The sequence below is a fragment of the Odontesthes bonariensis genome, chromosome 12, assembly GCF_027942865.1.
Source record: "Odontesthes bonariensis isolate fOdoBon6 chromosome 12, fOdoBon6.hap1, whole genome shotgun sequence".
Taxonomy (NCBI): domain Eukaryota; kingdom Metazoa; phylum Chordata; class Actinopteri; order Atheriniformes; family Atherinopsidae; genus Odontesthes; species Odontesthes bonariensis.
Window position 1 is genome coordinate 15,855,119 of NC_134517.1, and position 124,932 is coordinate 15,980,050.

Sequence of the window (124,932 nt, forward strand, 5' to 3'; positions counted from 1 at the left end):
GGGAATTCTTAGAAGAAAGTACTGTGTAGTCTATATGGACTAAGACGTGCTGTATGAGTGTGTGAATGTGGCATGCAGTGTTAGAAGCGCTTTGAGTGGTCAGCTAGACTAAAAAAAAGCACTTTACAAGTACAGCCCGTTTACTTTACTTTGTCAACTTCTGGTTTTTCGTACTTGGTTTGAGTTAGAAATCCAAATGACTTAGTTAGGGCTAAAATATGTTCGTTTTACAATGCAACCCTCACCCTCAAAGATGCCATTTTACTAATTTCCCTTTATTACATGTAAACGCAACATGTTACACTGAAACACTTTGTGGTTGGATTTAAGCAATAGCATCACCTACTTAGTGATACAAGTCAATAGTAGTTTATAGTTAGGGATAAAATACACCCTTTTTACAACTGGGCCGTTAACTTTATGGAAGCAATTTCACACTTCACTAGACCACTAGAGTTCAAGTATTGCTTGAATGCATTCACAGTTTGGGTTTTTTTGGCGCGCATGAGGAAACGACCCATGGGGCTCATATGGGAGGAGGAAGTCTCAAAGTTGTTTTACTTTTTTGCTTCACTGTCACTCGTGGTTAAGTTTATATATGAAAACAGATGGTTAGGTTTGGGAATTAAAAAATACAGTTAGGTTTTGCAATCAGGCCACGTGACCGCTGCCCTGTGTAAAACAACGGTTGATTCAAAACATTGCCATCCTACAATTTTAGAGCTTTCATTGTGACGCAACTGCCCTTTGGTGCTGTGGACAAATGTATCTATCGAGAGCTGAGACCTGCTTTATGAACGCCTCTTCCAGAGGAACACGACACTGTAACAAGATGCTTAAAGTTATTCAGTTTGAAGCTAATTGGTGTACTTTTTATTGTTGGATATGATTTTGATGAGTTTAGTGAGCAGTCTAAAGGTTAATCTACTTGGCGGATAAACCCAACCACATGAAATAATTGTAGTCCTCATGGCCTCCTTATCGTGGCCATGGTTACCACAGATGCAACATTTCTTTCTTGTGAAATTCTCCCAAAAAAGGGAGTTAGTAAAAACTTGTAAATAACCTCCTTCTTTTTAGGACGTTATCAACACTTTTTTTTCTGCCAGATTGTTCTACGCTTTCTACAGCTTTCACAGCCTCAGCTGTCTGACAAGCTGCAGGCATCAACAAAATGTCCTCCAATGACAAAAGCATTCTCTTCCTGCAATATTAGTTTTTGTAGTGAGACATTCCCAAGACTCTTTTCAAATTATTTTGGAGAAAAATCCTTTTGTTAATTAACAACACCACTAAGCCTGGCAGTTTTGGATAAACACCCAGCTCTCATTGTACGGCAAGCCACTTGAGAGTGTCAGACTGAGCTTGTTTCTCTAAACCACTGATTGATTTCCAAGGGCTTTGGCTGTTTATGGTTATGGCTTCACATGAATCATACAGGCTCTTTGAAGTTCTCAGATATCACTTACTGTGGACATAATTGAACTTTTATTTCCACCAAAATTGTTCTCTGGTATTTAGAAATTCTATAAGCTTAAAAGATTAAATGTTAAAGCCCTCATTATGAGAGTTTGATTTAAATGAAACCCCAATCATCTCAATCTAATAGAATTAAACAATGTAATAAGACAAAATAATGTGTCTGATTATGAAATATGTGGTCCCAATCTGTTTTCTTTTTTTTGTGGTACTTTCCTGAAGTACAGATAGTGTCCCTTGTCATGATGATAAGACCAAGCATCGAAATAGTTAAATTAATTATGAGCCTCTGATTGTATTAATAATTGGCAATAAACATATACATTTAAAGGATAAGACCGGTTTTTTGACATTGGGCCCTTGATTTCACATTATAACATGATGTTCTACTCACCCCTGCTTGTTGGTGAACATTTGGAGCTGTTCCGAAGATATTCGAGAGGCGTCTGGCTGCTCTCTTGAGATATTCGGCCATGAAACGGTTTCCTATGGGCAAGCTTATACAGGCACAAACTATGCTGTTTATAATTTATTAATTACTGTACACTAGTACTGATAACGTGGAGGTGCGTCGCTTACTTAAAAAAATCCGGGTTACTGTAATTTTGATTTTTTTGTCGGAAAGTGGGTGTTACTGACGTCCTCGTCCTACTGCCACAGACAGCCCACAGACCTGCTGCCTATTTATTCATTCGGCTAAAATTCAAAATTAGTAACCCGGATTTTTTTTAAGTAAGCGACGCACCTCCACGTTATCAGAGCTAGTGTACAGTAATTAATAAATTATAAACAGCATAGTTTGTGCCTGTATAAGCATGCCCATAGGAAACCGTTTCATGGCCGAATATCTCAAGAGAGCAGCCAGACGCCTCGCGAATATCTTCGGAACAGCTCCAAATGACCAACAACAAGCAGGGGTGAGTAGAACATCATGTTATAATGTGAAATCAAGGGCCCAATGTCAAAAAACCGGTCTTATCCTTTAACTGTTTACTGGTGAGTGTTAGTTGTGTTTTGTCACCACTGGAGTTTAACAGGCTCTAAGACTCCACTGAAGAAGTCAAAACACATTCTCAGTCAAATGCTGCAGTAATGTCAAAGCAGACTAGCATATCTGAAAGATGCCTAAGGTGTCCTTTGTCTTATTGAAGAGTTGCGGTGGAACTGGAACTGTGAGCCTTTTCATTTCAGACTTATTACCTTGGACACTGCACCACATGTCTGTTGTGATTCTTCTCTTACAGTATTTTTTTCTTGTAAGCTCACCTTTACTTTTTTGTTAGATTAAGGCACAAAAACTTTTCAATTGGCTTTGGGCACAAATTTAGGCTTTCAACCACGGAATTGGTATTAGTTTTGGTCCATAGACAAATTCTTTTTACCTAGTTTTCAGTCATAGTTTTAATTTTCTTTAAAGGGACACTGTGTAATTTCTTCCCCCATCTAGTGGTGCAATTTTATTTTGCAAAGTCAAATTAATTTGCGCCTCGCGTTTTCAAATGTGCGTTGCAACTAGTTGAACTACGGCAGGCAGTATGTGTCAAGATTCTCTTTTTTGCTTTTTTGGCGATGAGGATCCCTTCTCCTGTGGCGTGGCTTAACTATGGTCTTCCATTGCGAACAAAAGTGCAGGCCGTTCAGGCTGGTTTATACCAGAGAATGTCTAATGGCGTAGACTGGCTCTGTTAATACCTGCGTGCAAACGTGACGTCAAAATTACGTCATTTCCGCTTGCAGGCCTGGCGTTGGGGAAAACGCGATACAAAGTGTTTTTTGTCCCTCTCGGCACTTCGTCGTTTTTCATAGACAGGAAGGACATGGCAGCCTCCATAGAGCTTGCCCGCTCTATGTAGATACAGACCAGTGATTCTTCGCTCAGGAGGATAAGTGAGATTGTTGACAGAGATAATTTTACACCAATGAGGACTAATTTATGAATGAATATGTTGATTTGACTTAATATATTACACAGTGTCCCTTTAAAGACTTTTGGTTTTTAGTCCTTTTTTGGTTAAAGGGGAACTGCGGTATTTTCAACATTAAGCCTCTTTTCTGAGTCGTCTGTAATGTTTTAGAACCCCCCTCACCGGTTTTTTATGTTTACTGCTGTCTCCGGTATTTGCCTAATTTTGATTCTTCTCAACCTGCTTCAGAACGGCAAGTCATATACATGTCTTGAAAGGTCCGTAAAAGCACAATAAATGTCCGTTTTCAAAATAATCAACTCACCAGAGTGGTTACTGGTGTGCACTGGTAATCCATATCAAATTTCGTTGCGAAAAGTTGCTTCTGTCGTGTTTTATTTGACATTTTGTACTGGATGTTCGTTGATATTACTCCGCCACCGCTAAGAAAATAGTGCGAGCATGAACGAGCTGCCAAATAAAATACGACAGAAGCAACTTTTCGCAATGAAATTTGATACGGATTACCAGTGCACACCAGTAACCACTCCGGTGAGTTGATTATTTTGAAAACGGACGTTTATGGTGCTTTTACGGACCTTTCTAGACATGCGCATGACTTGCTGTTCTGAAGCAGGTTGAGAAGAATCAAAATTAGGCAAATATCGGAGACAGCAGTAGCATCAAAAAAGCGGTGAGGAGGTTCTAAAACATTGCAGACGACTCAGAAAAGAGGCTTAATGTTGAAAATACCGTAGTTCCCCTTTAACTTTAGGAGTGTTTGGAGCTTGGAAAAAACTAGGAATGGATGCACTTATTCACTGATTTTATCACTGATCAGAATTGATTCTAAATTTATTGGTTCAAAATGCAACCCATTCCTTTGTGCATTTGGACATGATCATCTCCTATTTTAATGGGTACATGGGCACAAACATGATTACATACAGTTATGTACAGGCAGACAGTGTTCAAACAGTGTTTTTCAGTTCAACAGGGAAAAAAAATATATTTGCAGGCTGGGGGGGATGTGGAGGTGATGTTATACACAGTTAGCCAATAGACCTAGGTTTGTATCCCATCCAGCCTGTTGCTTTTTACACTTTATATTAATTTACACTTAACTTTATTTCATTTATTGTTCGCTTTGGCTTTTACTCGTTTGGTCAGGTTTATATATATAAAAATCTAAAAACTGAAATGCAGCACTGAGAAAGTTTGCTTGGTGTCCCAAAACATCCACAATGCAAATACATCTGTAAAAAATGTAATGATTTTGACTTCATGCCAGTTTCTCCATTTAGCATCACGACAGACTGGGTTTCACGTTTTCTTGTCCGTTACAGCAGATATGTGTTACTTTGTAAGCCAGTAACAGAATATTTTCAGAGTTAAAAAAATGTGAATATTTTGAAGCAGAGAAGTTAAAATGTTGTTGTTGAGTTTCCATTTTCTATCTTTCTTCTCTCTTTTTTTGTGCTCATTAATCCTCTTGTGCCTTTTAGTAATCTCCCCCAGCTGGCCTGATTGAAGAGGCAGCTGTTGACCTCTACTTCAGAGACAGATATAACTGTAACACATTTTAGAGGGTTGATTGTATTTTTTCCAACTGTTGAACTTACCAAAGCAGCTTTCTGCTGATTCACCAGCTGGATCACAGCTGCTGTAGGCAGCATTTCCTACAAAATGCCACCCTCTTGTCTTCCTGACAAACCCTGTCTAATCTAATAAGTAATCAATAACACTAATATGCAACGCTGTCAGGCATCTGCTTGCCTACAGAATGCCACCCATTGGGTCAATGAGTGAGGTTAGTTGGCTGTAAGTGTACAGGAACAAATAAGAGAGTTGTCCTTACTGAAGTTAGTTGAACACAGTTCTGTTTTGGGCTGGTGGGAGGCTGATAGGAAAACCTGCTACCCTTGGATAGAGCACAGCTGGAGGGCAATCGTGAGGGCACAGACACATCTGCTCTCTGATACAAATGAAAAAGATGGGAAAAAAATACAGGATAGACTAGATCCTTTTTTACCCAAGTGGTATTTTTTTTTCTTCACTTGGCTGCATCTGAGCCTGGCATATTTTTTGAGCCAGAAAAAAAGGTGAAAAAAAATCGCATCAATATCGATCCTGAATCCTGTTAAATCATGTACAAAGCAGGGGGTGCTGATCAATATACAATGTACCAAACTGCACTGTGACTGCTCTTAGGTGTTAATTAGAGTGTCAATCACTTTCTTCATTGGCTGGGACTATTCTTTGGCCATTATGTAATTTATTTTTTATAGAATTGTTCTTGTTTCCTAATGGAGAAGAGCCATGTACCAATTAGCTCTGGTTATACTTGTTATTTAAATCAGCATACATATGATTCCATGAAAAGACTGACTCCAGAAGATAGGATATCATTGCACACTGCCGATAATCATGTCTCTGCAGCAGCATTTTATCCTCGATGACTCACTGAATCTTAACCCACCTCTGCATTTCACCGTCAAATCTTGGACTTATCATTGCACCACTCTAAATGTATATTTCATGCGTGAATGTATGATGGATCACCGACTGAAATTTTTCCTGGTAGCTACCAAAGGATCAGCTGGGAGATGTGTTCAAATGGAAGAAAAGAGACTTTTCCCTTTCATCATAAAAGGAGTCATGCATTAGAAATGACCTTAGTTTCATACGATGACTTTGAAATTTCCTTACCACTTTATGAAGACAAAAAAGGCTTCTCTGATTGTGAATTGCAGCAGCTTTGCTTCGAAGATTCAAAAGTGAAACAGTTTAAGGCTGGAATCTGAGCTGAATGCGGTCATTAAGAAAAATTATCAACAAAAAAAAAAGAGGGGAAATAACACAACGAGATTATCTACAACACTCTCGGAAAATTGTACTCGGAAACAGAGGCCGGTAATTGGGTCTCAGCAAATTCAATTGACTTCCTCACTAGTTCAAGCAAGCATTAATTGTAAGGGTTGAACGGCACATACATCGGTCAGTGTGTTTGAAGTGGATATTAATTGAGCTCGAATCACCAACTGTCTCCCTTAGGTGAACTGTTGTCAGCATTTAAGAGATCCAGAGGACTGTTATTTCTCCAGGAGCTTTAAAGCCAACACATTCCACCGCCTAACAACAGCGTGGATACACATAGTCACAAAAATGCTACAGCATGAGTATATTGTCAAATGTATGTAGTCAAAGATAATAGCTTATCTCAAGAGAATGGAAAATAAAAAAAGATTTAGTCAGGTAACTGCTGTGTGATTAAGTTTCCCTCTGAAATTTTACAGTAATTTTACAGTAAAAGTGAATAAGAAAACATGTCAAGTAAAGCATTTCACATTTGTATTTATGCCCACTAATAGCGATAATTGTGTTTGTCAATTAACCAAATACAACTGCCCTTTTCCCACCTTTAAGGGACGGTTTTAAACTCTATGCTGGAAAAAAAAATTTATTGACCATTTTCTACGTGAAACATTCTAAAGACATGGTCAAAACAAATCTGCAACCCACTTTCACTCTTAAGAAGAAATGCGCAGTACGTACATCAATATTTCTTCTACTTTCATGCATGCTGATGATGCAAATTGTCTGCATCTCTTCAACAGGGCCTATTGTGTATTTTCTAACAGTGAGCTGTCCAAGGAGGCAGTGGACATTTGTGTCTATGTGTTTGACTGGTGCTTTTGATCAAAGAGTGAAATCAGACCCCCCCCCCCAAAAAAAAAAGCCCAGCTCAGTGAATATAGAACAACAAAGGCAAGAAGAGTGGCCAGATGTAATCCACGAGGAGGAGAATGTGATGGTGGCTCTGAGATAATTGATTGTCTGGTGTTGAATATAAAAACCTGGTCCATTAGGGTTGTTTTATTGATCTAATGGACTTGTAAGCAGTGGCAGCAGATAGACACATTTTATTCCCAATAGGGGCTAAAGGAGAAGCACAGTGGTTTGTGGCTGCTCAAAATGAAGCTGTTTGTCTATTTATGGTTCAGAGACTTTCAAAAGCAGATTACATAATATCAAAAATGCAAACGATATACATTGGTGAATAAGCAAAAGGGATTATGAAGGGAAATCTAGTGTACAATTAGTTGACCTTTAAACTGGGTATTTGCAAAACATTTTATCATTCATTTTCTTACAATTTTCTACGAAGAAAATCTAATTACAAAGAATAAAGAGCTTTGTTCGACTGTGCTATAAAGGGTAGCTTGAATCACTTTTTATTTTGAGCAAAGACTTTTTCAGTCTTCTTCTATTTGTATGCTTCTATCATTTTTCATTTGTTAATCTGTCTCTTCAACTCTTCTATTCTCACCTTAAAGCTAACGCCATGATGGCTAAAGCCAACTGTACATTTGCGTTAGATTTTATACTGTTACCTTTGTTTCTTTCTAAGTTGCATTGTCTCATTCTGGTGTCCAGTTCTGTCTCTTGTTGTTCTCTCAATTAGCAAGCATTATGACAAGGTGATTTATCAAGTTTATATTACATCAAAGATTTTGGGCACCAGAATCTTGGCTTTCACTTTTGTCCCTCTCTAAAAGTTCACTTCTGACCATGCTAGCTTTGTGTTGCAAGATCTACCATACCTAAGTAAAAGCCGAGACAATATGTACGCCCCCTCCTCCTGGTTGGGGTCAGCCATCGCTTTCTTTGTGGCTTCTGTGTCTGTTTGAGGTATGGTTTGCAGCAAATGGCCACCAGTATGGGCCTGTCACCCTACTAGTGATTTGATTTACTTGTTAGGGATTTGATGCATCTTAATATCTTACATCCTCAAATTACGGTATACCTGCACTTATTCATTTATCAGCATAAACAATACATACCGCACTATAAACTCCTGTCACATTAGCTTTAGCATTTAAGTTTGCAGGCTAACAACGGCTTACTTTATGTGTGTAATAAACTCTAGATAATGAACACAAAGACGGGCTGAAGCCATTTAAATTAAATCTGCTGCTTAAAGGCATCAACCAGAAATCTTTTCCAGCATGTGGTTTTGGTCTCTTTGTTGTATCGCAATGCTTTTCTTGGCTCTGGGTGAGTTTGCGTGGACATGTTCTTTGTGTATGACAGGCTTAAGGGAGAAATCTCCTCTGCCTTTGATACTGTCGATCACAGTATCACGATAAACAGGCTTCAAGGATTGTTTGGGATTACTGGTGTTGTTTTAAAATGGTTCACATCCTACCTAATAGCCGCTTTCGGACTGTAGAAACCTTTGGCAGTTCTAATAACCTTTTAATCCGCGGGGCTGTTTTCTCCCGTGTTCGGACATACAGGAACTCGGGGCTATCTCCCTCAGTTCCTATAACTATTTAGCTCCTTCTCCGAGGTCGGGTCTTTTCATGGTTCTATAGGAACACATCTGACGGAGGTGTTTGGTGGTCGGTAGCTACGCCCCATGTCATGCTGTCACGGCTGAAATGTTTCCTCATAGGACAGGACACAACCTGCGGGTGTTTAATAAGTCCCTATCAGGTCCCAACTCATGTGCGAATGCAGACTAAAACAGAAGGACAGTTATCAGAACGAAATTCGAGTAGGACAGTTCTGATAACTACGTTCCTATAACTACTCTGTCCGAAAGCGGCTAATAATACCATAATGTCTGATTCAGCTGGCCTGCTCTGTGGGATACCTCAGGGATCTGTTCTTGGTCCAATTCTCTTTTTGTTGTACATGTTTCCTCTTGGCCAAGTTATTAGATATTACAATAATATTTCTTATCATCTCTATGCCGATGACATCCAGATATATTTCTCTTTTAAAGCTTCTGAATTATAGATGTCAAGCAATGGTTAAACGACAACTGTCAGTTAAACAATGAGAAAACTGAAACTTTGATAATAGCTCCAGACAAGGTGATCCCAGACATCAGAAAACACAACAGCTATCTAGGCTCTTCTGATAAATCACATGCTAGAAATTTGGGTGTTCTATTTGATAGTTCGATGTCGTTTGGGCATCACTCCAAACAATTAGGAACATTTCGAAACTCAGACTACTGGTGTCAAAAGCTGAACTTGACATGATTATCCACGCTTTTATCGCTTCTCGTTTAGATTACTGTAACACTGTCTTTTAACCTGTTTAAATAAATCAGTGTTGGACCGTTTTCAGACCATGCAAAATGCTGCAACAAGACTTTTAACTGGCACCAATAGAAGATCTCACATTACTCCAGTCTTGGTTTCTCTTCATTGGTTGCCAGTACATGTTAGAATTAATTTTAAGATTTTAGTCTTCACTTGTGGAGCCTTACATGGTCAAGCTCCACAATATATCGCTGAAACCCCATTCTTCTTATTGTGCTCAACAGATCAGATGTTGTTGGTTGCCCCATGTACTCAGTTCAAAACTCGTGGGGATCAGGCGTTTCAGGCAGTGACACCAAGACTGTGGAACTGTCTCCCGCTTTCCTTACGCTGTACTGACTCCACTGACTCTTAAAAAGCAGATGAAGACATTTTTTTATACAGGAAAGCTTTTAATTGATTAAATTGATGTTTCACAGTGTATTGTGTTTTATTTTATGTCATTCTTATTTCATTGTGTTTTATCTGTGAAGCACTTTATGATTTTTATCTGTGAAAAGTGCTATATAAATCAAATGTACTTACTTACTTAAATCAAGATAACATTGCAGTTTTCTTTGATGGGACACTGACAATGAAATTCTGTATGTCCAAAAATAAAACTTCAAGTCAGCTCATCAGTTTGCTTACTTTCTGCCACCCAGGCATTGTTGGTATTTTTAGCCAGCCTGGCATCGTGACCTTTACACTTCCAGAAACATCCTCCTGTTGTGTCGTTTAAAGGTCACCTGTCTCAGAGCGAAAAGGGAATGTACTCAGTGGAACTCTTCAGACCACCTGTCATGCTGTCGTCATCAGCAACAATCTAATGCATCACTGTACAACAATTATTTACAGCTTGGCAATGACTTCACTAGGCACCTAAAGCCCATGTTATTAAATCTGGGTTCTAGTACTAGAAAAAAAATGTGAATAACAAGAGGAAGTCTCAGTAAGCACTTTCATAAATAAAACAATTTAGCATTGCTCTCAGCACAGCAATCCTCTGAATAAAGAGTAAAATTGCTTTCTCAGTGCTCCTAAATTTTTCATTTCCTATCCTCTCATCTAATCCACCACTTGCCCACTTGATCCAGCTGAAATGATGGAGACACTGATATGTTGCACTCAGCCCTCTGAACTTACTGCCATTCTCAAAAGAGGTGCTTTTCTTTTCAACAATCTCATAGAAGATTTTCCCCACCTGCTCACGTTAGAAAACCCTTAGCAAAGCTTAAAGTTGGCTGTCAGCAAAATCACGACAATTTAGATGATTGATTAATGATTAACATTTAACAGCACTTTTCTGTTTCAAGCCAGACATACAGCCACCTGACAAGTTGCTTTTCTGATGCACTGTGAGATCAAATTGATGTATTTGTATTCAGATGAAAATCCTGCTTAATTGTCAATACACATTGTATTTTTGACTGATGACTGCTGAGCTCTCTGTGTTAATGGCCAAGTTGGATATAGACAAACGTTCCTCCGTTAGAGGTGGGTCAATACTGTGAGAGTAATGAGCATCTGGATGTTTGCTGGCTCACAAAGCTCTCTGAAATCTGACAGATAAATTGACTTTTCAGTCTGATTACCTTTCATACGTCTTTATAATTTGTTCTACTTCAGAATAACTATAATCAGTGTCATTTTTCACATTCTTTTTTTCACATAAAAATCTTGAAAGACTAAAACAACTAGGGTTTAGGGTCCTTGATTATGATTATTCAAAGGCATTTTATGCCCAGCAACAACATTTTCTTTCACAAGTTGGCAAAAAGGATTTTTGCATCCTGTGGTTTTTATCCCATAGTGGCACAATAAGCCATACCTTCAGCATGTCCCATAAAATGGCTTGTCACGCCATTCACAAACCTTTCTTTAATTTGAGATATTTGAATTCTGCAAGCTGAGAGTGCACATGAATGTTTTAAAATGATGAGAGAGCATACTGTATATGGCTGCCTGGAAGAAAGGCGCTGCACCCTGCTTCCTTTTTCAGAGCACCCTGCTGGTTTTGTGCAATCGTTCCAAGAGCTTCAAGTCAAGAGTTTCTCAACTTTTCACAAAGTTACTGGCAAAGTGCCGCACAGGTAATCAAGAGAAAGCAGGTCTGGTCACACCTATCCATCCTGAGTTGCTGTCATATGATACATCAAACAGGACACTGAAAGTTGTTGGGGAGCTCAGGCCACAGGAAACACTTTTTGAGAGTGCACCAAGAAGTTCCTCATCCCATTGACACTACACTTTGGAACTTTTCACAGGACAGATTTTTCTTGCTCTTTTACCACTCTAAAAAGGTACCTGCCATTGATGCCCTTCACTTGTTCATACTGACTAAAGAGAGGTAGATTTACATTGTATCATTGGTGCTTTGAAATAGCATGCTGACATTATGTACTTTGGTAATGGTTTTGTCTAGACTTTCTGACTTTTCAGTGTTGTTTGAGCTTTGAATATATAGGTGTTTAACTTCTTCTGGGCCCAACAGTGACACCATGGTCGGTGTAGACGGTGGTTTTGGCCTTTTTTCTTTTCTTAGTTGTAACCGCATGGTTAAGACTTTTGGAGTAATTACGGCAGGCTATTGCAAAACTGGCGAGAGGAAAAATGAGCTGTTGTACCAGTTGAGTAGAGGATGAGAGGAGGTTTATTTAATCTTCTGAAATAGGCTCCCACTCACTATATTGGAAACAGAGCTGCTAAGGCCCACAGAACTGCTTGTAATCTTCACCTCGTACCCGCAGGTGACCATACAGTTTTCCCATGAGGAGAACATTAATTTGGCCAAATCTAACTTGAATATTGTTCTTTAAGTTGGTACTGCTGGTAATAATGTCATGATAATATCATTACAGCAGCAACAAACCTGTTTTTTTTGTGTGTTTTTTTCATCCAGTCAAATAGCAACATGCTAGAATAACAACAACATGTACCTGGGTCAGACCGTCGTGTAGACTTTTAGGTGTGAAAATGCTGTGATCGTCAGCCTTAGACATGCATGTCTATTCAGCTCTATGTCTGCTTTTGCCGCTGGTTCAGAGGTGCATCAGCTTTGACCCCCAGCTCTGTCACGGTACCTTACACATCGAACAGCGACTTGAGAACAGCCAGTGTGACAAGGACATATCACTCTCACTCCCGTCTTCACTGTTGACATCCTGCAACCAATCACCTCCCACTCGTTTTCACGCTTGTGCCTATCTGTAAAGGAATCCTATTTGTGTCCACTCCAAACATTTCTGTTCTAAGTAATTATTTTAAAAGACAGAAGCACGGCAACTCGAACTTAAGTGTAAGAATATCAGAACTTTCATCTAACATGTCCAATTCTCTTTAAAAACAGGCTTTGGCTATATACGTCTCACAACATGTCACACGAGTTTGTCTGAAAGTGACTGAAAGATGCAAAAAATATTGCATTTATCAAGGACTGCGTCTTAAGTTACCACACAATTTTGGTGTACATGTATTTGCAGCAAGAGAACCAATGTATGTTTGATCAACTCAAAATATGCCCAAAGGCCAATGATAAGAATGAGAGAGAGAGCTCTACGGCCTTGAAAAGTAAGTCATTGTTGTTCTTATTGGATTAAAAATAAAAGATAATGACCAGCCCTGCCCTTAAATTTTAAGGTAATCCTATTAAATCCTGAACATGCTGGCCAACGTGTGCTCCAACCTGCCCGCTTGATATTTGACAGTGTAAAGAGAAAATGATCTAAAACTTTTACCTTCACATAACACTTTATTATAAGCTTACATGTAATACAATGTATCAAAATGTTTTACACTTCAGAGTCACTTTTGGAGACAATGAATTTGATTGTGATCTCGAAAGAAATTTGCATCCCTTCTCACACTCTTTGACTGCACGCTTGCCAGATGGAAATATCACATGAATTGCCCGCGGGAATTTCTTCTCAGTTATTCTCCAGGAGACGGCATCATTTACAGGTATTCAAAAGCCTATTCAGGGACCCGTGCGTGTGCCACTTACTGTGCCATCCCCATTAACCCATGGGTTTGAAGAATTATTTCAGAGAAATCATTTCAGGGAGAGATTATTGAATGTTGATAGAGGAACTGGAAAGAGGCGGATGCATAAGCACATGCCTTTGAAGGATTGTGGCAGCAGTTACATGCCATCCAAATATATATATTTTTTTTGAAAAAAAGAAAAAGTTATCTGGTGTCATGCTTTTCTAACATCAGAATAACTCCACAGATGCTTGCCAGAACTGGCGGCCTAAGCTTTGCCTGAAGGAGGAAGCTTCAGTTCAGAACATTTTCCATCAAACAGAACACCGTCTCTGTGAATCTCTACAATAGAAAGCAGCAGCACCAATGGGTCTGTGTGTTTTCATTTTTCTTGAATCTGGCTTTGAAACCATTTTAAGCACACGTTATAAGCTTTTACATCCTGATCTGTGTCCTTGATAAGCTGTGTTCTGTTAATTGGCAGAACAAAAGACAGTTTTCATGTGCCCTACAAAATCATGATCTGTAAAGGAAGTATATTTGACCTAGTTGTCCAATCAAGCTGTAACCTGTAAACAAGTCCTGGAGAGGAAGCGGACATCTGTTAGACAAGACTTAAGCAGATGTGAGATCTTTGCCGTGCTCTCTTTCTGTAGGTCTCTGATCTGCATCGATGCTCATAAACTGCAAACCACAACTGCTGCGATGACATATACACCAGGATGTTTATCTGCTGATATCAGTAGCCTCTTTTATGGTTGGTTTTGATTGATATCTCCTGACTGTCTGTCAGAATGCTCTTTTTACTTGATATAAGTGCAAAAATTAAGGAGAAAAAATGGCCCAAAAGAAACATAATCGACCTATATTGCATTCCTGCTGGCTGATTTTGATTTAGCCTGTGTTACATAATATCTGTAGGGGCTTCCATGAACTCCTTTTTTTCTGCAACAAATAAAGGATTGTCAGGCTGCCAGTGAGCAGATGAGCAGCACAGCTCAAAGCAAGCTGGATGAACTCACCTGTGAATCGCTGCGTACAGAATGTTTTTTTCCACTAGTTCCTTTCCTTTGAATCTGATATATGACACATACAGACATTTCCCCTGTTTTATCTGAACACCACAGCTGTCTCGGTAGTTGTGTGAGCTTCTCAGAATGCCGTTATGATTTGTAGCCCTGAGACTCAAATCCTCTTAATATCTCCTCGTTCCTAATCTGTTATAGTTTGCGATTAACACACCGCAGCTGTCCCTTTTCTCTGCTGAATCTTGACTATTGTGACTTTTAGATGGTGTGACAAGGGGTTGAGGGGAAAGAAATTCATGTTTACTCATTTGTTTCACCCTGCCGCCTTCTTTGTGTTGTATATTTTTACGTGTTCACGAAGAAGTAAGAGGGAGAAAAGATTCACAAAAACAACAAAAGGAGGTTGAATTATTTACTTTGCTCAAGAATCTACAGTTGTGCCATGAATGACAAGTCTCCTGCGGCTATGTGATTTGAGCAGTTTTAGTGGAGAGGTCACTGACCATAGCAATTCTCCCATGAAAGGAAAAACTCTAGTGGAAATTCCCCTGAAAAACAGATTTTTAACTATTTCCCCCTCACAGAGCCTGAAGTATGCAGAGGCAGCGCTACCATAGTGGTTGAATCGTCTCAAGGTGGCTGATGTTTGTGCAAATTAGCAACAAAAACAAAGTTAATATGACCCACATTTATGGATCGTGTACAAATAACCAGTTTTCATCTGTTGGCTTGTGTTGGAACCTTTCTCGGCATTCTGCCTGAAAAAAATGTGCAAATTCAAGCAAAACTGGGAACGTGGCTGTCCTCAATCACACGATGATAATAATGATAATGTGCTTCCATTCCGTGATATCGAGCCAGCTCTTCAAAGCCCTTTGAAGGGATCAGGATGACTTTGGCAGCATGTCATCACTAAAATTATTGCAGTCAGCGCCAAAAGGATGATTTTGAATCTATATGAACTTCCCCACAAATTTTGTACGTATAATTTTCTGTTTTTTCCAGGATATCTCTGTTGCAAAACCAAGTGAGACCCTAAATCCACATGTGCAACAAGACTCTTAGGGTATGGCAGTTGTGCTTTATGTGTAATCTAGCCTTTGTAATCAGATTACAAAATGAAGTAGCTACAAGCAATATGCATAACATTCAGAATGAGCTGTTAGATTTGTTTTGTACTGTCGAGGATAGGGATGTCCCGATCAGGTTTTTTTGCCCCCGAGTCCGAGTCCGAATCATTTGATTTTGAGTATCTGCCGATACCGAGTCCCGATCCAATACTTGAACAGTGAAGAAACAGATCCAGGATGTCCCTGATTTTTTAAAATACCTCCACACCGCAGACATTCGAACTCCCAGCTTCAAGCTGCTGCTTCGCTTTACGGCACGCAGCAAAGTGACGTCATGCCGCATGCGTTGTTTCTATGTGGAGTTGAGACAGTCTGACTCTGTACCACCACATAACAGTAAATACTAAGCTGTTATTTTTTCCCATTTGTTTTGAAATATTATAGTTCTGATAAAAAAAAATATATACACATATATAGATATATTCGATCCCTGATCGGGATGTAACGTCCGATTCCAATCGAGTCTGAAACCACGTGATCGACCCCGATTTCCGATCACGTCATCAGATCGGGACATCCCTAGTCGAGGATAATATAAATTATATTCTTATTATTTGTATAGCAATTTAAAAACAGCAAAAAAAAAAAAAGGATTTGGTGTTTTTTATCATTTCACAAAAACTACTGAGTGTCAAAGTAAGTTTCTCTTTTCTTGCACTACATGTTACTTTTATCTTTAATAATGATTTGCAGTGGAGTTTTGCTTCCTTTAAAATCAACAGTTAAGATGGAAAATGAATACTTTGATTAAAGACTTCCATTGTGTTACAAGAACAAAGTCTCTCATGAGGCCTTTGATTAGTGACAGCAGCAACAAAAGATAAAGCATGCCACATGTTGTGGAATACACACAATACACTTTTGTACACACAGTTAATTTGTGCCAACACCCATTTTTGAAGAGAAATTTGATTTGAATGGCTGAAAATTTGTTGGCTGCATCCATTTGTAGCAAATGTAAGGTCCATTATTATCAGTGCTTTGATTTAAAGTAAGCCAGAACATTGAATATGTTTACTTACTCCTTACTCTAACCCCAAATCAGAAAAGGTTGGGACTGCATGGGAAATTCAAATGAAAGAACTCACTGATTTTGTACATTTTCTTTGATTTTCATTTAATTGCAGACAATATGAACACATTTCATGGCTTTCTTGGGAGCTTAATTTTGGCTTTCAACCTAAGGTTTTTCCACTAAATGCAAAACCACGTTCTGCATAGACATGGCTGAGGAAGAGGGGGGTGTGGCTACTGGACTGAAGTGCGTGTTGAAGTCCTTCCTGATTCCCAACCGAGAATGTAAGGAGAATTTTGAAACCAAAAATGCTACAATGACCCTCTACTTTCACCCTTGAGACATGTTTGCAGAAAGAATGTGGAAAATATTACGCCTGAAACATTTTATTGTTTGGTGTCCTCAGTGCCAGAACATCTTTTAAGTGTTTTTAGAAGGAATGGCAATACTACAAAGTGGTAAAAGCTTAGCTTTCAGTAACAGTTTCTTGAATGTCTTATTGGTCTTACATACAAATAGGGATGTTTTTACCTCAGGAAATGAAGTTGACAAGACAAAACATGAAATATCTTGGGTTCATAGTTTCTGCAATGGAATAAAAGTCCAAGTCAATTAAGAATCACTGCATTTTTTTCCTAACTTTTTCTGAATTGGGGTTGTATAAGAGCTGCCTTGTAATTTGTATTCAGTACATTTCTTTTTTTATATTATTTATTTAAAACTTTGCAGAGTAATGTCCAAGAGTGAGAGCTCAGGGATTTGCCAGTTAATCCAGTAAGCTTGGTTCAAAGGAATAGTCCAGCCTTTTTAAACAAGTGGATATCATCAAATCTGACTCTGTCCAAGGATAATAATGAAGGTTGCCAGGTCATATAAGAAGAACGGCTAGTATTTAGTTTTTATGCAAAGTTAGGTTAAGGAAATCAGTGGCTACCTCCAACTAAATATTTACCAAAGAGACATCAATTTTGTCACTGAGCAATCAGTAAGACAGAAAAAAAAACATTAGCACGAGTGTCGCAAGCCAGCCTAAATGGTTAAGATAGAATGTAAAGGAAACTTAGCACAGTGTCCCTAAGTCATTGTTTTACTAAAGAAGTTCACTTTTCAGTATCAGATAAAAGATTGGACACTGAGTGTCTTCCACAGACAGCAGAACAATACCATGTGTTGTTCTGTGTCTACAAAAAGAGCTGTCGCAGTTCCTCCCATTCTGCTCCTGACTGTGCTTTACACTTCAGTCTTAACCACTTCTGTCCATATTTCCAAACTCTAGACATTAACATCTTGCTTTTTTTCATGCTTCTGCACCCTGTAATTTTGTCTCCTTTACACAAAATTGCCTCCCTCAAAAAACCAAACCAGATGTGGAAAAGCTCAAACTTGACCACTGGCAACAAACGCCAATGCTCTGAATTCATGTGAATACCTCTGGAAGTGGAACCGCATTTAAATGTAACCCTCTCATTGTGGCCTGATTCTACTCTCACAGCCTGGCTCAGACAACTTGGAACAACCTCTCAGAGTCAGAGAGGAAAACAGAAGCACTTCTGATTTCACCGATAATTTCACTTTTTCCCAAAACAAATAGAGAAAAATGCATATTACGACAAAGCCTTTCAGTTTAAAAAATTGACCCATTCAAATCACAAATTAACCCACTACCAAATTGCTATCATTAAACATGCATTAAACTCTTTTAAGAAAGTAAAAGTGATCTGTAAACTGTAATTATGAAAGTTTAAATGAAGAAAATGTATCTCTTGGTGAAGAGATCAAGTATTAGGACCATTAAGGGGAATCTGCTGTTATGAAGACTGTGCAGATCATTATAGGCATCACATCTGACTGGTAATAACCCTTGCAATGGAGAGAAACTCAAACGTGAGGCCTCCATGTGAGTGCTGTATATGAAAAGGTGTTTAAAGAAGTCCACTGCAAATGTGTAGGAGCATTTTCTTGTTGATGACTGTAATTTTCTAAAGAGCTCAACTGGCATGAAAGGTGGGAGGTTTAATGGCCAAGTTAATGAATAGAGTAACACCTCGGCTCAAGAGATTAGGACACGTTACATTAATCTGGAGACTGCTGATCAGAGACTGTCCCGTACAGAGCATAGAATGCACAGTACAACTCAAGAATACCATTTTAGGCATTTCTGACACATGTTTTACCATATGTGAGCTTAGTCAGCTGGGTAGCTCCAGTGAAAATGACATTACTTCAGACGCGTGCCTTCTGAAATCCCCAAAATAGAGTGTAATTTCCTTCATTCTTCATTAAGTTTCATGACATGCTTGTTAGAAATTTGAGAAATTGGGAGAAATTATATGACAAATAGAATTGTATGTATGATATATATGAGAAATATAATTAAGAAAATATATTAATATTACCAATTAAAGTTAAGTCAAGTCAAGTCAAATTTATTTGTATAGCACATTTCATGTGCAAAACAGTTCAAAGTGCTTTACATAAAATAAAAGCATTGCAGCAGGGAGTGTAAGAAGCAATAAAAATACATAAAAGAATATAAAGAGAAACAAATGAAATAATTAAAATGAATTAAAAACAAGCAACAGTCTAAATAAGTTTAAAGATACCACGCAGATTTCATGCATAGACACATGAGAAAAGAAATGTTTTTAACTTGGATTTAAAGATGTCTACATTTGGTGAAAGTTTTATCTCCACTGGCAGTTTGTTCCACTTGTTTGCAGCATAACAGCTAAATGCTGCTTCTCCGCGTTTAGCTAATTTACTCTGGGCCCTAATTTGTACCCTATCTCACCTTGATATATTAAAAATTCCAAAAAACTGATGTATGTTAACAAATCAAATTAAGCTGATGAGAAAAAAAAACAAAACCATGAAATATCTTGGCTTCGTACTGTCTGCAATAGAATAAATATGAATGTAAAAAAAATGACTGCTCCTAAACTGCAGAATTCTGGTCCACCTGCTTTCTTGATAATGGATTAATTAAACAGCTAATTAAACACTGAAAAGATGAGAACACTTGGTAACTATATCCGAACACTCTGAGAATCATCTGATCAGTCCACTTCTCCAGGCTGGACAAATTTCATTACATTAACATTGCTACAACCATAGTTTGTCTCAAATATTTTATTTCATTAATCAAGTTAGCAATCAAAATCAATACCAATTTGTAACTAGTAACTAAGTTTGCAGATGCTTGTTACCTCACAGTGTTTGCGCGTCTCACATCAGGCAATGAAACACATTAAGTATTGACAATAGAATGGGGTGCTACCTTCAGCGTGCTTGGTACCAGTCATGGCATGCTAATGACCCACTGACACAGCAGTTGTTCCGGTGGGTTGCTGTGCTAGTCACATAAGTGGACGGTCTCTGTAAGTTAGTGTTGTCTGTGGAGAGGATGCTGCCTCCACCAGTGTGTTTTTGTCCCATTCTGTGTCAAATATCTTTTCACAGAAGAACATCCTAAACTACAACAGCACATACCACTCAACAGAAAGCTTATAGGCTTCAGCTGGTGTGGGCTTCCCATTGTTGGACAGTGTAAGATTGCAAAAACAAAGGCTGGGCTGAAGAGTTAAAGTCTGAAGCATGAGAGTCAAAGTTTAACGTAAACAACATGAAAGCATGGAGCCATACTGCCCACAAAAAGAGAGGGATACAGCCACTATGGCATCACCCTAGAAGCTGTGGGTCACTGTTTTAAAACCAATTTTCAGCATTTTAGCTACCTCTATCTTTAGATTTTGAATCACAATCTCACAAGCAAAGGATCTGAAAAGAGCTGAAACCACACACACACCAGCTGTGACTTATCAGTTACAAGGCAGCACCACCCTGAAGCATTCTTTGCTTCATTTACAATTTTATTCTGAATAGGACGGTCACTTCCCAAACCCCCTTCACTGTTATATTAATCTTTAAAGATCTAGAGAAATCTTTCAACTGAAGCTATCTTAACGGTGGCCGGTAGCATATGCCTTTAAGGCTTAAGGAAAAATTTAAAGTAGCCACTGAGACTATAAAATGATCAGGAAATGCTTTACTGTAGTAATAAATCAAGTGAGATTTGGTATTTTCTTATAGGCCTCTGTAAGGATTTGTATTTGCTCTTTTTAGGCACTTCTACTTTTAAAAAAAGAAAAGAAAAAGAAACGTCCACTTCTCAACAGTTCAGACTGGTTGTGCTTCAACAACCCATTCTCATGACAGATCATAAAATATGTATGTTGTTCCATGGAGAAATACAAAGCAATTTCATATTGAAGGCTCAAAAACTGCACATCAGCTGTGTTTTCCTTCCTCAGTTCTGTATTGTGATACAGCTGTTGTTGAACTACTTTCTACTGCTGTTGTGACATGACAGTGTTGGAACTTATCATATATTTCTGCGATATAAGGACATTAACAGTTGCTACTCTTGACTAGGACAAAAATGCCATCTAAAGGGGAAGACTGAGTCAAAGGCCAAGTCCCTGAGCCTTTGGGCATGAGATTCCTGCACAGTCTTTTCCACAGTTCTTTCACTTTTCGACATCCACAATACCTCCATGATTACTCGCTTTTCTACTTCCCTCCGACTTGCAAATGGTTACGGTTGGAAATTAAAAGTAACGTGGTTAGGGTTTGAAAACTTTGCACTGACACTGACATTGACGCAAAATTACTGTCAACTGTCAACGTTGTCATTTCACCATTTTTATGCCTGGACAGTAAAACTATGATATCATGCAATCCTGACAGTTTTTATGAAAATGTCCAAAAACGTGTCCTTAAAATCTGAACCAACCATGTACAGCAAGGACCTTTGATGCAGGTGATCCTCTCTCCTTATTTCCTGTTTATCTATGTATGCAAATACATAAACATACCCTGACACATTTACATAAAATATAGTGTATATGCAAAAGCCAATTTAATTCTTGTTTCTGTCTGTGCTCATGCTAACCATGAATAATATTAGATTAATTATTCTTCTATTAAGATGCCTTGCTTTTTTGATCATGTATGAAAGAAATGCTGCATGTTGTACTTAAAAGACTCACAGCGGTTAAAGCTTACACAAGATATACCTTTTAATTGAGGGGTGATTTAATATTGCACTCACTGAGATGGTTTTTGTTGTTGTTTGTTGTTGTTGTTGTTGCTCCTGGGCTCTGTTAACGCCATCCGGCCTTAAAAGCCCGTGAAATACGATAATGTTATGCTATCGTATTGCAGTGAGAGTTACCCGCCTATGACTGTTGGCAGATTCCCTGTTGGGAAGTTTAAAATATATTTCTGACTGAATTTAATTAGAATAATGAAGCCTTTGGTCTGGAGTTACTGTAGTGATGTGCTAATGAAACCGGCTTTGATCTAAAATAACTCAAGAAGCTGAAACTGAACCATGGACTGATGCGTGGAATTCAAGCAGTTCTGATCTGCTGAGGATCGCATCAGTGAGCTGAAAGCAGTACAGAGTGGGGAGAGAGGAACAAATAGAAAGAACTCAGAACTCAATATTCACTCAGTCTGTCTCCTTTCAGTCCTTGACACAGTTTTTCTTGCCGCTTCCTTCTTTGTTTTTACTGTGCTGCTGCCTTAAAGCTTATCCACACATTTTTGATCACGTTTAAGTCAGAGTCAGAGGTCAGTCCATTGTGAATTTTGAGCTTATCATCAATACTTGTTGAAGAACCCATCCTTCTTTCATCTTTGGCTTTTTTTTACATCCACGGTTTCCTAGTTTTCATTGTATCCATGATTCTCTATGCCTTTGACATATTCCCTATGTACCACTGACTGCAAAACAAGCCCAAAGCATGGTCGGTCTAGCCTGGGAATTCCCATGCTGCTTTGCGCTCGATTTCATTCTCACTGCAAAGTCAGCCTGGAAACCACCGTCCTTATTTTTGCCAGAGTTTGGGAACCAATCACAGAACGGGGGGGGGCAGCAGCAGCAAGACGATGACGACGTCTATGCGCTACACCGAAGCTTGTAGAGTGTTAATCCAACATGACAGCGGACACAACGTTACCGTTCGATGCAGCCAGTGTTTCGGAGTAGATTCACCCTAGGGTCATTTGAACCGTGACATCCAGCCAAGTAGCCCACCCGAAGTTTTTCCGATATTGGCTGAACATCAGCGGAGTTACTGAGTTATCCCGAATAGCTTAGTACAAGCGCTGACGGACCCTGGCAGTATCTCCAAAATTACCACACTAAAATCACATGCCATAACACCAAACTTCTACAGTAGCACAAATATGGTCTGTACTCACAAAACGATGCATTTGGAAGTTTGTACATAGTCCAGGAGTTTATTATTATCAACACAAGCCTGATAGCTTTTCTGCTGCTAAAGCTTCGTTGACGTCACTTCTGGGAGCTGGGAGCTTCAAAGTAAGATGAGGGTTGATCTACTACTGTAGACAACAAAGCAAGGCTGCTCAATTTCTCCATTATTAAAATAAATTCACAACTCTACAACATAAAAATTCATGTAGAATATAGCATATAGGCCTACTTTGTTGTCAATTTAAGTAGCTTAGAGCGCAAGTTTACTTTTATTTAACTTTTTTTTCTTCTTCCTCGTCGAATTTCTGTCGTCATCTGGTATAAGTGATACAATTGGCTATGAATCGCGCGCAAAGCAGCATGGGAAGAACCTGACGTCATTTGATAGACATTCGTAGCGCCCAATAAACGGCTCTAGGCATTCGTAAACCACGCCTCAAATACGAGAAAATGCACACCTAGTTCCCAGACCACCATCTCATCGAGATTGTGGACGCGTCAGCCAGGCTATGGTCGGTCCACTTTTGTGCTTAACAGGTGGAGAAGGGCCCTCTCGTGAAATTCTGCATTTTTTGTTTTTTTCCAAAAATCTTAATTATGCTTATTACATTAAACCTCCGATAATGACTTTCGTGGTGAGGAAGCGGGAAATACTTTCCTCTGGTTACTCTTCAATGGAGGTCAGATCTAGTCCACTAAACCTTCCTAAAAGTCTTCTGTGGTGAAATGGGAGTTTGTTTTTCTTTTAACAAAGCAGCTCATTAATTCCAATGGCTAAACCAGCTCTCTCAGACTTTCCTTGGTCTTCCAGATCTCAATCTGAGCTCTGTTAACATCCATTTATAAACTATATTGGAAATCATCCTCAGGCTTTCTAATAGGACATCAATTCGAGTCATCTCGGGTGAAGATATCAGAGTATTCAGCGTAACAACAGCCTCAACTAGAAATTTGCATCTGCATTAAGACATTTAGCTGATACTTGCATGTGAGGAACAATATTCAAGCCTCAGTATTGTAAGAAACTCTGACATTTGCATTAAATGCTAAACCTATTAAGATCTATTCGAAGTACAGAGAGCAAGTAGAGTAGGTACAGAAATGCAAAGTAAGTACAGATTAGCAGTGTTAAAGGCATCAGGAGTCGATGTTCTCAGAAGAGATGAGTTTTCAAGAGATTGCTGAGGATAGAGGTGGAAGTATGATTGCTGAGGCCAGTGACTGAGCGTACTACCAAGCTCAATAATTCTCTTTCAAGTTTGGATATACTGTATTTACATAGCTCGCTTTGTACATTGGCATTAGATAACTGCTACGTGACTTGTGTGGAAACACTTTTTACACTGAAATCAGCTGTGAACTTGGTGTATTTGCAGCATGGATGCTCCCTACTATTTCATTCTCTTGCATTCCAAGTCAGTTAAAATGTACAGTTGAAGAAATACCAGAATGCCAAGTTACCACTAATATTACAGTGGAGTCCATTAAAAACCGTATCCGTATCATTTGTAATTTTTTTATCATTTCATTCAAATTAAAGCTGATTATGTATCTCTTTCAGGGTATGAAATTATGCTCTCTGGCTGAAATGTATCAAAGACTGCAATGGGACTGAATGTGCACACCTTGCAGCAGCTTGAACAATTTTTTCAGCAGTGACAGTCTTCTGCACACGTTCTAGTATGTCTGCACCCACAGTCCACAGACATGCAGGTCTGTGAACTGCCTCTGAATTGCTCATACTGTTCGGTGTGTAACTGTGGCTGTGAGTCAGTCGCTGCTCATCAGCTGATATCTGCGACAGACTGGTGACTGATCAAAGGGTATTTTCCTGCACTCGGTCCACAGAAAATTGGTTCAGACAACAACAAAGTAGTTAATATTGTCTCGTGTGTTTCTACACTTTCATGACAAAAGAAAAAAAAACATTTAGAATTTTTAACTAAGCTGAAGTGGACTGTGGAGGCTTCATCTTTGGATCTTTGTTCTAAATCAAATCTCAAGAATGTTTTTTGACCAAAAATAGGATTGTAAGATCATCTTTAACTGTTTTATTGTAGGTTTGTTTTCTAGTGTGTAACATATTTATTCAAACCAAAAAGATAAACATCTTGCAAATTGAGATTTCTATTCGGCAAATAATGAGTTAGATGCACTATGTCTGGAATTTACATGTGCATGTTTGCCTCAGACTCCTCAAACAGTCCAAAGTCATGCATGTTAGGTTAGTTAGTGTTTCTATGAGTGTGTCAGTGGATGGATCCCCTTCACTCTGTGTTGGACTGGTAATTGACTGGTGACCGGTTCAGAGGGTATAGTCAGTGCAGAGTATAGCCAGTGGATGGACGGGAGATCATCCTGACTACTGTGTTAAAGAAGTGAGTTATATTTGTCTCGGAACAATGATCACAGTTGGAGCAGCTGTTACTTCTGTGGTGTGTCTCCCAGTTGGATTATGAGCAGCAAACCTGCATTAAGCTGTAACATGTCCACAGGCTTAACTCAGACACATAATGGGGAGCTGAACTAGTGCTGCACAAGCGAATGTCAGCACATAGCTAACGTACAGGATATCTGGTATCTGGACTTTCTTCTTTTGTATTCATTGATTTTTATTTTTTATTAAAACATTTCAATTAGAAGCTTGAATTGAGAATGGCATTGCTTTGTTAAGGTTGGACCATGTTTTCAGACTCTGGGCTGAGTCATCATCCTATTTGTTGGTTTACTGGTAATCTGAACACTCCCCTCAGCTTAGTTCAAGTGTCTGGATATTGTTTAATAGTTGATTAAAAGAGGGGGCACATTTGGAGACGCTCAGGTGTTATGAATAATTTTAATGACTCAGAGTCAGCCTACAGGAGCCAGACATTTAGGCAGCGAAATGGAATTAGTCCATCTTTATTTTTACACCTGTGCTTTAACTGCTGTAACTTTTCAGAAATGTCTAAATGTAAATATCTATACAGATAATAAACTATTACAATGCACTTACTTTGAGCTAACATTTATGTACAAATATGCCCACGGGGATCCGCATTCCAAAAGGTGATTTCATCCCTACACAGACAACACATTTTCTCCAACTTTTCAAAGCCAAACTGAAGCAGCTTTAAGTATTCAGGACATGCGACCAAATGCTACCCCCAGCACCCCTGGGAGCATATCATTGGACCCCTGCAGACCCCCCACCTGTCCTCTAATCCTAGTTACGGCTTTGAATATTCCCTTTTTTTTTCACATCTGTTTTGATGGAAATATATAATCAAGGGCTGGCTGCACCCTGGCCAGTCATCGTCTCACCATTTACCCTCAGTCCCTGGAAGACTGCGCCCTCCTATTTGTGTGCAGCTGGACCCTTTCATTATTTACACTTGAAATGATAATGACATCATGTGTGCACAGCTGCACTATTTGCATCCATACGACATGCAGTTGAAAGTGAGTGACAAAATAAATCGGTGGAAACAGATCCTGCTGCAATATTCACATGCTGACTATATTCAGATGTGGAGGCTTCGCTGCTCATGTGAATTAATAGCAAGGAGGAGATGAATAGAAAATAGATACAGTACTTTAAAATGGCAGCGTATGAGAATGAAAGTGCCAGAAAATATTGTAAAGGAGTCGTGAGGACAACGAGTACACACGCGCTGTTGTGAAACACATAGAGCCTTCTGGGTGAAAACAGTGTGACAAATTTTGTTGAGTTGGCAGCTTCGTGCCATGCAGGGGTGAGAAATCTGGGCAGGGCTTCACTCTTTGAGGCTGACGCTTTGATTTCCCAGAGTAAAAGGTTTAAAAGGGTTGTAGGGAGACGAGTGCCAGTTTTGTACACATTGTGCAGATGGTAAGAGGAAAATGCTTGGCAAACAGCTGAGAATGAAACAGTATAAGATTTTATTTAGTCTGAACAGTATATAACAAATACAACCAACACTCCACGTACACTTACAATCATTGCAGTGAAAGAACTGCTATAAGAGCGTAGAAGAGATTACAAAACTTGGCCAAACAAGTTAGCCTAAAAGTTACAATGACACTGAATACTATGTGCTGCCTGTCTGCTCCTGAACACTGACATGAAGTTCTACAAGATTAAGGTGATCCTGTTTGTTGGTGTTTGCCCATTAGTACTTTGGATAAGTGTCAACTTAAATGATGCTCTGCTCACTTTGAACCGCCAAACTGTTTGTAGAGCATTTAGTTGTGAGGATTTAGAATCTAATTTTGGGGTATTTTGCATCTGATTTACTGTTTTATCTCACCTTTAATCAGCCACTCAGCCTTCACAAACGTTGCCATTCAGCACAGCAGGTGGTACTTTTTGAAAGATAGTTTCCCTCTAGACTATAATATGTGTATTTACAGCAAAATGGCGTGAATACTGTTGGTTATTCCCGGCAGAATACATATTCGGTGTAGCTTGTCCAAATTTTGTCCTCGTTTGGATCATTGCTGGTGTAGGCGCAGGTGCCCGTGGAGCTGCAGGCCACCATGTGGAAGCCCGCCTCTGTCAGCTTGTCAAACGCCTGCTCTAGAAAATTATACTTGAGATAGTAGCGGGATGTGTATCTCTCCGGGGGCCTGTCCGGGTCTCTGCTCTCATTCAACGTGTCCCCAAACACTTCTTTGGCCAGAGACGTCTTCCCGCAAACGGTGATGCGCGCCACTCTCCTGAACTTGGCATCGGTTTGGATATCTCTGCCAATAGTGTACGACCCGCGGTATCCTATTGTGATATAGCCCGACTTTCTGGAGTCAAGGGACGGGGAGCGCATGGCCCCGCTGACAGACATGGTGCGCAAAGTCTCGATGCCACCGGAGGAGCAGCACTGCTGTGCGCCTTCCTCTGTGTCGCTCTGGCTGATTTCTTCGCTGATGGAGTTGTCCTTACTCATCCGCGGACTGAGACGTTTTGCGAGGTCCCGCAGCTGGAAAAAGTCAGCCTCCCTCTGCAATCGACTTCTCTCGGGGAAGTAGTCCGGAAGGACCAAGGTTAGGTCTCGGAGATAATCAAGAATGTAGCGGAACAAGAAGCCGTCCCTGTCCAAGAAGAAGCGCCCTTTGCTGTCTCTCGCCAGCTCCTTAGGTGACTTCTTACTGAACATGTTCCACAGGAGTGAGTCTGGGACGGCAATCAGAGTTTTGTGCCTGGTCACATAAACCTGTCCGCCGACATTAAGCTCGATAATCTCTGAAAACAGGGCGCCCGGGTCCCCACAGCTGGACGCTCCGCGTTCTGTGTCGGCCAGTGCCATCTTCTCTGAGCTGCAGCACTGACGAGGGATCAGCGGAAAGATTGAGTGCCGTCAGTCAGCGGCTTGCTTATGAAGCCTGGGTTTACCATGTGCGTGAGCGCGCGTGCACTTGAGGCCAACAGATATATTAACATTTAACTCCTGAGTTGCTGTGTTGTAAGGGGCTCCTTTGCAGTTCTCTTTCGCTCTTACACACCTAAAGATGGAGAGAGAGAATAATCAAATCCATGTGTAGCATACCAACCCAAAAAACGCCCACATTTGAGTGTATCATTTTGCTTCTCTCTGATCTACCTACTCAAATGTGCTTATCTCTCTCTCTCTGATGATTTGATTCCTCAAATAAACCATGTTGTTTTCTAAGGAAAACGGAGAACCCTTGGCTTAAGTTGTTCCTTTGAAGGGACGCTCAAAAAATATGGAAAGAGTGACACCCATTGCAACTACAATGGAAATGCACCCAATACAAACACAGTCAGCCCTCAAAGGACTGTTTGAGGAAGCAAAAACATGAGAAAAAAAAGAGCTCACAAAGATTAAGCAGCAAGGGTTTAGTAAAAGATTGCTATAATGTATTGTAATTGTATTTGATAAGTGTTTTTGCTTGATGGTTGTACAAAAACAACTGGTTGTGAATTTGTCTTTTTTTGTTGATGTCACTGATATTTGATGTGTTGTTTATGATGCATCCAGTCTAATGACATAAGAGAGGTATAATCATTTACGCTTTCAGTCAGTTGGTTACTGTAACTCTCACAGGAGTTGAGCTCTCGGTCAAATCCCCATAAAAGGTCAGTCACTGTGAAGACGGCGTGGTTCATTTAAATGACAATAGCATACAGCCCTAGTGTCATAGACTCAAGGTCATTTTAATTATGGGCGGGTAATCCAAGAGCTTCTTCTGATCTTCACAAACATCAGGTTTTAAAAGAGAGCACAAAGTGAAAAGTGGATGGCTCCTGCAACAGGATAATAATCCAAAATACAATTCATAATCCACTGTGGACTACCTCGAGAGTGTTTACAGTCTCCGAACCTTTACCTTTGTTTCCATTTCATTTTGTGATATCTTGTTGGGAATGTCTACATGTCATTGTTAGTTTTATACCTTTAGAAAATTAGGGCATCTCGATCTTTGTTAGTCATTTGAAGTTACAGTAACAGTAATTTTGAGCAAACCTATCTACTGCTCAGGCAGATCATTGGCAACTGCATCATATCTATTCAGATTACACTGTTTGCACTTCATATTTTGCACATATCCACACAAACACTTTAGTTTTGTCTAGTCTTGTACTGTATGAGATTGTTTTGATAATATCATTTGGAAGGTCAGAGCATATTCAAATGTTCACGTTTTCCCTGCTTTCTATCTTTGTACAAGTTATTTTTTCTTAGAGAAAAGACACACTTGTGGTTTGTGACTAGGATATTCACTTCCTGCACCACTACAAACAAGGTCCAATCTACCAGTTTGTTATGACCAAGCTTCGTCATGTGACTGTAAGCAAGTGACTTGGTGGAGCCTCGTGACAAATTTCAGTGTCGAGAACTTCCCATCGCTGAAAGCTGAATTTCCACCCCCTGTGATCTCAGAAAAAAAAAGATAGATTGTGAAAGATTGGGAGCCCACGTTATTAGATAAAGAAATAAGGTCATGTGGTGTTTTTGTAATGTTAGTCTAAGAAAAATCCATCAAAAATGCCGTATTGCTTTGTTTTTAGGCAAGGCAAGGCAAGTTTATTTGTATAGCACAATTCAACTACAAGGCGATTCAAAGTGCTTTACAGATACATTAAAACAGTAGAAATAAAAAGCATGATTTAAATTTTAAACAAAAAAGAAAGAAATAAGAACATAAAATCAGTAGTTAAAATGTGATTAAGTTTTGAAACTCAAGCTTCAGACTCTACTTTGGATTTAAAGTAGAGTTTCAGTTCTGTGATCAACATGTTTGATATTTTCTGTGCCAACTACCAAAATCAGTTTTCATATTTGAAATCAAATGCAGTTTTCATGCTGAAGTATGTCATTACAGCGATGCAAAAAGTTTAGTAGATTTCCCAACAGACTACAGTTCCAATCAGTAAAAATGATAGGGTCATTGTGAAAGTACTCAGTTCTCTCCAAGGGGGATTTAGCCACTTTGGAAATTTTGTTGACCAGCCCTCAGACAACGTGGCAACCTATAAAGGGCCGCTGGCTTTAGATGTTTTGTCACTCGAAGAAGTTGCTGTGAGCAAACGATGCTGCGCAAGGTATTGATGGTTTGTCACTCTGTAGACAAACTATTTTTGTATTTAAAGATATTCAATCTATCTTAATGTTTTGGCTCAATTAGATCCACAAAATCTGTCCTGTGTCTTGGGAGCTTTGCACTAACAGTGTTTTTCACCGCTCCAGGGTATTACAGAAAGCTTCGGCGCTGCTATTCATGCCGTCGGCACCACTCAGCTGACACATGATGTTATTAACAGGAGCAAAAGGATGATGCTGGACACCCTGGGTGTTGGGTTGTTAGGAACAAGGACAGCTGTCTTCAACAAGGCTCTCAAATACTGCCAGGTACAGTAAAGTGTGTGACTGAACAGCAGGTACTCTATCTGCAAACACATGACACACAAAACACCCACAGAGAGAGACTTCAATTGACAAATTTAGAGCATCACATAGATTTTTATCAAATTTTAGTTGCTAACTGGTAATTCGGTATAAATATCATAAATAAGTTTTCTCTGCTTTTGTTGTCAGTTTCATCCATTTTCCAGTTTCCATCTCATTAGAGGACGTGTCCTTCTGAAATTACTCATCTGCAGATATTCAATTGTCTGTTTCAGCTGACGCTTTTGTGCATTTGTTGTCAACAATTATTCTCCAGACATATTGTTCATTCATCTGTGCTCTGTGCTCCTTCATTTTTATGGGTACATTCGCTTATCTTGGTTTGTCTGAATACAGTTGTTCACATCTGGGCAGAGGAGCAGCGTTTGGGGCAGATCAGACATCATTCTCCCTCCTGATCATGCCGCATTTGTCAACGGCATCGCGGTGAGTTTGGACACATAAAATCTCAGACACACACACAAATTTGATCTCAGATGAAGAGCTCTGTCACTCTGTCTGACATCAGGTTCACTCCATGGACTTTGACGACACTTGGCACCCAGCCACTCACCCCTCTGGCGCTGTGCTGCCTGCACTGCTGGCCCTGGCAGAGACACTGCCCAGCCGGCCCTCTGGTCTTGACCTGCTGCTCGCCTTCAATGTCGGCATCGAGGTGCAGGGCAGGTTGATGCGGTTCTCCAGAGAGGCTTACAACATCCCTGAGAGGTGAGATATTAAAAAAGAAAAGTCAGTTATCTGTCCAGTTGCAAGCTAACGTACACTAGAAAAGTATGAGCGTTGAAGGGCCCTTTCTATCAAATTACAAAAAGCACAATGCCGACCTCAAGTGGTAAGAAGACATTAAGATGGTTTTGAGTTTTAAGTTTTAGAATTTAGAGGTGGATTTTTGTTTCTACAGCAAGTCCTCTCTCGTCAGATTAACTGTTTTGGTAGTAAGTAGTAAAAATGTCCACAAGAAGTTTTACAGCCAGGACTCCATCTGCTATTTTCAAATGGGAGCAATTAGCCCCCTTATTTTCTCAGTTAATATCATAAGAACAAAGCAAAGCTGTAAACTGCTGTTGTGTCTCACACACTCTAAGACAAAGAGAAGCAACAGTCACATCTGAAGAGCAGTGGACATTTCCAGTCATTTGAACTAAAAAGGTTTCAGGTCTTATCAAGTCATGGCTTAACTCTGGTTGTTTATCTGCATGAACAGATTCCACCCTCCCAGTGTTGTTGGGGTGATGGGGAGCGCAGCTGCCTCAGCTAAGCTCCTCGGTTTGTCCCCTGCACAGTGCAGTCACGCTCTGGCTATCGCAGCCTCCTCCGCTGGGGCCCCCTTAGCCAACGCTGCCACACAAACCAAACCTTTCCACATTGGCAATGCCGCTCGGAGAGGCTTGGAGGCGGCTCAGCTGGCCCAAATAGGACTGGAAGGAAATCCAGCTATACTTGATATGGACAGCGGGTTGGGGGTTTACTACAAAGACTACAGCCCTTCAGCGATGGAAGTGACTGGAGATTTTAAATGGATTCTAGAGGATCAGGATGTGGCATTCAAGCGCATCCCTGCTCACCTGGCCATGCACTGGGTTGTGGATGCAGCTCTGGCTGCCCGCGCCAAGCTTCGAGACACAGTCGGAAACTTTGATCTCAGCCAGATCCGACGCGTCACGCTGCGAGTTCCTCCATCCAAGTACATTAACTGCCCCTTACCTGCCTCGGAGCATCAAGCCAGGCACTCGTTTCAGTTCAACGCCTGCACGGCTCTGCTGGATGACAAAGTGACGGTTGCCTCCTTCAGCCAGGCTCAAATCAACCGGCCCTCTCTAAAGGAGCTCCTCTCCAAAGTTGAGCTGGACACCCCTGAAGATAACCAGCCCAGCTTCGACAAGATGTACTGTGAGGTGAAAATAGAAACAGCTAAGGGGCTAAGCTACAAAGCCAGATGTGACACTTTCTATGGCCACTGGAGGAAGCCACTAAGTCAGGAGGACCTGGTAGAGAAGTTCAGCGTTAACGCATCCTCAGTGTTGTGCACAGAGGGAGTCGAGGGGGTGATCGATGTGATAGGGAACATTGAGAGGGTGACAGAATGCTCAGCTTTAGGTTCATATCTAAGAATGACAAGTAATTCACGTGAGCAGAAATACAGCATAAAAATGTTCTGATATACAGTACTTGATGAATACAGCACAATATTTCAAGAAAATATGGATTAAATAATCACTCTGTAAATATTTTGTACAATTCCTTTTATTGTGTGTGTGAAATAAACTGAACTGAAAAAGTTTATTGTTGTTTCAATGCATTTTGTGAAGACTGCCATTGCTCATACTTGATTTCCTAACATTTGATATCGTTATTTGGAATCACTGCATCGGAATACGGTCAAATGCATGAAGCAGGTTTTCATTAGACAATAGATATACCCAAAAATTACACCACGCAGTACTCAGGACTAACACAAACATAAATATTTCAAGAGTTTCTGCAAGTAATTTCATCAGCTCAGCAGGCTTCTATTGTTAAATTCTCCACACGCCATTATTCTTCACTATGATGCCTCAGTCTTCTAAATATCAGTCGAATCAGGCAAGCTTCAGGACCCCCTGCACCATCGATCCAATACCGTCGAATATCTCGTGGATCGGAGCGTTGCACATGAAGGCACTGGTGGTGACCAGCTTATTCTTCTCGTCCACGTGGCTCTCGCCAACGCTCTTGCTCACGTGTTTGCAGCCCAGCTGGTTGATGGCTGCAGCTGTGTCAGTCGTGTCCGGGTACCTGAAAGAGAGAAGATGTTTGCTTCGGGGCAGTTTCTGACAGCGCCCGAGGTAAATTCAGGCTTAAATCTGGGTTCTTTCTTTTTTTGCTCTAGGAGTCCTTCCGATAGAGAATGCAGCGTTGTCAAACATAGGTTTGTTCTGGACGCCGTATTCATTGTGTTCTCGCTTTCCCTGAGGCTGTTCCAATATCAAAACATCTTTATTGTTGATATAGTGACAAAAGAAAATGAATTCATAGGTGTTGTTAAGACCAACTAGGACACATTAACCAATTTTGTTAACACCTTAAGTCCGTCTTTATACAAAAACACACACTTTGCCGTTTCTAAATGGAAAGAGTATGAACTGCTCGATGAAAAAGAAGCCGTATTTGCGGTCTACAACACACACACACACACAGAGGCCCGGCCATCGAGAGTTCATAGGTGTTAAGCGTCTTTCCCAAGGACCCATTCAGATGTTCCTGTGAGGAAATGAAAGCAGGAACTGATCTGCTGAGCCTCCTGTCTGTGGATGGTTCTTAACATTAAATTGTAGTATCCTACATGATCTCATTTCCAGATCAACCCCGTTCAACGTACTTGTCGTCCTTTTCGCAGCCGACGGTGACCTCGCACCCAGGGAACACCTTGGCAGCCAGGACAGGTGAGATGCAGCAGAGGCCGATGGGTTTGCCGTCGCTGTGGAACGCCTGGAGGGCAGCCTTCACCTCGTCGTTAACAGTGCAGTCCTTCCCCTCCACCGCCCACGTACAGAGGTTCTTTGCTGCTCCAAAACCGCCTGGGAAAACACCCAAAACAAGGTTAACTCGTGCCCTCAATCCCCGGACAGAAATGCGATTTTCGTGGAAAAAGAAAAGACAGGACCGCCAAGCTGCGACGAACGAACCTGGAAATATGACCGCGTCGTGGTCTTTGACGTCGAGTTTAGAGAGATCTTGGATATCTCCGCGGGCGAGCCTTGCGCTCTCCACCAGCACGTTTCTCTTCTCCTGGGATGGTTCACCTCTCAGGTGATTTACCACATGCATCTGGTCAATGTTGGGCGCAAACATGTGCACCTATGAGAGATAAGCAGCAGTGTTTCATTGACATTGAGAAAACCAAAACTTTTAATTATAAAAAAATTATAAAAAGCTGTAACTGGGCAATTGTTAGAATAGGGAGAAGAAGAGAGGAGCTTGCCTTTACAAATGACTTAGAAAGTAAATTTTACTTTTATTTCAACACCCATTGGTAAAGAAGTGACCAGTTAGCTGTTAAAATTGTGATGAAATACAATTTTACAGTATGATCGGCTTTCTTTGCAGCAGGCCTGTCAGCTGTACCCCAAGAGAAGCCCACAAATGCCAAATGGCTCAAATTACCGCTTCAAATATTTTAGGTTTATGAACAGGTTTCACTCCCGTTCATAAACAGGAGTGAAACCTGCATCTGTTAATCCATCTGTAAGTCCTGTTAAAGGACATCCCTTTAAAGAAAGAAAAAAAAAAGGCATGTGCAATAAAAGCATGGACACTAATAAATAAAGATAAAAAGTTCTACATCGTTTTCATTTGGAGGGTGTTTTATTGTCCCGCCAAAATGGCCCCGCATAAACGGTAGACTAATGGTGCTTATGTGATCGTGCTTGTGGTTCAAATCTTTGGTCTGCTCAGTCTTTTTACCTTCAAGCCAACTCAGCAGGGGGACAGGAGAAGTAACACTTACTTTGGTGTGTAATGTATTTATTGTCCAGTGATAGACACGCTTTAACAAAAGCCGGAAAACTGCTCAGCCTATCAGGGCCAAGGGGTGTAAAACTAAATGGGTACCACCAGAGACACAGTTTGAGCATTTATTTAGTCCAACTAAATGAAAGAGCAACATTTCCGGACAAACTGCACAGAGGAACGTGCATACTTATGTTGGATCTAATGAACTTCAAAGGTGGGAAGTCAGAACTCGGTCATTTTCGACTTCTGTCCAGTAACAAATATGTATCATGAAGAGGCTCCTTTCCAGGTTTGCTTTTCACCCAACTACAAATAAAACTGTTTTTTTTTTTAAGGAGTTTGCATTTTACTTGACTGTAGAAAAACTGATGAGCTACAAACTAATGCTGCTTGGATCCAGAGCAACAAAATAAAGACTTCCTGTTTGTTGTGCAAGTTCCCTTTCAAGGGGCTGATGGTCAGTTGGTTGAAAAGCCAATCGGCAAATGAGGAAGTCTGGCTTCTTGCGGGGTTTCCTGTGATAGTTCTCAGCCTGAGATCAGAAGAGGCAAAACCGGGAACTGTGACACTTCACTTGGATGTAAGAGACCATTATTACATGGAAGTGTTTCACATTATTTTTGCACAGGAGACAAAGTGTTCAGTACACATTAGACAGGATTTAGTGATATCCCTAGTGGAAAACCAGAATGAACGGGAATGCTTTCAGACAGGTCCTCAGTCTGGTCCAAGGAGGCAATTAATTAACCCTTTGTGTAGGAATGTCCTTTAGGAATGTCCTGGCTCCTTTTTAAATACCTGTCAGCTCAGCTGTCTAGTGTTTTCTAAACGAAGTGAGATCCGCATGTAGATATGTGGTGAAGACGTCGGTAAGAACTGCGAGAAACTTATTTTTCCAACGATAAAGACTGACAGTTCGGTCAGAACTATGTAGAGAGGGATATTATTAGCTGGGTTGCAGCACATATATGCCACACTATGGTCAAATACTCAGCTTACAGGTGTGTGACGTAAAAAAACCTCCTATGATATCATGATATGCGAGCATGGTCTGGAGACACCGCGTGACGTAGTGGTTTTTAAGTGGCATAAACAAAATGTCCACAGGAGAACTTCAAATGTACTGTTGGATGATTTTCTCAATCATGAGACAAACTCCTAAATTTCGGGTGCTTTGGTTTACTCTGGCTGCACGTTAAACTGATCAAATATCAGCTGCGCTCTTGTTCAGCAGGTTGTAGAGGTCAGAGCACTCACGCGGGGTCGCAATAAAAACTGAGAAAACTTGTGATAAACTAACCCTGCCTGTGATGCGAAGGGGCCATGCTGGAGGTTAGGTGTGACTTGGTTTTGTTTCACACTTTCTCAGGCCCCCACTCACACACTGACCACAAGCTGCTGGGCTGCTGCAGATTACGGATGGAAGCAGTTTAAGACTTACACTTGCACCTCCCCTGCTCAGATGGACCAAGACAGCGGAGGCCTCGTGGATCTCACTGCCGTCGTAAACTCCGCAGCCCGCCAACACCACAGCTACGCGTTTCGCCATCTGTGCGGAATAATAACTTTTGTTCACGCTCTGCACCGTCCTGAGCGTCAGCAGGTTGCGGCCACAGTGACTGAGCAGGGTAAGCATGGCGGACTGTCAGCGGAGAGGACGCCCCGCCCTTCCAACTTCTTCTTCTTCTTCTGCTCTTTAAATCAATGGCTCGTGTTCGTGCTTCAGCGCCATCCTGTGGGAAACCTGGGAACTACATAGGTATCTATCCATCCGTCTGAAGTTCCCCACCTGATTTCTTATATCAAAACGCGACAAAATCATGACATGTGATTTATCTGACAACATATTAGATATTTGCAACTAGCGGAAGGATGTCATGAGGTGAAATTGTCCTTAAAACATTATGTAAATCGGGCCACTTAATTCGATATTGATTAAAAGTAATACTATGTAACTTCTCAAAAAGCCCACTATGGAGCTCCCCCTACAGGCTTGGAGGTAATGTACGGGTACACTGTCGTAAATACAACACCCTTTCGCTTTCACGTTTCACGTTTGTTGACGAACCGGCGAGGAGTCAGAATGTGCAAGCTATGTCGACCGAGAAGGTAAGAGTAATCAAATGTACCTGGGAGCGTGAGAGAGGTCTATTTGTTTTTGCAGTAGGTGTGCCAGAAAACAAGTCGAAGTACTTCCGCTCAGCTCTCGGGCCGGTCCAGCAAAGTTTTTTTTTTTTTTTTTTTTTTTTTTTTAAATTGAAAGTTTTCATGAATAACAAAGCATACTGACAGTCAAAAAATAAAATAAATAATATAACATGAAATAAAATAAAATAAATAATAGCAAGAGAGAGGAGGGCCTACATTACATTAAATCAAAGCTACACATTATTTCAATTAGCCTGTTGCTCTTTTTACTCTTCATACATTTTAAGGATTTACTGTATAAAGACCACTCATTTTTAAATGCGCTGAACACAGGACTTGTCTTTATACATTTACATTTGTGTAAGAGATATTTTCCTAAACAGATGACGACGTTGATCAAGAGTTCTATGTTTTTATCTTTGTGTAAGCACCCATATTTAATTACATTCAAGTCAAAGAGAGGAACGGCTGGAATGTATTCACATAGCCAGTCGTACACATCATTCCAAAAAGTGTTACTGTACATGCACAGGAAAAATAAGTGATCAGTGGTTTCTACAACTTCACAACAAAATATGCAATTGTCAATGTCAATATTAAACCTATGGTTGAGAAGCTCCCTTGAGGGGTATATGTCATTAAATATTTTGAAATGTAGTTCTTTTGCTTTAGGAGGGATTGGTAGATTTAAAGAGAGTGTACGCAGCTTTTTAAGAGTATGTGAGTCAATATTTTGGAGATTGTTTTTACATTGAAAAGGAAATAAGTAAGATGTGAATAGTCCACGTATAACTTTATTAGAAATATTTTTACTTATAAGGTCAACTTCACCAATTCTTAAAATACTAGGAAGGTCTGGAGTAGAAACAAAAGGTGTTGAGTTTTGGACCATTGACAGAAAAGCAGGAGGGAGACATTTCATGATCTTGTTGTATTGTTGTCGGTTGCATTGAAAGTTGTGTTTTAAACAGAAATTATCAAAAGGTAAGATATTTCCGTGTTCATCTAACAGGTTTGTTGTTGACCAGATGCCCCTCTCCAACCATTCGCCAAAGAATATGGATTTGTTTCTGTGAAGGATATATCTACAATTCCAAATGGGTGTGTTGTGTGGTGTAAAGTTGTGTTTGTACAGAAGATTCCAGTACAGGAGGACTTGAGAATGAAAAGAGGATAGTTTCACAGGCAACTTATTTGGGATGAAATCACAACGCAAGAGAAAATGAATACCACCAAGTTTTCTAAAGATTTCTCTAGGGACACAAAACCAAAAACTGTTGTTATTAACAAGGAATGAGTCAATTCTGGACCTACTTGAGCCATCTGGCTTAAACCAAGAGAATTCTTTTTGATCTTGATGTAAGGAACGCCAAGGATCTATCAAATTGTGAAGGTTACAGAAATTACACAGATGAGGATTATAGTGGTGGTTAACAAACTTACTGGGGCAGCGGTCTAACCATTCATCATGAACCATATTAAAGTCACCCCCCAGTATAATGTTGTCTGTAGGGTAAATAAGTTTAATTTCTGTGATGATATTGCTGATTTCAGAGAGTAATTCCTTATTTTGGCTTAAGTTGTTGTGACCATAGATGTTTCCCAGAATAATAAAGGAGTGTTCAATTGAAAAAAACACAAAGAATCCAATGTCCATCAGAGTCTTTTCTGGTGGTGAGAATTTTCCCAGGGAAGTTGTGCAGAAGAATAGCAGTACCAGCAGAGCGATTGGTACCGTGACCAAAAATGATTTTGTCGCCCCATTGGTTAGACCAAAACTTTTCATCAGTTTCTATGGAGTGAGTCTCCTGCAGTAAAACAACGTTTGGCTTCTTATGTTTGCAAAAAAGAAAGACAGCTTTTCTTTTGATATTGTCTCTTAGGCCCCTTGCATTAAAAGAAATTAAATTAAAATCTTCTTTGAAAGAAAACATTAGACAGTAACAATAAGGAAGAAAAATAAACAGTAACAATAAGGTAAAAAAATAAACCTTTGAACTTGGAAGTAAACTTCAGGGAGTCACAGGAATAAACTTTTCCTGTAGGTAACTTGGCAAAAACGATTCCCCTTTAAGTGATTGATTCAAAAAAACATGTCCCTCAATACTTTACCGAATTATGTGGCCTCAATGGCAACCCCGTCGATGTAGCCAATCGACCCTTTGTAATAACCTTGCTGACCAGCCTCTCTTGCCGCCTTGATCTGTGGCCACACAGCCTCTCTTCCCTTCTTGTCCTCCGGGAGAAGGTGTTCGGCGAATTTGATGTTGAGCTTCGAGCACACCTCCGAGCCCTTTGAGAGGCGCCACAGCTCATCTCGGAAGTGTCGCATGGTGAACTGTATGATGATCTGCCGGTGTTTGCCCTTTTCCTTTTGGCCTAAGCGATGCAACGGAGTCGATGGCAAAGTTGATCTTTTCTGACCAGTGTGGGGCGATCTGTGCGATGACATGGGAAACCCGTTCCCGTGTGTTTTCGCTATCCTTTTCCTTGAGCCCGCGGAGCTTCAGGTTCCATCGTCGTTTGTAACGCGCCAATTCCACCACCTTGTCTCGGAGGTCAGCGTTTTCTTTTTCCAGATTAGCAACTTTTTTTTTAACAGCAGCATTTTCCGATTTGCACATTTCGATTTCGTTGGCATTGAATTCGACACTTTTGGTTACCTCGGCTATGGTTGTGGTGTTTTCTTTTACTTGCAACTTCATGTCATGTAGCATAGCTGAGAGGTTGTTTATAGCTGCTAGAATGGTGGCATTGGTTACCTCCGTTTCACTCGAGGTGGACTCACGCAGTTTCATTTTCTTCGCGTCAGTTTGGGTTTTTGTTGGGCGTCTCGGGCAAAGGACGGGAATTCTTTGCAGTCGAAGTCTCCATGTCTTCCACAGGTGCCACGTTGTCGCAGTAATCATGCAGGGCCAGAGCAGCAGCAGCAGTTGATTTGGTCTTTTCAGAGTCTTTGTCCATGGCCAGCTTTACAGTAGAATAAAAATATAAACTCTCGGACAATCCTTTAACAGGGCGAATGTTAAATTTACATATCAAGAGGGACTTGATTTCCAAAAGTTTGGGGAATGAACCGCGAAGAGCACTAGTTGGAGCGTGCACTCAGTTCGCCATCTTCCCGGATCTCGGAAGTACCCGGTCCAGCAAAGTTACATAGCGCAGTTTTTCCAACTCAAACCCCCGAAGGGCATAGGAGACAGGCCAATCGTAATATTAAAACTTATTCTAGCCGCACAATTTTTTTCAAGCTGTTATTTTAAGGTAGAAATGTTACATATGATTGCTTTGATCTTTTATTGGAATTTATTTTCCATTTTGTTGATTTAGCATTTTACTCCATGTAACTCTTTATTATTTTTTTGTTTATTTGATCATTATTTATTTATTATATTATTATTATTTTTTTTAGAGCTGCGAGTAAATGGGTACAACATATGAGAAGATTTTTGCCAGGAAAGACTGGTTGTTTGAATGATTGATAGTAATAAAAGCTAATATCAAAGCTAACAATAAGCTACATAGAATAAAACCACAAGTCAGACTGTCAGAGGTGACAGGGTGACAGAGTAGCGATAGAGTACAGGCATAGAAGGAAGTATAAGAAAGATAAAGTGCAGTAGAGGGGGTAAGGAAGTACAGGGTACTTATACATATATCTCCTTTATTTACACATTTATCTGCATTTTACTACATATCTACGTGTTATCTTATCAGCCTTATATCTTATTTCCACAGTTTGTATCTTTTTTTCCCCCCTCCTGCTCCGGTGCCGTCATGTGACTTCGCCTCGTCAACAAAACCACGTGACCAGTGTTGAGGAAGTCGGTTCAGAGGGAGAATCATGGGACGTCAATCATCGTAACTTCTTCTCTACTTCGTGAGTCCTCTTCGGCTTCAACATGTCCCACGTGGAAGTCGCTGTGTGTTTAAACCTGCTCGTCTTTCTTCATGTCGTCGCTCAGTTCAGGATTCACGGAGAGCAGCAGTGGCCCGTACCCTACAGGTATGCAGACTCTGTAAAGTTAAATCATGTGACACATAATGGAAGCATCTGTCCGGAGAAGAACGGATGGGAGAAGCTGCTCTCGTCCGCATTTTGAGTCCTAAAATGACGAAAGGTGCTTTCGTGGGTGTTTACGGGAGGGGGAAGTTTTAGTTTGTTTTAGTTTAGTTAGTTGTAGTTTGAACTATAGAGCAAGTTTGGAAGTTTTTATGAGGCCACTTATTAATGTTGTGTCTGTGTTCGTTTTTTTTTTTTTTGGGACGTCTGTGAGATTTAATGCTTCGCGGAAAAAGAGAAAAAAATGCAATAAAAAGAGAAATGCAACACAATCTGAAACATGCACTGCTCAAAAAAAGCCAAATCAAAGTATCTTTGAGCGTATCTGGTGTGAGATTGCACAGATTTCTTTATTAGTCCGTTTTACAGCATATAGATAATATTTCAATGAAAATGCAGCATACTAAGCAGAAACGTGTAAACCAAGTACAAATCTGTTAAATTATAGGTAGATAAAATAAAGATAGACCCCCCCACTGCTTGAATAATGTTGAGGTCTGGGCTCTGGGGAGGATTAATCCCCCATATGACCAGTTGCCACTGATTTTCAGTCTAGTTCTTGAGTCATTTGGCATACCTCAGCTTTTTCCACCTGTTGCCCCTTCCTTAAGAACGGCTTCTTCACAGCCACCCTTCATTGAGACCATTTCTGATGAGGCTTCAGTGAACAATAGACGGATCAAGTGAAGGTCCAGATTCGTCTCTCAGGTCCTGTGTCAGGTCTTTGCTGGTCTCTGCTTCCAAAGGACATCACTTTCAGCAGCTGTTCGTCTGCTGCAGATAGGTTTTTAGGCCTGATGCTTATTCTTTTGTCCTCCACTTGTCCAATTTCTTCAAATTTTTTAAAGACGCACTGCACCCCGTGCTTTTGGAATACCCTTGTTGGTGCAAAAATACCATTTTATGGCATTTTATGTTGAAGCAACTTAAGAAATGGGATCGAATGATGTGCCTTTGCGACAAAGCTGTGCTAAGTTGTCTGTTATGTGTAGACACAACATTGGTTCATCCCGTGAGTTTGGTGGCTTTTTATGCTTGAACGATATATTGGTGAGAGTGAAGCGGTTTAGCAAACGAAAATGATCTACTCTGAAAAACGGTCAGGTACAAGGTCTGGTACTAAAGATGAAAAAAAGCAACCAATAGATTAAATAAATGGCAGGTGGGAAAGTTTTAAGGAACTGGTGGAGTATCTGTATTATTTGTGGAAACTAAACTGTTACTGATTAGATTCGGTAACTGTAAAATGGTACAGCAATGTCTTAACCCGCCGTCTCTCCTTCCTCGTGTCATCAACAGGCGGTTTGATCGCCGGCCTGCTGTGGACTCGTACTGTGAGGCTATCTACCCGTTCTGCCCCACCGGAGACCGCGATGGACGGATCCCCTACATGAGAGACAGCGACGTCATCTCTGTCTACAGGCTGCAGACGCCGGTGTGGGAATTCAAGTACGGAGATTTGCTGGGCAAATTTGTAAGTCTCTTCCCTAAATGAAAATTTGTCACTGATATTTTCTTTTTGCAGCATCACAGTGAGGTCAAGGGAAGGTTGGGTGTCCCAAAAAAGAAATGTCCATGTACTTTGGCGTTGGATTTTTTTTGGATAATTTCGTGGATGAATTTGATCAAACTTTTTTTTCTGGGACAGATACTCTTTAAAGTTGACGAGTATATTCTGTGAAACTGAAATGAAGAAGTGTGATGCAGGTAATCGCATACAGTCATGTGGTTGAAGCAGAAGTGCAGCTGTGTGACTATATTCATAGAAACACAGATGTGCTACTTTCCAAGTAATTGCACACACACACACACACACACACAGAGTCAGTGTGCCGTTTCTGTTGGCAGCACATCATGCACGACGCCATTGGCTTCAGCAGTTCAGAGACCGGAGCCAACTACACCATGGAGTGGTACGAGCTGTTTCAACTGGGCAACTGCACATTTCCTCACCTCAGACCAGATGAGTTCGCGCCTTACTGGTGCAACCAGGGAGCTGCCTGCTTCTTCGAAGGCATCGACGACTCGCACTGGCTGCAGAATGGCACCCTGGAGAAACTAGGCGAGCTCACAGGTGAGAATTCCCATCTTGCACCTCACTGAAGGGGGACGGCGACCGTCATCTCCAACATCCTCTTCGGGAAAGACTTCTGATCATCACCTTGAAGATGCACGTTTCTCCTTGAGTCAGTGTCATACAGCAGCATATTAGACCATTATGAACGTTTGTCGTAGTTTATCATTTCTTTGAAAATAAACATAAATTGTAAATGAAGTAAGCAGTTTAACGCAAGCTGTTTAGATTTTTATGAAATCATGACGTGGCCGATCAGTGCTGTGAAGGGAGCCTACTAAAGGATCATCAACCCTTCTATTTGCAATGTGTCATCATGAACGAAATAAAGACCACTTTGATTTTGAAAAGCCCCCAAAAAAAACAAAGATGGCCTGTAATGGCGCCATTTCAGAAATACTCCGTCTATGCCAGCACGCTTGGACATTCATATTACATGAGCATTTGCATACACTACCCATGCGTGTGCTGCTGTAGACAGGAAGTAGAGGAAGCGCTGTTCTATGTTGTCATGTTGGTGGGCGAGGGAACAGCAAAAGACGCACGGTGAACGTTTAAATCCAAAAGGTCAACATGGATGTCTGTCAGCTTTTCTAAAAAAAAAAAAAATGAAGTTTCTAAAACTTTTAAACCTGGAGGGAGTTTTTCCACAGATTTGATTTCAGTGATGCACAGCCGAAACATGGAGAAGCTCCATTTTAAAATGTATGAGTTTTATGGAAGTGATTGAGATGTTTAGTGAGACATCAGCACCAAAGGAGATGTACTGGTTAATTATCTCTAATTCAACCATTGAGCCACACATGTCAGAAATAATCGATGTAAAAAAAAAATCACATTTCGATCTACACAAATGATGTTTCTTTCTGTATGACTATTCTTTCCCTGCATTTCCCACTTTTGGAATAGTGTTGGCATGAAGTAGCATGCATGTTTTTCGGTGCAATCTGTTGGTTTCCTTAGCTAGGGAATTGTTATATATGAATGAATTGGATTATTTTGAAAATAATTATAATTACAATGAATTGAATTCCAATTGGCTTGAAATGGACTATACTAAATAAGTGCCTTGAGATGACATTTGTTGTAACTTTGCGCTATATAAATAAAACTGAATGAAGGCGGTGGGTTTGAATATCCCCTCATCAAGGAAGGCTTTGATGTAGAAAACATGATTACTGTCACACTAACCACACACTGTCTGTAGAACGCCCTGGAATTAAAAATCTTTCCCTCTGCAGGGAACCAGTTCAACGATATGGCCCGATGGGTCCAGGACGACAACGAGACTGGGATCTACTACGAGACCTGGACGGTTCGCTCGGACCCCGGCCCCAACGCAACCGTGTGGTTCGAGTCCTACGACTGCTCCCAGTTCGTCCATCGCACATACAGGAAGCTGACGGAGCTGGGAGCCAAACTGTCCAGCCGCTCGCAGACCAACTACACCAAGATCTACCTGTACAGCGGGGAGCCCGCGTACCTCGGAAACGACAGCGCCATATTCGGGCAGCCCGCTCTGAAAAATCTGGCGACGGACATCCGCGAGTTTTACCACCCTTTCAGGCCGCACCAGTCGTTCGCGGACTTTGCCGTCAGCCTGCTGGAGGCTTTTAAGAAGGTTGTGTTGGGCAAGAGCTTCTACCTCTACTATAACTTTGAGTACTGGCATCTGCCGATGAAACCTCCGTACGTCAAGATCACATATGAGGAGGTGCCTTTGCCTTAACAATCCCACTAGACCACTTTTAAATGGTTTTTATTTGTTGGGTTTTAATTTCATGGCGAATAACCGGAAAAAGGCATAGCAGGTTGATTTTTCTTTTCTTTTTTCTTTTTACTATTCAGTCTTCTTCTCGGGATAAAGGCTGATTTCTATCTGGAGAAATCAAAAAGGCCCGGAAGAATTAGAAACGTTAAGCCATTATCTCGAGGAAGCAAACTTTGTTTTCTCTGATGATGACTGAAAACAGATGTTTGGTTTATTTGATCACACCTCTTGACAGCTTGCGGGTTGCTGTGATGACTCTTGTGAAGGATCCTATAGCTGAACACTGTAACTGCTAAATATGTGAGGCTATATCCCTTTTAAATGGCTAAACTCGCCACTTTATGCCAGGATACCATCTATGCAAGCCTGCATGATGTGTGGTAACCAGAAGAAAAACCCCTTTATATTCTTGTGATCACAAAAATAGTTCACAGGAAAACGAGCTTTGCGTCTTGAGATAATGAGTTCTTGGCTCTGTTCTCGGCTTCCACACCAAGGATGTTAATGTTGACAGAAAACTCGAAAGAATGACAAGTGCATTGTTGCCCATTGAGACGGCAGTTGAGCAAAATCCCACCAGTGTTTGAGCTGTTTTGAGATCGCATGATCTTCATTAGTCGGTTAAAAGACGAGCTGAGGAGAAACTTTGCGAACCTGTTAAATGCCTGTAACTTAAGACACAACCACACCGGACAAAACGTGGCAAAATCGAAAGATAAATGCTGCCCAACAGAAAGCCAACATAAGCTAAAACATCCCATTATTCCTCAGAAAAAATACGAGCAGAGTGCCACGTGAGCTCGATAGTATTCGCAGGCTGATGAAGATCTTTGGATTGTGAGCTCCAAAACAGCTGCTAAACGAACAGGGGAATGTTTCATGTCTGTTGCACAGAATATAGTTCTTCATGTGTGACTAAGTGCATTTTCTTTTCTGTATTACTGATCAAAGTCTATCTATCGGATGTATACACACACACACACACGAGTGTTTGGTTAGGCTTTGTAATTGGCTTTTGTTGTGAAGGTTTTCTGCTGCAAAGTGCAGGAGAGCTCAGATGTCATCCAGCACGTGTCCTTATACACAAATATTTACCACAATAGGGATTTTGAGAATGACTTGCATTTCTGTTCATCCACATTTTCAAAGAGCCTTGTTTTGACTGACATTTCAACCATGAAAAAAATCTGAAATAAAATCTTTGCACTTTAACTGAATCATATCTTCCCATCTGAGTCTCCGGATGTATTTCACGAATGACCACTCTTTATTTAGACAAGTAAAATGACAGGCGCAAAGAGTACATTCCCAATTTTTTATTTCAGCATCAGATCAAATGTCCAAAACAACAATTTAATTTAAAGACGAAGCATTTTATTTATTTATTTTGTCATACAGAAGCAAAAACTGAAGGACAGCATTATCCAAACACAGTTTTATTCCTAATAAACTTACGAGAATACTCTCTAAACAAAGGAGGCTAAAACAATCAACCGACGAGCCTATTTAAAGTGATAGTTCGGAGTAGAGTCAGTGCAATCTGTTGGTTTTCTTAGCTAGGAAATTGTTTTTGAATTGGCTCTATATGAACGAATTGGATTATTTTATGAATTATGATTATTATTAATTAATTGAATTCCAATTGGCTTGAATTGGACTTACTATCTAAGTGCCTTGAGATGACATTTGTTGTATTTGGCGCTATATAAATAAAAATGAATTGAATTGAATAGATTCACCCTAGGGTCATTTGAATAGGGCTCGGGCACGTGACGTCACTACGTGAGCGGCGGCCATACTGGAGGCTCAGAACTGTTTTGTTTACATTGTTTTCCATTGCGCGCAGACGTACTCCCGCCTGGTCTCGGAACTTTCTTCGTTGGTTTATCTATTTTACTTATTGTCTTTGCCACTATGGTCGCACGTTGCTGTGTCGTGGGGTGCAATAGCGTAAGCCGTGACAGGAATGGGGGGGAAATCGTACATGGTTTATCTTTTTACCGGTTTCCTGCTTGGAGGCGCACCCACGGAGACCAAGTGTCCGAGATAACAAAGCGTCGTCGACTAGCATGGATCGCTGCTGTAAGACGACCAAGCATAACTTTCCACTCAATCCCGGTGTCGATGAGAGTGTGTTCTCTGCATTTTCATTCTGGTAAGTTACAGACTTTTGTGTGCTGGGACTTTTGTGTGCTGAGATAAAGATCCCCGCCTTCACAAGAGGACACTGTCGGTTGGAAGCAAGGGATGTCTCAATGGGTTAAAAGCGGAGGACAAATTTCGTGTGTATGCATGTATACATGACAATAAATCTGATCTTAATCTTAATTTAATGTGGAAAATACAAGGAAAATTGCCCATCTCCAAATTCACATGGAAAGGGCGATTGGAACTGTCAGAAACAATACACCTTTTTGTCAGCAAAAGTACCTATCAACATAGTTTTGCCATGCGAAGGTGAAGACAAAACATTCTTTGACAAGATTGTGTCTGTATGTTGTACTCTGACCACCATGAGCAGGAGTGTTGTGCAAAGTTGAAGTCGTCTGAAATAAATATGCTTTGAGATACAGCCAAGTGTGTGTGTTTCATTATTTATTTACAAGTAGAGTAACATGACAAAAGTGTAAAATGTCATTAGAATTGAAACTGTTGCAAAGTATAAGCACTGACACCACATACTATATACGCAATTATGTCCGAAAGGGTGAACTTAGGCCGTAAATCTTCGTCGACAATCCATTCCTTGCTCGGTATTTCATAAGGGTCCAGTCCGTTTATAACGCCAATCTTCTGTATGTACCGATCTCTGGCTTCCTTCTGTAATGTATCCCGGTATATCCCACATCCTTTCTTCGATTTTAACATGCTTTTCTCTCACTGTTTGGTCCTTGATCTCAGTCTTGCCTCAGGGTTTGTTTACAAATTTGTGCCTCCAATATGGCGACCATATCCCAGAATGCAACGCGTGTGCCCGAGCCCTATTGAATTGGTAATTTTGGAGATACTGCCAGGATCCATTAACCCTTGTACTAAGCTATTCGGGATAACTCAGTAACTCGGCTGATGTTCAGCCAAGATCGAAAAAACTTCGGGTGGGCTACTTGGCTGGATGTCACGGTTCAAATGACCCTAGGGTGAATCTACTCCGAACTATCACTTTAAGATGAAAGATTAAACCGTCTTTCCTCCTAATGCGCATGTGCAATGAAGACGACGGGAAAGCCGAAGCACCGATGCTGTCAGTGAAAACAACAGAAGCGAGTTCACTTTAGGGCACAAGTTCCGAAAAATAATCAGGCGATATGTCGCTGTATTGTTGACACGAGCACGGACAACGCAGGCAGCTACTTTTGTGCGACCAACGATATTGAGGATGATCACGTGATGTTCGTCATTCAGTCCGGTAAAGACTGAAATGTCTCAGTTCCAGTCTACTTGAAATACAGTTTGGATCAAATGGAATGAAATCTGATAGAACGATCTATTTCTCTTTTATACACACATGATCACAGTGTTACCTTAAAGATTTGTCCACCATCAGTTACTTTTTATGAATGTAAGCGCTCAACTTTTTTTTTTTTTTTTTTTTTGCATCCGTTCAACTATTTTACACGTACATTCACGCTTAAAGTCTTTTGTGAATTTTTTTTTTTTTTTTTTCAATTTTAAAAATGGGCGACGTTTCGGATCTGATCACTGAGAGCCACACAAGTCCTTCCACTTCCTCCCAGTCTCCCGAGGGTACACAGCTTTTTATCAAGCCCCCTTTAGTGGAAAAAAAGAGCGTTGATTAAAAAAAAAAATCTTAAAAAGTCTGTGGTAGTGGACGTTTGGACCACCTGTATGCAACAAAACCTCAAGGACAGAAGAAAAAATCCAAGCAAATAAAACAAATCGTGCCGCAATCTGCTTCTTTTAACTTAAAAAAATATATATTCCAAAAGCAATTGCCATATCAATAAGTTAATCAGCTGAACTTCTCAAGTGGCTGCAGTATGAAAACAATGATAAATCGATCTAGTAAAGGAGGACTCGCACTCCATTTTATTTTTGTTTTATAACAGACAGAGCCGTCGGTTAAACCCCGAACAGAGCGGGAAAATAAAGAAATAGGTACATTTCTATTCATAATGATCAAACACACAGCGTTTTATATACAGATGCATTCGACTTCCTTCTTAAAGGAAAAAAAAAGTACAGTTTCAATCATCTGATTTGCCCCGTCTCTCTTGACTGAAATTAAATCAATTAATCAATGAATGAAGAATGAATGTGTGGGACGGGAGCAGAGACGTCGCTCATAAGAGCGGCTCCCTTTCCCGCATGTGCGATGCGCGAAATAGAATGAAAGGAGGGCGGGTACTCGTGAGAGGCTTCGATAGGCAAATAACAGAAGATATAAATGAAACGTAAATAGGAGCCATTGTCGTTAAAAACACCTGAGAGAAGGGTGAGTTCTGCGTCCCCAGTGTGCGAACAGCCGCACCGACTCTGCTGCTGGCTGACAAAGCAACCTGAGCGCAAAGTGTGGAGGCACATCAACGTGCACCTCCTAATTCAGACGCGTCGGCACACCATCTGTATTTATATAGAATAATTAGATTGTTCTTTCCTCAGAAATTATAGCTTTACTACATCCATATACAGTTATTCATATCCAATTCCACAGAGCCCCAGCACAGTATAAATTATAGGTCTATTTGGCCGCTGGGACTGTTTGTTCTGTCTATCATTTGGTTTACATGTAAGGTACTTAGGAAATCTTTAACTGCACGGAAACCTTCTTTTACCGACACATGGAAAAGTGAGTCAAGCCAATGTACAGAATGTGTGATGCAGGGAAAAAAAAACAAAAAACAGTTTCATTAACACTGTACACCTTCACATCACAGATATTGAGACCTATATACACATTTCTGCTTCTATCTGCCAACTGCTTACATTTCCAACGATAAGTTTGTGAGGCAGGTGAGCAGAGCAAGCGCATCGGTTTAAAATGAGGTCGCTGGACCCAAGCCACTCCTCTGCTAAATAAACGCTCCCCTCTGCGACACCTGACAAATAACCTTCTGTCACTTCCTACATACAACTAACATTGCAGCCGCTCAGAACCCTCCCAACGCCATACTGGGTGAGAGAGTGCTGCGCTTTGACCTCAGAGTGGAGAGAGTAGGCCAAGTAGTTGTGTAACAACATGCAACGGTGCACCCAACTGTCGTCATTTACTTCATTATCTCAACGTACCCATAACGCTCAAACATACCCACACACATGCATAAATTTACAGATACATTAGCATCTCTCCTAATAAAGATTATTGCAACCAATCTATAATGTCCATAGAACTCATTTTGCTGTTACAAAACATACATTGCTTATTTCCAAATGCTTATATGTGGGGAGCAGCCAGCTCGGAGAGTTTTGTCTACAGATGAGACGAAGAAGGTCTCCACGGTCCGTGTTGATGGCAACAGGCAGGAGATTGTAGTGGTTGTTGTATAAAGTTCAGACGCCACATTATAACCATGCTCCTCACTCCAAATAGGGATTCAGAGAGGTTGATGCTCACCATGTTGGCAACAATTATTTCACTACAGCTGAGCATTTAAAAAGGCTTTTTTTTAATGCTAACATGGATGTCAGAAAAGGTTCATACTACAAACGTGAAATGCTGGACTGCTCGCGCTCTGGCTTTCCTCTACCAGGTCGGCATCATGTCCGGGAACCAGACCCTGCCCAAGTGCTTCGACACCTCCCAGTGAATTTCATCCAGCGAGTATTTATGGTCTGGAATCAGCACCTCCTCCATGATGGAAAGCTGGGAGAGCCTCCTGCCGCACATTTTTACAAACTCCACAAAGGCGCTGCAGGACACCTCGCACTCGCCCAGGCCGATGGCCGACAGCTGCGTGCAGTGCTTGGCGATGCGGATCAGCTCCTCGTCGAGAGGACGCAGGCCGTTGGCGCACACAACCAGCTCCACCAGACGGGGGCAGTGGAGGCCCACGCGGCCCAAGACCTCTTTGCTGACCGAACGGCCGAAGTAGAGGTGAGTGACGGGGATCTCCTCGTTGAAAAAGGGGCCAAACTCGTCCTCGTAGAGGAAGAAGTACATGACCAGGTTGAATTTGGGAGAGTGCCGCACCATGGCGTCCCAGCTGCTCTTCTTGATGGTGTGGAAGTGCTGGCCCGGGTTCTCGCTCACCACGTCAATACGCAGGTGTTCCAGGTGGACGTGTTTCTCTGAGGAGAGGGCCAGTAGGAGTTCGTCACTGAGGAGGTGGTAGTTCAGCGCCAGCTCTCGGAGCCCGTGACACTGGTCTGCCACACACAGGATCCCTAAAAGCAGAGCCAGATTGTTTACTTTCTATGTAGACTATTATCAAACCCAGATTTGAATTTAACCCCAAGCACTAAAAGGTTCAGTGCATTTGTTTGAAAGGCTGCTGTTGAATGAGCAGCAATTATCTCAGCTGGAAATTAAAAGCTCCTCCAGAAAAAATTGAATCACAGGGAGAAATCACAAAAGAGCACATTTATAAAATAAGCCCACAGAATGAAATTACACACAGACCACAGTGACACATAGACATGACTCGAAGTTATTTTGCTGTCTACATCAAACATAACATCTCCACGAGCCAAATGGTACCTGCAGGGGAGACGTGGGGGCAGCTGCTCATCTTCAGCAGCTTCAGGGTGTCGCTGTTGTTGGCCACCAACACCTTCAGAGACGGATCGTCTACCGGCGTGTCGTCAATCTTCAGCGAAGAAAGCGATTTGGAGTTGACGAACACCACAGTCAGAGCTGAGATGAAATGAGACTGCGCAAGGACAAACAGAACACAGTGTGCCCGTATCTTATCAGAACGTTCAATCACAGATCATTTCCCAAAAGACCGACTAGATTAGATCAGAGAAATCTTTAGGTCTTTCGATGTGGCACACAAATTCTCAGGAGCGTGTCCATTTGTGCCTGCTGTAAGGCTGCATCCCGCTCACTTCATTACTGACTGCATTACTCTTGAGACCTGGCGGACTGCACGAGTACATCCTGTATGATAAGTACAGAATGTGTGGTCCAGCCATGCAGATTACAAAGAGATAGTCATTGAAAGTATTCAGGTGAGGCATTTCTGAAGAACTGGCTGCTGTCTACAGAATTGACAACATACTTTTCAATTTGCTATTCAATACTTTACAATTTATGGGTTCATCGGAGAAATCTGACAACCCGAGGACAGGAAAATGTGACAAAAGGTTTTATAAAAGCTATTGTAACCCTGTTGTAACAAAAACAACAGTGTCACAAAACAAAGGGAAAACCTATGGAATTTAATTATGCCAAAATATGTTTTTGGTAGCCTGTAAATCCTCCATTTAAGCTTTAGATGTGTGAATAAGAAAAATACACCTCAGTCATAAACAGATGAAGCCCCCAAACTGAGCAAAGGTTATTTAAACCTTGTACTTTTCTTAAAACAGAACTCAAAAAGACAAGGTCTCCCCACACGTGTGTGCAAAGTTTCAGACTTCCATGAAGTCAACATTTAAAGCTATTCAATGACGTGCATGTGGGACAGTTTTCCAGGTCACAGAGATTTTTTTGGTGTATCTGAAAAGATTTCAGTGTGCAAAACAGTGCTTGTACTAATAACATCATACCTCCTTTGAGGCCAGTTTATGTCAATCTGACATATCTTATGTGTGGATAAGATGAGAAAACAAAAACTACCCTGTTAGCCAAAAGTTAGGAGGATCAAATGCACTGAGACTGCATCATAAAATGAGAATGTGGCCTGTAATGGGAAACTATGCTTTGATCTCATTTTCAAGTAAAAAGAAATGACAGTAATGAACCAGACAGGGCTAATTATACCTTTGGAACCTCCATGAAACTTGGCCTGGCTGTAGAGATGAGCCCCAAGGTCTTCAGCGAGCAATTCACCAACTGTGAAAGAATGTCACACGCTGCCTCCGCAGACTCTGTACTGCTGTCCACCTGGCAAGCACAAACAAAGAGTAAACGTCATTTCAGAGAGATGAAAACATTTTTAAACCAGATGGGGCCTCGTAAATTACAAACATTTAAGCCCAGTATCAGGACGCATGAAGTAAGTCCAGTCTTACCTTGAAGCTGACGTACTGCAGGTGGTTGGAGTGCCTCTTTATGATCTGCTTGATGAGGTCTGGGTGTGTGGCTTTCAGGTACGAGCTAGCTGGCTGATTAAGCTCAAATTCAAAGCATCTCCACAGCTCAGGCATGTGGAAAGCCTCGTTCCAGCCTCGACACACCTGAGAGGCAAAAGCCCGGTCGAGCAGCGGAAGGTACTGGAAGATGTGCAGCAGGAGCTCCTGAGGCAGCTCTGACCAATCGCAGTGCGGTGACTCACTGGCCACCACTTCCTCCGACTCCTCGCTGATCTGCTTCCGCACCTTCTTGCAAGCCTCGGGGGGGCTTTCACTGGAGCAGCCTTTGCTGCCCTCCCCTACTCCATTCATTCGCTTCATTCTGAAAAAAAACAAACAAACAAAGAAAGCTTTAAGAAAGTACAACACATATAACAATGATAACTATAGCTGCTCAGTTTAAACCCAAACTGATGGGTTTTTTTGTTTTTAATCCCAAGAATCGCAGAATTCTGTCTGTTGAAGGCAAAGAGGCCCTCCAGCACAGACAGAACATCTGAGCCATGTAATTGAGCCCGTCCTTTAAACATTTATCACAACTCCAGTATCACTTTCTTGTATATTGTTTCTCAAACGTCATTCTCTCTACTTCCAAACGCTCTCTTCTTTTAACAGATCTAGATTATCATTATCTCAATTGTCTAAAAATGTGTTTGCTGCCATAAACTCCCATTTTGACCGGAATTTCAGAAGCTAAAGTCAGTTGCAGGCGCTCAGCACTCTGTCTGGGTATAGGATGCCGTCACCTTCTCTGCATTTAGAATTAACCTAACTTTTGTGTCAGAACAAATACATTAATAACATTTTTTTTTGCAATACCCGTTTTAATCAGCATTTGTTTTTTAGTGTGTGTGTGTGTGTGTGTTTTCTAAACTTTTGACTGTTTTGATTCCTGCTCTGTTAATATTTTACAGATGATATTGATCTTATATGTTACGTGTTTATTCCATGCTTGCGTGTGTCCTTTTTAATGTTGCTTTAATAAATAAAAGGGAAACTTCATGACCAACGACAGAAAGCTGTTAGAATTAATACATATATCTTAAATTGTACAGTCCAGAAGTGTGTCCAAGACCATTAACGCGGCGATAACGTCAATAAATGTAACCGTTAGCTATGTTTACGTTAGCTGGTTATGTATCACTGTGGCTGTGTCGTTCAAGCTACGTTAGCTACATCTACAACGTGTGATGTATGCTACCCATTTTAATAAGTAATATATGGTGGAATTAATATATAATGCACTGGACACACAGATATATGCTCGTTAAGCCAGATCGGCCAAACATCTTACCTCGTTGTTTACAGACACAGCTAGCTCACTAGGTGTTAGCAGGGAAATCCGAACAGCAACTTGACACTTCAACCCGGAACCACGCAGGAATAACTCATTCGCACTAGCCAGGTAATACGCATCAAAACACAACTTCCAAGCCGTCTGACGATAGAAAAAGAAAGCCGAGACGTTTACAATGAAGAAACTTCCACCTCCGCTTGGTTGACCTAATTCCTTCGCGAGTTACAGCAGCACCCCCTAAACCTGAAATGGCGAAGTGTTGGTTTGACAGGAGCGGTGCATTATGGGAAGCGTAATACGAAATGGCTGTTTGTAAAGATCGTCTGTATTGGTATGATGGCTCACTTAAAACAACATGAAACTACGGAAGAGTATTAGGGCCAGGCATAAGAAAAAATATTTATATTTTGCCTGTCGAGAATAAAGTCGACATGTCGAGAATAAAGTCGACATGTCGAGATTAAAGTCGAAATGTCGAAAATAAAGTAATTAGATGATGGACCAGAGGAGTTGACTTTTTTCTCGAAAATTCGACTTTATTCTCGACATTCGACTTTATTCTCGACATTCGACTTTATTCTCGACAGGCAAAATATAAATATTTTTTCTTATGCCTGGCCCCAGGGCCGCTGAAAGGTTTGGCTGGGCCCGGGACAAAACCAAAAGGATTATTTACCACTTTGCCTGGATATGGATATGGACTGAGTGGAGTTATGGCTTTCAAAATCTTACCACTATAGGGCTCGGGCACACGCGTTGCATTCTGGGATACACGCTATTTTATTCATTTAGAGGTCATAAACTGCACATTTCATCAACCATTTTTCACTTGACCAAGGGAATCATGTTAAGGGTACTTTTATTTATCGCCAGACCCGCATGTATGTCCGCTGAACTTTCTGAGAATGTTCGGTGAACAAGGCGGAGCCCATTCATCTGGCGAGTGTCAAGTTAAATCAGTCTAAACGAAAGTTACAGGCTACCCCAAAACGTCACGTTTATAACCCATTCGTTACATTCAACTCTAACTAAATGGCAATTTCACACGTTGCCATGTCTATACTGGCTTATTTTAAACAAAATAAGGTTAAACCAGAGCCGCGTTACACTGACTGTCATTCAGCTGACCGGGGATGATTCTCAAATCAATTCAGCCTGATTGGCGTGCGTGCCTGAAACATTTGGACATATTCGCGGACTAATGCGCATGTTCCTTTTTTTTTGGGGGGGGGGGGGGGGGGGGCCTTTTCCTGGGCCCGGGACAAAATACCCGTTTGTCCCCCCCTATCAGTGGCCCTGCCTGGCCTTAATAATCTTCCGTATAAAACAAAGTCTATATATTAGCTTGTTTTAAGAGGATGACTACAGCATCATCACAAACGCACAACAAATGTGTCTTTATCATATCAATCAGCGGACATTACCATAATCCTATCTGCAAAAATGTTCACCTTCAGTTATTAAAGATAAAAGCCTCTCATTTTATTAAGTTGATTATATATATACGGTATATATACAGTCATCAGGTCTCAGTTGCATCTATTTTTGTCTGGTTTTAAGTATGTTGAATGTTACTTACTGTATACATGTATGCCTTTACTGATGGTAAAAGTAACCTGTTATAGAAACTAGATGTTCTTTGTACATTATGCACGGAAATATATCAAGAGCGTATAAGGAGCATGTTTCTCTTTATATATGTGACACACAACTAGATTTATTTTATTTTTTTTAATGTCAAATTTAAAATGTTATGGGAACTCAACATATAAGACACATGGCATGGGCATATCTTACCAGCACAATAAATGAATGGGTTAACCATGTGCCGAGTACCCAATTTACTACCATGGGAAGTGCTGCTAGGGTAAGGCATCTTTACTATTTTCCTCTTCTTTGTCAATATGCACAAGCACATCAGTCTCTCAACTCTAGTATTTACCAAATGTATGCACATCGACAGAAATCCTAATTATATCACCACTCATTAACGGATGACACCGTGTATACTTTGCGAAACAGAGAATGTGGTTTATTACCATTCAACTCCATCCACCACAGATATTACAGAGCAGATTCACAAGTATTAAGCTTTTTATTTAACAGCAGCTGCTTTTCCCCCACCCCAACACTTTTTTTTTCTTTTCTTTTTTTTTTTTTTTAAATCTTCCCCCTTGATGCCTGGCCTCTCTGTCTCCAAATAGGAAATAGCATAACAGGTGCACAATTTTATTTGGTGTGAAGACTGGCCCCTCAGTTCATTCGGCTGTATTCACTCTTACAGCGAGGTCAATTTCTGTTTGGTTTCTTTTCTTTTATTTGTATTTCTGTAGGGATTTTGGTGCATTCTTTTTATTCATCACAGCTGCAAACAGGATTTACAGCCACCATTATTCATTGTAGGTGTGAGGCTCCTCCTCCTCCTTCGCAGACAACAGATGAGAATTGACATTTAAAGAGGGGAAATTACGACTGTCTACTGTATAAAAATGTACAGTGGCTTTATTTGACATACATTCCATAGGTTAAACAGCTGCAAAATAGGAGGCACACCCAGTATTGCACTTCATTAAAAGTTCTGGCTCAAAACATAACCCAGAATATCAAACAAAACTGAAGTGAAGAGAGCAACTTCGGAATACAGCTATTTTGAATAGTATAATTATATACAAGTTTAGATAAATCGTACACTATTTCCTCCCAAATGTAATATTCTTAACAGTCTCTTCCACCAATTAATCTTTTTTTTTTTGTCCGTCAACCCATGATGCACTTGACAGCGGAGAATACTGTACAAGATTACGAAAAAAAAAGTATACATACAACAATATTTTAAATTCATAGTTAGGAAGCTGGAAATACGGCCCGTTCCTTTTTGTCTTTTTTTTCCACCCCACGCTCATCCACAGTTGCCTTTAAGCAAATTTATTTCATATTCAATGTTTAATCTTGTATTGTTACACTTCAGTGACTGGGAGGTGTGCAACGTCTATAAAAGCCGAGGGAATACTACGGCCGCATGCAAACACGTCACAAGTTATTTTCTTTTTTTTTCTTCTTCTTTTTTTAAAACTGTCCCCCCCCCCCCCCCCCCCGATATTCAGGTTACTCTGAATCCTCTGAATGAAAGCTACAGCCCGTGCTCGTAGCAGAGCCTGGATACTGATGTTGGTAAAGGAGCAGACCTGAGGACTCTTGGGAGTAGAGCTGAAACTAGGTCCAGTGTCCAGGAGACTTGACAAGGAAAGAGTCAAGTTTCGCCGCTGAGCTTCAGCAGCAGCAGCCAGAAATCACAGTAGACAATCTGGTTCTCAGTTAAGGTCTCTTGCTGATTAGAAGGTGTGCGCATTCCTGCACACCCCACAACCCAGAGCGAACTCTTCCCCCGTCGGTGGGTGGACCACGTGCAGTGGACACTCGGTGCCTTCCAGCTGCTTGCCTTTGGGACCTGTGACAGAGGGGATAATATCATTACCTTTATCTCATAGTGGGATCAGGCACTTTCTTTGAAGACAATCGAAATGAAATAAAATATTTAAAAAAAAAAAGAAATAGAATGTTTAGGAGTAACTGGATGGAGGGTGGGGTTGGGGTTAGGAGCACTGTAAGCAGGAAGTCAAGGATGCTTCGTCAGTAAAATGGGTCATTCCAAGTCATATCATTGTTAGGCTGAGAGAGCGTCCTTCCTTGTATTTCCAAAACACATAATGTAACAGTCCTAACAGGTGGGCACAAGCCACCGAAACCGTTTCACCATCTATTACAGTCGACACACGCAACAAGTGAAAAACAGGCGTACAGCCATTTATGTTGGCAATTTATACTTTGCCGTACTTCGATGGAACACATTACCCTCATTCCTGACAACTTTATGGTGACAACGAACATAGTGAGAACAAACTAAGTCGCACTAAAATGCATATTGTGCCAACACTGATCCAGCTTCCGAGTCCATTGATGGTGTGCATTCTAGAAATGGCAGTCCTTGAGGATCCGTACTCATCTTTGAGAAGCACCTATAGAGTGTGATCTGATCGTCACTGAACATCACTCTAGGAATATTCAGAATAATCTTAAGTATTTAGAGCTGTCAAACTTGTAAGCCATGCATGTACAGGGCTTTGGACAACCGAAAACCAGGATACAAATTGTGTCACAAACAATTTCAAATGAAAGTAGGAGAGATCTCTCAATTATCTAAGTACCGTCAGGACACACACTTTGATCTTGACATGGAATTCAAGGAGAGCGAGTCGCAGTGGTTTGGTTCTAACATAAATCAGCACCAACATAATCGGCAGCTCAGCTTGGTTAACTAGTTTGAGAGCTATAAAATGCCCAACTGCCTTCGCAGTTATTCAAACGTTTATGTATTTTAACCGTTTTGGCCATGTGTCACCATAAATAAGCAATTTTCAGACAACACAGGGTAATGGAATTTTACCACTTTCAATTTTTCATGCAATCAAATGTTAAATGAAGGCTCCACGATTGCCTCAATAACGTTTTTAAAGTCCTTAAAGTACGAGTTAAAGTGACTTAATAATGTAACTTTTCCATAAAGAGCATAGACAATGACCTGCGGGACAATGAGGCAGCTCCTCCTTGGGGACACTGGTCATCCTCTGGAAGTCATCGTGGCAGGCGTTGCAGAAGTGTGTGGTGCCAAAGCAGAAGAAAACAGCCACAGAGCAGCAGTACCGACATTTATACTCAAGGAAGTCGGTGCCATGCTTGGAGCACATCTGACAAAAGAGCACAGGAGATGTTAAGGTTGGGACAATATTCCGAGTACCTGAAAAAACATATCAGGTTTGGACAAATAAAAAATTAAAAAAAACATATAAAATGAAAATTAGGGTGCTTTTGAGTCGAGGGGAAATACATTGAATTTTGGATAAAGAAAGGCTCATTGTTTCCCCTTTCAAGTCTTTATGCTAAGCCAACTCACCCACCTGGCATTCAGCATTTAGGAATTGGTTTCCACTTTCTAATCCAACTTTCACCAAGAAGTTACATAAGCATATTCCCCTTTACAGTGGTTGCAGCACAGCAACGGGATCCTCACAGGTATCATTCACCCACCTGAGCCCTAGAGACATCTGAGCATGCTCCACAGATCAGTTCACTGGGGTCGTAGTCGTCACCCTGTCCTGCTTCGGCATCACAGCGAGCCTCTCCCCCAAAATATGCCTATCAAAAAGTGACGTTGTTAATTCTTCATCCAAACACAATATTCAAAGTAAAAATTCAAATAGCAACTCCTGTGGTACCTTCTTGCACTTGTAGCAGACATAATAGGCATATCTGTTCATGGCAAAGCCTGCAGGGTCATTGTGGAAGCGTGCTCCTGGAGTAGTTATTGCCTCACTCTTGTGCAGACCTTCATACTCGAGCCTCATCAGAGCCTTTCTCCTCACATCCTCATACAGCTCTTTAATGGGGTCGAGCAGGTCCTTGATCACGGAGTGATTGATTTTGTTCTGCAAACAATAAAAACAAACAGATCAACAATGGTTGTCAAAGTATTTGTGTATGCGTCACAAAGATGACAAAGAATAAAGAAGCAACTGTGTGCCGGTTAAACAAAATTTGGCTCAATTCAATTTGAGGCATCGTGGGAACACATTTTCAACTCCTTTCTCTTTGGATCGGATCCCAGAGAGGCTCGGGTAACGTCATACCTTGCAAATAGGACACAACATGAACCCGAACGTTATTCGGGGCCCAAGCCAGCGGTTTTCAAGAACACGGCGGGTGCACTGAAGGTGAAACACATGAGTGCAGTCCAGCTGGAAACAGATCAAAGAGTTAAAACATTAAAAGAGAGCAGATTTAAACCCCGGGGGTGAAGCTCTTCATGTGAAAGGAAACTATACTGAGGGCTACCTGTACTGCAGGGGCGGCTGAGAGGGCTTCTGTGAAGCAGATCATACACATGTCATCCGCATCCTGTTTCAAACAGCCAGTGTTCTTATCGCAGCCATGCAGACACGGCAGGCAGGCCTCCTCATTCCTGACTCCTCCGCAGGGGTGTCCGCAGGCGTGACTCTTACTGCAGGCCAGCTTAGCGTACTCCTGAGAGACAGATGACACGGAAGGAGATGGTGATGCTTAGGAATTACAGTACAACGCAAGTCATTTTCATTGGATATGCCTGTTGGTTTAGCTCTAGGGGTTAACATAAATACTGTGCAGGTATTTATTCAGCTCATTGAACAAATATAAATAAATACAGATCATCAGTGATAATTTCTTAAAATATAATTTCAGATAAGGAACAAAGAGAAAAGCGCCAGTGGTTAGAATGGTTACAATAGACATACTGTTAATATTTTGTCAAATTTGGGAGATGACCTTTTTTGAGCTTGATTTCTTATTCAAAATTAAAGGAAGCAGTGATCCATTAAAGGATTACAGTTCAAGCAGACTTGAGAAGCTTCCTGCATTTAAGGTACCTGGCAGTCTGGGTCCGAGCAGACGCTCCCCACTGCAGACAGCTCGGTCCCATTTCTTGTACCGCAGAACCTGCAGGCGTCTGAGCTGCTGGACGCTGGTTTACCTGCAAAAATATTCGGCAGGTCAAAATATGGATACGTTTCCTCGATTGAAGCATAACTAAGTTAATGCAAAACTGCTTTTACAGAGTTTCAGTAGCCCTTTAATTTACTTACTGGCATGAAGATATACAATGTTACGGATTGTACGTTACCTGTGTGCTCTCTGAACTCCACCATGGCCTTCATTGTCTTCGAGTCAGCCAGAGCCATGAGCCAGAAGAGCTTGGTCCTTCCACAGCCTTCATGGAGATCCACCTTTATGGCCTCCTCTTCCTCCTTGAACACCTGAAACGGGCATTAAAATGAGAGTAAACGCAGTGAAGGGAAGCATCCACTCTTTCAAAATGAACTGGCTCACTATCGGCTTAAGAGACAGTGAAACATTCTCAATTCAAGAATAATCGTTTTTTCTTGAAAGGTTCCTTATCATCCGCATTCAGGTAAAAACCTAAAACCCGACCTGTCTCTGGTGAGAGCGTGTGCGTCGGTGCAGATGGAGGAAGCGATCACAGTCAGTGCAAAGGTTGCCACACACGTTACACAGAATGATGGCTGCCGTCTCACCATCATCGTGGTTGTCACACATGGGCTGTGGGTGGGACAGGACGGAATAAATTATGTTTTCATGCTCTGTAAATCAATTTCAAACAGTAGCAAATCATTCTATATCTCACCATCTGCTTCTGCTGTCCATCTTTGCCCATCCAACGTCCAGAGGAGAGCCGGTCTACATGATCCTGGTCCAGCACGCACAGCGATGCCAAGGCCAGCCACAGCTGAGGGACATTACAGGTAGTAATAATAAAAATCACATTTACAAAGTATTCCTAAACATGGATAAACACTCTGTTTACTTAAGAAACAGTTTTCATACCCTTGTTGTTGCGATACAGCGCACAGGAGATCGATGCTCCTCCTCCATCTTAGTGAGGGCTATGATGGTTTCGGCTATTGCATTTTTGGTGACTCTGGACCAGGCGTCTGAAAGGTGACCCTACAAACAGAACATTACTGTCTTAGTGGTACTATTCCCAGTGCAACCGTGTTCACAACACATTTGGGATAACATAAAACACTATGGACTCACAGCTGCCATGTCTTTAACCAGCTTTATGATGATCTCCGCAATCTGTGGAGGAGTAGAGCCTTTCATCCACCAGTGGCTCTCACCTCGGCGGATGTAGCTGAGCAAAAAAAAAAAAAAAAAAGGAGGGGCGTGAAATGCATAAAAATGTAAGGAAACTGACATTTTGCACAGCCCATCTCTGAGTTAAACTGCATTTCAAGTACACAATGTGTAGAGAGACAAGCTCACCTGGAGTTGAAGATCATGGGCAGCGTGACAGTTGTGACACCTTTCCCTGCAGCCGTGCCAGCCGTGCCAGAGATAGTGGTGCCTTTGGCTTTCAGCTGGACAGTGAGGGCTTTCGCGATGCAGCCAAGGAACATGTCAAGGATGCAGAGTTTGTTCCAGTCACCCTTCTCCGTGGAGTGGATGATGTCACTGATATCTGCTGGTGGCAGAGCCTTCACTCCAATGATGCTGGCAAGACGCACAGGTGTCACCTCTGGTAGGACGCGTCTTAGCAATGATGTCACCTGTGAATTAAGGTCAGGGGAAAAAAAACAACAATATTAAAATTTCTATGGCCCGGAGGGTATTTGTCTGAACATGTTCTCATGGAAAAAAATTAGAAAACACACAATTTGAGATCAACAAACACTATAATTCCCTGTGCAATTCAATGATCGTATCAGCATGTTTTAAAAGTGCTTAAACATGCAAAGCTTTCATGTGGGCAAACCCCATTTTGTTTGTGTCTAACCCAAGCTAAGATACAGTCATGTAAGCAAGCAATGTGACTTCTTTCTGACAACACCATGTAATTCAGTTTATTACCAATTGATGGCAGTGTTGCAGCAAATAATGTCGAAATGAGCATATACGGGATTCTGTGGTTACAAAGATACACACAAGGGGTTTCTTTGAGTCTTAGCTGCCATTTGCGTGGTTCCATTTAAATTCTCTCCCACCTGTCTCTGTACTCTTGGGGAAGCGGTGTGCAGCAGAGAAAACAGGTCTTGCATGAGTGTGAGCTGCTGGGCTAAGTACTGTCGGCCGACATTGGAGCCACTCAGAGCCAAGACCATGGAGAGGAGCTCGAAGCAGTAGGCGTCGGAGGAGGCGTCATCATCACTGGGCTGAGAGTTGGCGTTTTCTTTGCTAGAGATGGCGTGTTCCCACTCCTCCCGCACACGTGTGGCTTCCATTCGGATGGCCTGGACGATGTGTGCGCACACCTGGAAATATATAAAAAAAAAAAAATAACATCCATTAAGTTTGAACGCAGAGATTAAAATACAGAGCTGATTTTGGGAGTGACTTGTAACACTGGCATTTACCTGTTTCTGCAGGTTAGTCAGCTTGCTCCTGCTGAAAATGATTCCCACCATGTGCTCTTTAAGGTCTGCATCAGATGGTGCCTGTTCACAGGATTGCGAACACAAAACATGCAAAGCGTGAGGTGACGCAAAACCCAGTATGAGACAGTCAGGTGCGACAGTTAAATGATAGGGGTACACACCTTGTCCTCTCCTTCTGGTGATGAAAGCAGGTTTTTCTCCTCCTGCTCTGGAGTTGGCTCTGCATCCCCACAGATAAGTTTTCCAAATACCTAAATGCAAAAAAGTAAAGCATCGAAAAGAAAAGTTTTCACAAAATCCAAATGAATTCATTTGCAAACAAATATTCAGTTGTTCGAAATTCACTTGAATGATGCAGACGGACTGACCTGTGAGGTGATGAGGCGGAAAACTCTTAGAGTCTCAGCTTCGCAGTTCTTCTGCTGGGCCATGCTGGCAGAGATTTGCCCAGGTATCTTGATGCTCTCGCCCTCTTTCCAACCGAGAACCTTCACCTGGCGCACCCTCAGGGTGTTTTCAGGTCCTTTCAGTTCCACCTTGATCACATGATGGTCCCCTCCGGGAAGCTCACTCGTCACCCAGCCCATGTGGCGCGAGTCCAGATCAACCTGCAAAGGAAAAAAATGTGGGCCTTAATCTTATGAAAATACAACATGCAAATGTAATGGTTTTGTTTTCATACAATTCTCATTTCAAAAGGAGTCATTGCAATTTGGAAGATAGACAAAGAAACCAATAAACATATAGAGCTCTATATGGCACAGGAAAAAAAAAAAGGAAATCAAAGAGGCAATCTACCACTTCTTTTGCTTGGCTGAATTTCAAACAGTCACGACTTGTGTGACAGACCCCTGTCTGCACATTCATTATAAAGCTTACTGGTTATCCTAGTCTATGGTTATGTAGCTAAAGAAACTGTTCATACCTGCTTGATTCTGCAAAGGTCCTCTATTGTTTTTCCACACAGGAATGTCACTGCTGTGACTTTGTTCTGTAGGTATGACAGAATGATCACACATAATTGCATGTCCAATATTATCCATAATCATAAATACAACTTTTATTTATTTTATTTATTTTTTTAAATAACAAAAAGCATATCAGTCCATTTAGATGCCAGAGTTGCTCCTTACCCCAATGTCTCTGGAGTTGTCCACGTGAACGGACACCTTGGTAGCATTTATGCCTTTCACACAGCTGATAGTGATGCTCTTGGTTTTGTTCTTGTCCTCATCTCCAGACTCCCAGAAGGTCTCAGTGGAGCCATCTGTTAGGCTGCCGATCATGGCAGGGCGACTTGACGTCTTGATGTCTACTACACTAGTCAGGTCCTTCAAACAGGTGACCAGGCAGAGATCCTACAAAACGCATATATAAATCTGAATCAGAATCGTGCACGACCAACGAGTAAAGAGCCCTGGCAGTAGTAACCAGCTGAGCTCAGGCGTGGATTATACCGGTAAATAAAGCTAAATCACTGTTAAATAGTGGTCGATTTCTTGCCTGGCTCATTGCTTCGTAGCCGGACTGCACACTGATGTTGAAGCTCTCCTCGCTGTCTCCATCGTCAGATTTGGACAAGATATTGTTAATGTGATGGAAAACATTGCTCTGGTGGAGGAACTGGTGGTCAGACTGCTTGAACTTGAGACTCCAGCACCTAAAAGAATGAGTCACAAGCTCAGAAAATGGCAAAATTTGCAAAGAAGGTTCTGAAAATTAGAAAAGGTCCAACAAATTGCTTGGTGTAAAGTGGAACACTTTTGACCATAAACTGTACCTAAGTGCCATCTGCTGTAGGGAACTGCCGCTAGGAAGTGACATCATGAGGTCGGAGATGGTCTGAAGGAGGCGGTGGAAAGTGTGGGGAAGGGGATGAGCCGCCTCCCCGGCAATCACAATATCTGACAGAGGGTGTTCACAAACGCCAAGGTCTCTCTCCTGTTTGGTTTAGAGATATGCACGATTACAGAATGAGATGGAGCAAAACACAATCTACATACTGCAAAAAGCGAATCATTCTTACCTGCTCTACAATTTCTTTGTTCCCCTTGTTCTCTTCATCTTCCTCATCCTCAGGCTCACAGGGTGATGGGGTGAGAGATGCTACAAAATGCCAAAGAATGTCGTGCAGAGAGGTGGTCTGGATCACATTGCACAGCAGCCAGTTGAATGCCTGACAGGGACATAAAAAGATGATATAGAACACCAGAATTAAATCAAAGTGTATTGGAACATTACATTACATAATATTATATTTCAAACACTAAAAGATAAAGCCAATTCACTGCCAGTAGCCTGAGGACAAAGCTGTACAACTGGCAATAACTGAAGAGAGAACGAGCGTTACGATTCAGAGAAATTGCAACAGACAGCTGTACCTCCATGGCAAAAACCCTGCAGGCAGACTTCCGCAGTGCATGCCTCATCGCCACCTCCAGGCCCTCGAGGTCGTGGTGCTGGATAACGAATGCCAGGACAGGCCACTGGAAGTTCCTCTCGCCCTTACTGAGGGAGCCATGAGCTGAGATCAGACGGGAGAGCTCCGGAGACGGGTGGCGCAACAGTGAAGAGCCCACTTCTATATCGAGAACAGAGCAGTTTAATTTAAACAATGATGCCACAACTCACTCTCTCGTTCATTATCACCAATTACTCATTGAGTGATTACCTGCGTCACCGCTATGAACCCTGCGTCTGGGCACAGCTTTGACTCGGGCTGGAGAGGGCGAGTGTTGCTTATCATACTCAGATGCCACAACTGAGTAAGACCTCTGGAACACTGTGCGCTTTGCAGTGTCGCTGTCTGTGATTGGACTGGTCTCAAGACTAAAGCACATGAAATAAAGACAAATTTAGAATAAAGACATAAAACATAAAGATATCCCACCAAAAAAAAAATTCACAAAACAATACGCAGTCATGTTCATAATGATAAATTACTATTCAAACTTCAGGTTTTCTTTTTGTTAATACAGAAAGGAGGGGAAGATGAGTTACCTGGGGGGCATTGATTTCATGTTGCTCTCTGGTTCCTCAAACACATTGGGGCAGGCGTCAGGAGTGACAGAAATGTACGGCGCAGGGACAGATGTAGAACGCAAGTACCTCATCTCATCTTGGAAAAGGTTGTCATCTTGGTAAGCCCCGAAGTTCTCAGTGTGTTGCCTGAGTGACGAAAAGAGAATCCGAGACTCAAAACTTACCGTAGCATTCTCCCCAGCAAGCTCATATTAATTGGGGTTCTAAGTACCTTGCTAGTGTCTGTAGGTAGAGGCAACCCATTTTGTTGGGTAGTTCTTCGGACACGCCCTCCTTTAGGCTGGGAAGCAGATGGGAATGAAGCGGCCGGGGAGGGTGGTGGCACAGCATGCTGGGCTCAGCCGCGCTGCTGAGGGACAGCAGGAACAACGCATTCGCCCGAATCACCTGGTGGGCCTCCATTGTAGGGAGGGCCCTCGGGGTCTTCACCTGCAGGGGTTTCTTCCTCGACTGCTTAACCTGAAAAAAAAACAAAAACATGTAGATCGTTTAAGGTTAAAGAAGTCTAAAAGGACGGTATGCTGTTCGAAGCCGAGTGTTTGAGTAAAGAAAGAAAAAAAACAGAGAGCACGGAGGCTTCGCCATAGTTTGCTACCTTTTCCCTGGCCGCAGTCTGTTTCTCTCTGAGGTATTTCTCCCGACAGCGATCACACACCAGGTACCAGGTGCTGCCTCCAATGCCTCCATCTCCGCAATTTCCAGCCCAACCACCGCAGAAGTGACCGATACTGTTGTAGCCCTGGCCCCCAGCGTAGCGACCACAACCTGCCCAGGACAATACGAAGGAGGGGTGTTAGAAGACTTTTAACAGTGTCGTGTCAAATTCTACAATTTTCCTGGATTCTCACCTGGGTGAGCCTGTCTCATATGGTATGTGACAGGGTAAGGATGAGATTCCCCACACAGCTCACAGATGGTGTCTTTCTCTGGTCCTCCCATGGCGAGCTGCGCCATTTCTCCAAACAGATTCCCCCTCGGACGTACCTCTGCCTTCTCCCTTTTCTTCTTCTCCTTCTTTGTCTTTTTGCCGTCTTTTTCGTGCTCCTTCTTTTTTAAGATGGCGCTGGACCCCGGGCTGGGGAAGATCATGTTCTGGGTTGCGGCTTTGATAGTGGCCATTGAAATGTCCTCCCAGAATGCTACTAAATGCTGTAGTGTTAATGGCAAGATCGACTTTACCCTCATAGTGGGATGAGAAGTTATCTCATAGGAAACTGCTTCTCCTTTCCCATCCTCACACTTCTCCGGCAGTGGAGGTTCCTTCAGCATAGACAATACCTTGTTTTTGTTGATGCTGCCCATTTTGGAGATGTCTGGGCCATGCGGAGCAATATTAAACATGTTAAGGGCAGATGAAATCTCTAAGGAGTGGCGGTTCTTTAACTTGTTCTCCTTCTCCTCAGCCCCCTGTCCTCCCAGGGAGCTACGAATTGGGGCATGCTCTTTGGTTAAGTCTGGGTTGAACTTGAGGAATGAGGAGCAGGCCATGGCATCGTGGACAATACCCTCATGCCACAAGAATGCAGCAAAGACTGCACGAGCGCATTCAGCCACAGAAGGCGACATGGCCTGCTTGGCAGGCTCTGTGGTCCTTGATGTACTTTCACCTTTAAACAGAGGCCCGGATTTGTCCTTTTTGGGACGAGTGTGTCGACTGGAGGCTTTGCGGCTGACTTTGGGAGAGGAGCGGCTCTCTTGTTCCTCTTTGACGGGGGCTTTGCCGATGCTAAAGTGCACCTTACACGAGCCTTCGTCAGAGTTACGAACCTCTGCGTTCTCATCATTGACGTCCTCATTGGAGAGGAGAGCGGTAGAGGTACAGACTTCCACTACTTCACTATGCAGGTTTTCTTGGGTCACATGGGGAGAAGGAACCCGGTTTTCTGTATTACTGATCCCTCCTTGATTTGGATCCTTAGGAGAAAGTTTAGGTTTAGGGGAAGTAGATCTGCCTCTAAGTGGTTCTGTGAGGGGAATCTTCTTTTTTCTGAGTGTGTCTGGGTCCAGGGTGTAGGAGTCCGATTTGGATCTCTCTCTAGGAGGATCGAGCCGGGCTTTGGAGGACGGGCTGACTTTAGGTGGGAGGTTCTTGTCATGGTTGGTTGAAGAAGAGTGCTGGGAGGAAGTGCTTGAGGGACTAGATCTCCCTGAGGAGGACACGACTTTTGGTTTGGGCGAGGAAGAGCGAGAGCCAGGATTCGGGGACTCGGCACGAATTCCTGAGTTTCTGCCGTCTGCTTTTAAAGCCTGCAGAGTGTTGTGGTTGGGCGAGTGAGAGCGGCTGTGAGAGTCAGACCTCAGTTTGGCTGTGTCTGACCGCAGGATGAGGGCCTCACTGGCTGAGATTCCACCCTCGCTTGTTTTCATCCTGCCCTGTTCAGAGGAGCGGCTTCCCCGACTTTCCTGCTTTGGCGAGCGATTCTCCTGACGCTGTTTGGAGGCTGGTGACATCGGCTGTGCACTGGACATAAAGTTCCCTCGTTCACCTAAACACCAACGAGTTAAACATAGTTATAAATAAGGACATTATCGGTGGTGAGTGTTACTGTAACTCTAAAACTCAGGTGAAGAATAATGTAATAGAATACAGGAAAATGAAAAAGAAGGCCAAAAAAGACAATTAAAAAGATGTCATAACTTGTAAAGCAAAGAGCATTCTTAAAAAGACACCAGAAACTTTGACTTGACTAGATAGATGTTTTTTTTGCAAGCACACTGTCTTGTTATCAGACAAACACAGCGATATGGATGACGATTGCTAATGGACCATGAAGGCGCTGATGAAAGATGAATTCCAGCCGAGTCCTAGGACCACAGTTGCAAACTGGATTTAGCCATTTTTGGGCATTAAGCAAAAACCAAGCCATTAATGCAGTAACCTGCAAACATCTTAAAGATGCGTCTCCTCGCGTCTACAATTAATTCAAAATGTTGTTGCAAAAGAAGCCAACTTCAGTTTTCCCTCTTTCCTGACGTAAATGTGCTCAGACAAATGCTGCTCGGGGGCCCCAGTTGGAAGGTTTGCACTGACACATAAGCTGCAACCCAAAGCACTTCATTCACAGCACAGAAGACAGAGTTCCTACCCACCCTCTGCTCAGTCTGAGGGAGACGTGCGTTCTGTGATTTACCCACCCTTTTGCCTCAGAGCGAGCGATGAGAGAGCAGCGCCATGCCCAGCCACGGACACACTGCTTTTGTGCGCACGCTCACGAGAAGCAAGGCTGCGTGATGAACCATCTACAGCGGAAAACAGTGGAGCAGGTGAACGAGCAAGACATGGAATGCAAGGAGGCAACCACAGAAAGAAAGAGAGAGAGAGAGAGAGAGAGAGAGAGAGAGAGAGAGAGAGAAAGAAAGAAAGAAAGAAAGAAAGAAAGAAAGAAAGAAAGAAAGAAAGAAAGAAAGAAAGAAAGAAAGAAAGAAAGAAAGAAAGAAAGAAAGAAAGAAAGAAAGAAAGAAAGAAAGAAAGAAAGAAAGAACAAAAAAGCAATGGGGGTCAAGTTGAGAAAAGAAGGTGAACTAGGAAAAGGGCGACATCTTAAGAGTGATGGGGGAAATCAACAGATAGAGAATGACACACAAACAAAGAAATACTTCTAGACATTACAGAGGCCTGAAAGTGTCATGGAGAGAAAAAAATTGATATTTTAAGGGATTAGTGTCTCCCTCACAAGCCTGAAACGGTCTTCTGAACATTGTCGGCATCGTAAAATGTTTTTGAGGCAAAGTGGGTAACTGCCAGGATGAAGGAATTCAGCTGTGTTCAACAGTCCGAAACCTCAAACCGCTGAAAAATAATTAACAAATGCCACAGATGCAACTCAAGACTGATAAAGGGAACACAAAAGGGTACTTCTATGCTAAAACAAGGACATGAATTTTTTTTTTAAGTTTTTGAGTTTCTTTTCCTTCTTTTTTTTCCCCCCATGACACCTCCAGGGCTCTGTAGGACAACATACAACACGGTATCCAAAGAAAAGGAAGAAGACTTAAAGTAGCAACGCAGAAAATACACCAGCAGTGAGACAGTGAGAAAGGAGATTATGCAGGCTTGAAAAGTTACAGACGCATACACTGATATTTTACATTTATTTGACAATGTTGTTTTTTAAAATGTGGTGCACTATTACTTCAATTAACCAGGAAGGGTGCACACATAAAGACGCAGGGCTAGTGAATATTTGCCGCTATATATTTGCAAACTAAAACTAGAAAAACTATCATAAAATTCTATGAAGACAAAAGCTTCGGGCCGGTAAAGGAGGGGAAGGAAACCCGGGCGTTAATCAGGGATGAAAGATGAGGATGCTGATTTAAAGAAGCAGTGAAGATGAAGAGGAGGGCAAAAAAGACACACTGAGCAAGAGAGCAAGCGCAACGAACAGAGAATCAAGCAACTCTGCCCATTGTTAGAGCACATGGCAAAAATATCCATTTTATCAAGGTATATAGTTTAAGTGTATATGTGAAAATACTCTTAAAAATATGATTTAAACATTAAATATTAGACTCGATAGGTTATTTAGGATATTTTTGCACCGTTGAACATAACTGTGGCGTTATGTGTCATTTATCACTCCTGTCCTCCCCATAAAATACTTCAAATTAAATTAAGACAAAAATGTATACATATATGTATACATATACATATATCTATATATATATATATATATATATATATGGAAATTAAAAAGGTGGGAGGAAAAGATCAACGCCTGTGCAAGCAAGCGCTGTCAGAAAGCAGGACAGACTTACTCAGAAGCTGTGGTTGTGGCTGAGACACTTGAGAGGGGGATTGTCCAAACACAAATGGGCTGTGGACAAGGGAGGAGGAGGGAGGAGGTTGGGCAGCTTGCTCAAATACAGAGGAGGAGGGAGCTGCTGAGAGGAGGGGCCCAGACTGAATGGAATTCAGTATGGCACTCAACCGGTCACCTGCAAACATGGAGACAGAGGAAGGGGAGAAACTAGAGCTTATACTATAGTCTGAGGCTTCTTATGGGGATGAAGGTGATCTGCTTCCATTTCTACCAATCTTTCAAGTCCTCTTCCACAACGCAACAGAAATGTGCTGTAGGAGGGAGCTATAATGGGCATCTAGGGATTCTAGAAGTCCCCTCACAGACAAAATGTTGGGAAACTGGCATGAGGGTTTGGGTGGGCTTGAAACTCTCCTCGAACGAAAGCCTCCGGTTTGGTTCTTTCACAAAAGAAGCCAAAAGAAACGAGCCTGCGTGCGCGCTTATCAAAGGAGACAAGGAAACAACGATTTTTTTCGCATTGCAAGGCTAAAGTGTACCGAGCAGAAACATATTTCCACTTCATAAAAACAGTCTGCTTTTGGACATCTAGAGGAGTGCAGAAACTTTGGTGAGGCGTTTTATTTACTGCAGGCCAGATTTCTGCCTCTACGCACTAACAACTCTTCCCATTTTGCCACTCCATCTGTGTATAAGATATAATAAAGAGCAAAGATCATACATACTAATGAGTTCACAGTAAAAAGATCAGAAGAAGAAAGAGTTTCTAAAAGCAGAATCTGGGGGGAAAAAAAATGATTGTCTGATTTCTCAAAGCACCTCAGGAAGAGATTTTAAAAAGACTTAAACAGTTAAAAATGTATAAATATGTCTATCTCTATATGTCACCAACAGTCTTAAGTTCTCCTAAATGTAGCCTGTCAATAATCACTCCATACAACCAATCATGTAGCGACTGTGCTTGAAAATCATTTTCACACAAAGGCTTCGTACTTGACAGCGTTGTAGGTCAAACACAGACTTGAGTTCAGACTGGTAAAAGCAACAGGTAGTGTAAATGTGGCTGTAAACAAACAAACAAACTGCAACTGGCATCCAGACGTATGAAATCCCCTTTATTCTGATTCTTCACTGTGACAGCAAGACTTGTATGAAAACTTTGTATGGTTAATCTAATCCTGCTTCTCTCTTAGGCGCAGCTAAATGTCCCAAAAGTTCAAGCTTTAATTTTAGGCAAAGGGAGGGACAGAAAAGCCACTTAAAAAAGGATTCCGAAACTGCAACAGTTTGATGGCGCACGTAGACTTTTGGCAACTATTCGTTGATGCTATAACAAAACCGATGAGCTCGGTCTGATGGGGTTTGCAGTGCTGAAACGCACTTTGAAGAAAAACTGATTACAAAAGCTTATCGAATGTTGTCTAAGAAAAAGCTAATTTAAAGCTACATGGTGTGCAGAGGATATGAGGATGATGCTCAGAGCCAGTATCCGCACCCAACTACAGAGCTCAGAGAAGTCCAGAAGACACTGACTGGCCCATGCATGCAGACATATGCCTGACACTGCGGAGATGTTAGGCATGAAACAGCAACAGCAGACACACTCAAAAGCATGCATGAACAAAAATGATGATAGATCAGATGATAGATCAGAGAGATGGCGCCTGCAGCTTAAAATAAAAAAATATATATATATATATACACTGGACCCATATATATTCAATTGAGATGCTGGTATATTTTGTGGAGGTTAATTCTTGAGTATTCAGTTTTGAAATAAAAGGAGAAATTACACTTTCCAGAAGACAAGAACACATATTTATATGTATGAATTATACATCTTATACATCTGCACAAAACGGGTCCTTACCATTGAGACTTAACAGTTAAAATATGTCATGTAGATGAGAAGATAAAATGGTCACTTAATATTTGAATAATGCATGGTATATTTAAAAGGGGGCAGATTTTAAGCAACTGGTGGGATAAGCTGTACTTTAAAAATGATAAAACATCATTTAAAGTCTTGGTCTGAGGTATGAGCGCTCAAGTATTTTCTAAATATAAACGAGTGCCATAAAATTTAAACAATCAAAAAAAAGAAGCACATCAGAAGACGGGGAACTGCAGTTTATGCAAGTTCATGAACCATTTCATTCGATTCCATTTCTCTTAATAAACCGTACATCGAGTTGACCTCACCTTTGTTGTTGGAGATGCCGTAGTCAAAGCCCTGTGCTCCATTTGAGGTTGTGGCTCTGTTGAAAGCTTGCACAGAAAAGGGGCTAGGAGGGGGGGTCTGATTGGCATGCTCAAGCAATGCTTGCTCTGCAACAGCAAATTAGATCATTTTGTCTTACAATTCCTTCAGTTACCACTCATTTAGTTACTCACAAATATGTTAAAGCTACAGTCCAGTGCAAAAGTTTTGGGCCACCACTTCTATCTTGATATTTTGCTTTCGAAGGAGCCAGGCTTTCTTGTCATCTTTCAAAGCGGTCTTCAGCAGCAGCTCTCCGGTCCCTCTCAAAGTCCTTCAAACTTTTCCTTTGGACATTGGATGCTTGGAGTGGGTGGTTTTATTTGTTAAGCCACTTAACACGGACTTCTGAATCATGCGAGCGTAACAAAGGCTCCTAACTCAAAGGACTAACCAGTGTCTACACACAACTTGGCAAAGAACCGATTTTAAATGGTATTTTCAAGCACTTTGCTATCATTGACAAAGGCACATACTTTGTTCTCATTTATTTCATTATAGGCACAAAAAATGCCAAATATAGTAATCGCTTGACAGACATAAAATAGTATTTTTGCACCAACAAGGCGATTCTCAAAGGGCTGCTAACTGAAATTTTGTCATATCTCAGCATGGTATACAGCGTGTCCCTAAAAATTTGAGGAAATTGGACGAGTTGTGGGGACAACGCTGAGTAGTGTCAGGCCTAATACTATAACTATACACTATATACTATACACTTCTTCACTTGATCCATCTACTGTTGACTGTAGCCTCATCAGAAATGGTCTCCATGGAAGGATGGCCGCCATTCTTAAGGAAAAGGAAGGACTGGTGTATGCCAAATAACACACGAAGTGGACTGACGATCAGTGACAACAGGTCTTATAGAGGGATGGATCCTCCCTAGAGCCCAACCTCTATATTATTGAAGCAGAGTGGGATCAAAAGGCAGCCGACATCCAAAGAGCTTTGAAATGTCCTTCAAGAAGTCTGGAGAACTATTCCTGAAGACCACTTGAAATGACCAAAGGGCTCGTCTGAGAGGGTTCAGGCTGTGTTGAAGAATAAAGGTGCTCGTACAAAATGCTCGTACTCGTTAGAACTGTCCAAACTGTGTTTGGCTCATTTTCCGGGCAATATCAAATGAAATGAGGGATGGTTCAAGACTTTTGCACAGTGCGGTAGGCTATCATTCGACAGACGGGTCACGCGATGGCTTACCGTCATCATGCCGAAGGTACTGGTTTCCGCCACGGTCTCTGGCCAATGACCACGCCTCTCCTTCGTCACTTTCACAGAACTCCACCACACTGTTCTTATCAAGCTGTACCCATGTTCCCTCCGAGTTGACCACCTGATACACAAACAATGCTCTTTATCCATACTCGCACAAACACAGTCAAAACCAGTCACAGCCATTTTTCCATATGCACCCGCGTAAACTTTCAGTTTATTACCACATATGCAATACCGAGACGAATCCCGTCGATAAAAGATCAAGGACATGCAGGCATTCCTCTCATTTCACTGACACATACCAAATTAACAGCTGCAGATCACATGAAACAGATTTTATATATCAGCAGTCGCTGCTGGACAAAAGTGTCGCTACAATTCAAATCAAAATAACTTGCCCTAAGAAAGGGGTGATTTATTGAAGGGTAAATGCACGAAGTTGTGTTTTCTCAACTCCCTGAAGCATTATCATTGTGGGAAAAACAGACGCAGATGGAAATATTAGTATGTGCAGGCAGCAAATCTTAAGATTCACACAGGGCACAAGTTCAGGAAACTACTGAACAGCATGACACACCACAGCAGCCAATGATAGATGGCTTCATAACAGCCCAAAGATAAATGAAATGTTTCAATTACACCAACAGAGCTGTTAAAAAGCGCAAGAAAAGGTACAGTCGAGGCACAGAGAGGCTCCAGCATTTTGTGATCAAACTCTCATTGAGAAGTCTCAAGACGGCTGAACACGACACCCTGAAACTGCAACGGATTTACACACAAACTGGAATTAGTGAGTCACGCACAACTCGCCGCAGCCACAGAAGTTGGTATGACCTCAAAAAGTGGAAAAGTAGAGAACACACACCCACGCCCAGAAGCAGCTGACGTGTACTTAGAAAGTGAGATTAGATTTCAAGGCCAAAATTACTAAAAAGAAAAAATAAATAAATAACTTATAGAATGTTATGTGATCTAAGCAGACTGAATTATTAAGCTCCAGCCACAAAAAAAACAAAAAAAAAAACATATTGCATTATTTGGGGTGAGTGCGTACCTCGCCTATGGCCTTGACCTTGTTGCCAAGTACTAACATTCCAATGGGGATACCCCTAAGGTTTGGGCAGCTTCTGATGTTGTGACCAGAGGGGCCGGTCTTCACTACCTTATAAAGTCCCGGGCCGCCGCCCTGCCCTGCCCTGTTCTGCACCCGAATGGGAGCCTCATGGGAAGGGCAGCTGCTCACCTCCTTTACATTCTCCTCCGTCTGGCCCCTGACCTCCTGGAAGAGTTAAGAGCATGAATTAGAGTTAAAGTACAGCGCTAAAAAGGGGCTACAAATGTAAAAATGTACAAGACCAGGGTGAGGCTTGCACAACTATGCCCAGAAATATAGCCGGGAAAAACCCAACGTTAGCTGCGCAACAGGTAGGTGCCGCAAAAAGCACGTAGCTCTGCCAGCATTCCCCCCTTTAAAGGTTGGATTTGATGCCTTTCTTTGTTTGTATCTGTAAAACTTTAAAATAAAATAAAAACATTTGTAAATAAGCCACATGCTCTTTAAGCTCTGATAACAACAGTTTGTAATTTGGGGGAAAACGCATATTTGCTGCCTTGCAAAACGTTTGGAGACAAAAAAAGGTCGATGCCTCGCTTATGTGTCGGCTACATATCGGGCTGCTACAGCACAACCAGGTAATCTTGGTTTGGCACAAAGTTCGCAAAGCGAATGGGCCCACTCATCCTTGAGAACAGCGAGCCATTCTAAAGATGCCGTTTTTTTTTTATTTTTACATTTTTTTTTTTTTTTTAAACAAAAAGCATGTTACTAAGCACACATTTTGTGTGCAAGATCCAACCACTCTCGGTAGACACAACATGAGAAATTTCAATCAACTTAGGAGCAGTTCAGTTACACAAAAGAGAAATAGAGAATGATCCTACTCAAAAAAATGCAAAATGTTCAGTTATGTTTATACAGTCTAGAAGGAGGCATGCTATGGCACACATGGATACAGGACTATAATGTATATTACAAGCCTTTCAACCAAGACCTCATGCAACAGACTGGACATTAGAATCTGAAACCTCATGCAACATACAAGCCTGAAGAGCAATTACTTAAAAATCCCAAATGTGATAACTGCAGTAGTCTAGAGGAGCCGTAGCAATTGATATATTGTGTTATCACTGTACAGACAACCATGCAACTATAGTTTGACCTCCTTCTGTAATTAACACTGTGGGAGAATGTCACAGAGGGGTTTTTAAGGGGACAAGTAGAGTAACAGATAAGACAATTGGCTGTGGGGCAGTGAAACTATTCATCCCGCCTTCATACAACTCACCTGTGGTGGGAATTTAGTTAAGGGGGTCCATGACAATAAGCCGATATCCCTGACTCCTTGGCTAGCGTTAAAGACATTCTGAGCAACAAATTGTAAAACAGTCAAGAAACAGTAGACGACTCAAGAGAGGAGAGAAAGAAGGGGGAAGGGGAAGGTGAACATATTTTTTTGGAAGAAAAAAAATAAAGATATATATACAAAGGCTTGGCCTTTCTGCATTTTCCTGAGACAGGAGAGAGTGAAGAGGAGAGGACACATATTCTGACTGGTGTCCTACCAGTCGGACCAAAAAGGCCCCAAAAGGGACTGCGAATACAGGCAAAGCCTGTTCATAGGTGAGGGGGGGGGGGGTCTTTATTTTCTAAATCCACAACAAAATTACTTTAAAAAAGAAAAAAAAAGAAAGAGGACAATGTAGATAAAGAAGAAACTTCCAAAAAAATTCCCCACTTGGATGATGTAGTGTGTCATGCTGTTCAGACAGAGACCTTACACGGAAGCCTTTTAGCACCTAAAGCATCCCAGTGTAGAGGTGGAATTGTAGTGCAGCAGAGGTACAATGTTCCACAGAGACTTTTTGTAGACCAGTGATTGCTTCATGACAGAAAACCACCTTCTTGTATACACTCTTCTCTTTTATTGCAATACCACGAAGACATGCGGTCGTAGTCAAATTTCCCACGGTTTTCTGGCAGTTTTTTGTGGCATGGAGCAAAATGTGCCAGACACCCCTTATTATCACATGCTGCAGTGTGCAACCATTTCCTAACTGTGAGTGAGCTGTGGTAGCTGCAGCAAGGCGAAAATGAAAGACCCAACAATGCACACGAACCAGCTGCGCCACAGGATGTTTATATTTTTTCCTTGTCAGTCAATCCCTGCAATGGGAAGTTCACTTTAACGCACTAGGTGTCCTCTATACTACTTAGCCACGTGAGCAGTTAGTGTCCATCAAAACAAACAAAAAGAGGCTTTTAACAGATAACATTCTGCCTTTAGACATGGGTTAACGCATGCACACTTCCAGCAGTTCGTCTGCACAGTGTGTTAGTGTAAGTTTCATATTCAGTGTTGCCCAGATAGACATCCCATGCAAGAAAACACCCCAACAAGTTACACTTCATCTGATGATTTACCATGCTTCAAGGACATTTGTGCAGAGGGTGCCAAACACAAGTGAGTCCTTGAAAACCCCTTATAATTAAAACAACACAGGTGAGCTCTTCCCCAAACGAACAGTGCAGGAGCCTGTCATTATCAAACTTCATCAGACTACACAGCGGGCCTTCTTCTACTTACGTCGGCTGGGACCAGAAGGTTCCTGCCCAGGTGCTGATTAAAAGAGAGACACCAGGCTTCTGTGTAACCATTCATGCTGGGAACATACTTCTTTACTGTTTCATCATTGAGCCTGAGCCACACACCATCATCATTGTGGATCTAAGGGAAAACAAGCAACAGAGCAGAGCACAGCCATGCCGTCCTGTTACTACGGAAACAGAAGGGGAGCATTCTCATACACACACTCGGCATCTCTGAGGCTGCAGAAAAGCTATCCCAAGATGAAAGGCTGAGGTTACAGGAGGGTGGAGGTGAGAGATTGTCCCTGGAGCTACCGCTAAAGTGCGCGTGTTGTTCGTATCGACAAATATACCGAGTATGTTAAAGTACTACGTTAAAGAGCACCTGTTGCGTTCGCTCCATGCTTAATTTCGGATTTAAATGCATCACGTCCTTTGAACTCATAAGGAAAGCATCAAAGCCTTTTGTGTAGCCTCAGAGTGCCTTGCAAGAGTATGAAGCAACATAAAGTTAGAGCAACAAATTTATAAGGTAATAAATCATTCTAGAGAGGTAATTACATTAAACACAGAAAATGACTTGAAGCTGTTAATCTAGTCAAAACATCTAGGATTGCAATATTTACGATTCTGCACTTATTGATTTATAGAAGAAGAAACAGAAATAGATTAAAAGTGGACACGAGTGCTCCAGCTAGGGTATTTATAGTCTGCCTGGTCTTCCGTCAATTACCTCGTCAATGAAAGTGATAGTGCCATTGACATGCACTATGCCTATCTGTTCACTCTGCAGGGAGGGGTGACTACGCACACGCAGGCCTGCGCTGTCCTTGGACACAAATTTGCGGACCTGAGAGAAGCAGAGGGAAGATGGAGACCGTGAGAGGCAGGAGCAAAGAATAGAATGAATAAAAATGACAAAAAAGTGCAGCAGAAGAAGAGAAAAGAGGAAGCAGGGCATGTTGAAAGTGGGAGATTGCATGCGTTAACCGAAACAAGAGTCTGCTTCCGAGTTTATGCACCGTCACAGCGAGAGATGGAAAAAAGAAAAACTTTAGGAGCTTCATTTTAAGTTGGATGAAGTTTTTAATCTTGCATTTCCCATTTACTTATAGACTGAAGCATCACAGACCACAGAACACGAGTTCCAAAGAAGTATAAACAAAAGTGAATAAAAGCACACGTTGTTGCTTGTTTCCCCATCATGATTGCAGTTAAAATGAAATAACGTTCACAAAATGATGATGAGTGCACTTTGGTGCACTTTCTTCCTCCGAAGCCATTTCCAGTCACAAGTCCTTTTTAAAGTATGCCGATAATCAATCGTCTCTAGAGTAGATTACATGGCTGAAATCCAGAAACCTTATCCAGCAGTCAGTGTGTTTACATGCACACTATTAACCAAGTATCATGTGCAATCAGACACGGGGTGTTTATACAGGGTGTCAGTCATGACCTCATCTGTTTATTATCTGTTCATTTGCACATTAAACACAGGAAAAGCAGCATCACACTGGATTCCTTTTTTCCTCATCATCCGATGAATGTAAATGAGGATTTACGCAGTCGTTTACTTTGTAATAATTCCATCTCCAACTGAACAGACACAGTTTATAATTAGTTTTTATGTCCTTTGCCTTCCTGTGGTTCACCGCTTGTGTTCGTCAGAACAGAAAACGAGAGCAAAGAGGAGAAAACCGCTCAAATCTGCACGGATGTGCAAAATGTATGAATAGAAATGCAAAAGCCGCCTTCTAAGTCATGGAGATGTTTTTTTTTTTAAGTGTTACCAAATACAACTAATTCTGGTCCGAGTTGTACACTTGTTATTTTAAGTGTGTTCATGTTTATAGCTCCAAATTCTGGGTGTTCAGCTGGAGGAGAAAAATAAAAAATAAATAAAAAAATCCCTCACCTTGCTAGGCTGAGGTTCAGCCTTTGGTTTGACCATCTGAGTTCCAGGTGGTATCATGCCTTTGGGCGGGTCTTTGACTTCCACCTCCAAACCGGCATCTTAAAGAGCAAACAATCATTAACTCGAACTGTAAAGTATCATCTGTTTGTTTTCAAATGTTAATCCTCGTCTCTCTGAAACTGCAGTGTGTTACGTCACTAGGTGGCGGGAGCAGAGGGCTCATGATTGTAGTCGCTGCAGAACGCATCTATAAAGAAAAATGTGGCTTTTCAAATGGCTGATTAGGTCGGCCTACCTATTTCAATGCCATCAATGGTGACATGGATTGTGTAAAGGCCGACTGCTCCTGGAGTCCAGTTGGCACTGTATGTTCCATCGGTGTTGGCACGGATAAGCATATTCTCACTGGGTCTGTATGAGGGATGATCAATGAGTAGATTGTATCTCAATGACAAAAGAGTAAGGTGAGGTAGCTGTGATGTGTCACTTACCTCTTTGGGGTGGGTGAAGCAAAGCGCAGCTCTTCAAAGGAGTAGTTTTCATATGCCTAAAATAGACAAAGATTTTGAGTATGACGGTAACAATCAAACAAACTAGATCCAGTGCATCTATTTTTAATTTTCCGGTGATTTTGAAACACTGCACAGGTCTGTGTCTCACCTCAAAAGCAATTATTTACTTTTAGTCTTTTCAATAAAGCGTCATATTTACCGTTAGCCGAATTTCCCATACGAGCTAGATTATTGTTCAATGTGAAACTGCCAATGCAATCCCATTAAAAGGAACATAGTGTACGCCATCTAAATATTGGAGAATCTGCAAGCTGCCGAATGTAAATGAGAGTGGTGGTGGGTGAGTGAAGCCCCAACAACACGATGCTGACCTTCATCATGGTGATAGCAATGTAGCGGGCTTCTTTAACTATCATGGGCTCATACGTGGCCTCCAGCTTAGGCACTGGCAGACCGCCAAAGGTTAGGTCAGGACCAGAGGAAGAAGGGGAGGAGCTTCCGTTGAGCCGCTGCAGCTTCTTCACATTGTCTGGCTGCACGGACTTCTTCTGTGAAACGGGTACAGCCTTCACCTCCACCTAGGCATGAAACAGAGTTAACAAGTAAGAAAGATCTGACACCTTTAACTACTCTACAGATTTGGACAAAACTACATTCTGATATACCTCGTGTTAAATACAGCAACTGCAAAGCAATCATCCTTACCTTCATGTTAGGAACGTGCACCACGTCCCCGTACTGGTCTTTAGTCTGAACAACCACAGTAGCTGGCCACCCACAACGTATATCATCTTTGTTCAGGATCAGAGATGTCTTCTGAGGATCTGCGTAAGAGTCCGGCTGCAGCCACCTGGACAAAACAAGCAACAAGGGAAGAACAAGTCACGAATGAAGTCATTCATCAATCCATCTTTCAGATGCTTCACATTTGACAAGAAGTCTCTATAATGAGATGAGGTTGTTAAGATGGTCTGTGCTGTACTCCATTAAAACACAGAGACACACCTGGCCAGACGCCCTCCACTTGAGTTCTGTACACAGGTAATGAAGTCCTCAAGAAATGAGTGCTCATTGGTTTGGAGGTGCAGGGGAAGATTCCCCTCAAGGGCCTCCAGGATGGTGGGGGAGTGAGACAAAGCCAGACCCTTTCCCAGGATCCCTGAGTGGGCTTTACACACCTGGTTGAGAGCCATTTAAAAAAAAAAAGCAATTTAAGAAGTTCAAAAAGAAGCTGGGAAATCCTTCACACAAGAGGAAATGAATACCTCCAGATTAATTTAACAGATTACATACCTGAAGAGAGGCTTCCTCAAGAATCTCAAGATCTTCTTCTAATTCATTGCCTAAAGTTCAAATGAAAAAATAATTGAATTACATAATGTTTACCTCCTTAAATTTGCCACATCAAAAATTCCTTTATGCACCGTTTTGCATACCTATAGGGAGAGCCAGGTCTTTCTTCATGAGAGCCGCAGCACACACACTACCGAGGTACGCCAACTCCTTCTCTAATTGGATGATACCCTGAAATGTCCAAAGTGCTCAATCAGTCTTTCTTTTTTTTTTAAACAATCAATATCCAGATATATCAAGGCCTAACATGCGATACAGTTAAAAAATAAATAAATAGATTTAAAAAAGTGTTAGAAAGATAGATTGATAGATTAATTGAGACTATTATTGGCCATTTATAAAATCATCTTAAAGGGCATATCGTTTCATGGAATCGGCCACTGAATAGAAGGTCAACAACCAAAGAAAAAAAGTGCAGAGCCATCTGCATTGCAAGCAGTTTCGTCAGAAACTGGGTTTCCGTTCACGAGTGATGCAAATCCGAAGGGATCTTTTGAAAAACTTGAAAAAAAAACTTATTTTAGAATATAAACCTTTTGTATGGAAACCAAAATGTGGCGGAACACTAACTTTTCTCATACATGCAGAATAGGTTTACTTTTTTTAATGCTTTATAATATCAGGTGCAAAAAAATAAATAAATTTAAAAAAAATGGGCATCACAGTCATAGTCAGCCATAGAAAAAAACCCATACATCAGAAGAGTGTCCGTACCTCATCAGGGCCAGGGTTGAATTCATATCCCACAGCCACACACTTAAAGCCATAGAAGCAAGCTTTCTCATCTTTCACATAATCCGAGGCCGTTTCCAGTGAAAACAAAACTTCATTTCCTGAAAGGAGAGAAGACAGAAATACAAATTAAGGGTTCAAAAGATAAAAAATAAAAAGGGAAAGCTGGGCAGAGTTCAGTCACTGATGGCTCCCATCTATTGACAGTTGTTCAATATTCTCATTAGGTAGAATAAAGCAAATACAGAATCATAAAAATAAAGAATAATGAACTACATCTGAGTTGCAAAGCCACATTTGTGCTGTCACTGCTCAATTGCTGTCTTTATTTATCATCCAATGTATTTATTTCTAATTGCTGCTATGGTCTGACTGTAAACATATAAATGCTGTCCTAATACAGAATAATTTCTTCTTTTTCCTGTTATATAACAATCTTGCCTTTCTCACTACAGTACCAGCAATTTTGGGATTTTCTTGAAACTTCCCCTTCGAGGTATGTAGCAATCATCCCGAGCCTTGACCTCCAGAGCTCTAAACAAACTAGAGGCCCAGATCTGCCGCCTTGAGAAATTTATTTTGGGGGGAAAAAAAAAAAAAAAAAAAAAAAAAAATAGAAAACTATCGCATGAAGAATGGTGATAAAGACAAACAATTTTCCTCATAAATGGAAGCACAGCCATACAAGGTTAATAAAACAAGGTCACCGGTAATAGAATAACGCATCGGATAGGATCGGCTTCTGTTGTCCTTTGAATCAGTTTTTTTCTATGTTTCATGGCATTTGGGTTTCTGTGGTTAATGCCAACTCAAAAACAAGAATATCAAGAAAAAAAAAAAAAACAGAAAAAAACATAACACAGCTCCTCATAGTAAAATGACCCAGCCTGCCCTTTTTTGGGGAGAGGGGGGGGGATTTGGACTCTTGGTCTTTCCTCTTGGTTTATTCTTTGCTATTTGGATATACATTCGCTATGTGCTTTTAAAAACTCTTGTGAGCGGTTGTATAGTTCACTTGACTTAAGAAAGAAAAGAGCAAATAATGCTTTAACAGTACGTTTGGTTGATCATTTATATCCTGCCTAAGAAATCTGACTCCTCGTGGGCATTCTTTCATTTTATCCCCAATCAGAAGATGGAACTTAGGATTTCAAGTGTGTCACTGAATGCTCCACCAGTGGCTCTGCCATTACTGAAAAAGACTTATTAACTTGGTGAAAAGCAGCCCATTCCATCCAGCAAACAATTCTTAAGGTTGGTCTGTAAAAACTTAAACAAAATACAGAGGACTGGACTGACATTAAAGCCTGGCATTTACGGGCGATCCTTGTGACAGATGAATTATGACGACGATAAATCTCCTGGCTGGCAGTTACGTTCTGCCATGCAGCGTTTTACAACCTGCACTAGTTCAACACATGACTACTGTAAATTAATGGTGGAAAAACAAGCTGTTCTTTCTGTTTCATTTTGACCACAGCACGTCACAGACATTCCAGTAAGATCCCAGGATTTTGTCTCCTTTAAAAAGACTTAGAGAAAAAAAAAAAGAGAGAGGAAAAAAAAAGAGGCGATAACCTTTTCTTTTCTCTTTTTTTTTTATCCTAGACTCTTCATATTGCACTTTATTACTATAATAAGAGACCTCTTGAGTCTAGTATGTCTTTTCGAGCTGGAACCTTGGGATTCATTATGATTCTGCTATCCTCAATGCGTTCGTACTTAAGTAATGCTCTGTGTCCAATTAAAAAAATTGAAAACTGCTTTTACCCGGCAGCACAAGAACAGTGGTCGGCCAGCCTGTGGAGCCTGAGAACTTCTTGAGCTCAGTCCAGGTGTTGATGGTGTCGTGGATCAATGGTTTGCCCCCTAGGTTGGACAGGTGGAGCGTCCGGCTGGGGATGAGCAGACGCAGGACGTCCTCCGGCTGTGCTGTGCCGCACTGGGGATCAAACTCAATAGTGGTCCAACGAACACAGTCTGGGAATGATACCTGGGGAAATGTGAGACAGACCAGGACTTCAAGCTTCTCCTAGTTGCTTAACTTGCCCCTTAATGTTTAGTATGCAAAAGAAACTGACTGTACCCTGTACTGTGTAACACCAGCTTGTTTGTAAGGGTGGTCGCTCTCAATGACTGAGTAGTGGTTAGAGGTGGTGCAAGCCGACAGGCCTTGCTCAGGCTGGTTGCCAGTGGTGCTGTCTGTCGACTGGTTGGGGTTGAAGGTGGGCGGGGCGTATTTTTGGTTGAGGGCAGAGACAGCGGGTAACAACTCTTGAACAAGTCCAAAGACCTCAACAGCAGCCTGGAAGAAGAAAGGAGGCATTTTAGCACACGGCGTCACATCAGGAAGAGACGTATTAGTGGAAGACAAAGGATCTAACCCTCCCTGGTTTGAACCCATACCTTAGGCACAGATGCAGCAACAGGGCCAATGTAGGCCAGAATAAGAGGCAGGAGCATGGAGAATAGGCTGGAGGAACTTAGCAATTCTGGAATGTCATCCACTGGAGGCACAAAAGGCCAAAAGTATATAACTTCAGACAGACAGAAAAGATCAAATTCCACAAGTGTCTCCCCAAAAATTACCAATGCTGTCAAAATTCAAGTTAGTTGTGCTTACCATCAACTGCAAACGCCCTATGAAGGAGATCCTTTGCGGCTCTTACCACAGCACTGACCACAGACAAAGATCTGCTACAGTTTTTGTCTTCCTCGTTGGCTTTGCTTAGCAGCTGAGACTGGAGGTCCCCATCATACTCGCTCCTTCAGCAGCGAGAAAAACAAGTCAGGGAAAAAAAATCACTTGAAATATGAGATGTTAGAAGAGGCTGGTTCGGTGCTTACCTGTAGTAGAGAATCTGTGGGATCTGGCCTCTGGTCTGGTTGGTCCCATTGCTACTTAAGCTGCAGGTGCTGAAGGTGAAGGACACACCATCAGAGCATTGCACTGTGGTCATACCTCCATCTCCATTAGCCGTCCGGCTGCCATAGTTTCGTAATCGGACGGCATACTTCACCCCTTCCTGCAACAATATGAAGTCGAACTTGTTGTAAATTACTGCAGATAATAGCTGAATATCTTAGTATATTCAAAGTAAATCCATGGAAAGTATTCACTAGAGAGCTTACGTACCTTAAGTGGCACAGCCTTGTCCAGACGAATCTCAGCAATATCACTGGGTGAATCATCTGTGCTGTAAGTGCCCTTGACCAGCTCCAACGACGTCCACCTGTGAGTATGTGCTGAGTCACCTGGGTGTTCTGTCTGCGCCTGAAGGACAAAGGGAGGACAAAGGGAAGAAAAAAGAAAAAAAAAAAACATTGTAAAAAGAACAAAAATTGATTGAACTGAAAAAATAAAAACAGGCTGAAATGTATCATCATCACTCACGTCATCGGCCAGCACCTCCAGTTCATACTCATGGATGCCCCCTCCTCCATAGACACAGACACCCACCAGCACAATGCCTGGCTTGTCCACTGTCAGACAGATGGCGTCCGGGGAGCCGTTGCCTGTGTTCCAACTGCGGCCCTGGCTTGTTTTGGTGAAGCGGTTGGGAGATGCTTTCACAGAGTGGAGAGAGTTCAGCCCATCAACCTAATAAACAAGAAAATACTAAGAAATGCAGCCAAACATACCAATACTGTTGCATAAGCATTGGGGGCTAATGAACATATTTGATGAGGAAGGTCTGCAATATGTATTTCATCTAAAGATGTAGATTGAGAGAAAATTGTCAAAAAAAATAAATAAATCTCATGCCTTGCATGATCTATATAAAATGAACAGTCACTATTTATATCAGCCCGATGACGACAGAGAGCCAGACACAGCTGCAGAGGGGCCTATCCAGGTACTCTGAGGAGGAAGAGTGGTTTCCCTGACAACAGACTGGGGAGGAAAAACAGTGGGGTGGAGGGCTGCTGTCAAGTTGCATTACTATGGCAACAGCAGGTCTGACTGCATTACGTGAGTGCAGAGAGTGATGATAATTAAAGGAAGAGTGTATGAGAGGGAGGGTGACAGATATCTGTCACTCCCACTTAATGACTCAGCATACTTTAAGGACAAAAACAAAGAGGCTGCATCTATCAATGTGAAAAGCTGCTACGTAAAAGATGTCGTGACCGAGAAGGAGAGAAAAAAAAAAATGAGGAAAGACCTGAATGACAGATCTCATCTGAACCATATAAAGCTGCACTGTGTTGGTTTGAATCCATCAATAGGACGGACAGACATGAGTAAAATGTGAATACCTGAAGCAGAGGCAGAGATAAACAAAATATGTGTTGAAACTACAGATTTTAGTCCTTTTTATGCTCCTGAAAACAGAGCTCTAAGAGTGCAGATGATGATTTAGTGTTTGACAAAGTTTAGCCCCGTGTCCCTACATACAAGGTCCTCTGTGTGTGCTGTGCAGGTGTTGGGAGGGTTTTTGTGTCAAGGAAAGTTACCTCAGAGCCCAGGGCGGAGGCAGTGAGTTCAGAGACGATGGAGGCCAGCAGACCACACGTATTGGAGACCAAGTGAGGAGAGAACAGCTCCACCTCCTTCCTCAAACACTTCCTCACGGGCAGCACCACAATCACAAGCATTTTCTCTAGTACTTCTCTGAAACTGGTCATGCCCATCAAGTTCTCCTCCGTCTAAAGGTGTAAGACAAGAAGATCAACAGACTTTATTTTCTCCTTAATCATGTTACAAGTTTACTTTTAAGGATCAAATGTCCCTACATTCTCATCTATCATACAATTCCTGGGTCACTGATAGTCCCCGATTGTGAGAGGTGTGCAAACAACTCACATGGCTTAGTTTCTCCATATGCGCCACCAACAGGGGGAATCTGTGAGCAAGGGCAGAGTCATTCTCTGTGCTGACTTGTTTGACCAGCGAACGCAGCAGCACTTCTCCGTCATATGCAATAGGGAGGATGGATGTCAGCTTGACTGAGGTATTACACAGAGCCGACATTACAGCTGCCAGCAGACGGCTACTGGATGTGCGAAAATTGGCTTCAGCAATGTCCTAAAACACAGGGAGAACAGGGAAGAGGTTTTTATTAATTTATTTTTTTTGTTGTACCGATAATATTTTTAGGAATCGGTAGTTCTGAAAATGAGGATGATCATCAATAAAGAAAACAATAATAATAATAATAATATGAAATCCTCCTACCTGGTCTAGGCAATTGAGCAGATCGCACAGGCAAGCCCACTGCAAAGCAGGCGTTGGGTAGAAAGAGTGAAAACAGGCGGTGAAGGTGTTGTGGCACTCCTGCAGCACAGCTTCCAGCAAGGTGAGAGGTTGAGACAAGTAGCCCTGGGGATCATTGTCCAGTTTCGTCAGACAGTTGTCCATGCCTTCTGACAGAATCTTCTTCAGCAGGCTGCGCGTCTTTCCCACACACTCTGCCAGCTTGCTCGACTCCTCCACTACAGCTTTGGTGCTGGCTAGAAACCAAACCATGGATGGGAAAAGAAAACAAAGAGATATGATGTGAAAAATACTGTTTTTATTAAAGTTTTATTAACACGCCTTCTTGCACTAAACACATCTTAATGCTCTACCTTGCGTAGTAGGGAAAAATTTGTCAGTGCTTATTTATATACAAGTATTTATGTACTTGAATACTATATTAGTTATGTTACATAAAGTCAGAGTCGTATAATCTCCTTATAACAAATTATAGAGGATGCAGTCAACATTAAAGTGCATTTAGTTTCTCTTTGTTCCCACCGGCAATGGGGAAGATCTCACAGATGTAGACCCTGAGCAGGCGGAGGCAGCACGTGCCAACAAAACGAAGCCTCTCAAGGTCCAGCAGGGTGGCTGTGTACTGGAAACCCTTCAGCCCTCGTAGCTCCTCCACACCCAAAACCAATGTGGTCCAGCTCCAGTGAAGGATGCTCAGCAGTGACTCAAAACACTCCTATAACGAGACATTCAAACACAGCGAAAATACTTCAGAAAATCACTTAAACTGGTAATTACAAAATACCAATCAAAAAAAGAGACGCAACTCACCACTGAGACTGTACGGGCAAATGAACGCTTAAGGATGTGAACTGGTTCACTAGTCTGCTGTTTCCCTTTCGAAGCATTGCCATCATTCGAAGGAAGCCTGATGATAACATTTAAAAGAAATGATCGAGATCGTTCACCTTGACAAGCCTGGAGACATGAAAAAGGCTTGAATTGCTGTAAAGAAAGTGTAGGGAATTTTGCCTGCCTGTAAAGTAGTTGTGGTATTTGACCCGCATTGACGTCTGTACCGTTGTTTGACTTCTTAGAGCTTTTAAACTGAAAAACCACCCTAAAAAAAGAAGGAAAAAAATACAAATCGCATTTTTTAAAAAAAGGTAAATCAATAAAAAACACTGAAGATTTAAAATATTTTCCATTCATGGGTCAATGGGCATGTGTCTTGATATATTATCTTGTTAGCATATCAGTTTTACCCATCGTCAGTCGTGATGGTAGCCTGTCCATGAGAGCCGCAGTCACTGCTGGGACCAGACACTCGGGCCCACGCCACATACCACCAGCCGAGCTGCAGCAACACCGGCTCATCAAACATCATGGCATATTTCTCCCTGAAAATAAAAAAGAGCCATCAACCACAATCTGAAATTATATCCCTCCAAAAATACCTGCAGGAGGACTAAAGCGAAACATCATTTTCAGGTTCTAAAAACTGATAAATCAACCGTACCTGGCAGCGCAGTCATAAGCCAGAACATCAGTCTCAGCCAGGAGATCGCCGTCCGTCTCATGGTCGCCCCCGTCAGGTCCCAGCTCAAAAAGCTGCGCAAAAATATTACTTTGAGAAAGCCTCGCTTAATCGGTCAAGTTTATATTCTACGCAGGAAAGACATGATTCATTTTAGGAGGTCCCAGAAACTTTGGCGAAACCGAAATGAAAGATACGTATGTAACTATGGTTCTATGAATCCTGGATGACAGTAGGGATGAAATAGAACTAAGCACTGATGTTCCAGTGAGCAGCATTAAAGGAGGTCCCTAAAATTCTCTAAAAAAAAAAAACTTTAAAAAAAACCTCAAGAATAAAAAAACAAACTGATTTCTTAATTACAATGAAAACTGATCTAAACACATCATTTTACAAATTCAGATTTTTTTTTTTAATTTTTAATACCGCAGAAACCAACTAATATTTCAACCTATCACCAAGACTGAAGGTGGAACCTCACCAAACCTAACAACCTCACAGAACAAGGGAGTCCAAAAATGATGGCAAAAGTGAAAAAAATAATAATAATCCATCTTAAGGAAAAAGGGCTGCTTACCTTTATCTTGGCAGTGTATTCCCCTCGTCCCCCGAACAGGCCCAACCCACCCAGCAGGATGTCTGCATCGGCACAGAAGCGGATGGCCTCCACAGAATGGGCTGAGTAACCCCAACCGCCACCGTGACCTACAACATCGCACAGTGAATCAAAAAGGCTGTGCAGGCTACAAAAGAACTAAATTATCTATAGGCTCCGACATCAAAAGTAAAAAAAATAAACTTTGCCAAGTCTGAAATATTCACGTTAATACAAGCCCCATAAGCCAAATATGTCTCCCACCTTAATATGTGTAAAGAGCGCACTTACTCTCAAAGCGGTTCACCACACTGTAGTCCTCTTTGGAGTAGACCTTCATTACTGCCTGGGTTTCTTCCTCTGCACTGGCTACACCCATTTTCAGCTCCTGCATGGCTGCTAATGTATCCAGGCAACCTAAGAAGAGTGTACACCTTTTTTTTTTAGCATTGGTGGACAAAAAATGTTTAGAACTAACCAAACAGAATTTAAAAATAAATAAATAAATCAAAGAACACCATTACAATATAATAACAAATAAGGCCCTCAAAGGTGCCAAGTGGTTCGTGCTCTGGATTACCGAGGATGTGCAGGGCTCCGTGAGAGCGAGTGGTGGCTGCCTGCGATCCTGAGGGCAATGCCAGCTCAGGACTGAGGATGCTACAGCGAGCCTGCAGATCTGTTACAGAGGGCATCCTGGCGTCAGCTATCACTGCATTGTAGGACCACATCTCCCTTGAGGCTGGTAGAAACCTAAAAGCAGAAAAAGAGCCATGGATGAGAGTTAAGACATGGAGAAGATTATTAACCACAGTTAGGGGGAAAGGGGGAAAAACAAAAAACTTTGATAATAACAGAAGCTTTTCACTTGTATTTTTTTTTTTTTTTTTATGAATACATCTAAATACACAAAACATGCCATTTCTCAGTTTCCTTGTGAAATAAAAAGGTTAACAGCTTTTCATTATCCAACAGTCATGGGACTTACCTCCAGATGACATCATACACAGGGTCCAGACAAAGGCCAAATCCCTGCAGGTCCTCCTGCTCTGAGTCATTGAAGGTTCTGCAGCTTCCGTCCATTTTGTTGATGAGCAAGCATTTAAATGGAGCTGGCTCCGACAGGGAGGACGGCACAAGGCCGATGATGTGTTTGCTGGCAAAAATCTCTGAAGTAGCCAGGACATGGGAGTTAATAAGAGCCTCGTCAATCCGAAGGAACGTTTGATCTCCGCTGGCACCGATCCAGGTGGCCTTTCGTCCATATTTGGCACCTATATTGGGCATTGGTGACGGCTTGGCATTCCAGTAGGGCATGTCCAGGATTGGTCTGCCCAATTGCCCTTTCTGTGAAGTAAGGAAACATTTAATTTCAAATAGAAAAATACAATGCGCGCTCATTTAAAAAAAAAAAAAAAAAAAAAAAAAAAAAGCAAAAGAATTACGATAAATTCTCACCGAAAAGCTGCCAAACGTGAAGACCTGCCCATCCACGAGGAGAACGGCTGTGTGGTTACTGCCTGCTGTGACCTGGACACTCGGCCCAGGAAGCGCCTGCACCAGAGTTGGAGAACCCCTAAAAAAAAAAAAAAAAAAAAAGGTAGAAATGTCACTTTTAGGTGGCGAGCAAAGAGAACGGCAGTTTGTTCACCAACTCAACTGATTAAAAAGAAATATATAGGCCTTTAAATAAATGGCAAGCTTTTAGAAACAGGCCAAACAGCAGCTGTAGAATTACAGGTAATGCAGTTCTTCTTGTAGCCTTTCAACACGTAGCATTTAAACTGATCTGTCTGTTCTGATACAATTACCCCCCCCCCAAAAAAACTATTTTACAGGTTAAAAATGATTATTTTCACTAAAACATGCAAGTCAACACACAAAAGTACCTGGAGTTGACATCTCCATGTCCGAGCTGCCCGTGTTGGCCGTACCCAAAGGTGTAAACATCTCCGTTCTCCATCAACACCACTGTAAAACACCATAACCAGGACTGTCATTCTCTTCTGTCAGCTTACTCTTGGTAGATGGCTTCGATGCATTCAGTTCATTTTAATCAACAAAACAATACAGAGACAACAATATGAGGGACCAGAGGCAGCCATGAGGGAAAAGAACCTACCCGAGTGGTGAAAACCACAGCTGACCTGCACAGCTCGCAGTTCGCAGTCAAACCTCACTGCCCCTGGGGGGTAGGTGGTTATTTTGCTGGCATCCTTCTCTCCACGCTCACTGCTACCATCTACAAGGCAAAGAATCAAGCAAGCGCATTTGAGTGCAGAACAGAGAAAGTGAAGCGCAGCAGCTGCTTTAGACCACTGAGTTGGTTGTCTCTACTCAGTCCTGAAAAACGGAGCTGGAGGAAGAAGAATTGAAAGAAGAAAAAAATAAAGAAAATGTAAGAAAAAGAAAAAGCATGCTGGTATAGAATGGAGGGACTAACCTCGGACTATAGACAGGTTTCTTGTATACAAGCAGGGGGCAAAAACACAGTTGTCAGAGACCGATTGATTATTTCCTAAATGTAGACTCTCACTGGTTGTAAATTCTTGTTTAGGCAATAACTCAACCCCAAAAATCTATTTCATAGCTCAGAATCTAATATGGACTCGTGGAACATGTAAGCTGACAATGTTACCGGGTTGTCGACCTTGGTCGCGCTTTTCCTATCCGGCTATCAGTAGCAGTGGCACAGCTTAGTATGGTACATTGGCTGGCACCGACTACAATGTTAGCACCGAATGTATCGTCATGATCAAACATATTGAGAAATGACCAGATCCCGACACTCTTCCTGACAATAAACGACATTAAGACATTTCCAACTGAGTGACAGCATGACCAATGCACGACATACGAAGACCAGTGTTTATGCCAAGAAAAATCTACATGCATAAGTGTCCTAATGCATATAGTCGTGTCCTCTGTGTTTTTAACAAGAGACACAGTCTTTTGACACTGGATCGACCGATGGGACTCCAGCTCTTAGCAAATGGATGTGATCCAGTTGGAGTATTGAACATTTTCCATCCATTGTTTTTGGCCATTGGTCCAGTTAACCGCCAAGTAGTTATTATTGCCAAACAAACAGAGATGCTTTTTAACCCCTACCTGCAGACACTCCTCTGTGATGACATTGAAGAGAAACCCATCTATAGATAAACTGAATCTTTTGTAAAGAATTTGAATTTCTTCTCTTTTTTTTTCTTTTTAAACACATCTCTCTGTGTTTAATAAGCAAGAGGAAGTGTGGTTTACACTTGAGAGCCCCGAATGTAATATGTGACAGTAAAACAATGAGTAGTGAATCCAAGGTTTTTAGATGAAGAAACTAGCTCATTGTGGCTTAATTCTGTAACAAAGCCCAGACAGATGAGACAACAGCTTCAGGTTCAATAGTCCCCAGTAAATGGAACATAAATATAGAGTAGCTTATGGCCCAAAGGGTTGGGTGAAAGGTTTAGTACACAACTCAATGTTGGGGATTACAAGGAAGTGCTTTTAAACAACTTCTTAAATCACACAAAAGCAGGCTGACAATTTTAAACAGGAACCATGATATTCCCAGTGGAGGGAACGCATAGCGCCCATTCATGAGTGCTAAACCATAAGGAAGAATGCTCAGAGGATATGCTGTCACATCCAGGCTTTATAATTCTGTATTCCCCCCTAACCATTATGGATGGTTAGGGGGGAAAGAAGGAAGTGACTCAGCAAAGCAGAGCAACCTCAGTTTCTTAAATGACAATAAGAACAAAACCGTTGCTGCACTTAGAACACAATAAGCGGGGTATCGTGACTGTACCCAATACAAGTTTAACACAATTTTTTTTCCTCAGTGATCTCTTGAAAGCTTTTTCAGAATGTGCATCAAAAAGAATAGTAACAACAGCAGCATATTAGACAGGCAGATCCAAAACCGCCAATATAAATCATTAAAAAAAAATAATAATAATTTTAATTTAAAAAAAAATATATATATATATAAATCTACAACCAACAGCTGCTTTTGTACAGAGAGTGTGTCCCAAACGCATTTTCTGTCAACATATAGGATGATTTTTCTGGTAAGTTTTTAGATAATCAATGCAGGTTAATCCGTCAAAACTCCCGAGCGCTCCCTATTTTCTCTGCCTGTAATGCTGCAGCTGTATCTATTAAGTAACAGACAAGCCGCAATGGGAGCGATGGTAAACCCAGTTAGACAAGGATGCCGATTTCTGCTCAAAAAACAAACAAAAAAAAAAAAAAAAAAACAGCAGAAAGCATTACAGGCATTCCCCGCCAAGGACTAGGAATCCCTAAACCAGAAATCTAATCAGAACCGATCTTTAAAGTTTTTTTCTTATGCCAAAATAATGAATGCAATATAAAATGGGATCAATTTTTTCTTAAAAAAAAAGAAAAGGTAATCAGCCTCTTGAAAGTAGTGTTTAATCCAGCCTAGAGACTTTGCAGCAATTTACCCTTGTGAGCCACAGTGAGACGATGCCAGCGGGGCGACATGATTTATTAAGGTGAGACCTGGTGAACACACAAGAGTCCTGCCTTCAGAAAGTGAAAGAGGAGGTGGACGGGACAGCCACACTGGGAGATGAGTCAAAGGGGTGTCTCCGCACCCACTGAGTTAGTGAAGACCATAGTACCTTTGTGCTTGTCCCGTTTATGCCTTAGTGCCTGAAGGGGTCTTATTCTGGCTAGGGCCTGCTCACGCTGGTTCATAAAAATGGGACCAGGAAAAACAAGGGGGCCTGGGGGAGAAAAAAACTTTCACATGCATGCACAATGCTCACAAAATGGGAGAGAACACATGATAATACTACACCACAACAATACGCAAACACACACACACTGAAAAATTATGCAGACAAAAGCAAGGGGGAAGTCACCAAGGCACAACACTCAAGCCAATAACAACACCTGAAGGTATCTGATACTAAAAAGGATGGACATACTGTTTGTAATTTCACCCTCTCCATTATAGCCATCCCCACTGTCACTCCTGTGCCTATGTTGAATAGTCCAAGAGAGCTTTAACTCTAAATAAAAGAAAAAAAAAAAAAGAAAAAATCTTCCTCCAACTTATTCTGTCTAGCTCTGGTCCATACCTCTTCCCTCCTCCAACCTATGGCGGCGGTTGATCCTCTGTCGTTTCTCCTCCTGACGGATCTGAATGTGCTCCTCGATGTTCACTCCTGGGGGGGGAGGGACAGGCACAGCTGAAAACATAAAAGGCCGAGGTACAGGCCGCCCAGACAGGATGCACGAGGAGGGAAGACGGAGCAGAGCAGAGCAGAACAGAACAGGACACACATCAATGAGTGATGGCGAGACGGGATGGCGAAGCAATGACTCTGCACAACACCAGTATTGTAACAAAGGATGAGCGACGACAAGAGCGTGAAATACAGCATTCAAGCAAATGCAACAGACAGAGGGATGGGTCTAGCACACTCAGAAGGATATACTGCTTGCACTCATCCCTGGTCAAGACAGTATTTTATTGTAATGAGTTAATGGGGAACCCTGCGTATTACTGCTTCTACTCTAGCATCACATATGTGCATGAGATTTTTGCATGCATATGACTGATCATACGTCTTTGATTTTAAAGGAAACGTGAACAATGCGAGTGGTGAGTGAGCTGAAACGGACAAATTGTGTTAAGGACAGAGTTTTTAAAAAAAAAATTTAAAAAAAGAATGTAACAAAGGGCTGCATTTCTGTGAGGCTGAAACGGGGTTGCAAGCATCACTCCATGTGTTCTCCACCGGAAAGGACGCCGATTCAAAAGAAGCTGAGTTGTTGGGATTTCGATCAAATTGCTTGAGATTTTACACTGAAAATGTATCAGAACCACATCTTTCTGTGAAGAGTCCATCTTTGGCAGGTTTTGTGATCCACGACTGATGTTTACAGTAAAAAAAAAAAAAAGATTGTCCTTCAGTTCACAAAGCCCCATGTGGATAAACATGACGATAAAACCGCAGACTCTAATTTAAGACCTGTGGTGCTGTGTGTTCAAACTGTGCAGCTCAGCTGCATCCAGATGACACAAAGCTGTCCAGAAAAGGGTGTCTCTTCATTTGCCACCGTGATGGGCAGAGCTGTTTCAGAACCTTGAGACCAGTGAAGTGACATGCTGGGGGTGAGGTGATAAATCTGCACAACCTCTGATCTATACTCCTCTTTACCCACCTCCTTTTGCACTCTGCCCTGCTACACATACATGAAGCAAAGGGACTCGTTCGCTTGGAGAGTACCACACCATACATTTGCTGTTGCACAGTTTCAATCAAAACAGGGCTTGCAGTCAAAAGAGATTAGCTGGCAAATACCTAGCAGCAGATCCAGTGGAATCATCTCCTTAACAGCGTCAAAGATGCCTCTCTGTCTGGCTTCCTGACCATCAAGCTCCCTGGCACAAGCCTTGCAACAGCCACACGCAGAGCAGCCAGACTCTCCAGACCCACAACCACAGATACTGGTCGACAGACAGATACACACGCACAAACACACACGGATAGAAAAAAATATATATATTGTGTTAAACTATTTAGCAAGAAATCCAGGTAACAAAATAGCCCCCCCACCAGTAAGAGGAGCATTTATTTTTATGATTCCAACTAATGAACACAAATGCTGTCCTCATACTACGACCCCACCCTCATCCCTTCCCGCTGTCGTGACTTACCCTCCCGGTACTCTGTCAGGTCGTCCGCTGCTGACGCAACTGGCCCCGTAGCCAGTGCAGTCTCCACACACAGTGCAAACCATACACTGGTCCAGCTTCCACTTGTGCATGCCTGGCTGGCACATCATGCTCTTCTCCTCCTTCTCCTCCAACTCATCCTCCAAGTCCTCGTCCATGGCCGTGGCCATGCTCTCGACACCAAACGCTGTGGCAAACACATGCGCGAGCAGGAAAACAGTCAGACTGGGAGTTGTAAATTATGCTCTTATGCATTTGTGTCATTTTGAGTCCATCGGTTCACCTTTGCCTGCCTGGCTTACGGCTCCAGTGTCTCTGCCACACTGGCCCTTGTTATTCACTCCAAACGTCCACACTTCACCACTCTTGGTGAGAACACATGTGTGAGCCTTTCCCATGGCAACCTGAGTTACAGTGTGACCTTTGAGGTCCGTCACCTGGCCTGCGGAGGGAAAAGATTGGGGACACGATGGAAGTTAATGAAATGTTTTCCAAAAGAGAGATATCTATAGACACATTATTGTCAACTTTGTCTTCAACAAAGGGATGCAGAATATGGCAAGAACTACTAATACTGAAATATCTCAGAAAAGCGGAAAATTTGACATGGCTTTGTTAACTCACAGGTGCTGTCACTGTAAATGGCATCTTTGCCAAACATGTAGAGCTCCCCGTCCTTTGTCACAATGCTGCTGCTGCCATTGTTGCATGCTGTATACACAGCAGTCTTGGTCTCTAATTTGATCATCTTTTTTGGCTTGTATGGCTTGGGCTGTCTGCGGCTTTTAGCTGCAAAGAAAAATAAATAAATAGATAAATCACAGATTTTGCCCCCAAATTCAGTGTTTAAAGCGGCACTATGCAACTTTTTCATGGTCATAAAATTGCTTGGCAATCATCAGATAGCTTGGCTGACCTGTTCTGATGAAAACGGTGACATTTCCATCTCCATCTGGTGGCCCTAGCCCGAAACAGCGCTTGCAACTTTGCCTGTGGCGCCGCGTGCTTTGTTTACCTCTGGAAGTCTCGCGACACACGAGAGCCGAGAACTACTGCTTCACGGCAGGTCTAAAGGGCTCTGAGCCGAGCCAGGGAGCCTGATAAGACACACCTCTCTCCATTAGCTGTCGACGGCTAAATTGAATGTGGTTAGCTTCTAGAGTAGTAATATATAATATGGCTAGACTGTCGCCTTATTTTCTACGGAGCCCCCCCTACAGCTTTGGGGTGTGTATTGCATGGTAAACAAACCCCGTATTACTGAAAGTTGCATAGTGCCGCTTTAAGTAATGATCCGATGGATATTTGCAGGTAGTTTCAAAATGTCTTACTGGACTCTCCATCCTCCCCTTTGCTTGCAGAACCTGTGAAGAACACACTTCCATCTTCAGCTACCAGAAGGGCATGAGAGCCGTCATGGCCGACTGAGAACTGGACAATCTTGGGAGACTTTGTGATTGGCAACTCCACCCATTTTCCTGCTGATGGGCCACCCTGCTTTATTCCCAGGCTCTGGTACTTCCCTGTGTAGTAGATCTAAGAGAAAGAAGATGAGAGATGTTGAAACGCACACCAAAAGAAAGAGAAAAAGGAGGTGCTAGACAAATAGTTTTAGAGCTACTGTATTAATTTGTTGCTGAACTATGCTTAGAGAAAAAGAGGGACAATTTACTTTGCCCACTCTACCAAAATAGAGCTTTTAAAGATATGAATTTGATGCTCAAATACAGTACTATCAGCCTGACTACAGCCTTTGTGTTTTGCCATTCAAATAGAGGAGCTTTTGCTGATACATGTATAAAGTCTGCTGCAGAGGCGACAGATTTTATAACTCAAATTACATCATTCCAAAGGCAACATATGAGAGGGAGCAGTTGCTTGTAAGCGATAAGCACAAGACCTCTGACATCTTTCAGTAATACAATAATCCTGACAATGTTCGAGTGATGAGCAAACTCTGGACCCAAGGCGCAGGTCAGCTACTCCCATTTTTACCCATCCAGCCGTTCTGAGTTGGAGTAATCTGCAGATAAAGTGTGCCGTGAGATTAGGCCTTTTCACAGACACATAGAATGTTCGGCAGGCAACTGCCCTCGGCTGCCATCTGCAAAAGAAGCAGTGCACCACACCTATACCGAAGGCACAAACAACCACACCCTCCAACACACCCCAACCCAGTCTCTGGAAAAATGTGAAACATTTGCATCTTAACAGTGTGCGGGCCTACTTCACTGCATAACAAAGGTCCTGCAGTTGAGCTGAAGGTACTTAGTTCCCTCTCCAAGCTTTATACAGAAACACAGTCCTCAATTTTGGGCATAAAAACCCACTGCTACTTTGTCGTGTTTGTGCTCTTTTAGAACTTCAAAACTACAGAGAGCTTCTAATCAAGTGTCCCCGTTGTGTTTACCTGGATTCTGGCTGTGTACTAAAAGCAAACTCTACTGCATTGCTGGGTGAATTACTTATCTAAGCTTTAAGAGCTCGGTGTGCATACAACAGCTAACAATGGCTGGATTGACAACTCAAAAAAAAAAAACTGTAGGACATTAAAACAGCTCACTGATCAAGCATCATTGAAATATAGTTCAGCCAAGAGGACCTTCAGTTATTTAAAAAATTAGATCTCGTCACACCCCTAGTCTGTTATGTTTAAACGATGATATTTCTCGTTGCGTTAAAAATCTGTCTTGCGAGATTTGTGAGCCAGCAAGCAGCCAGAATGACGTCGGAAAACACTGGATAAATGGCAGTAGAGTGACTGATAAGACACGGACAATATGCAAGCATTGTATGAAAATAATGCCGTACACTGCCGCTAATACGAGCACGATGCAGAGACATACACAGCACCACCACAGCTCGGTACTCAAATCAACAACTGCACCAGTGAAGAAAACACTAACAAGCCAGACAACACTGACAAACGCATTCGGACCTCAACTTCCACAGTCAAAGCACCAAAGCCACAACAATAAACCTTTCTGTCCCTGCTACCTCCGTTCCAAGTGAGCGCATCTTTTCAACAGCAGGAGACATAGTCAATGCGCAAAGATCCCAACTGCTGCCAGAGAATATGGACATGCTAATATTCTTTAAAAAAGAACATGGCTGTGTAGTTACAGCAAGTTGTCAGTGACATACTTGGTCAGGCTCTGTTTGCACTATTTGCACTCTGTATTGACAGAGTAGAACTTTGACTTGGTTTTGCACATAATGCATTCAGTCAGTCTCTGACTACAGGCCAACACCCCCAACCTGTGAGGACAACACTGACTTCCTTAACACACTCAACACATTCTTCAGCCGGTTTGAGGAAAACAACATCTCCACACCAACAAAAATCCCTCCCTGCATGAACAATGAATTACTACACCTGGACCCAGCAGACGTACGGAGGACCCTACTCAAGGTGAACCCCAGGAAAGCTGCAGGTCCTGACAACATACCGGGACGGGTGCTCAGAGACTGTGCTTACCAACTCACAGTTGTTCTCACGGACATCTACAACACTTCTCTGAGCCAAACCATCATACCAGCATGCTTCAAAGCAACCACCATCATACCGCTACCCAAGAAATCCCCAGCCTCATCACTAAATGACTACCGGCCCATAGCACTCACTCCCATCATGATGAAGTGCTTTGAAAGGTTGGTCAAGGCCCATATAACATCCAGTCTCCCCACTACGCTTGACCCATTCCAGTTTGCATACCATCCCAAGCGTTCCAATGAGGATGCCATTGCAACAGCACTTCACCTCAGCCTGACACATCTGGAAAACAAAAACAGTTATGTGCGGATGCTGTTTATCGACTTCAGCTCCGCCTTCAACACTGTCATCCCTCAACACCTGGTGAATAAATTCGGCGCAATAGGCATCAGCACCCCATTATGCAATTGGTTACTGGACTTCCTTACAAACAGACCACAGACAGTAAGAGTTGGCAAAAACTCCTCAAAGACCACCATCATGAACACCGGGGTCCCCCAGGGATGTGTTCTCAGCCCGTTATTGTTCACGCTGATGACTCATGACTGTTGTGCCAGATACAACTCGAACCACTTCATCAAGTTCGAAGATGACACAACAGTGGTGGGTCTTATCAGCGACAATGACGACTCGGCCTACAGAGAGGAGGTAAATCTACTCATCAACTGGTGCGACATCAATAATTTACAACTCAATGTAAATAAAACCAAAGAAATGACTGTGGACTTCAGGAAGACACACATGCCACACACCCCACTCATCATAAATGGCAGTGTTGTGGAATCTGTGAAAAGCACCAAGTTCCTGGGGGTGCATATCACAGATGAGATGACCTGACCTGGTCTACCAACACCACCTCCCTGGTCAAAAAGGCCCAGCAACGCCTCCACTTCCTTCCCCGGATGAGGAGAGCGAACCTCCCCCCTTCTGCCCTCACCACCTTTTACAGGGGTGCTATTGAGAGCATTCTCACTAGCAGCCTCTCAGTCTGGTACGGCAGCTGCTCTGTTGCCGACCAAAAGGCCCTACAAAGGGTGGTAAGGACAGCAGAAAAGATCACCAGTCACCAGATCGGCCCAACCATCTATCCAGGAACTGTATCCGTCCCGCTACCTAAAGAGAGCAAACAGCATCACCAAAGACCCCACTCACCCTGCACACAAACTGTTCACCATCCTACCATCTGGTAAGCGCTACCGCAGCATGCGGTGCAGGACCTCCAGACTCAGCAATAGTTTTTTTCCCACAGGCCATCAGACTACTCAACTCACTTAAAGGTGGGGTATGAGATCTTGGAAAAACGGTTCCTGCAAGCTATATTTTTGAAAATACACAACCTTGCCTCTCCCTTCAGCCCACCCCTCGAAACCACGCCTTCAAAACACATGAACGAGTCACGAGTCTGTGAACGCGCAGGGGGGAGGGGGGCTGACGGTTGATTGGCATGTCAGAATCCAATAGAAGTAACTCTCATCATTACTTCTATTGGTCAGACATTTCCTCTTGCTACACCTTCTACAATGGACTAAAATATATTTTTTTTTCTCCAAACATTCTATTTTAGCGGGTGCAATGGGGTCGTGAGGAGGTTTTCAGACAATATGATAAAAAAAATGCTCCAGAAAACATCTCTTAGCCCACCTTTAAGGAATGTCTATGAACATGAAAATACACTCCCACTGTATGCTGCTTTTGTCACTCTGCACTTTACTTACTGCACCTTTGCACATCACTATCTACCTCCAATTATTCACCCATCCATTTGTCTGTACATGTGTGTTTATTTTTCTTACCTGTGTGCATTATTGTAAGTTGCGTATTTTGTGTGTGTTATAATGTTGCTGCACATTGGAGTATGGGGAAACGCAATTTCGATCCTCTATGTAATTACTTGCACTGATTGCATGGTTGGATTGACAATAAAGTTCACTTTGACTTTGACTTGACTTTGATAATATTGTTTGCACTTGAAAAAAACAATTATTTTTATGTATTTTATTTGAACTTTTATAGATTTTAGTTATAGTTTCAATTTGTGGAAGAAGAAGTTTATTAACAGCTCATGCTTACATCATGCATGTAAAGAGTTATGATAAAATATTTCAAAATGTGCAACTCGGTTAAATTAAAGTCTGTTGGTCCAGTCATAGAATTTGTCATTGTAGTTTTCTTAAAATCTCGTCTCGTTCTCGTGAACCCAATATCGCGTCTCGTGAGCTGAGTGTATCGTTACACCCCTATAACAGACACATTATATTACGCTTTACTAGAATGTTAAAGCTGCTCAGTCGGCTTCATGTGGACACGGTGAAGGGAGAAAACAAGTAGAAACCATCTAAACCAAGGCTTTGCACTCCCACCGCTTCACCCTCTACAGTGATGAGTTTGACACTGGCATGGGAAGAAAAAAAAAAGCTCTTAAGCTCCACAGTTGAGGCTGTTCTAACTTTCGCTACTCTTAAACATTTCAGACAAGCCATCACTTACCTTTCCCGAGGCAGTTTTCATCAGCGCAAACTCCCTGCCTGCTCCAAGTAGTGCTGCCTCTTCATCAAAGCCTGTGCCTGTGAGGAAAACAAACAAACAAACAAACAAAAAAAAAAAACATACCATTTAGAACCGAAAACACGAGAATCAAGAAACCACTTAAATAGGACCTGTCTGACAAAGTGGAGTAGACCAAAAGATCCTCAAAAGCCAGACATTGTGCCGCAATCCAAGGAAATTCAGTAACAAATGAGAAACAAAGTAATTGCGATCCATCAGTCTGGAAGGCAAGGCAAGTTTATTTGTAGAGCACAATTAGTACACAAGGCAATTCAAAGTGCTTTACAGCTACATAAAATCACAAGAAGGCAAACAAAATCCTTCCAAAAAAACATAAAAAAAATAATCATTCATTAATTAAAAGCGAAGAGTGCAGATAAAATACTTTCAGGTGTCATATGCACAGCTAAATAGAACTGTTTTCAGCCTGGATTTAAACATTGTCAGAGTTGAGGCCTGTCTCACATCTTCTGGAAGGCTGTTCCAGACTTTAGGAGCATAAAACTGAAACGCAGCCTCACCTTGTTTAGTCCTGACTCTGGGCACCAGCAGGAGAACCCTCCCTGAGGTTCTCCGAGCCCGAGTTGGTTCATATGGCTCTAACATGTCAGAGATGTACTTTGGCGCTTGACCATGAAGAGACTTGTACACGAGCAGAGCTGTTGTAAAGTCTATTCTCTGAGCCAGTGCAGAGACCTAAGCACTGGACTAATATGGTCGTATTTCCTGGTTCTAGTCAGGACTCGAGCAGCAGCATTCTGGATGTAAGGTGAAAAGGTTATGGGGTGGTCAGTGGCATAGTGGCTTAAGCAGACGCCCCATGTACAGAGGCTACAGCCCTCGCTGCAGCTGGCCCCGTTTCAAGTTCCGCATTGGACATCTGGCGTAAAGGTAACACAGCATTTCAGAAAAGGAACACCACACCAACGGTAAAATATGTTGGTGGTAGCATGATGGTCTGGGGCGGTTTTGCCGCCTCAGGACCTGGAAGACTCGCGGTGGTAAATGGAATCACGAATTCTGCTGTCTACCAAAACATCCTGAAGGAGAATGCCCGGCCATCTGTTCGTGACCTCCGGCTGAAGCGCAATGATCCAAAACACACAGGCAAGTCCACCTCTGAATGGCTTAAGAAAAACAAAATGAAGACTTTGGACGGGCCTAGTCAAAGTCCTGACCTGAATCGGATTGGGATGCTGTGGCATGACCTTTAAAAAGGCGGTTCAAGCTCGAAAAAACCCTCCAATGTGGCTGAATTACAACAACTCTGCAAAGATGAACGGTCCAACATTCCTCCACAGCGCTGCAAAAGACTCATCGCCAGTTATCGCTTGATTGCAGTTGTTGCTGCTAACACCTTGATTTAGAAACTGCATTTTGTGTTTACTTGTGTCATCTATGTCTAATATTTAAATTTGTTTGCTCTGAAACATTTAAGTGTGACAAACCTACACAAAAAAAAAAAAAAAAAAAAAAAGGAAATCAGGAAGGGGGCAAAAGCTTTTTCACACCACTCTATAAATCACTATTACTAACCGCAGTTTCACTGAGTTCAGTACATTCTGTAGCACTTACTGATGATGTGTAGGTCTTTCTCCAGGTCAAAGAGAGAGATGCCACATGCGTGCAGGCATTTCCTTGCCAACTTCAGCTGCAGTTCCTGCTGCAGGGCTGGGTCGGAACTCATAGTATAGATCCGCACCACAAACCCATCCTGCGGGAGTGAGGGCATACAGGAAGAAACAGTGTTTCATTTCACAACACAGCATTGCTACAGTGTGACACTTCGTAACCATTTAACCGGAGTTATTGCTGGTTCACAGAAAACATTTCCCCGCTTCTATCATCACCACAAAGCCCTACACACTCATTACTCATGGGCTGGATTAATATTTTGAAGTCCAGCAGCTGCAGTATATTTGGGCCAACTCACTGAGGCTGGTGGTGCAAAATCGGTGCATGCATGCATTTTTTTTTTACCATTTATGTGGCTGAAACTTATGCCCAAATTCAAATTGATTTAACAGAGTGCAGAAGATGCTGCAACACAAAACGTCCTGCATGTCAGGGATGAAAGATGACAAAATGAAAGATTCCAGAGTCAAGATGTTGTGGATGAAAGGGACAATTTTTCGTGAAGGAGATTAGTAACATAGAAAGACATCAAGTAAAGAATAGCAAGGCAAGTGTAATACAAAAAGGGATGTAGGGTTGCATGGGGCTTGTCTGCTTTTCACAATGTGGTGATGATGATAAAAGCCATCTATCGTGCTTTCAAGTCTGCAGTATAGAGTACATGAGACTGTTAGGCCATTAAATTGTAACTGTAAGTGGTTTGTGCAGTGGTTGCATCTGTTAGTTGCTCACTAAAAATGCATGCACCCCTCTCCCACACACACCACCCCCTTGATTAGCCTAGGAAAGGCCTTACTGCGACGGCAGATGTATGGATTCCACATCTGCCCCTCCCCCACTCACATTACAGAGTGCTTATGCAGATAACTGCTTGTGAGATTAAGCCCTCTAGAGAATACCCACATGTGATGCCACCTCCCTCATACACAACACACACACACACACACACACACACACACACATTTGCACAGTCACAGCTACACCTCCCTCCGTTGCACAGCTGGTGATCAGTTGAGGATCCTTCTATGAGTCAAGGAGTGACAGGGTCTTAAACTAGAGGAAACACTTTCCTCACTGACGAACAAAATGGGAAATGACAGATTAAGAAAGAGACAGTTTACAAATTTGCAATTATGCAAAAAGGTGGAATTGGTTTCGGGGTCTTTATCTCTTTGTATTCACCTCAAGCTCAACTGCTATTATGTAGTTCATTGTGACAGAGTCAGAGGATTTTCGAAGCCCAGACTAATACACTTGAGATCGCCTGCAGAGAATTCAACAACCCCTACAATTTCATAAGAAGGGGAAAAGCACTCATCAATGTGAGCTTTCTCAGCTGAGGGGTTTTTCTGTGATCGGTTGTATACATGCACTCATGAGTACGCTGACTTATACGAACTTCAATACTTTCTTCCTTTAATAAGCCCAAGACAGAAGAGGAATGCTGTCATATTAAGTTTTAATTAATCTAAAAAAAAATTATTTTTAAAAACTTACATCTTTGCAGGCGGTGATCTGATTTATATACTCTCCATCTGTGAAGATGATGTTCTGTCCATCTGAATGTTGACCTGCAAAGAGAAGAAAGTGAATACAATGCCATTTTGTTTGACTTGACCTCCATTGAGTGCGTGGTGACGTAAGCCAGTAAAAAGGCTTTCTCATCACCTGGCATGGTGACCGCCCCCTCGTGCTCCAGAGTCTCAGGGTTGATCTTGATGGCCGACATGCTGTGGTTACTTGTGTCCCGATACAACAAGTACCCCTGAGGACACAACACAAACATAAGTGACTCTCACCAACATGACATATCTGCAGCTTGAAACCTGTAGCAGGTGAGATATTTGACACCTGCCAAGCTTTACAGGCAAAACAAAAGTCATCCCAACTTTAATAAAAGCTAAAAGTTAAATGGAAGTTCCGATACTCACCTGAGCAAAGCCCAACCATGACCTTTTCTCTTTTCGATTCCTGATTCGGGAGGTGGAGTTGTACACATGACCCTGTGGGGTATTGAATACATGTGAGACTAAGAACCGCTGACATTTTGATTCTTCTGTTTCTGAGAGTATACACTGGATAATCCCTAGACAAAAGGCAACATGCATCTTGCATACCCTGACAGTCCCACTATATCCTGATCCAACTTTGTAGAGTCCGTCCTTGCAGAGCAAATAGAGGAAGGACCCATCAGTCTGTAGAAGACAGCGCTCATCTTCGTCGATGGCCACCTCTTTTAGGACCCATTTGTTCATCAGAGCAGCACGCTTGATGCCATTTCCGAACCAATCCTGGATCTGAATTTTTCCCACCAGGACAGCCTGCACACTCCGCTGTAGTGCATTCAGTATGGTGGGGACCTGGTTTGATTCAAAAGGAAAGGAAAGAAAACCTCTGATGAGACATAACAGGGCATATATATCCGTAAATCTGTTATACACCCAGCGGGAAGTGCTTGGTGAGCTTCCTCATTGCTGATTTTAGTCAGACTCTCATAATAATGACACTGTTTGGGGTTTTTTTCGATACATTTGTCATTTTCACACACACTCTCAACATGTCCATGGTAGCAAACTACACATAAAACTGATCTCGCTACATTTTATTCATACAAAAGCAAACAAATACACAGGCGCGCACAGCATGAAAGCACCCCGCCTGCCCCTGTGACGACTCAGAATCCAGGAACCCACTCAGTAACTAGAAGATGAGGAGCCATAAGAAAAAAAATACATATGCACCTAAAGGTTAAAACATGTTCTTGATCAAAGAGCTTCTCTTCTAATTAGTAATCTGTGTTGAAGATATCAAATATTTAGCAAGAAACTGTTTTGACTTGAAGGCAGAAACGACACGAGAGAGAGAGAGTCTGAAAAGACAGAGAGACAGAGGCAAGCAGAAGATCAGATAATTGGCGGAAGAATCCAGTCAGAGTAACATAATCAAACGGGAGGATCGGAGTGGCTTGACATTCTACGAAACTCAATTTGAGCCGTCCAGACACTGCCCTGAGCCTCTACACTCAGAGGAAATGCATGGATGAGCCAGAGGTTACTTATCCAACCCAAAAAGGACATTTTTTGTGCTCAAAAGCAATCGTACCAATCTGGAGGGGAAAAAAAAAAAAAACCTGAACTGATAAAAAAAAAAAAAATGAGAGGTTTCAATTTCTTTGTGTGGAGAGGGCATAGAAAGTTCAAATTTAAGTGATGTAAAAACATCGTCATTGTGCCATTTCTTTGACTACAAGATCATGTGGACGTTTAGGACAAAGCACATTTGTTTGCTATGAGATAGAGGTCTGAACAGGTGTTGAGTTCAAAATAAGACTGCAAAACCTGGTTACTTGTTATTAACTTTGTCCTAGCTTAACAAGTAAGCAGTGAGTGCAGCGATAACCATCTTATTTTATTTTTTTTTCTGAGATGCAAAATAACGACGAAAAAAACTGAAAATGATACACTGGACTTGTTGAACGCAGCTTCATTCGTAAGAACTGACGGATTACCTGTATTGTCTGGCAGGCATGGCTGCCGTTATTAGTGAGAATGGCAGAGACGGCCTGCAGGATTTTGCCCGTGTCTCCCCAGGCCACCACAAGACTGAAGAGGCAGGCGCAGGACAGGGCTGTAATCGTTTGTCCCGTTGGGTCATTGGGCCCTGTGCTCCGGACCGTGGTCTCCAACAACAACTGGAAAAGAGATTCTGACGAAGGAAACGGGTGGTGGAAAGGTTGGATAATTGGGAAAGAGAAAAATTATAGGACAATGTATGCAAGGCTCAACAAATGAATAACCAAAAAACCAAAACCTCTACTAAATATTGCCGAGTAAAGCATCTAAGCTGCAACAGCAAATCTTCGATGGGGTCCTCATGAATGAACAGTTTAAAGCTTCAAAGCCACAATCTGTTGAATCTCTTGAGTGGAGGCATGTTAAACTTTACCTAGCACATCGGGAGGCTCAGTCTGGAAACCTTCAGGTTGTTGTCCCTGCAACATGTCCAACAGAGCCTGAAGGCTGCGCCGGCACAGTGCGGAGTGAGAGAACCGGGTCTCTTTTATCAGCTCAAACACCCCACACAGGCCAATGCCGATGATCTGCGGACACACAGAAAGAATCCCATTTTTACAAGCTTGTGAACACCAACCTGCCAAACCACAACCCGAGTTCAAGTTCACTTCATTTTGTTGCGATGCTGCTTAAACATCGATTTGAAAATACTGCTGACATAAAGGAGTGGATGAATCGCTCTCCTGATAACAACCTATATTCCAGTAAGGTCCCACGGTACGTTTAGAAACTACAGCTCACCATGGTTATTTTTTTCTTTTTTCTTTTTTTTTTAAAGACCATCTCAATTGGCTGTGTGAAGAAGGAAGGCAAGCGGAGGAGTTTGGCCTAGAAAAGAATGCCATTCTCAGTCTCTGTCAGAATGACTCATTACTGAATCAAGTAATGCTTCTGTGCAACTTCCTATCCAAGTGACCAACTTTGCCTCGTAAACCGTAAAAGCTTAGAATCGTTAGAGAAGGTCCATTTAAAAAAAGCGCAATCCAACGACTATCGACAGTCTGAGGCAGAGATATGACAATGGCTTCCTGAAGAGTAGAAATTCTTGTAAGATTTTTGCAAGTGACAAAAAGATATTTCATCAATGGTTACATCTGCTCTCTGTGTTACCCATTGGAAAAACACACACACAAGAACAAAGACTGTCAACATATGGCTCATCAGCAACAGTTGTTTAAATGGATTTAAAACTAAATCCCCCCAAAAAATATTGTATCATCAAAAGCTTACTGCATTTGCCTCAAAGAGGATAAAAGTGTTCCATGTCACCATAATGCGCGCTTACAGATGGAATCCAGCCTTTTGTGAAACGCTCACCTGTTAACCAGGGTTAAAAAAAATACGTCAACTGTATTATGCAACTCAGAGCTGATAATCCAGAGTTACCTTTTCACACATGTAGCACACTATAGGACACATGAGACATGTTATTTTTTACTCTCTCCAAACCACTGATTCCAATTTAAGTGGTGGAGATAGCGGCAGGTAGAACGGCGAAGGCAAGGCCTCCCAATCCAATCAAGGAAAATGCTTAATCTGGTTTACAGAAGGAGTGGCGCGTTAGGGTTAGGGTTAGGGTTAATTCACACTCAGACACGGTACGAACTTTACCCTACGGATTTGTTTAGTTTTAGTGAGACTACTAAACAAACAACACAGAGAGACAAAGAAAAGTGTGGAATAATTGGCTCGTTAAACTGTATTTTGTGTGGTTAATTAGAATTCATCTTTGCCACCCCTGCTGCCTCTTTTGAAGTTGTGCAATTATCTGCGGTAATCTCAGCAGCCGTTTTGCTAGAAATGGATTTTTTTGGTTTCATGTTATCAAGAAGAAATCGACAGGCTCGTTTAATGATCTAATTAATAATGTTTGGATTAGGTTCACTTGAAAGTGTATTTTTTATTAGGAATTTCCATTGTACATACTGTGTAATGTAGGTTCTGAAAACTTATATTTTCTTTTTTTTTTTCCAGATGTGGAATACATTTTGTAAAAGTGACAGCTTAAACAATGAGTTAAACACAACAGTTGGCAGGCACACGGAGTAGAAAAGGGAGCTAACGGAATCTTAAATCTCACAGGGTCGGAGTGCAGTTTGGTGAAATAATTCCAGTTATAACAATGGAAAAAAGATGAGCCCTAATGGAGCAGTGAATCTAACAGATCCCGAAAGAAAAACAGCTTGGTTATCGCCATCATACGAAGCGCTGTTGCCACCGAATGAGCGGCCAACGCAACTCTGTGCTCATACCTTTGGCAGCTTCACAGCTGGCTCGCGGTACTCTTCCTCCTCCTCGCTGTCTGAGTCGCCGCTCTGCACCGAGCTCCTGGAGGCCAGTGCCAGGGAGGCCTCCCTCTGCTGCCAGTCCAGCACACAGTGCCGCACGTTGCAGTAGACATTGAAAGCGGACGGGTTGCTGTGCAGCTTGATGTCCGGCACGCAGAGGGCTCCATCTAGACTCTCGGCCTGTGGAAAAACAGGTAATGGAAGAGGAGAGTAAAAACCTTCACAGGGCAGTTTTTTTTTTCTTCTTCTTCTTCTTCTATTTTTTAACTCAAAATACTGTTGAAAAACATATTTAAAAAAACTTTTCATGTTTTTCATGTCACGTGGACACAAAAACAATTGAATAACTTTGATTCTGGTCTCTCCACTGCCCATGGCTCATGGGGTTACTTAAGAACTTATGTTATGTTATGTACACCCACAGATGATTCCCTTAAACAAACCACACGCCTGCTATCCGCCACAAACTGAATACTTTTTCATCTGAGAACTCGTGAGAGGAACCAAATAAAGGGGACTCTTGACAGAAGATGTTTCTATCATTATCTCTCGTCTAGCCTGGATGGACAGAAACACACCGCCTGTTGTACGTGTTTGGCAAAAAAAAAAAAATCAACTGATTTTAAGTCCAGCCTAACATCTTTCCCCGTTTTTTTTTCTTTTTAATGACAAGAACGATTCCAGACGGATAGATATTCAGCGCAGTGCCGACTGAACCAGCCGATTACGACCTGCCCCATCCACTCCTTCCGAGCATGTAAGATCAACTGTGGTGGTCACTAATAACACAACGATTTCTGAGGACCTCTTGAGAGCCACAGAGTGGTTTGCCTGGTTTGTCTGAGTCAAGAATTTGTATTCACGCTTCAGAAGGCGTTTCATGACCTCAGTAGAAGTCAGTCCCTCTTTTTCGAACGGATTTCGACCATCGTTAGACAGCTCAGTTCAGTTCAGGAGACAAGAAGGTAAAAAAAATCCAATATTACAGATGATGTTGACCTGCTGCGGCCTACTTACAGTAGCTCACCCGATCACCAGAAAACAAGTCATGGTAAAAAAATTCTTCTGCAGAAGTGTCGATTTAACTCGATGGTCATTGTGAACGGTGTCATTTGTGGCCTTGCTGAATTGAGGCGTTTGTAACGTGAAGTCTGCCCTGAATTTCGTATATTAGGCTGACAAGCAGAGAGTTAGAATTTACAACAAAATCATTACACCAAAGCTTAAGCACCTCAATCCAAATAATTACAATGATCAGACAAACTACAATCCAGTAAGAAACTTGATAAACTAACTAATTGATCAGCTTCCTCATCCAACCAAGCGAGGCATTTCAACTACAGCCCCGAGGCGGCCTCCAGAGAATCGCAACGATCGATCGAGCCACTCTTGCAGTGTTGCGCTTTTGGCATCCCAATCACAGAGGGTGATGTCATCTATTTGGGGAGAGAGGTCATTCATTATCAGCTAAAACCAGTGGGGAGGATAGTGGCTCCTTAATCTCATCTGACAATGATCAGATATAGAGGCATCAGAGACACATCATTAAAACGTGACACCTTCAAGCTGTGACGCACACAAGAAAATGCAGATCCAGGTACCCGAAGCCCTCTGCAGCTTTGGGGTTTTCTTCTCACTTTCCAAATAACCAACGAATGACCCAAACCTGCTTCTCGTGTGGCGTGTTCTTTTGTGTTTCCATCTGCTCTTCCCTGATGATTTAATGGCCACATAATGGCTTCCAAAAAAAGGCTACTACAGAGTCCCTGTCAGCACTTAAGGACAGCTACAACACCCATAGGATAAATAACAGAAGCTAGATTAAGAGCACCGTCTTCAAAACGAGAGGCTTTAATAAAAGGGACTGTGCACTTGGACCGCCATGCCAAAAATGTGTTTAACGTGCAACTTTTCTGGAAAACACTAAAATGGGAGAGCCATCCAATATTAGCTTGTGTTGTTTAGACAGGACACATCTGTCTTTCCTCAGAGACATGAAAAAAAAGCCAAACCCAGTTTTGTCAGTGTGTCCTCGTCCAGTCTGATGCCCGTTATCAACCAGCCTTTCAGCCCGGGAACGTGCCTTTCAAGCTGAGTTATAGTCGAGAAACAAACCCCAGCATGTGTCTCTGTGGAACTTTCTACATTACCGCTGTAAAAGGGCATCGTCTACTTACTCACTCACTCTTCTAACCATCTGAATACGAGAACTTTCTGCCAACTCAGTGATAAGAGATCCCACTTCACAGGTTATATTTCTTAATAAAGAATAACAAACTGTTTAAAATGCGAAGCAATCGCTGAGAGCGTCTTTCAATTAGGATGTCAGGAGACAAGTTAAAAGTCATTAAGTGTGCATATCATTCTTCCCAAATAGCATTTAGTGCATAAAGTACCTTTATGTGTGTAACAAATAGGGCTGGGTAAAAAAATCGATTAAATCGATTTTGGATCGATTTCATTTAAAATTTGCATAATCGATTTGTAGGGCATGAGATCGATTTTTTTTTTTTTTTTTTTTTTTTTTCTTTTTTTTTTTTTTCATGAATGATTTTTTTCATGAAGTTACTGGTTCCAATCCACACGGCTACGGTAAGAACCATGTGTTCCCCAGTCCAAGCAGTCATCAACCCACTAATTCTGGGCACCTGTAATTATACCTAGAACTAAGTTAGCTACCATAAAAGAAGTGCTCCCCCAAGTGGCTAAATCTAAAACTACACTAAAACCTACCTATAGGTGAGACTAAAATGGCTCCTACAAATGTATTTAATTAAGTAGGCTGTCACGTTGAATATAGTGTAAAATCTTACTAATACTTCTTTCCACTGGGTGGCTTCAGGTGTTACTAATATAATGTAACAATCTGTTAACACTGTCAAGCCACAGCCCTTTGAAATATTGATGTCAAAATGCAACATTTTGAGGTTAAATCCTGGCGCCAAGAGAAGCAGATGGAACCGATTCGGATCGAATCGAATCGAATCGAATTGAATCGTGATTAATCGATTTAAAGCCCTAAGAATCGAAATCGAATCGATCTAGGAACTTGGCGGTGATACCCAGCCCTAGTAACAAATGATGCCATTTCAGAGAAACAGATGCTTAGCTGTGAGTTGAGAGTAGCACCTACATCAACACATGAAAGGCACAAACAGCAAATGCATTTGATGAAATTTAACAAGGACATTTTTGTATTCATTTCGTAAATTATGTAGTTATAAAGCACCCATGTTGATGATTCGCCACATTCCCTCGTTGCGTTCCCTTATGTCGGACAATTTCATGTTAACAGGCAGTTGTCCTGTGCATTGCAGTTAGTACATCGTCCTCTCGTGTCAGTCCGAGGCGAATTATGTCAGCGAACAGCCGTGCTGCATTAGCAGTTAGAGCTGATACTCAGCTAAAATGCAGGGGCTAAAGTGACATTTACTCGGCTCAACAACAACAACTAATGAAACAGGGGTTTGGGTGGTGGATGAGTATTTGAATGCTAACTTTTTACAAAGTCTCGGCTTTAATTTAATTCTGCCGTATATCTCTAAAGCAAATGGTTATAGTTGCCACTTTTCCAAGCACCATTGTCCTGGTGCCATTGAGCTCTCTGTAAAACGTGTCCTGTTAATACCAAGTAGGCACATTTCATCAGATTTTGTATCATCCTATAATTTTTCTTTTTTTGAGTTTGAGATATGCAAGAATGTTCTTTCTCCCAATTCAATTCCTAAGCAAATAATTCCATGTGTTTATTCAAAGTATATAGTGCATAATAAAAGCATGCAATATAGGCCCTTTTGTGACTAATGTGACATATAGACGAGGGGGTTTCCACAATACAAAGCAGCTAGGACCATGGTTTCATGGTGTGCTGCCCACGGCTTGAATGACTTATTCAGTGAAGAACTTAGTATCTGCCAATCCACTGAAGTATGTCAGACTCAACACTGATGCTATATGATAAGAATTATAGATGTATGAACGGTATTCTTTTCCATTCTTAATTATGCACCAGCACCGTGTTATAACAATTACAGTTTCTTTTCAAAGAAAACAGATCGCGGATCTGCCTATAAACAAGACGTTGCATCACCCTCTTCATTAGGATGATGAGTGTTTACGCCATCTTTTGTTATTATCCCACTTTCATGTTTAAACACAGTGGCAGACAAAGAGGACAGAAGAAGAGCTTTCAAACCTCGGCAGCTTGACAGAGCAAGAGCGAGCTCAACACATACAAATACACTGCTAGTGTAACGGCAACCCACGTTTTTATGCCTACCAGCCAGCCAGCCAGCCTTGCCAACGCCGCACTTCTCTGTCTTATTACAATGTTATAAGTGATCAACTCGCTGAAGAACTTAAATAACAAGTCCACTCTATCTTGCCTAAATCTCTCTAGCATACACCTCCAAACTGATGGGAAAATAAAAACAAAAAAAACATCTTACAAATAAAGTTCAATCTAAAGAGACTACACTGTTATTTTCAAGAGCAATCACATAGCAGAAATGGATCTCTATAATTTATTAGTACAATGTGTTCATTTTCATAATTTAGGAATCAACAATCAAGCACGTGTACCCAATGAAAAGTATACATATGAGACAACCAAATTCTCTGATGCCGGCCTGGTTCCCTCTTTGGATGAAGGAGATGGAGGCAGGCAACCGTTGCCGTGGAGATGTGGAACACATTAGGTCGCTCGGCAACAGGCCATCATGCACAAGTCAGAGCCACTCCCCGTGTGTTTCACATTCAGCCTCTCCAGCTTCATGTGCGGATGGGCTTACTGGCAACTGACCAACGCCAGCCGATGAAAATAACGGCTCTGCCAAACACCCTCAAGACTGCAGAGAATCCGACCTCATCTTTAATCTGACCCTCAATCTGTTCACCTCATTCAGCAGAGTCAATGCAACTGTAAGAATTTATCGCCACGTACATGAGGCTTTGACAGTTGCAAATTAAAACTGTCAGTCAAGTTTTCATTGGTTTGAGGGGAAAAAAGAAAACACAAAATACTTTATGTACATACCCACTTACATTTTTCAAATGCTCTAAATAGCTCTTTGAATTTTAGGTTCAATTATGTTCCATAATTTACAGCTAACAATAATGCTAACAATATAAACCAACACTGCAGACACTTATGTATTGTGTATTTATGAAGAGATATATACAATTAGGATAGCTGGATAAATATCATAAAAGGTATTGACCCTCTACAAACATACGTACAAACTAAATGGAAATAAAAACAGAGCAACCATAGCATTATAGCAAGTGTACTGCAGAATAGCAGGAAACAGCAACAGCAAAGCATCCCTTACCTTTGTTCTTGATTTGACTTTTGACTTGACTTTCTGTCGTCTTTTCAGTTTCTTCTTACTTAAAGCCTTCTTTCCCCTGGAAGCACACAGTTATCAGTCAGCTTTGTAAAACAGATGCTTCTGCATGACATTAAAAGACATTTACATTAAAGGCACTTTAGCACGAAACAACCCATAGCAAGGGCTTAAACCACAGAGGAACTAAAGCTGGATATCATCCCGAGTGTTTCCTTTAATACAAAATGGCTAAAGCACGCTTTCTGCTACAGTGCTACGGCTCACGAAATTTCACTTAACGAAATTGCATGACTACAAAGACATGTCGTCGTCTCTCGCAAAGCTCTTACTATCAAATATCTAGTTCAGCGGGTGAATGGAAGTTAAGGTACCTTTTTAAAAGTCAACATATTCTTCTTCACGGTAGTCATATTGACAGTGTCTTTCATGGTAGTGTCACTTCCCCTTTTTTTGTTTATATAAACTCTTATTCAAACAAGACAGTTTACACTCCAACTAAGCAAACTATACTGCAGAAGCAGATTCATATTGTTACACATAATAAGGGACAGATGGATCAATCTGTCAGTTGATTGTTATAGATAAGTATTTGCCATTTGGAGATGCAAAAGTTGGCAGTTATTAGTACTGTGTAAAAAGAATAGAATGACATATGTAGTCCAGCTACACATGTCAGTGTCGATCCAGTCGATCTGTGTCTTTTGATTTCCAGTAAAACTTAAACACACTTTGACCCAGACCACCCCAACACTTCATCTATTTGGGCCCTTTTTTTTTTTTTTTTCCTCTCTCCAAGGAGCTAAAAGTTTCTTCAGCCCCAAGTCCTACGCCATTTCCACTCAGGTCTAAGGTACAGCATAGATTAGGTTTCGTGGAATTGTAAAAAACAGTGCCTCTTTTTGCTGGTGCGTCAAGGCCACAGCAATGATTACAGTGGCCTGGACAGATAGGGTAGAGTTGAAAAGTCAAAAACAAAACAAAAAATGACCTCATTATGACAACATTAGGGGGGGTTAAGGAAAGCTGGTAGGAGAAATTTACAAGGACTTTGGAAAAGAATTCAACCACACTTATACTAAGCTCTGATGCGGGTCCACATCACTGAAAATACAGATGTTCCATAAATATTCTACAAAAAGTGCTTTAGATACTAAGTCTAATGTAATTTTATTGCACCGTTACACAGAGACTATGAAACATATATCAAATAAGTATAAATATTACTTTATTATATCCTGAATTGATACAATTGAGCACAACTTTACGAGCTGTAGCCGCAAGAAATTGTCCACTGAGCGGTGAAATGGGAAGACTTCAGCTACCATCAGTCAAAATTTGCTAATTTTAAAAAAACATCTATGCAATATTGTGGGTGTTTTTAAACTCGTGCCTCAGAACATAATTGCTGTGAAACCATCAAAAATCAATTATTTACCACTCTAATTTGCTGCTTTGTTTTCATGATCGCCTGCACCCTCTCCTCATCCATTCACAAACTTGCTTCATAACTGCAGCTGACACTGTGCACCACATCTCGCCAGCTGACAGAAGCGTCTGAATATTATGTTTGCAAACAGTAACTACTTAGGCAGTAGGTCTTAAAGTTAACCGATTTTACTATCTAAAAAGGGGATCAAATATGAGATGACTGAAACAGAAATAAAAATGTACGAATAATACTAATGGCTAATCTCAAAAAGAACTGCCTCCCTAAAGCAAGTCATTTTGGTCTGTTCCTGCTGTGGAAAGGGATGGGATCGAGGGAAGAACCCTCCAAAAGTCCCTCGTACCAGGAAAAGGCTGATGCGGTCAAAACACAGTTTTAGCTGATACGCTTCTATATATGAATTAAGGGCGCTGCAGACGGAGAACTGAACAGAGGCAATCAGAGTTAAGGGTGATATAAAACTCAAAACATTTTGCGGAGCTCAATTTTCATTTGTTAGAATCAAATGGCTGCATTTTAGAATGTGGAAAACAAAAACATGACACTGGCTTTATTTGTCAGCCATCAGCCATCCTGCTCTCCAAGTCATCGGCGGCTAGAAAGAACTATATGCTGGGCATTACTTCAATATTTTGAGGTAATGACCAGCCCTACGCACAGGGATGCCTGTGTCTGATTTCACTTGGAAACACAGCGAGTCAATCAGAGGGCGAAAAGAAAATGAAAGATGCTCCAAGGGGTTTAGAAAATAGTTCCCCAAATGTCTTTTTGAGCACAGCCGATCTAACATTTGACTTTGGCTATATGACAGCACGAATGTGTGTTATAATGGCGGGGGGGGGGGGGGGGGGAGCTGCAGGTGTTCATTGATCTGTTTTCTTCACATAAATCCTCACAAATAAGTCATCTTAAATGAGAATGGTTGTCAAAGTAGAATCGTGTCACTTCGGCTGTGCGCCGTTACTTTTAAATGGCAACTGTGCACGACGGAAAGGTTGGAGAACAACAACTGAGTTTTTAAAGGGTGGATGCAACAATAATGCCACACAGAGTACAACCTAACTGACTAGAATGACGTAACTGTATTACCCGCTTATGCTAGAAAAGCAAATGAGTTCATCCACCTCACAGCACATCCTCACCCAAACATGCCTCACATTTCATGCAAATGGGACATGAAAAACAATACAGTGTCTCCCATATGTTTACCGTGTTGCCGAATAGCGAGCCACAGTCAGCCGTTTTGGGTTTTTTTTAGAGAACTGACTCATGTTAAGATAACCTGGGACAAGGGCTTGATGCTCAACGTTAGTTAACGTTAGCTGGCTAACAGTGACGCCGTTGGGCCTAAAAACCACAGAGAGCGATATTAAACAGCTGAGTTGCGTAAAATGTGCAGTAACACCGAGCAGTGGAGGTTTAAAACAGCCTTTTGAGGAATAAACGCGTAATACAAGAGGTGTTTGTTTACGTTTAGCTGGGTGGCACCCACTACTTCTAGCAAACTGACTACTGCTGTAATGACAGTTAGCCAGCTAGCTCTCCACACAGATTTGATTTCTCGTCGTTGTGGCGCTTGGGGGGGGGGGGGGGGGGGGAAATGCCTTTATCGCAATTCCCCTTGTGTTATTGTTTAGCTAAAAATACAGTGTCTAGAGTCCCCTGACTGAAATCACTCGCACAAGGGTGAACCATCGTAACGTTAGCTGGGACTGCTCCCACAAGCTAAGGAAGTCAGTGCCAAAATGACTACAGAGTGAGCAAATCTCTTAAGCTAAATATTAAGTCCCAAGCATATCTGTTTGCAAGTAACACAATGACAGTTATGGCACGTCAGACTTATCACTAAGTCGTATATATGTTAATTAAATTGTATGCAAGTTAGCTCGCTGCTGTTAGCGTACCGCTACGCAAGGGTTAACGCTAGCTGACGGTCGTTAGCCCAGTTAGCCCTTCAAATGACAACAGCAGCCTATGGTATATATATTTTTCACATTAACCACTCACCTTCCTTGATTTATCCCTTGCTCTTTATCATTGATGGCGGTAGTATAAATCCGTCTGTATCGTTCCGCCAGAGCTCGCCCTGAGAGTAAAAGCTGGTACCGAGTCCGACAATCCGACTGGGCTCCGGGTGTCGGGCAAGAACCCATTCCCGAACCAATGGTAGATAAATCGGCTCCTGCTCCAGAAATGACCCTGACACCCAGCCCCATCGACGGCGACAAGGAAGGCAGAATCCCTCCACCGGCGGCCGCTGCCGCAGCAGCACACATCATCGTTTTGCAGAACAATGCATATATCACACACAAGATATTGCAGCCAGATAATATCTGGGCATCAGATGCAATCCACTTGTCACCACATCCACCTCATGTCACATCATTAGTCCACTCCAAGTTGCAGAAATACCACAAATAGCATCCACGGTGCTCAGTTATTATACACGCAAAACGTAGCCAATCTGAGGGTGCAGCTATGGTCTTCCGATCCGACCCGATCCGACCACAGCGTCAACACGATGTTTACCTCCCGCTAATACACGTTTTCTAGACAGAACAAAAAATCACGTAGAATGGCAGACACGACACCCGTCATGACGAAAAATGTTGCGTTTCGGTTTCATTCTTTCCTTGATTATTTCTTGACCCCGAAGAGGCAGCACCCTCAGTAGAGCTGCCATCTTAGCTCCATCATCCCTCCCCTCCCAGAGGGAGTCTTGCGTCGCTAGCATGCCGGGATATTTTCATACAACTAAACTGAGCGATGTTACCATTGATTTATTGAATCAATTACCAGTCGGAAAATAAACGTTTTTAAGTTTAGTTACATTTGCAAAGACAGACCGACATATGTGGAGATGAAAGACAGCATCATGGACTGAAAATGGATTCGCATATGCTATTTTGCACAATATGCATAGTTGAAATCTGGGCATTTAATTCGGAGAGGAAGTACTATAAGGGCCCTTCCCAGCATCGACAGTGCAGAAGCCCAAGGAGTAAGGGGCCCTCGGTTGTATACAAGAAATATATAAAAATAAACATAGAACAGTCATAATAAGACGCACAAGACGTGTATGTTGAAGAGATATAACATTGCCAAAATGAGCCACAGGACAGATGTAAAGCAATAGAAATGATCACAAGACAAAGAACGGCTACAAAGAGGTAGACAATGACAAAATACAAAATGTCCAAAATGATGCACAAAAGAGATAGAAACCAAATAAACTTAAACACAATGCAAGTGGCCTCAAAAAGAACACAGAATTGCTCCAAAACATCAATCACAATGAGACTCATATCAACCAAACATACAAGCAAAATGTGACAGTGTAACTCAAAATTGGGTCCAAAAACCAGCAACAAAATCATTTAATGTGACGTGGATGCAAAATGACCCCAAAGTGACGTAAAATTAGGCGAAACATATGAACATAACACGGCAGATAACACAAAACGATCAAGAGCAGCGGGCATCTTGCATATCTGTATCCTGGGGCCTGTTGTTGCCTCTAAGTATGACAATAAGTTAGCACAGAGTCATACTTTTCGAAGAGCTCAGATGCTCAGATGCCTACAAAAAGCATTATTTTTGAAGGGAAAAAAAGTTGTATCATGTTACATAAAGAGGTTTGATAGCATCTGCCACACCATTTACGCAAACAGGATCGCTGAGTGCTAATATTGTACTTCTTCCTCTGGTAACAGCTGAGTGAAACCTGGCCTTTGATCTCAGACGTTCCCTCATAACTAAGCCTCAGATTTGCACAAGGACTCTTTCATTTGATGATTATCTTTACGGCTGCTTTTTGTGGCTTTCACCACTGAAACTATGATATTATAGCAACGGTAATGTGTTTAATTCTGCCAGAAAATCTCATTGCATTGTAATTCTGAATTGCCCCAGTAATGCAAAATGCAGATTATGTTGACAGTTACGCATTTTCACCATCTGACAGGGTGACACAAGGGTGCAATATGAGCAGATGTAATGCGGGGGGGGGTTGGGCAATATCAGTTGAAAATGTCAGCAAAGGCCAAAACACACAAAAGGTGCATAGGTACAAAAGAAAACCGGATGTAGGCAGAAAGTATTTCACAGACATATGCAGGATATAACAGACAATGTTAAGTTTGACATCTGTCAAAATTTATAGCAAGAAAATTGTTCGACTAGATCATGCTGCTCTCAAAGGGAAATCTAGAGTAATCATTTTAAAAAGATGGCATCAACGTACATGTGCAGATGTGCATGTACGTTTATTGGGACAATAGGAGGAAAATGCAATAATGTATAAAGATTGTTGTGGTGCTTTATTGGCTGCGAGGCATTGCAATGACCCAATGGCAGGACAGGGATGGCGCTACAGTCTCTTCATAGCAACCCAGGAAGCATTCAGAGATTATCATGCTCAGCATCAGAGTGCCAGTATGCATCAGTGATGTTAAAACTGAGGGATTGTGCCCTTAGCATTCATGCAAACTATCTTAAGTGTAAATTGGCTTATGTTCTCATAGGGATCTTTAGTTAAAATGTTATAACAAAAAATTAAAAGAGAGAACGGTTTTGAGTTGTTTTGTGCAATCTGAAGATGCAGCCTACACCAGGCTGCTTGTTTAGCTCCTGGTTGTCTCTCAGCTCTTGCAGCAAATGGACGGGGGGGGGTTTCTAGGCCAAGATGATCACACAGTTCAGGCAACAAGCATGAGCAGAACTGGCAGGGATGAAATCCTGTCGATATACATACATCTATGAGTCTGGCCTGGTGAATAAAATTTGATTAGGATCTTGGATATGCAGCCTTGCTTTCTCAGTTTTTGCAGTTTGACATTGTCATCACTTGTTCTTGTCATCTTTGTCCTCACTCGATGAAGTGGTTCGTAAGCATTCAATAACTACAGACGGAACTGAGTGAAAACTTTGCGTGAAATTCAGTTTTGTAGAAAACATATCAAAAACAGAGAGCAGACAATTAGTTTCAACCATGGACCATTTTCCTTATATTTTGTCATAGCTTATTAGTTGAGCAGCATCCACAAGTATGGTGGACACACATTATCATGCGTCTTGTAAAGACTGTTTTGAAATTAAATATATATTTTTGATTTACTAGAAATATTCGTTTGAAAAAAACTGTTGGACTGCAGTGTGTTTACATGCATAGGTCTATTGGCATGCTGTTTTAGAGCTGTTTTCCAGATGAGAAACCTGGTTATTTATATTCTTAAGTGATCCTACATGGTCACTTAGGTCATGTTACTCCCTGTGACATTTAGTAGCAGTCAGTTTTTAGAAAAACCCGAACAAGGTGTTTACATGTCACCATTTAATGGTTTTTAATCACATTCGAGGTTGCGCGTCAATATTTCTCAAAAGCAGTACAAGAAATGATCAAGGTGTCTAAATGCAGAAAACGATGAAAAGCAGAATACATGTGCAACGCAAACCAGGATCCTCCAAAAATCCAAGCATATATACCAAAATACCGAAATCTATGTAAACCCAGTCTACAAATGGCAGTAAATCATTTATGATACATTCTGCTACAAGACCTCAGATGTAATAAAATAGCCATCCATGCTTACCAGTGTCTTGCCTCATTTATAATAAATGAAACAATCAAGGTGTGGTTTCTGAAAGAAATCAATTCAATTAAAAAAAGACCATGAAATTTATAGGAGAGGTGATACAACTTTTACTTTAGATGGAACAGTAATATATGTTGCATGATTAAAAGAGTCACATCCACCCGAGACACTCCAGAATCTCCTCAACAACATGACTGTGTTCCACCATTTAGTGGTGCTCTCGTTGGGCAATCAGCTTTCTCCACAGGCCACAAATCAATGGAATAGCCTGCTTGGCGATGCAAGGTGCAGCAGCTCCATCAGCACTTTCAAAACCGACTTAAAAAAGTCAGCTAAAAGTCCACTCAAACGTGCGCTCACTTTGATATTTTACTCTTTAAAGGTCTTCATGGCAGCCTTTCATTTGACACACATCTGGATTTGTGTTCGGTCTTGTAATGAGCATTCGTTGGGATCTTTGCTGTGTAACACTGTTTCGTTACACTGGACTAAATGTTATTGTTAAGTTTCTCAAAGCATCCACGCCATGAGAAATTCCACCAAATTGGGACACTAATGTTTGAGCAGCACATTTTCTATTTCAATCAAACAATTGATATAAAAAAAGAAAAAAGGGTTTAAAAAATGAATAAATGACACCAAGTTGTGTATCTTCTTAACTAAAGAAAAGGCTTTTAGCCTTTTAGGGGGTAAAATATTCGGTTTGATGGCTGGATTTGGTCCACTGGCTGCAGTTCACCTAACATTGCTCCTTTGTGCAGTATTGATCTTTGCACTCACCGCTGTCTCTTTCAGTCCCCACAGTAGAAGAGGCTCGACTTATTTATGGTCTTCTGACTATCAGAGAGTAGAGTCCTTTGTACTTTGAATTTGTAATCCCTTGAAAAACTAGTTTTTTTTATGCATTTAAATGGAGTTCTGCAAACAGGATTATAATTTCAGTGGTTATAGCACTACCACCACCTAGTGTCGATTAATGACCTGAATTTGAACATTGATAGAGATAATCGGTCAGTTTATTGTCAAAGAAAAAACAGCTGCTCTTACATTGTAAAAAAAATAATAATAATTTTTTTAAATTACTTTAGGTAGATATATCAGTTAGAGATAAATAATTGTTTTTAAACTTGACTTCCATGTACAAATCGAATTGTCTTTTTAATAAAGGTTTCCCTTTTCCTGCTGATGCTCATCTTAGCATTCTGTCATTCCTGGGCAGTCTGCATTCCTTCCATGCTGTTACAGACTAGGAGGGGTTCGCTTATCAGTACTGTTCTGTCACACCCCTGTGTGCTATGCACCTTTCATACCTCAGATCACCCTGGACACGCCACTCCCAGTAATAAGTGACTCACAAACCTGCATTCAAACATGAAATCCGAATGTCACAAAACTTTTATGTGTACTCCTGGTGATTTAAACCTCTAAATGTATTTACCTCATGAGCGTGTAACAGTACCTTAAATAAAACACCATTTAGTAGAACTTTCCCTGTCAATGTCAGTGGTTATGGCTTTGATAAGACCTGCTGATCCATTCTTTGAGGCCAGATTGTACAGATATAGGTAAGATATTAAGCCATTTGTTGGACCTCAGCAGGTGATGAATAATCCTATAATGAGACTGGAAACAAAATATAATTGAGCTTCAAGTACTTTTATCAGCATAGAGAACATGTGTAAAGTGCAAAGTCTGCTGTCATAA

General features: G+C 41.7%; 6 protein-coding genes across 18 annotated transcripts; 2 read left to right on the forward strand and 4 right to left on the reverse strand.

The window, feature by feature from the left end:
- Positions 1 to 26,795: 26,795 nt before the first annotated feature.
- Positions 26,796 to 28,367, reverse strand: kctd12.1 (potassium channel tetramerisation domain containing 12.1). Its single transcript, XM_075479260.1, has one exon. The coding sequence runs from the start codon at positions 28,177 to 28,179 to the stop codon at positions 27,313 to 27,315; it is 867 nt and encodes a 288-aa protein (XP_075335375.1). The 5' UTR covers positions 28,180 to 28,367; the 3' UTR covers positions 26,796 to 27,312.
- A 2,224-nt stretch (positions 28,368 to 30,591) lies between these two features.
- On the forward strand, positions 30,592 to 33,066 carry acod1 (aconitate decarboxylase 1). The gene is made up of 4 exons (XM_075479259.1): positions 30,592 to 30,744; positions 31,138 to 31,227; positions 31,310 to 31,509; positions 32,006 to 33,066. The coding sequence occupies exons 1-4, from the start codon at positions 30,667 to 30,669 to the stop codon at positions 32,958 to 32,960; spliced, it is 1,323 nt and encodes a 440-aa protein (XP_075335374.1). The 5' UTR covers positions 30,592 to 30,666; the 3' UTR covers positions 32,961 to 33,066.
- Positions 33,030 to 36,975, reverse strand: LOC142396475 (glutamine amidotransferase-like class 1 domain-containing protein 3, mitochondrial). Its single transcript, XM_075479261.1, has 4 exons — positions 36,734 to 36,975; positions 34,467 to 34,638; positions 34,160 to 34,358; positions 33,030 to 33,576 (listed from the first exon to the last, which is right to left on the reverse strand). The coding sequence occupies exons 1-4, from the start codon at positions 36,926 to 36,928 to the stop codon at positions 33,381 to 33,383; spliced, it is 762 nt and encodes a 253-aa protein (XP_075335376.1). The 5' UTR covers positions 36,929 to 36,975; the 3' UTR covers positions 33,030 to 33,380.
- A 4,256-nt stretch (positions 36,976 to 41,231) lies between these two features.
- cln5 (CLN5 lysosomal BMP synthase) lies at positions 41,232 to 47,084 on the forward strand. The gene is made up of 4 exons (XM_075479264.1): positions 41,232 to 41,446; positions 42,803 to 42,977; positions 43,352 to 43,577; positions 44,819 to 47,084. Exons 1-4 carry the CDS (start codon positions 41,343 to 41,345, stop codon positions 45,304 to 45,306), a joined length of 993 nt encoding a protein of 330 aa, XP_075335379.1. The 5' UTR covers positions 41,232 to 41,342; the 3' UTR covers positions 45,307 to 47,084.
- A 2,283-nt stretch (positions 47,085 to 49,367) lies between these two features.
- Positions 49,368 to 55,133, reverse strand: fbxl3a (F-box and leucine-rich repeat protein 3a). Its single transcript, XM_075479262.1, has 5 exons — positions 54,836 to 55,133; positions 53,482 to 53,863; positions 53,231 to 53,353; positions 52,004 to 52,175; positions 49,368 to 51,690 (listed from the first exon to the last, which is right to left on the reverse strand). Exons 2-5 carry the CDS (start codon positions 53,860 to 53,862, stop codon positions 51,050 to 51,052), a joined length of 1,317 nt encoding a protein of 438 aa, XP_075335377.1. The 5' UTR covers position 53,863; positions 54,836 to 55,133; the 3' UTR covers positions 49,368 to 51,049.
- Positions 55,134 to 56,845: 1,712 nt separating this feature from the next.
- On the reverse strand, positions 56,846 to 120,338 carry mycbp2 (MYC binding protein 2). Of its 13 annotated transcripts, none has more exons than XM_075479266.1 (83): positions 119,642 to 120,338; positions 116,170 to 116,245; positions 110,804 to 111,019; positions 108,925 to 109,078; positions 108,488 to 108,684; positions 107,097 to 107,339; positions 106,911 to 106,982; positions 106,648 to 106,744; positions 106,477 to 106,550; positions 104,920 to 105,058; positions 103,285 to 103,361; positions 98,636 to 98,840; positions 97,929 to 98,093; positions 97,588 to 97,746; positions 97,287 to 97,491; positions 96,931 to 97,076; positions 95,701 to 95,787; positions 95,239 to 95,343; positions 92,715 to 92,834; positions 92,482 to 92,563; positions 92,051 to 92,168; positions 91,581 to 91,939; positions 91,173 to 91,345; positions 90,884 to 91,009; positions 90,575 to 90,702; positions 89,980 to 90,071; positions 89,726 to 89,860; positions 89,497 to 89,580; positions 89,292 to 89,388; positions 89,004 to 89,196; positions 88,443 to 88,717; positions 88,071 to 88,292; positions 87,722 to 87,913; positions 86,658 to 86,864; positions 86,400 to 86,537; positions 86,111 to 86,289; positions 85,887 to 86,029; positions 85,670 to 85,770; positions 85,350 to 85,568; positions 85,034 to 85,256; positions 83,246 to 83,364; positions 82,615 to 82,702; positions 82,472 to 82,521; positions 82,184 to 82,356; positions 81,884 to 82,028; positions 81,550 to 81,756; positions 81,158 to 81,213; positions 80,962 to 81,077; positions 80,667 to 80,764; positions 79,485 to 79,601; positions 78,750 to 78,890; positions 76,160 to 76,384; positions 75,091 to 75,223; positions 73,830 to 73,955; positions 71,623 to 71,802; positions 67,713 to 69,350; positions 67,460 to 67,629; positions 67,076 to 67,323; positions 66,823 to 66,990; positions 66,494 to 66,651; positions 66,204 to 66,403; positions 65,849 to 65,998; positions 65,603 to 65,763; positions 65,326 to 65,482; positions 64,956 to 65,180; positions 64,748 to 64,813; positions 64,191 to 64,430; positions 63,984 to 64,073; positions 63,802 to 63,882; positions 63,433 to 63,699; positions 62,714 to 62,997; positions 62,486 to 62,582; positions 62,273 to 62,392; positions 62,073 to 62,174; positions 61,859 to 61,987; positions 61,551 to 61,683; positions 61,297 to 61,400; positions 60,728 to 60,916; positions 60,523 to 60,630; positions 60,112 to 60,321; positions 59,924 to 60,031; positions 59,418 to 59,583; positions 56,846 to 58,286 (listed from the first exon to the last, which is right to left on the reverse strand). In XM_075479266.1, the coding sequence occupies exons 1-83, from the start codon at positions 119,911 to 119,913 to the stop codon at positions 58,171 to 58,173; spliced, it is 14,154 nt and encodes a 4,717-aa protein (XP_075335381.1). In that variant the 5' UTR covers positions 119,914 to 120,338; the 3' UTR covers positions 56,846 to 58,170. The 13 variants fall into 13 exon arrangements, with proteins under 13 accessions (XP_075335381.1, XP_075335387.1, XP_075335383.1 ...); XM_075479272.1 differs by having other exon boundaries at positions 76,349 to 76,384; positions 95,701 to 95,811; XM_075479268.1 differs by having other exon boundaries at positions 76,268 to 76,384; positions 95,701 to 95,811.
- Between the last annotated feature and the right edge of the window lie 4,594 nt (positions 120,339 to 124,932).

Bases quoted from the DNA above. Each gene is read 5' to 3' on its own strand.
- kctd12.1 (XM_075479260.1), bottom strand. From the start codon at position 28,179: ATGGCACTGGCCGACACAGAACGCGGAGCGTCCAGCTGTGGGGACCCG.
- mycbp2 (XM_075479265.1), bottom strand. From the start codon at position 119,913: ATGATGTGTGCTGCTGCGGCAGCGGCCGCCGGTGGAGGGATTCTGCCT. The intron at 65,764-65,848 runs GTAAGAATGATT...TAAACCAAACAG, and splicing joins ACAAAGAAATTGTAGAGCAG to GAGAGAGACCTTGGCGTTTG. The intron at 64,074-64,190 runs GTCAGTCCGTCT...TTTTGCATTTAG, and splicing joins TCCGCCTCATCACCTCACAG to GTATTTGGAAAACTTATCTG.
- acod1 (XM_075479259.1), top strand. From the start codon at position 30,667: ATGATGCTGGACACCCTGGGTGTTGGGTTGTTAGGAACAAGGACAGCT. The intron at 30,745-31,137 runs GTACAGTAAAGT...GTCTGAATACAG, and splicing joins AGGCTCTCAAATACTGCCAG to TTGTTCACATCTGGGCAGAG. The intron at 31,510-32,005 runs GTGAGATATTAA...CTGCATGAACAG, and splicing joins GCTTACAACATCCCTGAGAG to ATTCCACCCTCCCAGTGTTG.
- cln5 (XM_075479264.1), top strand. From the start codon at position 41,343: ATGTCCCACGTGGAAGTCGCTGTGTGTTTAAACCTGCTCGTCTTTCTT. The intron at 42,978-43,351 runs GTAAGTCTCTTC...TTCTGTTGGCAG, and splicing joins GAGATTTGCTGGGCAAATTT to CACATCATGCACGACGCCAT. The intron at 43,578-44,818 runs GTGAGAATTCCC...TTCCCTCTGCAG, and splicing joins GAAACTAGGCGAGCTCACAG to GGAACCAGTTCAACGATATG.
- fbxl3a (XM_075479262.1), bottom strand. From the start codon at position 53,862: ATGAAGCGAATGAATGGAGTAGGGGAGGGCAGCAAAGGCTGCTCCAGT. The intron at 52,176-53,230 runs GTATAATTAGCC...GTCCTTGCGCAG, and splicing joins GTTTCATGGAGGTTCCAAAG to TCTCATTTCATCTCAGCTCT. The intron at 51,691-52,003 runs GTACCATTTGGC...CTCTGCTTTTAG, and splicing joins CCCCCACGTCTCCCCTGCAG to GGATCCTGTGTGTGGCAGAC.
- LOC142396475 (XM_075479261.1), bottom strand. From the start codon at position 36,928: ATGCTTACCCTGCTCAGTCACTGTGGCCGCAACCTGCTGACGCTCAGG. The intron at 34,639-36,733 runs GTAAGTCTTAAA...TATCTCTCATAG, and splicing joins TGAGCAGGGGAGGTGCAAGT to GTGCACATGTTTGCGCCCAA. The intron at 34,359-34,466 runs GTTCGTTCGTCG...GTGTTTTCCCAG, and splicing joins CGACGCGGTCATATTTCCAG to GCGGTTTTGGAGCAGCAAAG.